Source organism: Ostrinia nubilalis, chromosome 23 (genome assembly GCF_963855985.1).
Source record: "Ostrinia nubilalis chromosome 23, ilOstNubi1.1, whole genome shotgun sequence".
NCBI lineage: Eukaryota > Metazoa > Arthropoda > Insecta > Lepidoptera > Crambidae > Ostrinia > Ostrinia nubilalis.
Genome location: NC_087110.1, coordinates 6,037,575 through 6,168,034, shown reverse-complemented (window position 1 = coordinate 6,168,034; position 130,460 = coordinate 6,037,575). Strand labels below are relative to the sequence as shown.

General features: G+C 37.2%; 3 protein-coding genes and 2 long non-coding RNA genes across 6 annotated transcripts; 3 read left to right on the top strand and 2 right to left on the bottom strand.

Annotated features, from left to right (window-relative positions):
- Positions 1-36,307: 36,307 nt before the first annotated feature.
- On the top strand, positions 36,308-99,766 carry LOC135083212 (paired box pox-neuro protein-like). Its single transcript, XM_063977947.1, has 7 exons — positions 36,308-36,600; positions 59,403-59,435; positions 77,454-77,634; positions 77,707-77,863; positions 93,613-93,863; positions 93,894-94,009; positions 97,924-99,766. The coding sequence occupies exons 2-7, from the start codon at positions 59,423-59,425 to the stop codon at positions 98,577-98,579; spliced, it is 1,374 nt and encodes a 457-aa protein (XP_063834017.1). The 5' UTR covers positions 36,308-36,600; positions 59,403-59,422; the 3' UTR covers positions 98,580-99,766.
- A 5,254-nt stretch (positions 99,767-105,020) lies between these two features.
- LOC135083364 (protein IMPACT-B-like) lies at positions 105,021-121,552 on the top strand. 2 transcript variants are annotated; one of them, XM_063978105.1, is made up of 6 exons: positions 105,021-105,143; positions 105,427-105,582; positions 106,372-106,501; positions 107,037-107,140; positions 107,782-107,988; positions 120,122-121,552. In XM_063978105.1, the coding sequence occupies exons 2-6, from the start codon at positions 105,473-105,475 to the stop codon at positions 120,216-120,218; spliced, it is 648 nt and encodes a 215-aa protein (XP_063834175.1). In that variant the 5' UTR covers positions 105,021-105,143; positions 105,427-105,472; the 3' UTR covers positions 120,219-121,552. The 2 variants fall into 2 exon arrangements, with proteins under 2 accessions (XP_063834175.1, XP_063834174.1); XM_063978104.1 differs by having other exon boundaries at positions 105,356-105,582.
- LOC135083373 (uncharacterized) lies at positions 111,652-114,355 on the bottom strand. The gene is made up of 2 exons (XR_010259586.1): positions 113,720-114,355; positions 111,652-113,176 (listed from the first exon to the last, which is right to left on the bottom strand). It is a non-coding gene; the product is annotated as an uncharacterized LOC135083373 (long non-coding RNA).
- On the bottom strand, positions 114,382-117,035 carry LOC135083167 (uncharacterized). Its single transcript, XM_063977901.1, has 5 exons — positions 116,975-117,035; positions 115,999-116,205; positions 115,632-115,745; positions 115,290-115,448; positions 114,382-114,956 (listed from the first exon to the last, which is right to left on the bottom strand). The coding sequence occupies exons 1-5, from the start codon at positions 117,024-117,026 to the stop codon at positions 114,382-114,384; spliced, it is 1,107 nt and encodes a 368-aa protein (XP_063833971.1). The 5' UTR covers positions 117,027-117,035.
- Positions 121,553-127,532: 5,980 nt separating the features above from the next.
- On the top strand, positions 127,533-129,992 carry LOC135083247 (uncharacterized). The gene is made up of 3 exons (XR_010259551.1): positions 127,533-128,655; positions 129,224-129,418; positions 129,821-129,992. It is a non-coding gene; the product is annotated as an uncharacterized LOC135083247 (long non-coding RNA).
- Positions 129,993-130,460: the final 468 nt, after the last annotated feature.

Sequence of the window (130,460 nt, the reverse complement as noted above, 5' to 3'; positions counted from 1 at the left end):
ATTGGGACAGACGACATCCCCAACGAGCTAAACGACCAGTCGGGTTCTCTAAGTTCATGAACCATTTAAGGGAAGCATGATCCGTAATAACCTTAAATGGTCTGGTGCCTAGGTACGGTTCAAATTTCTCTACCGCAAAAACTACCGCTAGTGCTTCCCTTTCGGTTGCACTGTAGTTACGTTCATTCTTATTAAGTGATCTACTAATATATGCAATAGGATGGTCATTCCCGTCTACTGTCTGGGTTAGCATACCACCTATGCCGTAACTTGACGCATCGCAATGAACAGAAAAGGGCTTCTCAAAATCTGGGCATGCTAAAACTGGAGCAGAGACCAAACAATTTTTTAAAGATTCAAAAGCCTCTTGTGCAGCTGGGTTCCACAAAAATTTTGTCTTAGTACTGGTGAGGGCATTCAAAGGCGCAGCAATGGATGCAAAATTCCGGATGAACCGACGGTACCAAGAACAAGTGCCAATAAACATTTTAACCTCTTTCGTAGTTTTTGGTACCGGGAAATCAAGAATTGCACGCACTTTGTCTGGGTCTGTCCTCAAACCATACTCATCAACGATGTACCCTAAATATTTCAGCGACTGTCTAAAAAATTTACTTTTTTCGAAGTTAATCGTCAAATTTGCACTTTGGATACGTTGGTGCAGTCGCTGTAGTAATAATAAGTGCGTATTGAAGTCCTCTGCAACTATTATGACGTCATCAACGTAACAAAAGATCATTCCTTTAGTTATGTCACTACAAAAAGGCGTTCCGAACAACATGTCCATCAATCTTTGCTGACGAGCAGGTGCTCCGCAAAGACCAAATGGCATTACCTTAAATTTGAACAAGCCTCTCCCTGGAACAGTGAAACTAGTTTTCTCCTGTGACTGTTCGTCTAATTTAATTTGCCAGAAACTAGATTTAAAATCCACAGAACTGATGTACTTAGCATTTCTAAGGCTGTCTAAAATTTGAGGTATGTACGGGATAGCGTAAGCATCACCTTTAGTGACTGCATTAAGTTTACGGCAGTCTAAACAAAATCGCCATGAACCGTCAGATTTAGGAACCATAAGTACGGGATTATTCCACGGACTTTCACTAGGTGTAATAACATCTAGCTCCAGCATCTTATCTACCTCCTTATGTAACTCCTTAGACTTCTCAGGTGACATGGGATATGGCCTACACTTAATCGGTGAAGCTTCGCCTGTGTTTATTGTGTGCTCAATAAGATCCGTCCTACCTAAGCCCTTGCTTTCAAAAGAAACACTATGAAACTGTTTGATCATCCTGTCTGCCAATTCACGTTGTTCCAAGTTTAAGTTTTCAAAAGACTGAATAAAATTGATAGGCTTGTCAATGTTCGATGAAGTTTTAAGAAAATTTTTAGGTGCCTCTACGTAACAAATATTTTGAAAAATCTCTGGCATTAATTTAAAATTTTTCCAAAAGTCTACTCCTAAAATGACATCAGAGACAATTGAAGGAATGACATAAAATGTAATTACCTTTGTGACGTCCTTAAATGTAATAGGTAATGTGATGGTTCCTATAGTGCTACAGAAAGACCCATCAGCAACAGTAACCGTTGATGCACACGACTCATCCAAAGAGTAACCCAGATCAATGAAACGTTGGTGTGCTCCGTTACCAATAATTGAAATTGCAGCTCCAGAATCCAATAGTCCGCAAACAGTCATGTCTAAAATGTTCACGTTCAAATATGGCCGAACATCATTTATATTAGGTTTAAACAAAACCGAAGTAACGTTGTTGTTTTTGAAATAAGAATCAACAATGTCCAACCATTGTTTATTTTCAGAAGGTTCGACATCTTCTGAAATAACATTACTTCGGTTACCTGCTAGTTTTTTGAATTGGTAGCACTCTTACACTTAGCACAATTTTTAGTAGTGTACCCTACTTCACCACACTTAAAACATAACAACCGTTTATCCGTACAGTATTTTGTACTATGTGTATTTGCCTTACACTTCAAACATAAGAGTTTTTTGTTAGAAGTTGGTTTACTGTCAGAAAAGGGTGGTTGTGTGACAGCAGTAACAGGCTTTGGTGATTTACCCTTGTAAGTGTACTCTGGATTCATACACGGCTGTTTAGATGGTTCATTGAAGGTACTAGTTTGCTGACGTCTTACTTCAATTTTACGACATTTATCCTTGAGGTCAGCAACAGTGTCGAAGTCGTGTAAAGCTAACAATTCAGCATAGATAGGCCTAATATTATGTAACAAGATCTCAATCTTATCTTGTTCAGAAAATGGCCGTTTCAAACGCGAAAACATTCCATTCATGATAGCAAAATAAATGTGGGTAGGTTCATCCTGACCTTGTGTACGAGAACGAATTTCTCCTATTAACCTATAGTCATAATCTGCAGGTGCAAACTCCTCAACCAATAATTCACTTAGTTCCTTCCACGACGAGACCTGATCTTTGACACCTCTATACCATAAAAGTGTTTGATCATGGAAAAAACAAAACGCCGACTTAAATAAAACACTATCAGAAACACCAAAAGCCGTCGCGCGTTCATTAACTAATTCCAAAAAGGAATGCACACTGGAATCAACTGAAAACTTTATGTTCCAATTTAAAATATTAACCTTCGATGACTGGTCCACAACAACAGTTTCCCTACAATCGTCTGACTGTAAATTGGAACTAGATTCCCCATCTGACTTGTTTGTGACGAAGCCTTCTAAAACTGAAAGGCACATGTTCAACTTCTGTTTTAAACTAGCATGAATAGCTGCGTCAACAGATTCCTTACACGCTGCTAGCCTATCCAGTCGGTGAAGCAAGTGGCAATACAAAGCCTTCGAACGAGTCAGCTGATACCGCTCCTTAGTCTTCTTGAAATTATCTAAATGTGATTGTAATTCCTTTAACTTGCCAGAAATATTGGGCAATTCCACACTAGGTTTAAGTTCTTCATCAATAATTTCCTCAGGACTAAACTCAGAACACAATGACTTAAGTTGTTTTTTCATTTTGGGAACTGTATCTTCCGGAGACTCAGATCGAACAGTTATCTCATAAATAAGTTCGTCGCGTAATAATGAATGGTAGTAAACCGTTTTGGTATCCATTGTAAAAAGCTATGTGTAAAATAAACTAAGTGGCAAAAATATTATTTAAAAATTTTTGAATGAAAATGAATTTAAATTGTCAAATTTGTTGAGAATGGCACCTTACAAGATTGGATAAAACCTCTCACTTATGTTCTAAAACACACAATAACAACAATAATGTTATTGTTTAAAAAAAATACAAGTAATAAACAAGTATGTAAATAATTACCAAAAAAAACAATGTACTAGGTAACTTCAAATTAATGTTATATGTCCGCAGTGACACAAAGGAAATTGTTACCTTAGTACAAAATAACAGGTAAATAGGTACTTTGTTATCCTATTACATAAACTAATTTTAAATTTCAACAAAAGTGTTTGTCCTTGAAAAATTAATTAAAATTAAAGTAAGTAACGGGTTATATGTTTACATAAAGAAACACAAAAGCAGTGTAGGTATACTAAATTGATAACCTAACAATAAAATGTTACTTACTTGTCCCAACTATAAAACAAGTTTCAACTCAACAAAATAACCAAACATTATGTAGTTCCTCATAAATAAGAGTAAGTACGCTCTGTTATAAATAGGTTATAAGTTTATGTTGTTAACAAAATGTGGGCCACAAAAATAAAATACAGGACAAACACAACACACAACATGAGAAATTCCCTAATTACAATAATAAAATAACTAAATAAAAGTGTATGAGAGGATAGTCAGCAAACAATGTCGCTTCTTTTATTAACCATCCACCCATAAACCTTTTACAAAAAGGGTGGCAATAATAAACACCAAAGAGGGGCGCCACTGCAAGAAAGGATTTTTTCCTGGCGGCTTGGTGACTGGAATTGAACCGCCACCGGTGCAGACTGAGAAGATGGTGAATTGTCTGCACGTGAAAAAGAGGTTGTCCGGCTTGCAGAAATTTATATAAGTTACCGTTCCTTGTGTGAAATTAGAAAATGTAAATAAAACAGCTCCCTCTCAATTGACACAATTTATTTTTATCTCGTATGCTCGTATATAGTTAACAATTACGATATTATAATAACTACTGTAATAGTGCCAATCTCAAGGGATTCAGGGTCGTTAATTAGGTTCGGTTTGGTGAATATTATTGCCACTACAAATTTCTTAAAACTCAGCCTAAATATTAAAAGACTCTACTAGTTAAGATAACTGCGCGATGTCAGGTCGGAAAGACTCCTACTTGAAGGATGGAAAAGTGGGTACCTTGGAAGCCATGCGGTTATAAGCCGTTACCCTGAACGTTCCTCTCTTCTTCCGGGGTCCAACAGGTCTCGCACACTTTTAGGTTACAAGCAGCGTCCTCCACGGCCTCAAGCGCGCAGTGCCAGATGAAGCTCTTGCATCTCTTTGACAGGTAAGCGTTCAAACTCTTGCAGAGACAGAGGTTTGATGACAAGGAGGAAATGCGAAGAGATCAGCAGTTCAGAAAGGAGTAATAATTATAGAAATCAATATGAAATATTGAAATATCTAAAATATGAAATGTAAAATCGTAAAATATGAAATCCCGCATCTGAAACGAGAAATACCAGTGTCAGCATCACATGCGGAACGTGGCATTAGGTTATGAAAAAACCCGCAATGGGAAAGAAATACTTACGAAGACTGTTCGCTAATTTAAGCTTCACTCGCAGTCTTCAGCAACCCAATACCCTCATCCGAATAGGATTTAGGGAATCTCTGAAAGAAACGATCACATGAAATAACCACGTACTGGAATACGAAAAATATCAATCACGAAAAATAAATAAATTCTCCGACGGGAACTTACCTCATGTGTGTTATTTTTATTTATTCATCAAGAAATTATCGTGGATGCATTTTGCACCACCCGATTTGAAATAAAAGGAATTACATTCCCGAAAATAATCAAATTGCGGTTGCGCACGATCGACAAATTCCTAAGTGATTTGACAGCTCCACTGACAGCCGCTCTGTCATAGACATCACGATACGTTTCGTTTCGCCGTTTGAAAAAGTAAATACTGTACTAATAAAACCATGATGAAAACAATTTCCAGAACACTGAAAATATTCTATTTGAAAAATAGAATAATCAATATAAAAACACTAGGAAATGTTTCATCAAAGTATATTTCAATTAACTGAGCAAAAAGCGCCATCTATTGCAAATTAATTCTAAATCACGCCAATAGATGTCGCTAGTGGTATCCAAAATCAGAATATTGAGAAGAAATATTAATTTGTGAAAAAACAGCAAACTGCAACGCTACACTTAACCAAGCATCGTTTGAGAATACGGGCGTAAGACTTGTATTAACTATCTATGGGATAAGTAATGACCAACGACTAATGTTTAGGATTTGAGGTGAAAAAGGCAACATTGCTAGACAAAGGCAATTTGTACCTCTACCTAAAGTGGGCAACGAATGCGATTAAATCTCTAGTTGTTGTCAAATGTCAAAAGCAAACTAGTAGAAGAAGATAAAGAAGAAGGTTTTTAAGCTATCGATTATGTTCATAATTTTCATGAAAACATTGTATGAAAACATATTAAGCTTACCAAAGCTAGCTCCGCTCGCGGTGCAACCACCACTTTACCATCCTCCGACACCTGAAGCTATGTTTATTAATAATTGATAAAAAAGTACTCCAAAATTCTGCAACATTCCAATTTATGGCTCTATTTCAAACTCTATTACCACACAATAAGAGCGAGGTTTAGGTATTCAGAAGGTACCTGCCTATCAATCAATGCATTGTTATGCGGCCGGCAAAATGATGATGAAAGGGAACCACCGAATAAACACAGTGGTTTAAAAGAAATTCGACCACATAATTCGTTTAATAACATAGTGGTCATGTAAAAGTACAGATTGAGGACATAAATCAATTATTTTCTTTCGGGTAAGTAAGGTAGGCCGTAGGGACCTACTCATTTTAAATTTATTGATGAGCATCCATTTATATCCATCGTAATAGTTACAAATTAGATTATTTTAGGTAGGGCCCCCTCGCCTTTACACTTAAGGACGAAATTGATAGTTAGCTACTAGGTATAGTATAGTACATAACTAATTCAGTTCCTAAGGTATGAAGCGGATAGCTTATAAGAGCGGCAAGAGACGGTGTTTTTGTGAAGTCAAATATCAGCGAGACTTTTAATGTGCTTCAGACTTGTATGCTCTGTCACTCTCATACCTTCTTAGGCATTAGGGGAGACCGAGGAGAGTTGTAACAGAGGAGAGTTGAGAGTGAGACATTGACGACTTTTTTGAACTTATTAACTACTAGCGAGCTCGTAACAGTGCGCCCTTTTTAGTTCAAGTCTCGAGCTAACAAATACGTGCTGTTGCGAGCTCGCTGATAGTTCATAAGTTCCAAAAAATCGTCAATGTCTCAACTCTCCTCGGTCTCCCCTATGTGCTAGGCCTAGGTTGCAGGCACTTGTAGGTATATAGTAACATACATTTACAAAGGCAGATGCCTTCTGCCAGGGACCTCATAGCGTACGCCTATGAGGTTTACATTATGATTCTTTGGTTCTATATTATTCGGAACAATGTCAAATTGAACTGTATCAATACTGTCGTTTTAACGTTGGTTACCATTTTTTTCCAGGCACGCCATGATGGATTGTCTCCACGTTCCGACACGTAGAACAAATCTGTAATAGCGCAAGCGTGGCGGCTCATGCGCATGTTTACTTCTGGATAGGAATAAGTGTTTAGAGTTGGTTTCAAGAAGTCATAGATATCCCATCAAAAACAATACTTGTCAAAAAAACCAAGTCTCGCAACTCAGTTGTTCTACGGTAAAAAGTTGTGACTACGGTAAAAACTAAATAATTTAATTTACACGTGTTTTCATGCGATGGCCAAGTCAATATATTTATGTAAAACGTTAAAGATTTCCTGGCCTGGACTTGGTATTACATGGATCTCACAACTTTTTACCGTAGAACAACTGAGTTGCGAGACTTGGTTTTTTTGACAAGTATTGTTTTTGATGGGATCTCATTTCTTTTTGTATTTTGTAGACAGCAGTTATGTATCTAGAAAACTGGACCGAAATTGAAAAATTTTACTCGACTTGGCGGTTGCACTACCGTGCCCCCAAATATTTTAGTTTTTCCTTGATTCATACACCAAACACTACTTATATTCTAAATTTGAAGCTTCTAGGTCTGCTAGAAGTGCCTTAGAGTTTTGATGATCGGTGAGTCAGTGAGTCAGTCAGTGAGTGACAAAATTAAGTAACTTTGACCCGTTATAATTCTTAAACTACTGGTTCAAATTGAATGAAATTTTAAATATACCGTGTCTTTACAATGCCTGCATAGCTAATGAAAATTCAGCCTTCTAGTTTTATCCACAACGAAGTTACAGGCGGTCGAAAATGGCCTGAATTGCTTCGAGAAAAGGATGGTACGGCCGTGCCGCTTTTTTGCTCGACTTGGTGGGGGCACTGCCGTGCCCCCAGATAAGAAGGATTTTTTTTATCCACAACGAGAAGCCCTTGGCTTGCACGTCACCTGATGAAAAGGCCGAAGGTGGAAGCGAGCTTCACACGGAATCTTCAAGCACAAAGGAACTGGCTATCTTATCTCTAACAGCCGGAACACAACATTGATTGTCCTGAGTTCGATACCCAGATGTGACGCAATGATGTGTATGTTTTCCCGATAAAGAAAATAAAATATAATAAAATAAAAATGTAAAGATCATGACTTTGCAAGTCAGATCGAGTTCAAATATGCCGTCAGTGACTGTATCTGATATCATCATAGAAACATTTCGTCTGTATGTAAAGCCATTAAATGTGGCTGCATTCTAAATAAACGTAAGTGCATAATTTCGCATTTAGGGACATAAGAAAGATTGCTTTTAGCTTCAAAAAATTACTTAATAACCAACCAGCGCAACGTGTTTATTAGTGTCGTTAATCAATGCCTTATTTTCTTTATTAGGTGGCGTCTAATAAACAAATAAATAAACACCTGATTGCCAACAGGCGACATTACGATATGATGCCCTTTCATCGCGACACCAATCAGGGGCTCGCCAGTGCTACAGTTTTTGCTTCTGAGATGAGTCCTCATACATTTTACATGGAGCCAATGCGGCAAAACTCGTTGACGCAACCGTGAAATAAAGCCAGAACGTGCCATTATGAACTTTATAGTAACAGCTTTAGGTCTTTAAAGGGTGTCTGTATAAGCTTGTTTGTTTGTTTGATTGCAATTAAAGCGCAGAAGCTCAGGTCATTAGCGCATCTGGCAATATTCCACGGTGTTTCTTGCTGTGGAACCGGTACTGTGGTAATTTTCGCGATACCGTGTCGTTGAAATGTGATCTCATTATTGGTATTTTGATGGGATGTGCGGTTTTATCATGGCTTCATATTCGGGAAGCGTTTTTGGCGACCGGTCGGCTGACTTAACGAGTGAGAGCTGTTACGAACTTTTGCCGCTCATGAATAGATTTGGAAGGGCACGATTATTTTATTGAGTAATAACACACAGGTGACAGAGGTCTGTTTTGAAACTCTGTATTAGGTACTTGCTTTTATTCGTATTTATCTAGGTCTCAAGAAAATGCAAAGTTCATCTTAAATTCGACTTCGTGGTCGCGATACTCGTACAATAAAGTAGATGTTTGAGACTGTATCGAATTGGTTTCGAAACAGTATGTGCCAGTTTTTACTGTCTCTTTACAGTTGACGAAGATATGTAGTAGTATTTTTTATAGTTCCCACCTAAATAAAAATATCTATGACAAACCTAAATTATTCCTATAAGAAGTCCTCATTAATTTCCCGCCTTAAAAATTTCGACCATTTTCCCAAAACGTGGGCAAATAATGGTACATTTCGGAGCTGGACGTGTGATATGACATTTTTTGATGGAAGTGCGCAGGAGTCGAAACAAAAGGCAGTTTTTGAGCTCCGCTACGCAGCGGTCATTCCACCGGACAATCATATCTGTTGCTGCTAATATGGGAGATTTGGTTTATAGCCTAATGGATAGGAGATGTGTAAGCGCAGCGTGGGACGTCCACCCACAAGGTGAACTGACGACATCATAAAGGTAGCAGGAAGGCGCTGGATGCAGGCCGCTACAACCGGTCAATATGACCTATGTTCAGCAGTGGACGTCCTATGGCTAAAATGATGATGATGGATAGTAGAAGTGTATATTCTTCTATTTCCTTGGATGGCAAAAAAATCTGCTTAGCTACCCGAAACTGTGAATTACTCGAAATGAAATGCATAGAAATGTAAGTAGGTAGTTAGATCAAAAACTTCGAATAATTAAAATCACTTAATTTGTTAATGGGATACCTAGAACATAGCTAATTCCCTATAATGTTTAGAGAGAATCTTGATTATTAGATATTTTGTTGTATAATCGCTGTTATTACAGCTACGTAGGTAAATTATCACATTTAGCTTGACATGCTGCTGACATCTGTACTACGAGTACAATAATTTGAAATGGATGACTAACGAATTAACCCGGGCAGTCTCAAAAGTGTCTAGTTTCCCGCATCCCCCGCCGCATTCGATAAGGAGCAGATATTTATGAGGGGCTCAATAAGAGCCGCAAAAATTCCACAGACAATCCGGGATCTTTTTATGTCTTCTTCCCGTCCCGCATTTTTCGGGCAAAAGTGATTGTTTACCGGAAAAAATTACCGCTGTTAGTCGAATCGGGCGCATACATAAAGATGGCTGCTGGGAGAATTTTGATTTGGACTGGAATAAGCTGCGCTGTGTATTTTGACGTTACTAATGCCTAGAACTAGAAGTCCACTCCTGCCGGGCTAGGATGCGCGCGTGATGATAAATTCTTATCGACGATGTTAGACGATAAATAAGTGCTTCGTACAAAATTGATAAAAGTTTATCGTAGGTGCATCTTAGGCTTACTAGAACAGTCCCTCTACGAGGAAGACATAGGCATCAGCCTATGTCTTCCTCGTAGAGGCGTGGAGAGCGACTTTGATAAACAATTTTCATACGACTAGAGTTGTTTACCGATCACTAATACAGTCCACTAAGTAGGCGGAAAACCTAACCAACCTAACTACATAGTTCGCTGTAACTTACAGTTAACCTTTGTGTAAGTGTATCTAGTGCATTTAAAGGGTAATTGTATGAAAATGGTAAGACTTTCAGACTGCAAGTGGTAAAGTACGAAGTTAGAATAGTAGGTGAATGGAAATGAAAATGCATCGTGCACTATGAGGAAAGAACTCCTTCCCTCTTGTTCTTCCCAAGATTAAATCTTGTCTAAACCGCACAAAATAGACTACGCGTTTAAACTCCCCAGTTTTGACGGTGCGTTTTTGCCGGTGCGCGGTGGCGGCGGCAAAAAGCCGCGTTCGCCCGCGCTGAGATTTATGCGCGCGCATGCGATTCGTTATGGCTGGTTCCTGCGCTCGATCGGGAAGTAGAGTTAGTCCAAAATATTTTGACACTAACCAAAGAGTTAAATGACTTGCATCTCATATTTTTGGCACTAGAAATAAGAAACCAAAGGGTTAAATCACACAATAAAACATTGTGTATGATGCGAATTAACTGTGCCTAGAAAGAATGCAACAATCATTTTGATAATAATCGATTTAACAAGAGTCGCCAAGATCTACAATATGTTTCTAGAGGCACTTGATTTATGTAACTATCGCCTTTAATTAACCAAAAGTGGTCACCACTTGATCTTACAATACATCAATAGGTAGTGTACCCAAACAAAACAATAAAGTGTAGAGGTTCGTCAGCTTATCAGCCTTCATTATAAGTGATTATAAGTCATCCTTACTAGGTAGTTTATATCTGAAATTGTAACTCCTTAGGATTAGCTTGAGGCTGCTAATACCAAGGAAGGGTGAGCATTCTCATGAAACTTGTGCATAATTTTATTAAATGATGATTATTAAATGTTTATTTCAAAGAAGGGATAAACTTTGGTATAGTTTTTGCAACTCACGAAGGCGAGTGAGCTTTACTTGTGTGTGTGCGTGTACAATGTACATGCACATAACGATAACGATAGTGTAATGTCTACCAAAACTTTTGAAAAACGAACAGTAGCAAGCCACCACACATGTAAAGCTCACTCGCCTTCGTTGTGCCTTCGTGAATTGCAACAATTATAGGTAATTAATCATTTGTAAAAATGCATTCGTGTTGTTCCCAGATCTCTTAAACTTTTTACATAAAAAGGAGGAGTCTTGAATACATCTACGAGTCCCCAAATATGGCTCCATCCGTGATAAATAATAATCTCAAAGTGTTACTTATACCGTCTCCAAATATGGCGGCCCTGATGATGCCACCGTACAATTGCAGAGACGTGATATGAAGCGAAGAAACTGCATACTGACGTTTGTCACTTTTATCGACGCAACAAAATGTTGGAGGAAAATGAAGATAAACGATCGGTTTCATTCTTACTTTTTACTATAACAACGGGATTCAATTAAAGGATTTAAATATATTATGATGAGACAATTTGTTGAAAGTATCATTGCATTCAGTTTGATATTAGGTAATTTCACATAAATTAAGCAGCTGATCTCTCCTATCGAATTCCAGGAATATAAGTATAGTTTTTCTCTAACTCATAACCTTGCTCCGTCCGTCGAATACCTACTATGATTTCTGAATACATATTTTGATGATGAAAAAACACGGTTACAGTTAGAACATAGTTCGTAGTCGTCTGTATCTTATGGTATAGTATCTGCAACATCAATTAGGTCGTCGTATTATCGGACAGGTAGTCATGCTGCACTTTTTCCTTTTGCCTTCATAAGTTCATACAAGAAGCTTTAATGAAATAAATAATACAACAAAAAGCACAGGTGTCATAACATTTTTGCGCTCTCAATTTTTTCCCCAAAAAAGCATCAAATCTGAGCAAAAAATGCTGGCCAGTCCAGGTTCGTTTCCGGACTCAAATTGGAGTCGCGTGAGCGCGGACACTGCGCACATGCTCTTTCCGGTGAAGTGATTATACTTATGCGATCCTTAGTGACCATGGTGGGAATGTATGGGATGGATATTGAGTCAAAAGTCCTGATTTAATCTGAATTCGGTAATTTAATTGACACACTTCCGCAAGGCTTGTACCTAATAGTTGGGGTCACTTCACCACAGTCACTTCCATGGACGACATAGTTTTGTGCTCCTGTGCTCGATTCTTAGGTAAGCTGTTTTTTTTTTCATTTTCCATTCCATTTTGGACAGAATAGGATACCTACCTAATTGGATTGAAGTGATTTTCTGAAAAATATATGTAGTATTCTAAGTTTGGGAAGGCACTTTTCGTCGCATTCTGCAAATTGATCTTAGCTGCATTTTTAGAGGGTTACCTACGCTATATCGAATGACAAATGATCGAAAATCAAAATATCGAATACGTTTCATCGAACGATCAAAATATCGAACGATCAAAATATCGAATGCTCAAAATATCGAATGTTCAGAATATCGAACGATCAAAATATCGAACGATCAAAATATCGAACGATCAAAATATCGAAAGTCGATATAGACGTTTTTATTTAATTCATCTACCTTGCTCGGCTCCGGTGCATGGTTGTGTTTGGTCGTACAGTTTTGTTTTGCCAGTTAATGTGTGCCTTAAGTATTTTTGTGCCTGAAAAGTTTATAAATTTGGAGAATAATGTCCGTGGGGACCTATTATAAGCCTAGCCTGTCCCAAAAAGGAAAAACAGTCCTCATTTTGGAGGGCTTTGTAATGGCAATAAACAAAAATGTTGATGAAACATTCTATTGGTATTGTACACAAAAATATAAATTTAATTGTAGCAGTACGGCAATAACAACGCTTCAGCAAGGAGCCGAGGAACATTTGTTGAAAAGTTGTACGACCAAACACAACCATGCACCGGAGCCGAGCAAGGTAGATGAAATTTAATAAAAACGTCTATATCGACTTTCGATATTTTGATCGTTCGATATTTTGATCGTTCGATATTTTGATCGTTCGATATTCTGAACGTTCGATATTTTGAGCATTCGATATTTTGATCGTTCGATATTTTGATCGTTCGATGAAACGTATTCGATATTTTGATTTTCGATCATTTGTCATTCGATATGGCGTAGGTAACCCTTTTTAGATCAGCAATAGTGCGCTGAAGATGCCTAATTTTGAGTTTTGGCCGGTTTCTAATTTGTCTGCTTAAAATAAGTACCTACTCATAGATCCAAATAACAGATCACCCAGAACTGGTAGGTATAGCAGTAGACATCGCAAAATCCTGATTATAAAAACAAATTTGGCTACCAACAGTTCCGCAGAGTCCAAGACCGGCATTAGGCGGCAGAAAATTAGAGCAAATTTGGTTCCCGTGACGACACGCGCTGCGTCTGAGCATTCGCGAGGTCGATGCCCGGAGGGATCTCATAAGAGTGAATCTGCAAACGATTATCGTATTTAGGTATTGCATGAGAAATATTAAAATAGCACCTAACTAAGGCTTCGGTCTCCTATAAACACCGTAGGTCGCGTACAGCGTGACGCAGTAGGCCGCGTAAATAAATAAATATAGAAAGCGCCTACGACGTTTAAAATACGACAGCCCAAGTAAATATTAAATGTGTATTGAAGCACCTAAAAATGTACCATCATCAGGCGACAATAGCCAACGGTGTCGGCTCGAATTGCCGTCAAGATTCGAAGAGGAACGCTAGATCGATCAGACATCTGAGTCTGGACTCCACCATTTTTGAATAACCTTAGAATAAATGTATTTCAAAGGTTTTTCTTACCCTTTACCTACCACATATCGACTGTATTACAATATGTAAGCAGTATTGTACGCTCTGGGAATTAAAAAATGCCCGTATTTCTTGCCGACTGCCAGAATTGCTTTTGGGGATTCGCTCCAAACTTTTGGTGACATCGTTTGACTTTCATGTGTTAGTAAAAAGCACAAAATGAATAAACAACATTTTGATACAAAACAACGAAAACGTATTTTACGAATCTGGCGAAAATTATCGTATAATTTTGGGTGTTTATGCTATCAAACACAAATTGGCATCCCATGTTCATATTTTAACACCTTTCAAAATTGATCTATTTCTGGACGATTATCTTATAGATGTGGCACGAGTCTTTCGTGGCGGGCGATATAGGTGTTTATTGGTATAGGAATAGAGTGCAAGGGTTTGGCGTGTGGAGCTGACATGTGTAGGCGCAGAGCAAACTTGCATGCTTGTAATTGTGCGCGTCGCGTGCGCGGGAGCACGCCGCGGGCGCGTCGGCTGCGCTCGGCCATTATCGGCTAACCATACAGGGTGGCCGCCCTAACTGCCATCTTCAATATTTAATTGCTTCTTTAGAATACTTTAACTCTAAATGCTTGTACATGCTTCTGTTTCTGCCAATTACAAATTTTTAAGTAACAACATAATGCCGTTTATTAAAATTTCTCAAAATTTCCCCCGATCGAGATAAAGTGCTGCATAAATTAGGAATTCAAATTAATGGTAAGCAAACAATATATCGCTTTATCGGCAGCGTCAAAATGATCGCCTCTCGTTAGGCGACGGACCGTCATAATGAGGGCTTGATGCAAAAGCGATCAAGTCAAATTTTGCTCCATTTTGTTTTATTGAAACATAAATTGCGAGCCTTGGGCCGCGCGTGTAATCACGGTGCAGCGGTTAGGCAGCACCAACTTATTTCCATTTAACGTTTGACAACAGGGCTGGCCTAAGCTGATGCTACTTAATTAATAAACAGTTAATTAGGAAACTAGTCTCTTTAACGTTCAACGATGTTTCAAATCGGTACACGTTTGACGATGGGCAGAGGTAAGAAACTTAAGATGTGAGAAGTTAAATCCAGTCCTAAATTAAATTTACTGAATTAGATTACTTAAGTTCATATTCTGCAACATCAGCAAGCATAGATTCAAGCCTGTAACTGGTAAAAATATTGAAACAGAACAGATTGACAACTTTAATCTATACCATGAGTTTTGTATTCGTATCAGTAACACGCCTTATGCATATACCTGAATGTGAAAATTATCGCTGACTTATTTAAGGATTCCTAAGATTAAATCTAAGAGCAATAGTATTCAAAAGCTATTAGTTCTGCTCAAGTTCCTACATTATTGTTATAATAATAAGAGTCGATTTTGCATTATCTCCCAAATCGACGCGCGCGCACAATCCGCAACATTCTCATAAATATCCTTCGTGACGTAACCGGTTCGCTTTTTGCTTAGACGAGACAAAAATTATTTTTGTAATTTTATGAGATCCACGGCGCGATTTATCGAACCATCATTTCTCTGATCAATGGCCACTCCTGGGCAAAAAGCATTGACGGATTTGGTTTCGCATTTTTGCTTTTTATTGAATATTGATAATATCAGTTTGTGGGACCGATCTTTGAGCCTTTAAAGGCAGACATTTTCGACTGTCTCAAATGACGCTCATAGTCGTATAGGTACATGCCTTTATTGACAATAGAAAGTATCAAATCTTGCTCGTAAGCTTTGCCACCACCTCTGTGGTCTAAGTAACCGCTTCTATGGTCTAGTGGCAAGACCACCAGCTTTAGACTCGTAGGTCCCGGGTTGGATTCGCAGTAGGGGTAACATTTTCTACTTTGTTTGGTTAGTGCTAGGGTTTTTATAAGTCCGCTAGCTACCACCATCTTACCTAATTCTGAAGCCACATTGTTTTAATAGCTTTCTTGTGTTTCAGCAGTTGGAGGTAAGACAGCCAGTTCCTATGAGGACTCAAGATGAAGCTTTGATCTTTGGCCTGATCATCGATTTCCATCAAGTAAGATGCAGGCCAAGAGCTTTTTCAGAAAATCAGAAAATACTTCTTTGCTTTACCAGTGCTTCCTAATAAGCATCGAAATAAATTAATCATTTAATTTTATGTAGGACCTAGTGTTTATTTTCAGAAGTAATATTTTCCCATGAGTAAAAAAACAATTTAGTTTTCTATTCAATAAACGTTTTGTCACCCCTCGTGTTGTCACGTCAAGTAGATCCAGATTACATTGAACAATTAGTCCGCACAAGCGTATTACAGCTATCACTTCAGTGACATCGAGTGACGCGTCCCGCCCTCCGCGTGACACGACAGACAGGCGCGTGCGAAATCACTGGGTCAGTTTAGTGACTTGTGTGACATAGTTCACGCCCTTTGCGAGTCAAATAATGCGAAAGGTCGTGAATTTAAAGTAGTAACAGTCAGCGTCAAATAGTTCGTGACACCCAAAGTAGCAATACGCCTTTGTTACAATTGGAATAAGGTTGTGTTGTCAACTATTTTGGTCACTATTAATGACCAACGTGATTGAAAGTCTACATTGGGGTAACATTTTGAAACGATCTGCTTTAATTAGCTAAAAAAAGTTAATTTTCTTATTATGAACAAGTGGCAACACATACGAGGGATCTGTACAGGAATTTCTAGCAATACAATTTAATTCTTACATTCATGTTGACGTGTTTACTTTTGAAAACGGTGGATACAAATTTTCTCAATTTAATGATTTATGTAAATAGCAGAGTATTTGTAAATGGCAAATCATAATTAATCATTAAACAATTTTTAGGATTAATAGGATCTTTTTAATCACTGATTTATCTCTTACCCAATTTTTAACACAAAAAAACTTTCACAAACTCGATTACCCGCCACGCGCCGCTTCCGCTCGACTCGCTCCGTCACCGCTCGCTCGCTCAGCTTACACGATGTAACGACACTATCTTCGGCGAGCAGACGCGCGGGATTAGTGGACTAATGCCTTTGTAGTGGCGGATTAGTTGGTACTAATCCCGGCGAGGGCGATGGGTGACCCGTGATATTTAGTTTGTAAAGAAATTAATTTAATATCAAATAATATTGAAATGTAATCTCAAAATTACATGTAACCCAATGAGGGCTATCGTTTTTATACTTAACAGTTGGCACCCCTGGCGATCGACAGGACCTTACTCTACAGTGGCGCCATCTTGACGAGTGCAAATGCGATAGTCCTCCTACCACTTTCGCGCTCACCAGTTGGTGCTACTGTCTTCGCTACTAGCAAGTGACAGGACCTTACTCTACAGTGGCGCTAACTGGTGAGCGCTAAAACGATAGCCCTCATTGCTTTGGTATGAACTGTAATCTAAAAATATTACGAGACGGGATTCGTTCCAGAGCGTAGTACATTGGCGCCGACTTTAACTTCAAAGGCATGGAAAATCCATTCAGTCCACACACATTACGAGTATCATATTCACTGAGTGTCTGAGACAGGACAGGTTTTTGGTTATTTTTCTAGTACAATGTTGCTGCCTCAAATGTAATTTGAATAATAAGCATTTCTTTCCTAATGATTATAATTCTCGTGTCCAACTTTGTACTAATGTCAGCTACCCAAATTTCCACAATTTGTTGCAATCTGCTTTGCTCGTAATTTCGGCAGTCACTCAAACAATTAGTTTAATTGTCGATCAATTAATGATGACTGATGTTCTATTAGTGGCAAAAAAGAAGCGATCCTTAAATTATATAGTGACGCTATTAAGCACCTCTACTTGTTTCATGAGCACTGGGTCGCCATCCTCCATGCTCCATTTTCATTCCAGCTGATGTGCAATTCGGTATAATGGTAAAGTTTACGCATTAACCAAGACAAAACAACAGATTTATATGCACTTTCCGTTAAAAAGTCCAAACACCTTTTTTTTTAAACTGAAATTACTAAAACACAGCAAATGTTTGTGAAGCGTTTTTCTTGCGTTTGAGAAAAAGTACCTTTGATTTTTCAAAACAGCTGATTTTCGTTCGTCGTCCGTCTAGTCACGTTGCAGTTGAAAATATTTAGCGCAATCGGGGCCATGTGTTGTGGTAAGGTATTTCTTTATCAAAAAGCTTCTCTTAGCGCTGACTGGCCACACTAAAACTTTTCTTCCACCGTAATTTGGTCAATAACTCAAACAATTAGTTTAATTGTCGATCAACGTCGGGATTTCAATAATGCAGTCACACGCAGCGGGATTGTGGACGTATGCGCGGGACAGGTGCGCGCGCGCACCCAACGCCCGTGCGCAGGTCGCTTCGGGCGGTAGGGATGTTCAAGTTGAATGTGTGATATCGATATGATGTTCTATTTCTGGCAGGGAAGAAGAAGCATTTTGATTGGATATCGCTGACGCAATTGCTATAAATTAGATTTCGAATATTAATTTTGAATTGGAATTATTCTGAATGGCTTCTTTACTGGTTGACTTCTTAAATTATGACCGTCAATATACAAATGAAAAACGTGCATGATCTTATAAACAATAATATGAAAATGTAAATACATCGAAACCGCAGATATTTTGACCAAAAACATAATTGAAATTTGACAGTTGACGGACGGATTTGGATTAGAATTGATTATAGAACACCAGCATAAGTAAACTTGATTAATTTGATCATTTGAGCTATTCAATAAAACCTATGAAATATTTATGTGGAGATTTCTTCGCTACTTTTTAAGCTGCTCTTAAAAAGCTCTATCTAATTGCCTACATGCATTACATGTTAAAAAGTATTAAGAATAAATAAATCGATACCGGTTTTTATTCTATCGACATATTCCCTTCTCTATCTTGTTTGATGTATGATAAAGTGACCTATAATGTGTGGTTTTGGGTGCTCATAGGGGTTTTTAGTAACTTTCGGCCTGAGTTAGCGATCAGCTGACGATCGCTGATAAGTACTTAGTGATATGAATGCCCGGTGGACGTATCAATTTATTGACAGACTTTATCGATGAACACTTTAATTGGTTTATACCTACTAATTTGTTAATTTTGTTTTCATTTACTTTTTAGGAATTGACAGCCGCCTGACAGGGTGGGTCATCTGTGCTACAATGTCAGCATGGGTCATGACAGGACAATGTAAGTTGTGGCTGTGGGTTCGAATTCCGTGGGGATCAAATGTTAGGGCGTTGTAGATGGAGCAAACCGCGAATCTCCCATACTCTACATAAGTGAAACTACTACGTAAGTGAAAAAAGTGAATTTTACAGGAGAGCCATTTTAGTGGCCAGAACCATATTTTTGGGTCATATCTTCTGACCTATTAAAACGAATTTAATGAAATTTCACATTTAGCATTAACATGTAATGCTTTTGCTACTGCTGTTATCAATTTTTATATTTTTCTTATGTATTTTGAGATTTTACGCATTGCCCTTTTACGTCGTCACATTTCTATAATTTCATGTATATTGTTCAACGTAAAGAGACTTAAATGACAACGTAAATATAATATTTTAAGCGATTACTCTCTTTATTTATGCATGTAATTATTTTAATTGTTATCATGTGCTATATCAATAATAAATCAGTTAGAAAAAGTTGTTTAATGTATCGTTATTACGTTTTAACGCAAATACGCCCATATACTGTGCTCGAGATTTAGTTAGGTCTTTTAACATAATGTGTCATATTTTTAAAAATTATAAATAACTTGAAAAAATCGAACTGCCTAAGGCGGGAATTGAACCCACGATGCCTTAGGCAGTTCGATTTTTTCAAGTTATTTATAATTTTCAAATTAGTTTGAGATGCGACTCTTAACGCTAAAAATTAAATAACTATACAGGGTGGCCAAAACAGTGAAGTCTAAAAGAAAAATTTAGATTCCTCACATCAAGGTGTACCTAAATCACCCCCATGTATATTATACGATTGTGCTTAGTTTAGGAGATAGAGTTAATTTTGTGATATTTTAAAATTTTATGACCTAGTAGGCTTTAAACATTTTTATCTTTTTTTTGGGTTGACTTTTTTCAGATTTCTTTTTTTTGACAGATTTGTTATGAATTGCAGATGTTTGAAAAAAATAATCACTTTCCTATCTTTGATTCAAGATACAAAAGTTTTGCTAGAAACATTAAAATTATGCTTTTATCAGAACACTATCAAATTTTCAACTTAAAAGTTTAAGTAAAAAAAGGAACTTCCATAGGTCAAAAACCATTTTAAAAACTGCGCCGTTTCCTGAACATTCATAATAATACAAAAAAACATGTACTTAATAGGCCACTATTTCCTGTAATCGGTCCACTAAAGTGGTAAGTCGGAGATTCCGTTACATGTTTTTGACTTTCTTAGAGTGAATTAATATTGGGAATCCTCTAAGTTTACATTACGTAGAACAGATTTAAAGCAGTAACTGGACAGAACATGTTTTTATTCTCAACGAGGAAGCTCTTGCCCTTCATCACACCTGGTGGAAACTGATGATTAGGCTGAAGGTGGAAGGGAATTTCAACTACAGAGGAACTATGGCTTCCTAACTCCAAATGCCGGAATACAGTAATGCTATTAACATTATTGTTATAGTGACAGACTTAGGAAAATAGAGTTTCTAGCCAGGCAGACTTAGATCAAACCCTACCACCAACCAAACCGAGCAGAAAATTTCACCTCCACTGGGAATCAAACCCGGGACCTCGGAAGATTACCAATTTACTATTACCCTTGAAATACCTACTACAGTGAGAAGAAGAAGGAGGGATATTTGGTTTATGTTCATCAAAACTTACTTAAAATAACAATGTATTCCGGCATTTGGAGGTAGGAAGCCATAGTTCCTCTGTAGTTGAAGTTCCCTTCCACCTTCAGCCTAATCATCAGTTTCCACCAGGTGTGATGAAGGGCAAGAGCTTCCTCGTTGAGAATAAAAACATGTTCTGTCCAGTTACTGCTTTAAATCTGTTCTACGTAATGTAAACTTAGAGGATTCCCAATATTAATTCACTCTAAGAAAGTCAAAAACATGTAACGGAATCTCCGACTTACCACTTTAGTGGACCGATTACAGGAAATAGTGGCCTATTAAGTACATGTTTTTTTTGTATTATTATGAATGTTCAGGAAACGGCGCAGTTTTTAAAATGGTTTTGGACCTATGGAAGTTCTTTTTTTTACTTAAACTTTTAAATTGAAAATTTGATAGTGTTCTGATAAAAGCATAATTTTAATGTTTCTAGCACAACTTTTGTATCTTGAATCAAAGATAGGAAGGTGATTATTTTTTTCAAACATCTGCAATTCATAACAAATCTGTCGAAAAAAAGAAATCTGAAAAAAGTCAACCCAAAAAAAAGATAAAAATGTTTAAAGCCTACTAGGTCATAAAATTTTAAAATATCACAAAATTAACTCTATCTCCTAAACTAAGCACAATCGTATAATATACATGAGGGTGATTTAGGTACACTTTGATGTAAGGAATCTAAATTTTTCTTTTAGACCTCACTGTTTTGGCCACAAGTTTGTACTATGGCAAAATCTATTTACATACGTGACAAAATTAAAAACTCTGGCAACAAAATTAAAGCTACTTGGAATTGTATTAATAAAGAAACTTGTAGAATTATATCTCGGGATGACACATTCGCGTTAAAAATTGATAATAAGTATATTAAATGCAATGATAAGGTAGCAAACGCATTCGAAGGTTACTTCTCAAATGTACCAATCATAACAACAAGCAATCTTAATTCATGTTCATATCAGGCAATGTCTCTTCTCGAGGGTTGTGTTGATGTTTGCAATAGCCCATTAAAATTTAGACAAATAGACCCCATAGTTATTATAAAAACTTTCAAAGAACTAAATATAAAAAAGACAGAGGATATATGGGGCATATCAACAGACATAATAAAACCCATCATTCCTCTTATAGCTCCCCATTTAGCTCATATCTTTAATGAATGTATTAACGAAGGTCAGTTCCCTACCCTGATGAAACATAGTAAAATCATACCATTATTTAAAGCAGGAGACAAAAGTGACCCATCCAACTTTAGACCTATATCGATACTACCTGCGCTCAGTAAAATATTTGAAAAAATTATTTTCAATCAACTACTGTCTCATTTTAACTTAAATAAACTGTTTCATGAAAAACAATATGGGTTCACAAAAGGGAAAAGTACGACCGATGCAGGGGTTGCTCTTATCAAACACATTTTCGATGCTTGGCAGGAGAAAAAAGATGCTATTGGTGTATTTTGTGACTTATCGAAGGCGTTTGACTGTGTTGATCATCAAACTCTGTTATTTAAGCTAGAACATTATGGCGTATCAGGCAAGGCCTTAAGCCTATTACACTCTTACCTCTCAGACAGATTACAAAAAGTAAATATTCACGGAACTAACTCTTCGGGCGCCCCCCTAAAAATGGGAGTGCCCCAAGGCTCAATACTGGGACCATTGCTCTTTCTGATTTATATAAATGATCTACCTTTTTATTCAAAGGACCTTTGTGAGATAGTATTATTTGCTGATGACACTTCTTTAATTTTTAAAACTGACAGGCGTCAGGAAATATTTGACGACGTGAATAATGCTCTTTCCAAAGTATTAGACTGGTTTACAACTAATAATTTGCTATTAAACGCAAAAAAAACCAAATGTTTAAAATTCACTATGCCTAATGTCAAACAAGTTAATACTAATATTACAGTAAATAATGAACGCATTGAACTGATAAACTCTACTGTCTTTCTAGGTATTACCCTAGACTGTAAATTACAATGGGGCCCCCATATTGCTGCCTTGGCGGGAAGACTTAGTTCAGCTGCCTTTGCGGTGAGAAAGATCAGAAACTTGACTGATGTTGAAACAGCAAGGCTTGTATATTTTAGTTATTTTCATAGTATTATGTCTTATGGTCTTTTACTGTGGGGCTCAGCAGCAGACATAGAATCAATTTTCATTTTACAGAAAAGAGCTGTTCGGGCAATATACGGTCTTAAACCACGTGACTCGCTTATAGAGAAGTTTTTAAAGAAATCAATATATTGACTGTGGCTTCGCAATACATATTTGATAACATTATGTATGTCCGTAAACATATACATTTATTTACTAAGAAAAGTGACGTCCACTCATTTAACACGAGACATAAGAATAAACTTGCTGTTCCATCATTTAGGTTGCATAAGATAGGTAATTCATTCTTGGGGAAATGTATTACCATATTTAACAAAATACCACACAACCTTGTCGAATTGCCAATAAACAAATTTAAGATACATATAAAAAATACCCTTATGTCCAAAGGGTACTACAAGGTTCGAGACTATATTGATGACAAGGATGCGTGGTCAGTTCAGTCTGCACATATTTGATGTACTTAAATTTGACTATTCTTACCGTTAGATAATTCCTGGCAATAAGTGGTGACTGAGTTTGTTCCGGCGTTTCTTCTCAGCACTTGCCATATGTTTGTCTCGAAGTGCTGGTAGGGCCCAAAAGATAAGGAGACATGTAAAGTGCCCCATAAGGGCTACCTTTTTCTTTTTTTATTATTTTCTATTGACGTTCATAAGTGCCACTTGTGGTCTAAACTGAATAAATATTTTTGATTTTGATTTTGATTTTGACTCTGTATAATGTGACATAATTTATAAATAAAACAATTTGCTAAATATTTTCATGGCTTTATTTAAGATTTGGATTATAAAAAATATATATTTATGTAAGCAACTACTCGTATAGATTGACGAATCGTATGATTGGGCTTTATACGTTGCACATACGCCTATTTGCCTAAAATTTTATTTTGTATCTAACGGAAAAAAATTTTTTTTTTCTTACTGACGTTATAGATTAGAGCAAAATGAAATCATTGCTTAAATAATTGGAAAAAGGCGTAAGCGGCAGTTTCGCCTTTATACGTAGGAGCCATCGACATAGGCCACCCCCAATGACTTCCACATCGCACGGTTTGTAGCGGCCTGCATCCAGCGCCTTCCTGCTACCTTTATCAGGTCGTCGGTCCATCTTGTGGGTGGACGTCTCACGCTGCGTTTTCCGGTACTTGGCCTTCACTCCAGAACCTTGCTGCCCAATCGGCCGTCAGTTCTGCGTACTAGTAATTCAGTAATTAAAAATACTTAATTCAGTTTACGAGGCTGACATTAAGTGTTTTCTAGTAGTTAAGTACAGTCACGGAATGAAAAGGTTCGTCAGTTTTCAAATTGATTCCTTCAACGAATCGCGAGCACATATTACCTTTTGAAACTATGTTACAGAATAATCTCGAGTTAGAGAAAATAATCTTTAAATGTACGTCAGTAAAGTTCAAAATTATTCAGATCAAAGTTGTTTGACGATTTATCTTGTCAAGAAGATTATTATGATTGTTAAACTAAAACCTTCTTGTTGGTTCCACCTGCCATTATTATTTCTATTAATTAAAAAAAAAAACTATTGTCAATTGGTCAATGTCATCATTGCATTGCACTGATGGGATAGAAAAATAAACAAGCAAAACCTTATTCGTTAGGTAGCAAACGTCATATTTATTTAAATGTTAGCAGCACTGTTTCTTGCACTGTTATGTTGGCAGGTTTGACTCTTACAGTACTTAGTGCAAGCGAAAATCGACACTAAGGTGACGAACCTTTTCATTCCGCGACTGTACAAGTATTATTTACTGATACGAAGTTCATTCATGCAATTAGTGTTCGTATTATGTATTTACTCAAATACAGCATTTTACAGGTCTATTTAGATAATGAGAGTCCAGACATTTCAAAAGTTAAGCTCAATTTTAAGTTGATGTATGTACCCAAATTGTTTTGACGCCAAATTGGCGGTCATTTTCCGTTAAAATCGTATCACTGTCAACTTACTGTTAAAGTTTGGCAGGTCGGTTGTTAACTTGTCCTATGGACAGACAGTCATGCAAGCTCGCTACTGAAGGGAATGTTACGGGTATTATTTTAGCCTACGGGTAGGTATGTATTGGTATTTTAGTGAAAATTACATTACTTACTTAAATAATTGTGGCATCTTAAGGAGGCTTTCCAAAAAGTACGTCCTGAAATGTAAAAAGACTGAAAAAACCTTGATCTTACTTAAAAAGAGCTTCAGATCTGTGATTATATGAATTGCAATATCAACTTAATTGAGTCACGGTAATAATATCATATAGTATTACCGTGATTGAGTGTAGATGCTACTTGTATAGACGAAAGTACATCTGGGTAAACACTATACGATAATATTAACAGAATGAATGTTATTACATGTGCAAAAAAAGTTTATTCATTCATAAAATGTGAAATGAAACCATAGACCACCTAAAAACAACACGAGAAAAGAAAAAATAATCAAGTGCATAGGATCGTGAGAGTAATTTAAGTCAAAGAGGTCTGTGACAAACTGAATTTCACGTGGATGCAGCCGCAGGCAAAAACAGGTGAGCAGGCCAAGAGCTACCTCGTTGTGGATAAAAAAACTATGTAGAAGAAATGAACATCACTAAAAAATCGGGCACGATTGTAGGTAACCAACATTATGACAAGCGCCAGGGGACGCTACAGGCCGATATTACAGCTGCATAAACGGGCGCATTACAGCCGTAATAACTCTGTAATACAGATTACGTAATAAGTGCGCGCACGCGCCGGACACGAGTCGTAAAGCTGTGTGCCTTGGGTGATTGCAGCGACTGGCTGAAAAATGGTAATTTATGTGCTTTTGAATGTATAATAAAGAATTTTGTTTGATATTTTGAGACCTAATTTGTACTTGTTATAATGAAAAATAATCGATAAAAATGATAATACAGGCTCCTTTATCTTTAGACTCTACCAGCGCTTCGAGACATTGTAGGGACGTATGCAGACTTCGGCGTTTTCGTTGGGGAAGTCTGATTAAAATTCCTAGGAACATACAAATTGGAAAATGGCACTGTGAAATTGTTCCCAGATCGGTGGTCTATTGCAGGGTTCAGTGGTCTTCTGAGTTTGTGTACATACTAAGCCATCGTTTCGGTCCGATTGAGCTAGCTATGTTACATGTCTTTGGCTTTGATCAGGGTTAGGAGCTGTAGCTGAGTTATTACAACCTATACGACTGAATAAGCTACCATTGCTAATAAGAAAAAACTTGACAAATCAGTCCTGGACTCCTGAACTGTTCATGCAATCATTGATAATGTTCTGAACCTTGTACTACCCCTAGAGCTAAAAAATTGAACACCGGCGTACGCGCACCACGCGTCGCGGCCGCGGGCGCGTCGTGACGCCCCAATTTGTCGACGCTTTTCCAATTAGGGCTATGCTTTTGAACAGATTTGTCCAGACATGGCTGACGTTTGCTACCGTATTTTTCAAATGTTCCGACTTAGCTTAATTAAATAAAAAGAACGACGTGTAAAACGTCCACCCACAAGGTAGACCTACGACCTCATAAAGGTAGCAAGAAGGCGTTGGATGGTCGCTACTAACAATCATTATGGAGGACGGTATGTTCCTATGGCTGAAATGATGATGATGATGAAAAGTAAAGAGCTGGTGCATTAAGCGGGTACAAGTTCTCTAATGACGATACTATGTACTTTGCTTCAACTGATACTAACTTGTGCTTAAAAATCACTTAATCCTATCAAAGTTCACATTTACTTTTAAAGCATGGAAATCCATAACAAGACCACGGTAATACTATCATACAGTATTGTAACTTCATGTAAACGGATGAAACGCGAGCTTTCCTTCGAAATTCAAATCTCGGTATGCGCTCGACATGCAAAAGTCGGGGGTGTCGCGAATGTGCCACAGTAATAAACGGATGATGTGTTGTTTTTGAAACAGTAAGCGGTTTTTTTTTATAAAAATAATTACAAGTACCTATTTATACAGGGTGTTAGGTAAATGGGTATATGAGCCGATACTAGCCCATGTTAACATATGCATATAAATGGTATGGTGAAGTCAGAAATTTGATAGCTATCATCATTAAATTTTTTTAAATGTTGTAATAAAATAAAATTTATAAAATCAGATTTGTATGAAAATTAAAATAATTAAAATGATGATATCGATTTTCTGACTTCAACATACCATTTATATGCATACGTTAATATGTGCTAGTGTCGACTCATATACCCATTTACCTAACACCCTGTATAGGGTGTTTGGTAAATAGGTTTATAAGCTGACACCAGCCCATGTTAACATATTATGCATATAGATGGTATGGTGAATTCAGTGATATCATTTGAATTTTTTAAAATTTTCATACAAAATAATTTATAAAATTAGATTTGTATGAAAATTAAAATTATTAAAATGATTATATCAATTTTCTGACTTCACTATACCATGTATATGCACATGTTAACATGGGCTAGTGTCGGCTTATAAACCCATTTACCTAACACCCTGTATAATAATCAAGCATTTTGTACGCCTCAGTCGAGGCGCATACATTTACGGTCGCAAATTTATAAGATTTATTACTAAATCTTAACACAAATATATTTTTTAATTAAATCTACTAATCACAAAACAACATTCATTTTATCCTATTTCATTCACAAAGTTATTTTGTTTGTCAAAATAAAATAAAAATTATAATCACAAAATACATTCACAAAACTAACTAGATAGAAATTCTAAGTAGGCAGATGTATGAACATAGGGTCTGCAGGTGGGCAGCCCTATCGCATGTTGTCATACCGTGACGTACCGCGCGGCTGTTGACATTTATTTGAAAAATATGGCCGAGTTGGAATACTGTATAGATAGTATTACCGTGACAAGACTCTTGTCAAACCCCATCGAAAATATCATATTTGACCAGTAACTTTTATCGACGTCAAAATGTATGGGCAAAATCGATAAAATGGCGTGATAACCGCTTGTCGCGGTGCGCATCTTAGGCCTACAGATTTATAAATATCTACGTGGCAACCCTACATACGACCAGAAGGCCTACTCCGCAAAACGAATTCGTTAAATTAGCTTTATCTACATGTCTCTGTCCCAAACGTCAGTAACACACGGTGAGTGAGAAGGACAAATAGAGTGAGTATTAATCATTGAACTTTTTTCGCTTATGGCCTCAGGGTTCGGTGGAAATGAGCGTCATTTGTTTGTGGTTAATTAAATTAATAGGCCCCTCTTGGTACAACTTGGCGCACCGAAGTGGTGAATCGTTTTGAGTGAGAAGAGTCCCTTGTTCAAATCCTGATTAGGTCAATGTACCTACCTATTGGTATTTTTTTAACGTAATATTTCAAACTGTTGTCAAACTTTAGTAACCTCGCAATCCTTAAAAAGTTTAGACCGTATCGTTCGGTATTTACATTTTCTGTAAAATAATGGTCCCTTCTAGAAGAAACTGAACCAAGGACCGCCGGAAAAAAGTCATAGTCGTAAAAATAACTTATTTTCTGCAAATAGGCTTTTAAAAAGCGCCATTACAGTCCCAGTATTACTTTAACCCTACCACTCTGTAGGCTCACATAGTTCCTAGACTGCTCTACATGAAGTTAGTCCGTTAGTAGAAACTTGTAAAAAAATTGAGACAAAAAATTATACTATACGATGTTGCTAATCACTGAATATCAGCGTAAACAGTAACATAATATTTCTTGGATTTGATTGCAACAAAAAATCTTAATCTCTTTTACTTCCTTCAGGTATTAATTGATTGCATAAGCCATGGAGTGGTAAAAATATAATTAATTGACCAAATTAAGATAATTAAACTTTTCGATAATAAAATCAAATGGCTAATAATATTCTTATGGCAATCAGGGGTCCATTCCAGGCTTCGCGATAGGGATGGGACATGACATTAGTATTGGGTGATAGGGTTTGACCCGTTTCAACGGTTTTGGCCTCCTTGACAGGTTGCTAGTTCGACTTCAGTTGACCGATAGTGTGCCGATAGTTTAGGATTGGTCCAATGGAAATATGAGTATAATAAAAATTCGAAGTATCAAAAGCTATAATATTATATGTAGTTACTTACTGGCATGTTTACCCTTAGACTTGATATTGATATTAATCAATTTCTTAATGCCAATAATCTGTTGTCATAGGTAACTGTAAAACGCAGTTCTTTTAACTCTACTAATAAATAAAACTTATTGTGTGAAATGGTGAAAACTATGATGACGTCACTACAAACTTATATTGTTTCAGGCAAATATTACAATCATTTTCTTATATTTTGTAATCCATACAGACTGTTGACCCATCCCTATGCAGGTATTCCACAACTTCAAAGTCGCGCGCTTGATCCGCCAAAAATGTCAACTTAAAATCCCCGCCGCGCCACTTTGACAGGTGCTGTCAGTTGACAGATGACGAGCGATTAGTTTTTGGCGGGATTTTTCGCATTGCGGGAGGGAAGCGCCGAAATTTTTCGCTAATGGACCATAGATAATTCGCTTGTAAAATCTGTGGTTAACATTGAGATGGTTTTGTTTAATGTACCTCAGGTTAATTTTGAGGTCTTTGGGAGTTAAAGGAGTTGATTATATTTAGAAGTGAAATCACATAAAATGTTTTAAAAAAAATTAAACAACTCATTTTTTATAAATTGTTACGAGTAAATAAACTAATAAGTAACACATACAACATCGCATTATAAACTTTTCATCGCAACGACTCTACATTCGTTAACAACTATAAAATAAATAGCTGCACACAAAAACACAATCTATTCAACCAGAACTACCACATGACAAAAAACGTCTCGCGAGCGACTTAATCCATTTCTATTTTAAAATATCAAGCGTTATCACTGGTTTGTAATTTATAATCAATTAGCATCAACATGAAAGGTGTTCGTACTTAATGCGGCTTTTTTCCTTTGCCACAGACACGTGCCTGAAAAAAAAGAAGTAGGAAAAAATGTTGGGACAAATGAGTGATGGTCTATGGTCTCGTTTATGGTTAATTTAAATGACGTTTGGGCGCACTTAATGAGGTGGGGACAAAAAAATGTCGCTAGCGGTTTATGGCCAGTGATTTTGGTCTGTGCTGGAAAATTAATAGGGCATAGAGTAATAGTATGGCGTTATGTTGAATATTTGCTGAAATTAGGTTGGTAGATATAATGGGTCTTTAGTATGGATGGGCATTTTACCTTTTGTTGCTTAAGGTTGATAAAGCTCCTTTCAGTTGAAATTGCCTGTCGATGGTCTATAGGTAATACCTACATAAACCTTTACTATTTACTCTTTATTCTTATTGTTTTTGATTAGGTATTAAAAGTTCAAGTAAATTTTAAACCTACTATAGGTCAATGTATGTATGTAACAACAGTAGTAGTTTTCCGTTTCAACTTTTTGCCTACACATAGGTAACGTCATAAAGCTTTCGCATTCATAGAATGAAGCCATAAAAACAAATATAATGAGATTACTCGCGTACTATTAAAATGAGTCGAATGAAAATATTAAATTACGCATTATTAAGCAAATCTAATTCACACCGTCATCCCACCACCCCAATGAAGAATGTTCACTGATTTTGTTTTTTAGCTTTCTGTATTCTCTGTTAAAAATAAAAAATACACGTGAAAGAATTATTTCGATACGTCAATTAGTTTCCAAGATATTGAATTTTAAAAGTGCGGGCGGCGGCCGGCCCGCCATTTTATGCGCGTGACGTCATATTACAACGACTGGCTCATATTTGTATGGGTGGAATCTTGCAAACTGAATTAAGACCCACTTCCAGGCAACCGATTAAGCTGAAATTTTGCAAACACATGTGATTTGGATGACTATGCAATATTATGATGACATGGAGCTGATCTGATGATGGAGCTGGAAGGTGGCCATAGGAACTCTATAATAAAACGACTTAAATGCATCGAGTTTGGGCTCGTTCGTTTCGTATTGATGAGTATTTTAATTCTATATAGTAATCGGGGTCTAATGATGGAGCTGGAAGGTAATTCGCAATAAAACGACACAATCGCGTCAAGTTTGGGTTTGGTTCAATTTTAATTTCTGTGATGGGTCTGGGTTTTAATATGTATAATAAGTTTGTATTTACAAAAAAAAATTATTTAAGTATGTTTATATCCGTTTTCTAGTGAGCGGACGCTGTGAATGTACGTCACACGGGGTCACGTGACCGTCGGCGGGACTCAATATTTAAGCGAACTTTGAATGCCTATAAAATCATAACTACTGGGTATTTTTGAATGAAATAAAAACTAATGTATTTGTAAATGTAAAAGCTTAACTGTAACATAGGTTTCAAGTGATTTTGCATACCTAGTAACATTCTCAATTACATGGTAAGGGCCATTAAGCCGAGCGCTCTAAAGGACAGAGAAATAAAAACATAAACCCATACCCGGCTGGACCAGTTTTCTGCATTTTATTGCTGTATTACAATTTTACTCCATAAAAATTATTTTTATGTCCCCGGAAAGTATTACCCTTAATAACCATAGAAAATTGTAATTCAATTAAAGGATTCTTGCCAATTACGAGCGTTTTCTATCAAAATGTTAATAAAAACATAATGGGATGCGAATTCAAACCGCTAGGAAGTTGTCTATGGGCTCCGCCTTCGCATCGAAGTGGAAGCGACGAGGCACGCCCATCTCGCTTACTCTGAAGCGACTAGCAACGCTATCTCTTTCCTGCGGCTTATCATGGCGCGCGATACAAGAAGGTTCAAAGTAAATAGGTTTTATTTGTTTGGATGAGTTTTAATACCGTTCCATTTCTTACCACCCTGGTGGTTTATAAACAGCATAATTTCTTATTCGTTCATTTCAACACCTTTGCTGAAGTATGTAAAATTGCTTTAACGAAAATAAATTCGTCAAAAATTTACAGCATTTTTTGAAACGAGCGTATTAGCGTTTTATTATCTGCGGTGTGTACTTAAAAAAATAAAGTTGTAAAGCAAGAAGTAAGTACTGAAACAATGACTCATTTTGGGCAATTTTTTGGACGTTAATTCGTACGAGTGGAGGATAAGGAAAGTTGTTAAAATGGCAATTTTTTTTGTTATTTTCGTTGTAATTGCTACTTGAGACGGAAGGCAGATGCGTATGCGTGTGACTTCTTTTCAAATTTTACGTGCACAATTAGTGTGACCACGAAATGTGAGGAGATTCATAATCGCGGAAATATGAACGTTATATTTTCAGTGATGAGCTTTTGAAAGTTTTCTGTAAAGCGACCTTAAAAGTGACGTTATTCATATTTGAGATCATTTTCTTTAAGTATTGTCTATTGTTTTCTTGGCTGAAACCTTAGATTAATAAAGCCTACATATAGTAGATGGGAGAGGCCTTTGTCCAGCAGTGGACGTCATTTGGCTGAAAAGAAAGAAAGAAAGAAGTAGATGGATAGTCTTCATACAAACTCTTCGTCAAAGGTGAGGCAAAAATCTTATGTCATTACTGTCAAATCTAATGTCATTACTGTCCAGCTCCTTTTGCTAAATTTGTGAGATCATCGGTCCACCTTGGACGTCCTACGAATTTCTATATTTTATCATATTCTGACGTCTTTCCCAAACGTTCTTTTGCCCAAGTCTGTAGTTTTCGTGTTAACCAAGCAGTGTCCAGTAATTCCCCTATAATTAGAGGGTGCGCAGTCGGGTGCGCCGATCGCAGATAGACGCATGTCTCCGAGGTGCGCACCTTGTCCTAACACGACGAAATGTCCTTTAACCGTTTTTGATGACTTCAAATTAAGGACAAGGAAATTGGGGAACCTAGGAAAATTAATTTCCTTTGCCCTAATACATGAAGAAATATCCTTTAACCGTTTTTGAAGACTTTTTCAGGACAAGTAAGTTGATATCTAGGAAAATTAATTTATTTTGCCCTAATACATGAAGAAATTATCCTTTAACCGTTTTTGAGTTGAACGATTAAGGACAAGATATTGGGAAATCTAGGAAAATCCTATAACCGTTTATAAGGACTTCAAATTAAAGACAAGAAAGTTGGGAAATCTAGAAAAAATAATTTTCCTTTTCATAATACTCTTTCATAATAATACCAGGTCAAAACCGCACTCAATAATCCACTCCACGAGTGCACAAGAATGGCGACGGATTGTAATGCTTGCCACCGGACCGGGTGTGACGTCCACGACCACTCTGGCAAGAGTGTAGCGACGAAGAAGGAATACAAAGGCTAATCTAGTCCCAATACAAGAAAGAAGCAAAACCTTTAACGTTGTATTGAGGACAAGAAAATCAATATTTCTTCGACGTTCTAGGCGTTACTTAAATTAACTAATCTCGCTCATTCATGAGCCGAGAGGAATAGATCTGAAAAACGTAAATTATTTTGTAGAATCGAGCTTTCCAATTACATTTAAATACTTAGCTGTCCATTTATTTACACAAAAAAAAAATCTCGAAAATCCTCATTTAGTCAGCCTAAAGACCGACTAAAAGATTTTACAGTGGGTGAGAGACATGCTGTATAACGTATTTAAGCTTAAATTAAGCTTTTTAACCACCAACTGGGAGACTTGTTGTTTGACACGCGATCTATCACGATCAACTGAAAAATCTATGATTCCTTATTCACCACCTTAGCCACCAGACTCAAAGTCTATCTATTGAGCCTTATAAGCTTCAACCACACCAACGTGTGCAGATCGCACCGGCGCGGCGATGGCGATCTGCACGTGTTGGTGTGGCTTCACAGCTTCACTTTAAACACGAAAATGTTTTAACCCTTCAAGCACCAGCGAATCGAGACACAATATAAATCAATTATTAACGCAGTCTCATGCGACCACTTAGGGTTCCACGAGTTAAGAATCTTTCACATAAATAAAAGGGATAGGTGTTTTACCAACCATACTGTCCCGCCATAAAAAAGCTCATCAACCGAACTAAACATTACCTGGAATAGCGAATTACCCGAACATTTAGAAGCCACCCTAGTCGCAGCACAATTAAATGGTATTATCTGACAATCAAACACATAGACGGCAATAACGCGCGGTGAATACGTGCGTAATAAGTGAGCGCACTGTTTAAACACCAGAACTGCCGTCACACTGCCCAGGGGTGTGGGTTAGACTGGAAGATGTTAGAGAGTAAGAAAATTCAAGGCTCAAGGTCACCCAAAGGGCGATGAGGCGTGCTATGCTCGAAGTTTCCCTGCGTGATCGAATCAGAAATGAGGATATCCGTAGGTGAACCAGAGAGACTGACATTGCCCGCAGAATCGCTAAAGCAAGTGGCAGTGGGCGGGGCACATAGCTCGTACAGCTGATGGCCGCTGGGGCAGGAAAGTTCTTGAGTGGCAACCACGAGCCGGAAGACGTAGCGTGGGCAGGCCTCCCACTAGTTGGACCGACGATCTGGTGAAGGTCGCGGGAGATGCCTGGATGCGAGCGGCGCAGGACCGGTCTTTGTGGAAATCCTTGGGCTTGTGCGTCTTTCGGCTGAAACGAACGAACGAAGAAAATACATTATATTGATGACGTATATTTGAAGCAACGCTCTAGTGAAGGTCACGAAAAGTATCTGGACGCAGGACTATTCTTAGTGGAGGCCTTTGTCCAGCTGTGGCCGTATTACTGGGACAATTAAAGTGCTCTTTGAAACGATTGGCTACAGAGCCCTTTTACACGTCCCTAAGTAATTTTGGTCTTACCACTTCATCGAGACCATAATATAATAATCAAGGACGGTTTTGAAAAAAGCTTAACTCAGTTACTACAGTCAGCTATCTAATTGGATACCTAAATAATAACACCACCAATCAACTAACATACTTTCTATAAACTGCCAAAACGTGATCCCTGATAGAATTTGAATAGCACTGAAAACCCATAGCGTTAGTATTTCATTATTTATCATCATCATCATCATCATCATCATCATCATCATCATCATCATCATCATCATCATCATCATGATCATCATCATCATCATCATCATCTCAGCCATAGGACGTCCACTGCTGAACATAGGCCTCCCCCAATGCTTTCCATGTTGCCCGGTTGGTAGCGGCCTGCGTCCATTTCATTATTAGGAGTAATTAAATATTAAGGTAAACTACAAATCCAGTCTTGGTTTTCAGGGCTAAGACAAAGTATGTTTTACAGAAGGTATCTCAAAGTTATATCATTGGTTTATAGTGTCTATAAAAATCAAAATCGCGATTTCCTTTGTTTTAGGGCAATAAAACAAACAGACAGACGGGTGTGTCTCCCATGACGGGCACACTTCGCTCGGGTGTTAGCGGTCGCAAACTGTATACATATTACATACACATACATAATATACGAATATATACAGGACGCGATGCTATCGGCGTAAGATGGGTGACATTTTGTGCTAATGATGTCCTGAAAACATTACCATTCCGACTGCAGGCGAGCAAAAAGCGAAAACATGTGAAACTTTACTTGAATTAAAGTTTTTATTATTATACTTATTTAAGTTGCACGGGATAAGTAATTCTAGTGGGTGGGATAACTAAATAGCGGGGTAACTGAATAGTAAGATAAGCTTCAGCTGATGAGAGCAAAAGCTTGTATCATAGAGTTGTTTCAGAGAGCACAGTTTGAACACGAAAACTTTTGCCTGTAGAAGAATTGCAGAAGAAAAAAGAGTAGATACGATTTGAAATAAATTACAGAATTTCTGTCTATTTATTTATGTTGTTATTTTGAATATAATGATGATGCGAAATTGTTTTTGAAATTAAATTATTTTATTCTACTTAATAGAACTAAAATACTTTTGATACTGTTTGGACGCTCTGACTAAAGTATCTTGAAAGCTTCGTTTCGTTTTTATCATAGTTCAAGTAAAAAGCTTTTTCAATTATAATATTTATCTAAATATCTTATAAAAGATAAGGATAAGAGGATAACGATAGTGTTCTTTAGGATATCATTCCTTCGACTCTATATCAACTGTAATGCAAAACTGCAAAAATAAATTCCACTCTACATTTTGCTAGCGCCATTTCTTGTCCTCAGCTCTATCTATACATCCGCATTCGTATCTTATCTATTTAACAGTCCTTAGCATCCCGCCCCGCGAAATACCAGATACATTGTACCCATCAAAAATTACCGACTCTACTCTCTTCCGTAGTTAAAAATAAAGTTTATAATTGAATAAACGGAACGCATGCACGGTTCTGAAAATTGACAATTGAATTAAGACCTTCGGATGAGCAGCGAATTCCCCTTTAAAGAACGATATTTGGTTTGAGCGGGAGGGGGCAAGGGGACCAGGTTATGCTGGTGGAACTAGTAGGTATGAGGGAAGTGTGAAGAGCTAAGAGGTGTATCGTCCCCACCGTTCCGTTCCGATGTAGGCGGGGCCCGGGCCGACACGCTAACTCACGGTTACAACCGCGCCACGCACCGCGAAGGGCTTACGCGGACTCGGAACGGAACGCACGGTTTTGAATTTCGAAAACGTTTCGCCGCGCCTTTTTGTTTTTTTTTTCTGTGCATGCCAGTGATACGCTACTGATTTATAAATAAGTTTGAATTTATAATTTCGAGTGTTTTTAAGAACTTTTTGACTTACGTGGACTCTAAAAAGTTTTGATTAACTTTGTTAGTGGCGATAATGACTTTATCGAGTTGAATAATGGTAATTTATGCAAACTTTGAGGTTGCGTAATTTTCAATAAGTTGCAGATATTTTAATCTCCTAGGTGAGTTTCAAAATTTCTTTTCTTCTATCATTTTAATTAGTATACATCATCAATATGCTAAAATAATGTTATAAGAATGGAGTTGAAAACCTATAAGTAGTTTTTTATGTTTTAAATAATTATTTTTATCACGCAACGAAAGACATCAACGCACGAGTTTCATCTTTCAAGTTAACTTTTCATATTCTTCTTCTTGTTGACTGACAACTAACTGAGATCGTAGCCCTGGTCAGACAAGACCTTACCAAGACCCTGGAGTCAGTTAACTTACAAGATGTGGTTCAATCTTGCCCGGTTCAAAAGCTCCGAAGTACAGTATAATTTTAACCGTCCTAAGTATAAAACTAGACAAATGAAGTTCTAGGTATTACAATTATTCTAAATGTATCCCATTTAGAAATCTTCCTTTGGATCCGCCGGCGCGATAATAAAAGAATTGATTTCTAATTAGAAACGAATAAGAAAGTTACAATGATACTTAAATTAAAAATAATATAAACTGCCCGGAATTAAATCGGACTTCTAAAAATAATTTAAAAAGTTACTTTGTTCCACCTCAGTAGAGTTAATTTCTATCTTAATAACTGTATCTTTAGATGTGCCGATTTTTTTAAACATAGCAAGTTGGAAGATGCTAGCAAGAACGACAGTAAAAACTCATAAAGTAATCGAAAGACCTGAACAAGCGTTAAGGAGTAATGCCGCAGTAAAGCAATTTTACTGAATTAAACATCTTATTGACTTACTTTGTCTTATGGTCCTATGTCCCCTAGATGGGGCAGTGGGCGTCCACAACAGTCCTCCATCGCGTTCGGTCTTGAGCTATGCGTTTGATCTCGCTCCAAGTCTTGCCGATCTTCTTCGCCTCGTCTGCCACAGTGCGCCGCCAAGTTTGCTTGCAACCGTCCGAAAAAAACATCTTATTAGGTATTTATTATTTATGAAGGTGGATTTATTCGTCCATATGAATCTCTGTTTGATATTTTAAGCAAAACGGTATTTTTATCGAGATCTACTAGGATGAAGTCGCGGGCCAAAGTAGGCAGTGGGTATACAATTTTCTTTCTAAGTTCCTGTCCCATCAATTACCTAGTCCAGAACTAAGTAGAGCTTAGTATTAATTAGGTACAATTGCGTGTAGATTACAGGTAAGGATAACATTAAAGAAAAAGTATTTAATTTTAAGTCCTCGACTCTAGATATTATAGAAAAGCTCGAAATTTTCAGGTTGCCGTCAAAAAGCTCTTGTATACTATTTACTAGCTGTGCCCGCGACTTTGTACGCGTGAAAATAGTTTTTGATTAATATTTCCCGTTTTTGCAACATTTTTCTTTACTGCTTCACCCCTATTGGCTGTAGGGTGATATTATAATTATAGCCTAAAGCCTTCCTCAATAAATGGGCTATCCAACACAAAATATTTATTCAAATAGCACCAGTAGATCCTGAGATCAGCGCGTTAAAAAAAACTCTTCAGCTTATAATATTGGTATAGATAAACCTTCCCTCTTCTATCTTATACAGAGTGTTATCTGTAAGGTGTCAAGCCGAAGCCAAGTCATAGGTGTGGAACATACCTATCGATTCCACCCCCATATGGGTGGTGTATGGTCCTCACCTATCACCTGGTTTCGGCATGTAGGTATAAATTAATAGTCCAAAGCTGCGTGTGTTTCCAAAATAAATAAAAAATAGAAACTCGCCTTTATTCAACCTTAGATATTACTTTATAACGTGTAACTTTTTACAATCTGAGTCTCAAGTAGCGAAACCGTCACGCTGGCTCCCACCGTGGGATCTATTGTATGTAATAACAAAACTACGCTTCCTATACGGTAGGGTTGCCATCTACAAAAAATATTTTGAATAAAGCTTTCAATCCCGCTAAAACTATAGGATAGTCAGTGCATGAGGTATGGGAGCGGCACGGGAGGGTGTTATTGAGACGTCACACGTTAATGAGAATTCAGTTTTCTTCCAGATAATTTGTATGCTCTGTCATGTCATAATATGTCAATGTCATCCCTCTCGTCCGATATCTCAGGCACTGAGTAAGTTAAGTTAAGAACTTTATTGCAAACTTTCATGCTGAAAACATAACCCCCTTACTGAAAATATACCCATTGTTACGAGTAATAAAAGTTGCACGCGCGTTGAAACCTAATTAAAAGTGACGATTAGTATGAAAATGTCGTTTAGAAACATACGTAACTGCTTTTTTATTAGTAGGGGTGCAAATATTTCCAACATTTCCTTTTTGTAAAGAATATTAGTGTATTGCACAGCTCTATTATTACCTGTATCAGTCCGGACGCTCTCGGACGCATTTCTAATTAGATGTCCGGGAATCCCGGACCAGTGGCAGCCCTACAAAGCAACAGCCGTTTGATAGACCACGCGATTGTTTCAGGGTCTGGTTATGATTACTAGTATTTTTATAAACTTATTTTATAAGTTAGAAGCGGTAGCGAGTATATTAGGATCGAAGTTAGGTGACTAATTGACTTTTGTGAAAGCTGTAAAATACGTTCATACGTCCAGAGAGCTTTTTTGTAATACTTTGGCAGTATTTTGAGCTTTTGATACGTTTACTTGTAAGTTCCTAGGAGCACTTAGGTAAATATTGGACAAATTATACCTACTATTGCATTCTATTTAAATAGTCATGATATTCATCGCACGATACAATCTAATGTACCAGAAGCATAGAAGATTTGGATATTGATAAAACTTGAGTATCTATAAGATTTTTATTTATCTGTGGTTGTATTATTTTCAGACGTAACCAACATTACCTTCGATTGGTACAAACTTGCAATGTAGAGCAAATACTATTAGAAAATACATAAATATGTCCGTCACACGACTGCCGCAACGAACACTACCGAATCTTCTAATCATTTAACATTGTAGTTTCTATAGTGTTAATTTTATAAATTAAACTTAAAACCCCATTCACACCAAACGTTATTTGCATATCTCTAAATTTTTAACAATCGCTTGTAACGTAAACTGACCGAAAGTCTTTAATCTTACCGTGTTTAATTTGAGCTGGAACCACGCATTATACTGTTTGCATGCTTACAGCCGTTCTCATGGAGGCTGTACTACAGTATACAGTAACAATAGTCGCTGAGAACTAACTTAAGGCAGTTGCCGACGATGCGATACGATTTACCGACATTTTTGCACTTTTTTATTTAATTTGAGCTGGAACCACGCATTATACTGTTTGCATGCATGATTTATCTAGTTTTTTTGCATATTTTTCTTACTTAAATTTCTTAAATATGCATTTACAACTTAAAACCTACTTTTGTATTACTTTTGAGTTTAAAATAATTAACATAGTTTTGTAAATTTTCGTGAACTGAAAACTTAACAATTTAAGTTCAAGAAAAAGGGAATTTTTCATTTATTACCGTAGAGTATGAGTAGGGTAAAAAAAATATAATCAATCCTACCTGCAAATAAGTACATAGATATTCTTGTTTAATTCATATGTAACTGATTTCTCACGAATATCACTAGCAGTTTTAATACGTTGTTTATAGTAAGTATTTTTTATTGTCGAAAGATATTTATTTTTTCTTTATTTGCAAAACAGACGTGTTGTGTCAGAGAGTCTTTATAACATTTATAAAAACTTCAACAGTATTTACTTTAGAAACTGCAAAAGGTCAGTATTTTCGAGAAATAAGGCTATTTATATTATTAATTAAATGAACGATGACAACAAATTGCTGATGAGGTGATAACAAGAAATAGTATAAAATACAAAGATGTTAAAAGATAAAATACAGAAGGATTATAGCGGACTTATAACATACTTTAACCGTCAAAAATATCGACTTATATTCGGTAGGTAAACAAAAAAAAAATCAAAGCGAAAAGCAACATTAATGTGCTAATTCATTTTAATGCATAATTCAATACAAACTTTTTGTTCGTTCATGCCATTTTAAATATCATCCAACAGGCAGCTGGTTTTAACTCCTATAATTTCGCTGGCTGCTAAACGACATTTATGCGAAGGCTCCGGTTATAAATGAGTTGGTGTTTCTGCCACTTAAAATACAACTCTAATATTAAGAAGTGTGAAAACGAAAACTTAGAAAATTACCTTTAATTAAGCACTCGGTTGTTTTTTGCGCGAAACGCGGCATTCGGGAGCGGACCGTTTAAACGCCGACACGCCAAAATTAACACGTACTTTTGCATAGGAAATGACTCATATCATTTCCATGTAGATAAAGTGCACTGGATAATTCTGAATAATGATAAATTAAGTAGATAAGCAATATTTAGCTGGGTGGTCTTGTTTGTTGTACTTTACCACTACGTTGAACTTCTTCAGATAAGTTAAATGTTAAATTGTACTGCAATTATTACATTTGGTTACCGTGTGTTTATCCGTGCCCATGTACTGAAAGCTGCTCTTTATCTATAGGTATCTCTCTAATTAATGTTGTATTAAACTTACAATAGCAGCGTTACAATATCGCGTCATTATAATATTAGACAATATTGACCACCAACCGCCAATTCGCAATGTTAGCACCAAAACTATCGCCTATTACTCCTATTATTCCACGCGCAAATCAACTTCGCGCTTCACCGCTCAATATGCCGTCGGCGACGACACTCGGTCGCGTGTTCCCAAAAGCCTTTAGCTGTTTTAACACCTAATTTTCGCACCTTCGCTCACCGACCTGTAATTCGGCATAATATTCCACGTAATTAACACCGAATGGCGGGATGTGCGAATTTGGCCGAAAATTTGCGAACGCGTAAGTACTGTCATTAACGATGGCCTATGCATGAGATGAATCAGTCGATTTTAAACTTTATGCTCGAGAATTTAAAGACTTTAGCGTTTCAAAGATGGCGTCGAATCAGGATTCAATTCATAATGAGTTTAAAAATGGAAATTGTGAAAGTGATGGATAATTTCCCTAAAGAGAGCATTGTTATACATGTCTCGCTCAATAATCGTATCATACGGTTAAAATTTCAATACTTGTTAATTTTGCTCTTAAAAACATATTCTGTTGATTTTATTTAAAGGTAGATTGCTTACTACCACAACTAAACTATTATAGAGTTTGTGCCGATTTCTTCCATTTAAAACAATACAGTACTGAAGTAAGACCAAAATGAATTCAGTCTGTCAGTGTTTATATGATTTTGATGAATTAATTATGAAAATATAAAAAAAAAATTCAAAACTCTTCGCAATATTGCATACCTACTTAGGTAAACGGCAGAGAATAAAGCACTCATAAAATTATGCCGACAAAGCTCAAAATAATACAAATTAATTTCTCGTAATAAAAGAAACGGCGGCTTACCCATGTGCATCACAAACAAAAAATAAAGCACATCACAATTAGCTTGAAAATGTTAATTAACAAAAACTTCAACCAATTGAAAAAGTTAAAATTCCGGTTGTATTATAATAATTGCTCAAATATTAGTCGATTGGGAGCTTTTGGTTGCTCGGAGCCATGAAGCATACAAAACATGACACTGTGCCCAGCGGGTGTACTCTGAAATACGCAATCAATCTACTTGTCTTTTTCACTCGTGTCAGGATCTTGAAGTGTGTGAAAGAGTCGAAGATAAGTGAATTGAGAACGTAACGAAGAAGAGTAGAGCCCGCAAGCGACGCGTGGTAGCTACCGAAGCACCGTTTCAGAAACCACTGCGCATGAGTGACCGAAAAATTGCCCTACCAGTTACATGATTTTGGAAATCCGTCTGAATGTTAATTGGCATTGGCAGTAACCAAAAAATAACATTAATATTGATGTAATGTACTTGTAACTGTCATGTACGAGGCTGCGTTTCTTTAAATTTTTTAAGAGTTGCAATACCTAATTATTTCAAATACGCTTCATTCCCAATTCCATCAATTTATTTATTAATACACGTCAATAAGTTCATTAACTCTGCCTCCCATCATTTATTCCTCCTGCCCAATTTATTTTAAAATACGATTAGCATAGACAACATAAGTGGTGTGAAAGTGGACTCCAGGACCTTGATTGCAAATGCCAAACACCTGACCCATAAAAGCCATAAAAAGCGAATCCACTCAATTATCAGGAAGCATCAATTTTGATTTCAAGCCCTACTCAATCTGTCCCTACATATCCATTACCGATACGACATACCCATGTCGTTATTACAGCCTCCTTTCTCGAAACTCCTTCCATTGTTTCAAACGTCACGACCTATTTGGTGATTTAAAAAAAAGTTGAAATGTCAAAGGTTTATCTTCTTAAAAATAAGGTCGAATATCGCGTGGTGGCCAATATCGCCACTGGCACGAAAGAATTGGTGGCCGATTCTCTTGTTTAAATAATTAGGGATGGTCGCCCGAGGAGTGATCTTGGGAATTACAGCGTAAATAAGGATGTTCGCTAATGTATTGGCGGGCGCATTATACTGTTTTTATGCCGTACTTATTACGTAATTGTGTTCCTGAGGGAGTTTTTGCTGGGCTTTTTTGGGAGCTTGCACTTTGGTTTTGGGCTCAGTACCAAGCAGGCTTAGTGGAATTTTGTGATGTCTCAATATGTTCAGAAAGTAGTTTATTTTATAGTTTTATCTTAGTCGAACCTTAATTTCGAACTCCTCCTATGTTCTTCTGATTAATTTCGTTGCGGGTCCAATGACAGTCTAACTTTCCCCCGGGACAAACTTGACCTTCATTGGTTGGGTTTTTGTGGCGGTCAAGCTGTAGATCCTGGCTACACAGGAGTTGCAGTGGTGGGAACGAGAGATGGGAATAGTCCCGTTTATAGTTTTATCTTCGTTGATAGTTTTATGTCATAGCATATTTTATGTTGCCGCTGTAGTCCAGTACACGAGCGGTGGTTTTTTAAAACATTAGTTTAATTTAGCCTTAAATGTTCTACAGCAACTCATGAATTTTAAAATGAACGACTTTGTGCCTTTTTAGGCAACTGTCTATCTAGGTCTGTGTGTGTAACTGTATAACTAGGTCTAATACAATCAACAGCACACAGTTCATAATATTTACGTTGTGAAATAGCTTTTATTAACAACTGCAATAGATGCCACAGTGTCTAGCTTTATATGCTGTAGGGGAGACCGAGGAGAGTTGTAACAGAGATGGGTTGTGACAATGTCAATATCTCTGAACCTAAGACTGTTTAACGAGCTAGAAACGTCGCGAATTCATTGCTCTATTAACACTACAGATTGCGTGAAATTTTCAGCTCGCTAACTGTCATAGGCGCAAAGAAATCACCTTTGTGACAACTCACCTCTGTTACAACTCTCCTCGGTCTCCCCTACGTACTAGGTCATGCAGCTTACCTAGTTTTGTTAGTTTTATTTTATTCCAGTTTTTTACAAAATACCATTGTTCTGTCATATTCTATGCACCATTAAACCAGCTCTTGTAACCTTATTCATTTGGCAATTAAAAAGTTTTCAGCAAAAAGCGGATTCACGCAAGCTTCCTACAATAACCTTAAAATGTTTTGATATATGCAGTGACGCGAGCCTTTCAGTTTTCCATTTTAATCGTGTGCCCACAATATACTTGGGTACAGTGGGTTTAGACCCGTGAACTATTGAATGGAATACGCTCTACATCGAGAGTAGTGATTTCAAGGCGTTTTTCCGGGTAATTTACGCGATTCAATACAAATCTCAGAGATTATTACCCCATATAAGCTACATAGTGAGTGAAAACACACACAAGTCCTGAAAACATTTGGCTGTCATGGTTTTGCGGTGGAGATGTGCTACTGGCGATAGAAGATACCTTCCTCTGCAAGATCAATTTCTTTTTATTGCACACATAAGATATTACCCAAATTATTAAAGTAATGTGAAAATGCGTCCAAGAAATATAAATTCATCCGTTGATAAAGTACATAAATATCCATTGATAAAGTCGGTAAATTCATCCATTGATAAAATTGAGGAATCAAATCAAAATCAAATCAAATCAAATCATTTATTGCATTACATGTGTGGTTTGACACTTGGTAAATGGTAGGGTAGAGGAGATCCGTAGGAGAACCAGAGTGACTGACATAGCCCGCAAAATCGCTAAAATCAAGTGGCAGTGGGCGGGGCACATAGCTCGAAGAGCTGATGGCCGCTGGGGCAGGAAAGTTCTTGAGTGGCGACCACGAGCTGGAAGACGTAGCGTGGGCAGGCCTCCCACTAGGTGGACCGACGATCTGTTGAAGGTCGCGGGAGGTACCTGGATGCAAGCGGCGCAGGACCGGTCTTTGTGGAAATCCTTGGGGGAGGCCTTTGTCCAGCAGTGGACGTCTTTCGGCTGAAACGAACGAACGAACGAACGAAATGGTAGGGTAGTACATCACATGCATCCTGTGAGGGCATATAAAGTATTAAGTTTAATAAACATAAAGGTATATTTTGCTGAATTAATTCAATATTAGATCAATTTTCTCACATACAAAATGGCTCTACCATATACTTTCTCAATTGTGACGTCGCCGCGGGAAACCCGAGCTTAACTATTTAATTTATACGTAAAATAACTCTTTGAGGGAAATTGTACCGTGACTCCGGGTACATATTAATACCATAATAACAAAAGTGGGACAACCAGATTGCTTTACAAAATTTTTACTCGCAAATTAATACGGTCAAGTTTGCACCTTGTTGTTTCTACTTGGTTCCGTCAGACTTTTTTGCTATGTATTACTGAATGTCAAATAAAATCATTTATTCGGTACTTAGTTTACCCACACATTATTTTACCGAAGTCAACCCTATGGCTTCGGCGCTGTACCGATCACTGACGTTTGTCAACAAAATGGTGCTCGACTCTTGAGACAAGCTAAATTACGCCATATTGTTAACGACATCGAGCATACATTTTTTTAAATACATTCGCGAAGAAAACCTGTACGTGGTACTTATTATTATTCTGTGCTACAACCACTTCGGGACAAGATTATGGGCTAGTGCTGAGAAGAAATGGCGCCCTCTTTTTCAATTAATACGAGTAGATACAACAAATACTGTCATTAAAATAACGTTACGGGTACACCTACCTAAATATCTAATTAGACCCCAAATTAATCTGTGATTATAAGTCGTTGCCAGTTCAAAGTTCACGAAAATGACAGCGCAGTAAACGCATGACATAAAAATGTATGCAGAAAATGTGATTGGTCAACAGTGTTGCGCACGGGCTTCAATTTTGCAAACCAGTATAATCCACAGACCACACAGATAACACAGGTTTAAAACGAGCTTTCATCAGAGTCATATTTCAGGGTTCTCATTAACTATTAGAATGTTAACGAAGCTCTTTACGATACGGTTCTCCTATCAGCCGACGGATCTCCGCAGGCACATGCAAATTTTTGTGCGAACTCGTTAAAAATTTAAGAGTGCAACTGTGGCACTATAAAAATATTTCATGTCGCACGAAATGGTAATGTGTCGCCTTAGCGATATTTCCCTGTGACAATCTAAATAATGAGCGGTTTAGCAATACACTTGATTAGCAATGTATAAAGCAATTTCAGTTCCAAGGGTATGTGGTTTACACGAAATTGTTTTGGAGGCTTGAAGCAATTATGTGCATGATATAACTAATTACTTTTTGCTGCTGAATTCATAATCTGAACAGCTAATCCTAAGAACTAAGACGTTCAATATATTCCTTAAGACTTTCAAGTCCAGCTTCTGGGGTTTTTGATTAACGCTGAATCCACAGGAAAAATTAAGCTCGCGCGATTGTAATTGCCGTGAAGCAAGCTTTCCTTTTATGTCATTCTCTATCCTGATACACGGTTTCAGAAAATAAGATATGTTTTGCATAATCAATCAGATTTTGAAACGAAGTTGAGCGGAGAGTCGATGTGAAATAACGAAGTCCTCTCCTCTCAGCTTTGGTGGAAACCTGGCTTGCCAGGCTAGGATAAGCGCCGTGATAAAATCTCATCGATAATATCAGAGGCCAAATGTATGGGCGTTTGCATAAAATCGATAAAATGCCTCGATAAAAGTTTATCCATGTTTATTGGACTTACGAAATTTCAAAGCCCACTGGTGTTTTTCTTTAACCAGTTCAACGCCGAAACCGCGGTGAAAAATTAGGCTCTCGCGGCAATAAACTCCGCAGCGGTCGGGTGGTCGCGCGCTGTGTGGCGCTATGCAAATGCCGGGTGTCGCTGTCTTTATCGCGGGCGTGGACGAGCGCGCCTCATGGCACCCGCTCACACCGTCACGGTGCGAGCCGAGCCGAGCCGAATTCGTTTATAATTCGTGGAGATAAAACTCCACTTTTATCGAAAGTTTAATATTTTAAAAATCACACCACTCATGATGCGGGAACGCATGCCAAACCGAATTTAGGAACAGAATTCTAAGTAGAGTATTTTCTAAATATTACGCTACGGTGTAACCGCCGCCGGTGTTTAATCCCAATAATGCGTACATACGCCCCTTTGCGTACACTCCGTAATGAAGATAATATATCCCCGCGCTAACTGTGTTAAATAATAGAGGGTTTCCTATGCCTCGTTAATTTTCAAATCTACCACTATTTTCTTTTAATAGCGTAGTTACTTAGTTATTTTTCTAAATATTACGCTACGGTGTAAACGCCGCCGGTGTTTAATCCCAATAACGCGTACATACGCCCCTTTGCGTACACTCCGTAATGAAGATATATCCCCGCGCTAACTGTGTTAAATAATAGGATAGAGGTTTCCTATGCCTAGTAGGTATAATTTCAAAACACCATTTTCTATTACGGTATGGTGTAAACGCCGCCGGTGTTTAATCCCAATAACGCGTATATACGCCCCTTTGCATACACTCCGTAATGAAGATATATCCCCGCGCTAACTGTGTTCAATAATAGAGGTTTTCCTATGCCTCGTTTATTTCAAATCTACACCATTTTCTATTACGGTACGGTGTAAACGCCGCCGGTGTTTAATCCCAATAACGCGTACCTACATACGCCCCTTTGCGTACACTCGGTAATGAAGATATATCCCCGCGCTAACTGTGTTAAATGCCTGCGCTGCGCGGGCGCTGGTTATTAATACGCGGCAGTTCACGTAATTACTCCAACTCGAATTGCTTTTTAGGCAGTCTACATAAGCAAGGCATTTCCGTAAAATTGAGCTTTGAGCCTATTTCGGTTTTAAACTATTAGCATAATTGGCTGCCTATGACTTAATTAAGGTTCCTTTGGTGGTCTAAAATGTAATACAGTGTTGCAATCGATTTATAGATAGATAAGTAGTAAGAAAACGATCATTTTGTTTGGCACAAACACTAAAGAAATATTAAGAAAAGACAAAAAGCTCAGTAATTTTGTAAAGATATAACGAACTAGATTATTATAGTCGAAATAGTAGCATCTATGCTGCAGGCAAAACACTTATTGTCAGTGAGTTCTTTTAATTTTTGGAGTGATGGTTCATTTACAAGTAGGTATGAAATGCCCGAAATCGAACTTTATTTTTGACAGAAATACTTTATTTTACACGGCAAAAGAAGTCAAGTTTAGGATTTAAAATATTCAAATGCGTGACTCTACATGGCGCCACACTAATAAATGTTAATTTTATTCACAGAAACTTATTAATACAATATTAGTCGCTTAAACCCAATCTAAATACTGTGTACTCGTAGGCTTAAACGACTTTATGTATAAGGTACACAAAAATGACATATTTCTGAAAGAATAAAGCCACAAAAACAAGATTATGATATTACTTTTTGGTGTTTGATTAATTACAAAAAAGCTGGGCACAATCAATCACAAAAGATAAAAGAGTGGGGCGGTCACTCCTCCCATTGGTACCTCCTACTTGTTTTAAACGTGTTTATAGTCCAATACAAAAACGTGTGGATTCACACTCATAAATATTGATGTCCATTGAAATCAAGATGTCTTTATTTCTATACTTGTAATGTTTATGATTCCTTTAGTTAGAAATTGATCAGTGTTTCAAGCGAAGGGTGCAAATGTGAACAGTAATAGGGAAAGCTCTTTAAGTATGCTATTTCCTTAAACTTTTATGAAATCGGGAACATTATACAAGTTATAATAAGTTATTATCTTCTAAAATAAACTGGTACTTACCATTAGGAACGTTTCATATGGCTGTGTTTGATATGGCTTAATCGGATCGTACTCGTATCTTCTGGGACTTACATGTTGTGGTCGTTGCAATGAAAAAATTTTTACACTAAGTTTTCGACGTAAAAATAAATTATTTTCCGTCAATGTTTTCAAAGACTATTTATGTGGCATTAAATGTTCAAGTAGAAAATAATACCACTTTCATTCATTACAAAACATTGAAAAAAGGCTTGTGAAAAACCGGCCAAATAGAGCATGAAATAATACACAAAACTAGCATAAAACAAAATCAGCGATAAGGGCGACTACACACGGCACGTAAGCCTAGTTATGTCAAAACTACAAGCGTGTAGACTAAAACGAGACCAAGACAATAAAAAAAGAAAGAAAAAGACTTCAAGGATCAAAACAATAATAAAAAAGGAACGTGGAGCCAACAAGTCCTTTAAAATAATAAAATTGCGGATTCTTTAGTTGGGTGATTAATTTGTTAAAATGATTTGATAAGTTGTTGAAAGTTATATTATGCCTTCCACTGTAATTAATGTCAAAAAAATCCAAGCTACATTAGTATTAACTACACAACAGTATGAGTAAGTATTAAAAAGTATACAATTCCTTAACACAAACCAAGTATCTATCCATTAAGAACTTAATTAAACAGAAATACAGAAACAAATCCACCCAGCAGCATAAAATCACCCGCGAATAATGTCTGCCGGATCGAGATAAGGGCGCTCGCACACGGCGCGCGAACAGACAAGTCACATAATTGAGTGTGTGTGGGGTCCCCGAGGTTTATGCTAATCCACCATTTTGTTTTTTAACGGCCACTGCCACCGGAATCGGGCGTTTTTTGTTTTTAGAATTCACACTTGCGTTTAGAGGTGATTGGGTATCTAATTATTTGTACTTTGTGGAAGTGAGGATGTGTTAAGTGATTAAAATGTAATTATTATTGTTTAGGATACATTACAATAATATGAATATAAAAGTAGCTATTATTATGGACATAGAAATGTTCTGATTTGATGAAAATTTTTTTTATTGTTTTTACACGTTTTTGCGTATTTTCAAATTTTCATGTTAGAATTTTTGTTAATACCAACTGTACCAACTAATAAACATTTTACTTAAGATAATAAAGGACATAAGAAAACATAAAAACTTTATTCAGCAATGATTTTTTAAGTATTTGCCATCCAGAGTTAGGAACTTAAAAATTTAGATTTTTTTCCAAATTCTTTATTGCAACAAAGAACTTCGGGGTTACTTGCAAACTATTAGTTACTTAGAAGTCCCATTGCAAAAGTAGTTTCATACATTTCACTAAAACAGTACCTATTAAGAATCAAAAAGTCAAACTCTAACTTTATAATCAATCCAGTTCGTCCATAATATGTAACCGAAACGCATAAATCGGGCGAACAAAAACTCCGTAACACGTAACAATACGTTCTTGAGGGACTTTAAAATACCTGTTGACAATAATCATGGCTCGACACACAATAAACAATCAGACCAAGAATTTTAACAGGCCGCAGACTACTTAGCCTGTAGAGTCCTTAATATTGGGCGACTAATGCCCGTTTTCACCATCAATTCCTAATTTTTAAGTGACCTCTATGGTAACACATAGGCAGGAATTTTGTTTTCAAATGTGTCACTTAAAAATTAGGGATTGATGGTGAAAACAGACTCAGCTGTGTGCCAACTAATTTTTGGTGGATGACATGACGTAAAAGCGTCAGGCATTTTCTACTTGCCTGCCCAGCGTGGGGAATGTATGCTAAATTCTTTATTTTGGTTCTGGAATATTATAGAGTCATATTATGCGAAATAAATGCCTATGGAGTATGAACTAGTCCATACCATATTCAATAAAATAATTAAAATAAAGAATTATTAAGAAACAAAAGAAAATAGTTCGACTGCCTTCTATAGAAGACTTTAGTTTGACAAGGCTCAATAATGGCACTATCGAAGAAGAGCCTATTTGCCTGACTTAGTTTCTCCTTCTGGCACAGTCGGGTAATAAACTTATTTTATCCTATCTGAATACAATATAGAACTGAAATTACTGTACAAAAAGTAGTTGGCAAATGATCAAAACGGTGAAAAACTCCTTTTTCTTTCTGCGGCATCTACAACCAACATTGTTCTGTGACCGAACGGAACCCACGCGGAGCATCGACGGTTCCCTTTTATTTTTTATCGGACCGTATAATTTAGTCCTTCGAACGGGTTAAGATATCCTGCGCTGGTGACATATCAGTGTTACAAACGTGGACAGGTTCTAAGAAGGCAGCGTTTGCCACTAAATGCATTAATTAGAATCTTTTTGCTTTTTAGAAGATGCAATCGGGGTTTGCGGAGGTCATCCTGAGTCGCAAAGGTCTTGGGATAGTGACGTTACGCACTACAGTTGATTTTCTAAAATATGTATTTTTAGATGTTAAGTAAAAATTATGCCTGTATTCACAAACGATGCTTGCTTAGTGAAGCAGCAAATCGAACGCACAGCGTTGAATAGAGCTCTGTGATTGGTTCGTGCATCACCCTGTGCGTCCACGCGCACTGTGAGACCTCATAATAATGTTTGTAAATACGGGCGTTGTTAGTCTCAGCGTTGGGAGTGTAATTTAGAGAAGGCCTTCCTTCTATAGATGAGATTAAATAACTTGGTGATGCTGAAGTATAAGTAGTTGGTTCATAATTGACTGACATTATTGGGGCCTCAGAATACATGAATTATTTAACACGGCATAACTATTAATTATTACTTAAAGCAACTTAAATTTTACTCAAGAAGGAGATCTTGGGTACGATACTCTGATGGGACATTAAAATGTAATAATAACCATTTTTAAGGGTACTTCAATCTTTTAACAGCCCTCCGAAGTAAAATATGGTTCCGTAGGTACTTTAGAAGAAACACAACTACACAACTGTTAAAACAATAATTATGTTGCCAAAAGTGCCACCAAAATTGTAAAATTTCCATGTAGAAGTCTCTTCTACTCTCCAATATCAAAAATCTCTGTTTACGTAATAATAGAGAAGGTTTGTTTATGGAAATATTATAAACTAATAGCGACCCGCCCCTGCTTCGCACAGGTACAAATATCTATACTTACTTAAAAACCTTCCTCTTGAATCACTCTATCTACACTCGGCATCAAATAAATCGCACCTCCCGCGACAAGCACTTAACAAACGTATGCATCCCCACTTCCCACCAACATTAGTACCATTTGAAAGCCTAGTTCTAAACTCCATTTCATTAAAGGAAAGGTTTTTACACCAAAAGTACACCAAAAATTTATTTGATGTTGAGTGTATTTAAAAAACCGCATCAAAATCCGTTGCGTAGTTTTAAAGATGTAAGCATACATAGGGACAGACAGCGGAAAGCGACTTTGTTTAATACTATGTAATGACTAGCGGCAGCCCGCGACTTCGTACGCGTGGATCCCGTTTTACTCCCTTAGGGGTGGAGTTTCGTTAAATCCTTTCTTAGCGGATGCCTACGTCATAACATCTACCTTCATGCCAAATTTCAGCCCGATCCGTCTAGTGATTTGGGCTGTGCGTTGATAGATCACTATATCAGTCAGTCACCTTTGAGTTTATATTTAGAGATAATGATACTAAACAAACTTTCAATAAACATAGCCTACAAAGTCAATTGAAAGCTGAAATAAACAAAGTTATTCACGTTATTCAGCCGCATACCAACAACCAGTAATCGTAAACCCAAACGGCCTGCCTTAAACAAGTTTTGCTTACAAAGCGTCCGTAAAAAGATTATTTAATTGTAAAATATTCACAAATTATTAATGACACGCACACCGCTCCACGCAAAACACAGGGTTAAGCGAATACCTGCTTCTGAAACTACCCTCTTAGATTACAATGATAGACGCAGCCTTGATTTTAGGAGCTTTCAGGGCTGTAAAAGAATGTTGGTTTTTCATATTCGCGAATGATACATCGTCTCTATCGATAAGAACACTGATCTTCAATTAGAGAGCAAGGAAATGGTTTTGTCGATTTGACGTTTCTTGTCGTTATTGGTTAATCTATCATCATTAAGGCAGTCGTGTTAAATAAATAAAGAATACATAAGTATTATTTTATTGGACGTACTTACTTAAGTCCATACATAAATCCCTTTGTCATAAAAAAAATGACTCCTCTTGTGTGTTCACTGTTGAAAACTTTGGCTTAAATGGGTTTTCAGATAAATCGTTTAAGCAAATTTATCTTTAGAGAAATAGAGAGTTACCTCCCTCTATCTAAAATACATTCGCCAAACATTCGCTTCATCAGTCCCCAATGAGAATAATCTTTACATCCCTATTCCGTACGATATTGCTGCGGGTTACTTTAGCGTGACCGCCGGGCACGCGCTCTATAATTTAAGCATTTTGTCGTATGACATTATGGTAATAGTTTCTGTAATATTTTTGATACGCTTGACCTGACTTTCAAGCTCTTGCACGGAATCCTAGAGATTGTCCGGTCGGTTTACTTTTCGTGGATTTGTTGTGCGTGAGGAAATAAAGGTCAAAGATTATGTCTATGTCAAAAAGTGTCATGGCGTAAAATATTAGCCTGGCCACGAAACGGTATTAAATGTCACGTATATCAACCCTTACGCTGGCAGTTGGTTTTATATCAAAATCAAGAATTTACTTATTTGTACTTGATAAGAATGTATTGGTCTTTAGGAGCTTTTAGATGTCTCATTATTTTTGCCCTTCCAGCGCTTCGAGACAAACATTTGGCAAGTGCTGAGAGACGCTTAACAACATTTTAAAATCATAGTCAACATTAATATAATAGCTACCAAAATTGACAGTTTTCAATAAACAATATCTTTCACATCTCATTACCATTCGACCCCGATCTTAATGTTGTAATTGTGTCGATATCGATGTATCGACACCGCCCGCGTCCCTAAACGATGTTGTTATGCAAAACAGGAGCGCTATCTGATGGTTGACCGCATTAAGCGCGGTCACACTTATTTACAGCCAAATTATCGGCCTCCCACTCACTCGGGCTTTTTCGTTTTTTGCCTTAATCAAAATGTGTGCCGACCGTAAATCATGGTAATATTAGTGATACGATGAAGTTCAATCCCTTTTTTGGGCATGGGCGGTTGAAGTTTTTGGAAGTAGCATAGACTCGAAGAAGCTTTTTTTCTACTTTGCAATTCTCATTTGAGTGCTGAAAATTATTTATCAACGTGTAAAAACTTAAAAAAGATTCACGTTACAATGAATTAAAATAAATTAAAACGGAATTTCAGATAAATATTTTAATTTTAATTTAATCAATAACAAAGATATTGTGCTTTTCATAGGTGTTTTTCTTAAGAAGAATATCACATTCCTTTCTTTAGAAATGTTATGAGGTTTTTAAACTATTCATACCTACTGTTTTCCTGCGAAAAACTTGTACATTTTCTTGCTGTTCATCCTTTAGCGATAACTAACAGAATTGTTTTTCTTTTTAATTTTTCTTGCCGCCTGAAAATCAGCCACAAGATTTTTGCAAATAAAATTAATACCTACATGAAAGGTTGACAAGGTTTTTATGAAAGGTCAGTGTCACAAGACATTTTTATCGATATCGGTTGTCACGCGGCCCGAGGGGCGCGACAAGAAGCCACGCATTTTAAACTGATATTCGCGTGTAAGCACTGACTTTTTTATTCATATTTTTCGGATTTTCACGCTGATCGGACGGACGATAACATCGATTTTCATAACCGACACGCACCGACTCACTTACCACTGATTTAGTACCGCATCATATTTTGATAAGTATTTTTAATTTGAATAAATTATTATTTAAGAGCCATTTCACAAAAATATTCCGCGCGAATTTAGGTAAAAGCTGTCAACGCAACGTCAAAAGAGTAAAAAGAACGCTGAAATGGACAAAAAAATCTTGAGCCGTGACCGTATTAAGACTTGATTTAAGTTATTAATTTTAAGGTAGAATGAGGTATTCAAACTTGATTAATTAATTTAAATTTTTAATAGAGTTTATTAAGTCTTTTATATTTCGATTCATAATGAAACACGAATAGGTATAATATGTAAAATATATATTAAGTACAAAATAAAGACAGTCAGATAGTGAAAAATAAATCTGCCCCCTTACAGCTCCATCATCGGACCCTGGATACGAATAATGAAACACGAATAGGTATAATATGTAAAATATATTAAGTACAAAATAAAGACAGTCACAAAGTGAAAAAAAAAATCTGCCCCCTTACAGCTCCATCATCGGACCCTGGATACGAAATATTCGTCAAGGCGAATCACACAAGCCCAAACTCCATATGGTTCTATTGTTTTGTTACGGAGGTGGCCATTGCATCTCCTCCAGATCCATTATCAGACAGAGCTAAGAAATAAATAAATAAATATTATTTTAAGTAAACAAATAACTAAAATAATTCATCTTACTATCTTACTTTTTACTAGTCTTACTAATATTATAAATACGAAAGTTTGTGTGGATGTCTGGATGTTTGTTACACTTTCACGCAAAAACTACTGAACAGATTTTGATGAAACTTTACAGTACAGTACAGCAGTACTAGGCAGTCTGTGTTCAACTATCACTCGGGTCGGACGTTCCTATCGCAAGACCTTTGGTTCACTCAGTTCCGATACGACTCTAGTGCTGTGTGTAATTATTTTCGTTAATACACTGAGTTTATTAATTTCTACGAGTGGATTTCATTTTGCCTGAGACCTACGCCATGAACCCTGAACCAGAAGACCCTGTCGCCAGCGACAGCGACGCTCATCCATCCCTGGCGTCGACCAGAATAACAATGTATAATGTATAGGCTATAATTTATGACGATCTGTGACAAACTAAATTTCAAGCGGGTGAAGCCGCGGGCAATACTACATATTTCATATTAGCTAGCGACTTCTTCTGCGATGAAGTGGAAAATGGTTCTAATAGAATTAAAATATTCTAAGAAAATTAATTTTGTTAAAATTAAATGATTATATATTTTGATATAAAATCTACACATCATTATGTTTAAATATTTGAATACTTACAAAATTATGAGATCTTTCTAAAACAAAATTAAAACACTACACCTGCCGCAGATTTCTTTGTAAACAATGTTTTTTTGTTTTTCCTTCAGGTGCTAAAATCACCAGGCTATTGTGTGTGTGCGCATACTCTGGAGTATTCCACATACAACTGGTCGTCGGAGAAGCATAGATTTCCATTAAGTCTACTCCCGCTACCATATGGAACTCCGCTAAAACTCGTGAGGGCGCCAACACTTGCTTTTGTATCGAAAATTAGTATGAGCAGCTGCGCACGCGGTTGCCCGTTGCAGGCTCTATGCAATGCAACCACACTATTTTAAACCGTGGTCCCTAAGCATAAGATGGGAAACTGCACTCTCTTGAATTCTCTTGAATTTGATGGTGTTAGGGGAATCCTAGGAATGAATACAGACTTTCCAATGGAATCTCCTCATCAATATTGCGAAATTGCGAGTTGCAATGCAATGTTACGTTTTCACTTGTTATTTTATTGTAATCCTGACCTTGATTTTTCAAACACGTGTCAAAATAAAAAAAATTATTTAAATCAAAATTACTAAGGAATATTTCATTGATATCAACTTAGAAACAAGCACAGATCACAGAAACTAAAGGGAAATGTGACAAGGGACAAATTGAAACATATTGCTTGTGAAAGCAATAATGACAGTAGCGACGTCATTATGTAAACAGTTTATATTGCTTGCATAGTACTAAAGATTATTCGAACGTTGAATACTGATACCGCAATGGATAATGAGCACATAATTTGATTTCTTTGTGTGTGTGAATTTCTAATACGACACTGAGTTTCGAACTCAGCGCATTACTTAGCATCTCTCTATATTTCTATGGAACCAAGTTATCTCCAAAATAACATTCCACACCTTTTTAACCTAGTCAGGTAATAATTTTAATAAAATACGAAGCACGTCATCTATCAATAGGATATATTATGTATATTTTAGAAGTTAATAAATTATGCATAAAATATAAACACTTTAGAAGTTTAGTTAAATCGTAGAATTTCTGAAAAACAAGTACTAAAATCGTACTGAAAAAAAAAGTATTAACATGTTATCTAATTTATTTATTAAACGTCGAATTTTATCAAAGATTTTGGACTAAAGTTTTTGAAAATATTTTATAGCCTACATAGAAAAAAATTAGGATTCTAAATCGTGAAAGAAATTTTTTTCGGAGCCTATTGCCTCCAAACAAACAAACAAACAATTAAATCTTTCCTCTTTTATTAGTATAGATTTAACAACAAAACAAAACGCTTCTTTTTCTTCTTCACGAAACAAAACTCAAAGCGGATAAATAAATAAACAAATCTTTGGACAATTTCACAGCGCCATCTAGTCCAAAAGTAGGCAACCAATATGCTTGTGTTAAAGGTGCTATCATAATGGATATACTTTTTTATAATTTATTTATTAAATTAAATACATGGTACCTACATATTATACATAGTTACACCCAGATCCGTCAAAGAAATTAAAATTCATCATTTCAATTTCTGCTCGGCCGGCCGACTCGAAACAGCCTCTCGGCATAGTATCAAATGTATTTGGTCGCCGTACAAATCACCGCTTTACGACACGAACGCACATAAACGTCACGGCGGGAAAAATGACACAGGTCCTGCCTTGACGGGCGCTCGCGCCATACTAATCGATGTCGGCTTGCGCATTGTAATTTATACTGATATTCACATCAATATTTTGACAAAGTGGTTACTAATATTTAAACAATAACTGTAGAAATTAATTCTACAATGAATATTCTTTATTTTGGGATACTTTTATTGCAGTTTATGCTGTGTTTTTAAACCAAAAACCACGATCAAAATGTGACGTTAATCTTCAAATTTGCCAAATTATTTTTAGATTTTACTCAATAATGGTAATGAAATTCAAGAATCTATTTCATTAATGGACTACAAGAATATATGTCCGATGATTACTATATATTTTTAAGCTTATTATATGAGCATAAATAATAGATACAGGACTTTGAAAATGAGTCTGCGGCAATTTTTTCGTAAAATGGTTGTGGGAGATGGGGCACTGTGAATTAAGCAAAAGAGTTTTAGTAAATCCGTTTCATTAATGGTCAACAACAAGGATTGACCTATCTTTCGCAGTTATTAAATAATCTCTGGGTGTTGCTTAAGATAGTAATTCATGCTTCCAAAATCTTAGAAATTCGCACGAAAATGTAAAATGGCTCTTAAGGGTAGCTAGCGGCAATCAAGGCGCAGGCGACGGGCGCGTCACGCCCCCGCTAACAAAATTATAATAATAGAGACGGAAACAACGAAGTCGTTTTAGTGTTGCATGTAAGGGAATACAATATTTGCATACTACGCTTACCGAATTAAAATAACTCCATTTTACGATAAATCTGAATGATTAAACATTGCAATATGTAATTCTAAATGTGAAAAGGCTGGAAAATTCCTAGGTATTTAAAAAGAAACTAGAAACTGGCAGAGCAGGATAGGTTCTCTCCTCCATTTGTCTCTGCTACATTAATGTGCACCTAGTAGACATTAAATACCCATACCCGATGATGATGATGATGATGAGGGAATAGATGAGCATTCTCCTGCAGTAAAGACTAACGCCCGTATTCACAAAAGATGCTTGCTTATGTGAAGCAGCAAATCGAACGCACAGCGTGGAATGAATAGAGCTCTGTGATTTGTTCGGTATCACCCTGTGCGTCCACGCGTACTGTGTAATAATAATGACATAGTAATTTTTGTGAATACGGGCGTAAATGACCTCATAATAAGCTTTATTTTCCACTAAACAGATCAAGTTTTCATATCGCACAAGTCTCAAATTAAAAAAATAATTGCAATGATGATACTATCAAATAGTTTTGTCACTTAAACCATGCTTTTCTATTTCCCCAAAGACCAACTACCCTCAACCCCCTACGTTTCAGCCGACATTATAAATGGAGCCCCGATATAGATGTCACGCGGTATAATAACGCGATGGTAGGAAAGATAAACATGTTTACTAAGATATGGAAATCGTGGCGTTCCTGTAAACAAACTTGGTTTTCTTTAGTTAAGTTTATTTTGTGCTTAGGATCAAGTTGCTTGGTAAATAAAGGGTTTGTTCCCACGGCAATCCATTTTTTGAAATTTAAATTGCAAATTCGAGCGGACCGGTTTTTTGCGGGACACTGCAAACAGTATTCGTCATGTGAATGTTAATATTAAAACATGTACTACTAAACGGGATCCTGCAAAAAACGGGATGGCTTCATGGGAACAAGCCTTAGGGCTAAGGGCGTGTAGTCCGTTCAGTTACAACATACCTATGTATTGAGTGCAGAGGCGCTGGATGCAGGCCGCTACCAACCGTGCGATGTGGAAGTCATTAGGGGAGGCCTATGTTCAGCAGTGGACGTCCTATGGCTGAAACGATGATGATGATGTATTGAGTGTTGTTTAATAAATAAAAATAGAGACTTTTCTGCACCGTGTAATTTTCATAGGAACGCCTAATAATTTTTGTATTTGCATTATATTTTTACTTTTTTTTTTCAGATATTGACACCGCCACCCAGATGCCGCATACAGGTACAATATTATTTCTTTCATAATCATAGCTTTGATAGAAAACACAATATCATAACGGTTCAAGATTTGGACTGCCAACTTGAGAGCCACGATCTGAGCTGGACTAATATGGTGCATAAAACTGTAAGTAATAGGTAAGCTGTATATATGCTTAAATATTTAGTTTATTACTAGCAGAGGTAAATGGGAATATTAGTAAACGCGACTTTTCACTTCAACCATAAACGTTTCAGCCCGCCTTATCTGAAAGCTCCCATTTGTAATCAATATCCAGTTAATCAGTTATCATTGGAATCGATCCAGCCATGTAACCCGAGTAGCCGCGCCGAGGCAGATCTTAATTAACACAACGTTAACAGTTAGTTAGCCGCCGGTTATCGGGGATCCGCCTCACGCATTGAAATCATAAGCGTTTCAAAGAACGGCCACAGTGTAGGAATAAGCAGTGCGTTTATAACTCACCTGGTGCAGTCGGGTAAAAAGGAGCTAAAACCTGAAGTTTAGTTTTGTGAATTTACTATCATTAAGTCACTGGAAACAATATTCATTATTATACTATGCTGGAAACAGTTGATGTTTGTATAAATGCTCAAGTTGTGTGGTTAGTTAGGGACTCTATCGGTCTTTAGTTATCCGGGTACAATAAACCTAGCTGTGACGTATTTAAATTGAAAAATTACATTGAGGTCTCAGTTTAAGAGCTTTAAATAAATATAAGTGAATTTAATATGTACAAAGATTTAAATCTTCATCTAATCGCTAATTTTCCAGAAAGCATGTTTAAGAACGAACGTGAACACATTATTATGCTAATGTTTCATTTCTTAAGACTAGATTTTAAAATGGCCATGATAAAAATAATACCTACGTGTCAGGAATTTTTTGGTGCTTTAAAATACAGTGTTAAAAATCGCTAAAAATTTCCACAAAATCTGCATTAAAACCAGTAGCAATCCGCTGACCCTCGCTGCTCTGTGCCAACCACATTAACGGTAATTAAGAGAATCAAGAGACGAATCTCGCCCGAGATAGTATCGCGGCATCGACGGCCACCCGTACGCGGTCTAATACATTATACATGCTTTAACTTACATTAGTTGTTTATTAACATCTCCTGGCAGCGAATCACCTTATTAAAAAACTCAACCTGGCCTTTTTCGGACATTCTCAACTTTGTCACTCAGAAAATAAGATCTTTATAAAAGAGTTTTGATTAGTAGCAATAAAACGTCATTTTCATAATAATTTTGTAAACGTGATGATATCAGAGCATATAAAAGAAATATTATAGAAGCTAGGCGATCGCACACGAAGTTTCCGGGCTTATAAAAACGATAAACATCTAATTACGGCTCCGGTTGACAATTTAGGGCTTCATGGTCGCTGCTCTCCCAGAGTTATGATAATATTCATAATAAAATAATGGAAGCTAATGAACATGGGCGCGCTTACGCGGCCCGATCGGATCGTTCGGAAAAACTTAAGCAGAGCTCATCACTACGCAAGATATCAATTTATTAAACAGCTTCCATCTCTCTCTAACTCATTGGGATGCTGGTTGCAGGAATGAGACGGGTGAATTATGTCTTGAAACCGATATATCTTGCAAAGTAATATTTAATTTTTCTCACGCGATGGGATCAAAATGTTTTTCGTAGCGACTTGATACGAATCCATTATTTATTTGGTGCGTTAATAAGACTGACTATAAAGAGGTCCAAACCACAATAAAAAAGATTTTCTTTGAGGGATCTTTCAAGGGATTGACTGAAAAATCTTATAGTTACAAAAACATAATAAAGAGAGTATTTTTATTATCAGACGTGGGCAGTTTGAAATAAAAACAAAAGTCTTAATTAAAACCAAATTATGTGTTGCCTCTAAGGAGCCTTAACACTTACTCGTATCACATTCTGTGTGCGCTACTGTGAGTTGCTAGCATTTCGAGAAAATCATTTGAAAAACATCGCTGCAACTAACTTAAGTCACCAATGTCTACTTTATTATTATCTACATTTAGATCATCATCATCATCATCATTTCAGTCATAGGACGTCCACTGCTGAACATAGGCCTCACCCAGGGCCGCCGCAAGCGGGCGTGCAATGCGTGCACCGCACGCGGGCGGCACGCCCAGGGGGGCGGCAAATCGGGCGCTCAGAGCTTCCGAGAAGAGAAGCTCAGGGCGGTTAGAACAGCTGGGATCACGCAGCTGTTCCCGTCTGACGGAGGAGATGGTGTGTGCAATGCAGGCGGGGGCACCCCCACACTATCAGCCGCTGACCATCATCGTGGAGGGGAATCAGGAAGCGATCATATTGTCCCCTCCTCTGACCCCTCCGCCGCCGACGGAGTGAGGGCGCGTTTGGTTCGTCCTCGTGCTCTCGCTCCGAGGACTCATTTTGCAACATGACGTTTTCGCAGAAGGAGGCTATGGCCGCCCAGGCCTCATTACTGTCCAGCATTGCTTTGACTATGCTAGCCAGCACGAGGTCCCGGCCCAGCGCCTCGAGCCCACGCCGCACACACTGCGAGGGTATCGTGCGCCTCGTCCTCCGAGCCACGCGGCGGACCACCTCTCTTCATGTGCATGTGGATTGAGTGATCCTTGCTTCAATCTTAACAAAAATCTAGGAAGTTTTACTTAAAATATGTTAAAACATTGCGATGAAGTTTAAAAATTTGTTAAACCTAAGATAAAAATGTTATGGCCAATAAATAGGAGCACTCATACCGCACGCTTTAAGAAAACGTCAACATGTTAATTTCAGAAAATAAAGCCTTTCCACTTCTTTTTATAGTATTAAAAAATTGTTAAGAATATGTTAAAACTATTAACAAATTCAGAAATTCCTTGCACGTCCCGTTCCAAAGTTATGACGATTATTTAGGATCACTCACACCGCACACGGGCCGTACGAGTGCTCTTCAAAATAATGACTTTTTATTAATAAATACGTTTTATTTCTGTTGGGAAATGTGTGCAAACTGACGAGCGAATTTGTTAAAGAATAAGTGTGACAAAACTTAAAAGCTGAAGGAAGAAATTAACCTTTATTCTTTCCTCCAATATGCCGTGTGAGTGATCCTTACTTTTACCTCTATCTGCTCATATGTAGTTCGTAGGCAGACTGAGATAGTATCTAAAATTGTTAATTGTTTTTAACAATTATTTGGCATATATTTTGCTTTTATTAAGGTCATAATTTAAGAAATATCAGGCTTAGATGATTCCTAAAGGAAAATGTTGATTAGGGTACATATGATTTTTTATTTTGTGAGACTGTTCCGATTCGTCAGACGTGACAATGCAAAACCAATGCAATCTAATATGTATTAGGTGTCCTGTTTATATTTTATTCCTATTGGCTAACAACTACTCTTCTAGACATTCTGTTTTACTTGACATACCTAGGTACATACTTTAGGTGTTTTGTGTCCTGTTTATATTATACTAGCTTTTGCCCACGGCTTCACCCCCGTGAAATTTATTTTGTCATATATCGTCATAAATTATAGCCTATATGTTATTTTGGGTTATAAACAATAATACTGTAAAGTTTCATCAAAATCCGTTCTGCAGTTTTATGCGTGAAAAAGTAACAAACATCCAGACATCCACACAAACTTTCGCATTTATAATATTAGTAGGATAGGATTCTATAGATGACCCACGCTGAACTGTCCCACCAAACTCAATGACAGGGGGGCGCTACCATCGTTCAACTATATGGTTTCCAACATGGCAAAAATCGGAATCAGCGATCCGGTATTGACGGTGGCGCCCCACTGTCAATGTCATGCATAGGACAGTTCAGTATTTTGGAACTATATGTTAACATTCTGTTTTACTTGACATACCTACATACTTTAGGCGTTTTAAATAAACACTGAACTGGAATTTTCTTTATGTCATGCTATATGGCATGATAAACAATGTAGAAAGGCTGCATATAAAATTAAGGATGTAGGTTTATAAGTACAGGTTACACACGGCAGGCATCTAGAAATGTATAGATTTCGATGTGCTCTTTACGAATTTCAACTTTGCGACCTCCTATTGTCTCCGCGGGCGCCACCAAATTGAAAAAATGCTGCTAGTAGCAGATTTTTTCAAATAATTCCTTTAGGATTATTTTTGAAAACGTCCTTAGGAAAACTTCTGATGAATCGAAACAGTCTCTCAAAATAAAAAATCATACGTACCCTAATCAACATTTTCCTTTAGGAATCATCTAAGCCTGATATTTCTTAAATTATGACCTTAATAAAAGCAAAATATATGCCAAATAATTGTTAAAAACAATTAACAATTTTAGATACTATCTCAGTCTGCCTACGAACTACATATGAGCAGATAGAGGTAAAAGTAAGGATCACTCACACGGCATATTGGAGGAAAGAATAAAGGTTAATTTCTTCCTTCAGCTTTTAAGTTTTGTCACACTTATTCTTTAACAAATTCGCTCGTCAGTTTGCACACATTTCCCAACAGAAATAAAACGTATTTATTAATAAAAAGTCATTATTTTGAAGAGCACTCGTACGGCCCGTGTGCGGTGTGAGTGATCCTAAATAATCGTCATAACTTTGGAACGGGACGTGCAAGGAATTTCTGAATTTGTTAATAGTTTTAACATATTCTTAACAATTTTTCAATACTATAAAAAGAAGTGGAAAGGCTTTATTTTCTGAAATTAACATGTTGACGTTTTCTTAAAGCGTGCGGTATGAGTGCTCCTATTTATTGGCCATAACATTTTTATCTTAGGTTTAACAAATTTTTAAACTTCATCGCAATGTTTTAACATATTTTAAGTAAAACTTCCTCGATTTTTGTTAAGATTGAAGCAAGGATCACTCAATCCACATGCACATCCTCTCTTCTCGAGCGGGCCTCTCGACTTCTGTCGAGGATGTCAACCCATATGAGAGCCCCGTAAAGCGCAATGCTTTTCAAAATGCTGGCGTAAAGGAGCCGCCATTTGGCTCTCGAACCCCCCCACGATAAAGCATCCGCGGCCTTAAGCAGGCGCTATGACAGTATGGCAAAATGAGGGTCAAACTGACACCGGCTATCCGACTATCAGGCCCAGACAATTGCTCTGAACCTTAACTTCTATCCTGACTAGGGTTTCTGATTTCTCGACCTATTTTTTTTCTCGAGTTTCGGGAATTCTCGAGACCAAAGTCTCGAGTTTTCTCGGGTCTCGAGTCTTTTAATGAAAACTGTTGAAATCGGTCGAAATTTAATAAAAACACAGGTTTTTTAATCTATTATACCTACTTATTGCACAACAATCAATATTAGAATTTAGTACCACTTATTTTGGTAAGGAAAGTAACAAAAAATAAAATCTTCTTTCATAATTAATATTAACTAATAATCATAAAAAAAGTCATAAAGTCGCGTGTACTTTAAGGATAAATAACAAAAAAAAATGTTATAATATGGAGTTACAATTTAATCACTTGTTTTCCAAAGAACACAAGTCCAAATAGCAAAATTACGATAAATAGTTTTTTTTTATAAACCAAACAAACTTTTTAATAAATGTTTCAATTTCTTAAAGATAACGACTTGAATAAACTTTACGAGGAGGCACGAGTACCTAACCTAACAGACAGTTAACAGATTTTTCAGTCTTTAAATCAGTCAAGTAACTCTGTATGTCTTGCTTTCACGCCTAAACCACTGAACCGATTTTGATGAAATTTGGCATAGAGATAGTTTGAGTCCCGGGAAAGGACATAGGATAGTTTTATTCTGGTTTTTGAAACAGGGACATGCGCAATAAAGTTTTTCTGTGACAGACAAATTTCCACGCGGGCGAAGCCGCGGGCGGAAAGCTAGTAATAAATACAGATTGAGATCATTACTTGCAAATCAAATCAGTTAAAAAAGGAAAGACTGGGCCAGTCTAAAAGCAATGTTAAAAACTATCTTTTGTCTAAGAAAATAGGCTTTCAAGAATATTAAAGCTTCAAAATCCAAACTCGAGAATTCTCGAGCTCCGGTGATTTTTTTCTCGTCTCGAATGAAGCCAAATTTCTCGAGTTTTCTCGAGTTCGAGAAAGCTCGAGCAGAAACCCTAATCCTGACTCCATCCACGGTAAAATAATATGGGCGTTAGGAGAAACACTCCAGTCTCCAGACGCGCGCAGGCAATTTAAGTACTGGCAGTGGTCGCCAAATTGGCCGCGTCCATACAATCCCTCAGGCTGTGACGAGTGTCACCTGCATAACTGATAACATCTACGCCCGGGAGGAGGGCGCCGCTTTGTACCCAGTCATATCCGATGTTGAGTTACCTGGACGGCCTTCCTTGCGCAGCAGGCATAGTTATCCGGCCTAGGCAGGCAAAGAGGGGCTCCCTCCACAGCTGAGTTGACACTGCGGGAATCTATCATGGATGGTAGAGCGAAAAAGGCAAACTGGTTCGGGAAGAGCGCTCGCAAAACCTTGTCTAGCAGTGCCTGCTCTTTAGTCAGTGGAGGACCAATAGGCTGTAGTTGGTTTCTAGCATAAAATCTCCCACAGTTAGTATCGTCGTCCAAACTTGCGAGCATTTCTGCCCTCGCTCGGTCTTTGGCGGCTCCGATTTCATAAAGGCAAGCCATATGACGGGTCTCGTGAACGTTTACGCCAGCTACGAGTGAACGCAGCTCAGCTAGTTCAGCCGACCACCAGTAGACAGCACGACAAGGTGTGCGGTAGCGTGATCGAGGCATGTTAACATCACACACCTCAATTAACGATTTTCTTAATTGGATGGCCGCCATATCACCGTCCGTGACTATCGCATACGAATGCAGCCTCCTTGGCCATCTCCCGATCAAAGCGGGTAAGCGCCCATCTGGGTAAGGGAGAGGAAATTGAGCGGGTCGCTCCCGCACCCTTCATTGCTCCAGTGCGGTTAGAGCGGGAGTAGCACACGAAACGTCCACCGCTAACCCTCCCTGCTATCGCACACTCGTGTGCACTGTCCCTCTACCCAAGAGGGATGGGGAGGCTACTACAATGATTTTTGTGCAAATGAAAATTTTCTACCTTGTATAACTTTTTATCAACGCGACGTACAGAATAAATAAAAATACTTAAACAATTGAAATTTTATCGTCTTTATACTTCTCAAAGACATTTTTCTCATATAGTCAACTATTGAAGCGTTAAATGTAAAAAATAATTAATGTTCGGCCCTTTAACTCAAGATGGTGACTAACGCTCTGACCTCTCGAGTTCGAAAACATACTTTTTTCATAACTAGCCCATACATAAAAATATACTTAATACAAATTAAAACATTTTACTTTCCACCTTTTGCAGGAAAAAAATACCAATTGATTGGACTATTAAGTTTAAGAAAATATGTCATAGCATGAAAAATGAGAAAACATCAATTAAATTAGCCTTTTTTTTGACAAAACTCATTAAGTAGGTAGTCGTAGGGCGGCATAATCGGTTTTGCACGCGGGCGACGAAACAGCTAGCGGCGGGCCTGGCCTCACCCAATGATTTTCATGCTGACCGGTTGCAATTGGTAGCCGCTTGCGTCCAGCGCCTTCTTACTACCCTTATGAAGTTGTCGGTCCACCTTGTGGGTACATCCTACGCTACGTTTTCTAGCACGCGGCATCCACTCCAGAACCTTGTTGCCCCATCGGCCGTCAGTTCTGCGTACTATGTGCCCTGCCCACTTCAGCTTGCATTTAGATAGATACGAGTACAAAAATTATTATTTACTCAAAATGAGTTCAACTGTCTGCCAACAATATTGTAGCAGTCTATATCAAAAGGCTATCTCATTAACTAACCAAGTCCTTCTGTTTGTAAACAGCCAGATAGGGCTTATCAGGGCCAGTCCGATTCAACGTTAATTTATGAGTGGTTGTTCGGCGACACCTACGCTTATCGCGATGGATCTATCGGGTTTAGGGTTGTCAAACGTTTTATATTAACCTCGAAAGAATAGCGGTATTTTATAAAAAAAAAACTAGTAGCAAACAAAAGCTACGTTAATGAGGTGGTCCAATTATATTTATAACTAGCGGCCGCCCGCGACTTCGTACGCGTGGATCCCGTTTTACCCCCTTAGGGGTGGAGTTTCGTAAAATCCTTTCTTAGTGGATGCCTACGTCGTAACATCAACCTGCATGCCAAATTTCAGCCCGATCCGTCCAGTGGTTTGGACTGTGCGTTAATAGATCACTATGTCAGTCAGTCAGTCAGTCACCTCTGAGTAATTTAAGACGTTTAGAGAGTGCTAATGAAAATAACTTTCAAAACATTTTACAAAAGTTAATTTTAGTAATGTTTTATGCAGACAGAATACGCTAGAACTACAATCACACCTGATATTAAGTGAGATGCAAGTCTAGGATGGTCCACAAGGTGGACTGACGACTTCATAGAGGTAGCAGGAATACGCTGGATGCAGGCCGCTACCAACCGACAATAATTATGGAAATCATTGGGGAAGGCCTATGTACAGCAGTGGACGTCCTATGGCTGAAATGATGATGATGATGATGATAAAGTCTAGGATGGTTCATATTCACTCTTACCCTGAGGAGGTCCGGATTATAGTGTTCTGGAAAGACAGAAGGCAATGAAAAAATTATGTTATTTTCTTTAATTCTTTCATTTTTCAACTCTCTATAGAAATGTGACAGCCCTACAGTCAAAGCTCTGACAAGTCGCGGCGACGAGCTTTTGACGCCAAATTAACCTATTGACGGCCGCGGGCGGGCACGGCGAGCGTTGGATTTTGTGGATATCACTTATTATATTTTTATACCCTGTAAAAGGAGCATTTTTTTCATATACTTCAGTCATAAGAAGAAGCCGCTGTTTACAATATCTTACTGAAAAGCTTATTAGGTAACATATTAGATAGGATTAAGTATCTTGCTGAACCTGATCATCTTGAAATTCAAATTCAAAGTAGACATTATTATTTAAGGGCCATCAGTTTCAGTCATCATCCACTGCTGAACAAAGGCCTCCTCTAATGCTTTCCATGTTGCCCGGTTGGTAGCGGCCTGCGTCCAGCGCCTTCCTGATACCTTTATGATGTCGTCAGTCCACCTCGTGGGTGGACGTCCTACGCTGCGTTTTCCGGTACGCGGCCACCACTCCAGAATCTTGCTGCCCCATCGACCGTCAGTTCCGCGTACTACGGTTTCGGTTACAAGCAATTTATTTCACAATTTTATATGCTGTGACCTGTAACTAGGATTTGCACGCATAGCCTCCAGTGTAGAGTCCATGCTTTTTAACCTTAAATGACTTATTGCATGAAAATTATTTTCAATAGTAGATAATTTTTGGGAAGATAATATTCAGATTTCTAATAAAACTTTTGATAAACGCTGACGCCCGTATTCACAAAAATTACTATGAGGCTTCACAGTGCGCGTGGACCAGTCACAGAGCGCTATCATCATCTATCTTTATTGCTTCATGTGGTACAAACTATTCAACGCTGTGTGTTCGATTTGCTGCTTTACTTAAGCAAGCATCGTTTATGAATACGGGTGTAACTCTACATGTCTTATCCACGTAATGCCTACCGTCAAAACCGCCCGGTCTATATCAAATGAATCTAAAACATCACATTCGATTTTCTACTCCGGTGTTTACAACTGTGTTACAATCTTATATCGTAAACTTTTATTTAGTTTTATTGTTGATTAATTCCAATATAAAAAGAGCTCGCCACGGAGACCGTTGATGGTACCGACGTGATCAATACAAAAAACGTGGAATCTGTACCATTTGGATTTTTATTTTAATGGCAGCCGTATAAAGAATGGTGCGAAATATGAATCTAGTTTTGAATTGTTATGACTTTTATTTTGTCTGTTGCTATTTTTTAATGTAAGCCCACGCAGTTTTATTGTTGCGCTTTTTGTATCTTTTATGCCAAAGAAATGTTAATGAATGATGGGACTTGTGCATAATGTTGAGTTTAATTTAACTTGAACTTGTGACGACTCCCATGTTTCTTCCAATATTATGTATACTGTAAAAGCACGTACAACAGATAAAGCTCTTGCATTGCATGTAGTAAATGTTGCATTGCGTTGGATGACCAATATGCACAATAATATTACATAACATAAAGGTTGAATAATAACTTGTTCGTATTCTTTATTTCAATCAACAATAGGTATTTTTGGTAGGATTACATTTAGGTACTAAATAACGTATAAAAGCGCTTTAAAAAAGTCTTCAAATTGCAAATACCTAAAAAGATTTTGAATAACCTCTGGCCTAATTCTTCATAACATAAGGAGTCATGAACGGACACCACATCTGCTCGATCTTCCGGACTTCCTTCGGGAGCCTGTTCTCTGGCAGCTCGTGGTCTTCCATCAGCTTCAGGGCACGAGGCTTGGACACCTTCAGGTCGGTCAGGTTGATGGCGTTCTTGATCCAGACTGCTGTGTAACCGGTCCCTGGAAAAATGGGAGTAGAGTATGAACATTAATACGTTAATATTAAGTTGTTATAAGTCAAAAGATTTCAACCACCACACCGCGACTTTAGTGCATTTTCTATTGCATTTATAATCTCTGCGAAGTCCGACGGTAAACTGGATTTTAATTGGAGACATGTTAATACTATGTTTTGACTGGGAACACAATAAATAATAAATAAATATCCTCAGACATATCACACTGCGCTTCTAGTCCCAAACTAAGCGAAGCTTGTACTATGGGTACTAGACAACGGATATAAACATACTTAAATACTTTTTTTTTGTAAATACATACTTATTATACATAAATTGAGAGAACTCAGTAGAGTTCAGTATTCTCTATTCTCCTTGTGGGAGGGAGTAACAAGGAGAACAGATGCTCCTGGATGCGAGGCACTTACAACCGGACAATCTGAAAATCATTAGGAGGGTCTATGCCATGTTCAACAGAGGACGTCCTATGGCTGAAATGATGATGATGATGATGAGGATGTTCAAACTACTTACTATCAAAATTATCAATGATATCTGGCCTCAACGTGCCCACCGTGTAAAATCTTAACCCCTTTACAGCTTCCGCGTACTCGGGGCATCGACAGCGATCCATTTTAAACAATATTCATTCAAAAACACTTGTAAAAATTATATAAACTCTCTTTTGGGTGTTATGACAGCCATTGTCAGAATTACTGTACACTTGACATTTGTTTATATTGTCTACGCTATGTCATAACAAAAAAGGCTAGGCTATATTTGAGATCCAAATCAACCAACTAAAGTGGGCTGAGTGTGAGTTTACATCATTACATTTTTTTTTACATCATTTCATGAATGAAAATTTTAGTTTTTGAACGTTTTCCGCTAGGGGCGCTGTACAATGCGTCATACATTTAATGTCATTTTTTGACGCGCTCATTAGTGAGCGCTTTTGATGTATAGATGACCCACGCTGAACTGTCCCACCAAACTCAATGACAGGGTGGCGCTACCATCGTTCAACTATAAGGTTTCCAACATGGCAAAAATCGGAACCAGCGATCCGGTATTGACGGTGGCGCCCCACTGTCAATGTCATGGACAGGACAGTTCAGTATTTTGAAACTATAAACTCACACTAGGCCCTCTGCCCCCCTAGACAAAACTCACTTTTTGATCGAATCGAAAATCGAATCCGTCAAAACTCCATACAAAAAAGGGGCTTTTCGACCACTTTTCGACTGCTTTGCGATTATAATTTGTACTTTGTCTAGACCCACTGATCTACCCCGGTCAGTGAATGAGGTATGGGAGCGGCCACGGGAGGGTGTTTTTGAGAAGTCAAACGTTAACGAGACTTCAGTGTGTGGGATATGATGCTCAACCACAATAAGGAAGCTAGATGTTAGTGCTTCCTTCCGAGCGGGTGTTGTGCTCGGGGACCAAGGTCCGATTTACACCATCTTGGTTTGTCTATATATACTTGGCAGGATCTAAAACTCCGTCACCGCGATGCAGGTTTGTAAGAGCGGCGGAGTGTGCCATAGTGAAGTAGTGACAGCGCCATCTGTTGGTCACTAGTTTGTAGTGGCGTCGCCACACCACTCCCCCCGGAAGAACCGGAGGTGGATGACGTCAGGATGAGCTCAGCAGTCTGTGCGTGATGAGCTTACAAGTGCCAGTGTGCTCAAGTCTGCGGTGAGTCGAGACGAGCAGGTTGCGGTGCTCTATCCACGGTGAGTCGGGATAGTGAGCGGAGGCGTCTTCGATGGTCGGGCGTGGAGCTGGGCCAGAGCTGTACCCGTGACCAGTGAAGTGACGGTTGCTTGCTGCCGAGGAACCAGGAAGGTCGGTTGCGATCTGCGATGGTCCCTGAAGGCTGGATGCTGGCTTGTTGAAGACTGGAGCTGATGACGGAGTGGCGGAGATGGTGAGGATGGCGGAGGCTGATGCCGAAGATGGTGGTGGATGGAAGGTCACGTTCCAATCACGTCGGGGTCACCAATGTGGGATATGAGGTTCATCCACAATAAGGAGGCTAGATGTTAGTGCTTCCTTCCGAGCGGGTGTTGTGCTCGGGGACCAAGGTCCGATTTACACCATCTAGGTTTGTCTATATATACTTGGCAGGATCTAAAACTCCGTCACCGCGATGCAGGTTTGTAAGAGCGGCGGAGTGTGCCATAGTGAAGTAGTGACAGCGCCATCTGTTGGTCACTAGTTTGTAGTGGCGTCGCCACAAGTGTATGCTCTATCACGTCATAATATTATGTCAATGTCACCCCTCCCGTGCCGCTCCCATACCCAAGTACTGACTGAGTTAAACGATAGATCTATCAATCTAGAATTCGTTTTCGTTCGTTTCAGCCAAATGACGTCCACTGCTGGACAAAGGCCTCCCCCAAGGTTTTCCACAATGAACGGTCCTGCGCTGCCCGCATCCAGGCTCTTCCCGCGACCTTTACCAGATCGTCGGTCCACCTAGTAGGAGGCCTGCCCACGCTACGTCTTCCAGCCCGTGGTCGCCACTCGAGAACTTTCCTGCCCCAACGGCCATCGTCTCTACGAGCTATGTGCCCCGCCCACTGCCACTTGATTTTAGCAATTCTGCGTAAATTACGTTTACTGTTAATCTATACTTCTATACTGATATTATAAATGCGAAAACAACTCTGTCTGTCTGTCTTGCTTTCACACCTAAACCAATGAACCGATTTTGATGAAAGACATAGAGATAGTTTGAGTCCCGGGAAAGGACATAGGATAGTTTTTATCCCGGTTTTTTAAACAAGGACGCGCGCGATATTTTTTTCTGTCACAGACAAAATTCCACGCGGGTGAAGCAGCCGCGGACGGAAAGCTAGTAAGAACATAATAATGTTTAATATTTTCAAAAGGGCGGCACAAAGTTCGCCGGGTCAGCTAGTAACAAACAATTACTCAACTCTCCGTGTGTACTGACCGGAGGGCGCGCCGTAAACTGGGATAAACCTAAAATTAATAGATAGCCGGTAGCCGCTGCCCCTGCGCACGATTGGCGGCGTTGTAAAATCAGTCACATGCTGTAAACCGCGCAATAACCTGCGCGATATACGACCGATATTCGGCAAAAAGAAGACCACGACGTTTACTGCCTCACGATTGTAAACCTCAGAGTATTAGTGGTGTGGCATCGCAATTCGAGTTTTTAAAGTCTTTCCATGAAATTCGAACCATAAACTGCGAAGTTAAACGTGAACCAATCTGCGGCAACATTGTTAGATGTGTTAACACCACCGTTATGTTTATAGATCAAATGTACATAAACCATGACACGAGACTATGAATTTGGTTGGAAAATAGCATTTATCACCACTGCATAAGAAACCATAGCTTGATTTGCTGTCTGTACATCAGTCGGTAATGTCTGAGCATAAATTCCTATATAGGCTTGAAGTAGGCCATGAAACTTCTCACAAGCGCTCGCTGTTAATTATAGTTCTTGAGCTTGATGAAGACATCGGTAGATTCCATAGTTTATGCCCTGAGATAACTTATAATTTAATCGTTCGACAAACGTGCGATCGACATGGAAACGTAATTTTCGTAGTCATTTCAGGCCCCTTGGTTTACAAACCAATATTAACCAAATATGATTAGGAATGGATTCAGGCTCTATGGTCGCTACATTGGAATTATATCAGGGGATCAAACACAACTCCGTCGAAGTCGAAAACCTAGGATAGTGTAATGAATGAGGAACAAATGAAGCCATTAATACAATAAAACCTTTTGTAAGAATTATTTCCGATTTGATTGATTTTCATGTCTTATTCTCCTGGCCTACACCCCTAAGGGGGTAAAACGGGATCCACGCGTACGAAGTCGCGGGCGGCCGCTAGTATTGTATAAAAAATAAGGTATCAAAACTTCCATTCTTCCTTTAATATATTGAACACACATTACAAAGGCTTTATAGTCAAGAAATCTAATGATAAAGTTAATTTCTAATTACCTAACACACTTATTTTAGAAGACACAACATTAATTACATACGATTTAATGATTTAATAAAACCACAACTTAATGATTTAATTTCGATGTTTTAAAAAACAAAATGAGAATCTGGGAGTACCGGAAAAGAGAACTTAGGTTGAGTTGCACCATTTTAGTTTAACTCTAACAAACGTTAAAAATCTGTCAAACTCCATACGATTTACGCCGGTTATCGTTATAGCTACCGATAAAGTTAGGTGGTGCAACTCAGCCTTAATATTCTACGCAAACCATCAACAAAAAGTTTTCAAATTGGGTTCAAAATATCAACTCCCGCGCAGTTTATAGCTACTGCGATGTGGTGAACCCTAGTGCGTAAAATCAAATGCAGAACGGCACATCAAGCTTTACACTGTGGTCTCTTATGTAGTTGTTATAAGATTGAATTTGCAACAGAAATGTACAGTTTGATGTGCTGTCGAGTGTACTTTCGTCTCAGTGTCAGGCTCCAAAGTTTACGAGCCGGCTTGTAATGAGATCTTTCGCAGTAGCTAAAGGGTTTTTGAAAAATGGTCGATTCTTGCATCGCTCTTTAAAGACTGAGAACGTATCAAAGTGGCCAAAGTGTGTGGTATAAATATAGTAACTAACAAGATGAAGGTCTTTTAGATTTTGATATTTTCACATAGGTATTTTTAAATACATAAGATGACTGTTTAGAAAAAGTTTTTCATTTTTTCTGTAAGAAACTCGAACATACACAAATTAGCAAAAGACCGAAACGCCGAATAACATCCCTTTAAATGAGTAAAGGTTTCAGGGAAAAACTGACTAATAAAGTCAAATTATATCACAGTCATAAAATCAATCTAGAAACCTATGATCCGTAATGACCGTGCGTCACGTTTCTAGAGTCCTTCCTTTCGGAAAATACTGCTATCCATCCAGCAAATGCAGCTGTTAAAAATGTTACATTAAATTATAGTGCAGCACTAGCTGATACTAATCACATCAATCGAATGATCGTCACAATCGAATACCCTTTCCATTCGCCGAATTCCGCTACCTCAATCAAGTGCGCCGCTAAGAATCGATTAAGCTCATGCTCTCATCTTAACTGGTTCTAGGAAGATGCACTATCCAGCCCATCTGTCTGGAGACAGATTAACTTCATCTAGAGTCAGCTCTTTAATGACATGCCTGTGCTTTCGCAAGTTCAATCCAAAGGTGAGATAAATAAAGTTGGAATTAGTGCACCCGTGATTACAACATCGGCTGAAAGAAGAATCGTAAAGCGAAGGCAATTTGCACCGAGCTTCGGCAGCGTTTGTGGACTAAAGGCGTGAAATCGCGTACCGGCGGGTGCGGCACTAAAGAATACGTCATAAACGCAAATTGCTACGAACAAATTAGAACGCTAATTTTATTGCATTAAGGCAATAAATCGCACGGCGTTTGCCGATTGTTTTATGGGCCCGTAATGGACGGTAACGGTAGCCATGGGTTACAGACGGATTAATGGAAATTGATTTTGCTATCTAGAACGACAGTTTATGTGGGGAAATTAACGGAATTACTAAAACACTACATTTAATTGTAGACTTCATAGAATATTATGCTATTTGCCGTTTTATTTGTTTTCAAAGTACTTTGACCACTCTCGAGTTTTGTTTGACAGCATAGTAGAAATGTATGTAGTATAAAATTCGTTGGATTAGAAAGCTTTTGAAGTAAAAATTAAATATTAAACCTACATAATTTCATAGCAATTATTTACTTTTAGCCTAAATTAGAACTAAATTAATAGTAACTAGCTTTTAGCTTCACCCGCGTGAAATTTAGTTTGTCACAGATCGTCATTCGTCATAAATTTAAGCCTATATGTTATTCTGGGTTATATAAACAATAATACTGTAAAGTTCCATCAAAATCCGTTCAGTATTTTTTGCGTGAAAGAGTAACAAACATCCACAAAAACATTCTCATTTATAATATTACTAGGATTTTCACATAAGTTTCGATAACATTTTGATTAACTTGTAATTCTACAAAAATAACAGGACTAAACAATAACTTAAATCAATTTAACGAGGTTTCTAACTTATTTTCGCCTCGTGGACTCGTGTTTTTTCTATTACACGACCTTTAATTAAGGGAGAGACAATAAATTGTTGTGCAGACCGCGCACAGCAAAAGAAATTATATTTAGGGGTCCGCGGATAAAAGTGACACACCTTAAGAACCTACTTTGTTTCCCTTGTAATTACTTAAATCAAATGTCATTTTTAATCAAACAAAAATATTTGATGGTAAGGTTGAATTCAATAGACAAGTTATTAAAAAGGGGCACATTATATTTTAATTTTAGAAGAGCTTAGTTGCTCCACGAATTTCGTAGACTTTGCTACATAAAATGCTACGAATGTAGCTAAAGTGGGCTACGAAGCTGTTGTAGTTTCTATGTCAGCAAACTAAAATATTTACAATTTACAGTCAATAAAAAAATACTCTTTATATGATATTTCAAGATATTTTAAATAGCTACGCGATTTAAAATAACATAAAAAATGGAATTGCCTAAGGTAGGAATCGATTCACGAATTTCTTTAAAATTTAGTTTGAGATGCGACTTTTAATGCTAGAAAATTTTAATAGCTACGAGATCTTCAATGCTTTTTCTTTCAATACGGAACCAAAACTCACTAACTTTTTTATTCAACACTGCCAGGTAGGGTACGTGAATTTGGCAATCAAATAAATATTAGCCTAAATGGGGCAGGTGGGACCGCGGTCCGTTGCAAATAACCAAATAACTCATTTGTAACCCAATGTGAGGTTCCGATTGAGACATAAGACAGGGGTGGTTATCTTGCATCTTGGATTGGATTATAATTGTGTGCATAATGTATTTGTTTGTTTGATATAATCGCAATAATAAGGTTTCTAAATAATATCTTTTTATATTTATTACTTCATATTGCTACATGCCAGTATCTACTTTCACTTATTATATCAATGAAAAATGTTTATTACTTTTATAATGTAGTTATGTTTTTTTATGGACCACTTCTATCACTTAGCTAGGCCGCAGGGCTGAGAAAATTCATCACTATTCTGTGGTCATTTAGTTACCACTGTGAGTTTTATCTTTTTAGTATCTAATTTAATTTCCAATCGAAGATTTGGCCCACACTCCCCACTCTGCCTACCAACTCCTAAGTTGAAATTCGCATATTTGACCCTTAGTTGCTTTTTATCCACGGGAAAAGTGGTATTGGTCCCATTCTACTCTGCTTGAACGATACGAAAAAAAAGCTTTGTCCTCAGAGCGCAACTGGAACCAAATTCGCGGTATTTTTTCTCAATACACTAGAGGCACGCGCGCACGGGTGACTTTTTTGTCGCTGTGGCAGTATTATCCGTGATAGTATAAGAATAAATCTGTTTCTTTTACATCTTTATAAAGATAAAATAAGAGACATACTGTCACGGTGACAAAACCTGTGCGCGCGCCGTTATAAAACAGGCTTAAAAGGACCCTCTGCTAAATAAGTGATGCCTAAAGTCAATTCATTGTCCACAGGGCAAGCAGGCGTGAACCAATTAGGGGGCGTCTTCGTGAACGGGCGCCCCCTGCCCGACGTGGTCCGTAAAAGGATAGTAGAACTGGCCATCATGGGGGTGCGGCCGTGTGACATCAGCAGACAGCTGCTCGTCTCCCATGGCTGCGTCTCCAAGATCTTGACGAGGTTCTACGAGACTGGGTCGATTAGACCTGGGTCCATTGGCGGGAGCAAGACTAAGGTAAGAGCGTGACAAAATAATATAAACTTAAGTTACCTTTATTTCGCCTTGCTGGCCATCATGGGGGTGCGGCCGTGTGACATCAGCAGACAGCTGCTGGTCTCACACGGCTGTGTCTCCAAGATCCTGACGAGGTTCTACGAGACCGGGTCGTATAGACCTGGGTCTATTGGCGGGAGTAAGACTAAGGTGAGTGAAAATAAAACGGCAATTCCCTCATCAAAACCCTTTCTCAATTTTATTTTTGAGCAATGTTTTTCACACCTTGCTTAAAAATAAATTCACACTGGCCACATACGAGTACAACAGTGTGTCTATCTATCCTTCGCGGGCTTTTTAATTGACAACTCTTTAATGTTGATGCTGGCCACAGAAGCGCATTGTCTAAGATTCACACTGGTCAGATACAAAGAGATAAAACGCTACCATTATCAAAAATTAAGAAAAAACCTAAAACAAAACAGAATCAACAGAGCGGCTTTAACATTCGCGGGCTTTTTAATTGACAACTTTTAATTGTTGACGCTGGCCCCAGATGGTATTTTCTTTAAATTCGCACTGGCTACAAGTACCTAAACAGACCACAAACATACTGTCTATTGACAAACGCTACCATTTTCAAAAAATTAAGAAAAAACCCAAAACAAAACAGAATCAACAGTGCGGTCGTCGGTTCACACACGAGCGAATCGGGCGGGTCACGCCGCCAATCAGCCGTAATTATAAACTATAAAGATTTAACCGGCACCGAGGCTTTCGGCTTCTTGGGTTGGCCTTTCGACACGCCTGGGGGGAGCGCCGTGCTTGTATTTTTGACGGGTTCCGCATAGATAACTTTAAGCTTACGTTTTAGTTTGTGTTTTTGACACACTACGAGCTTAGCACAATACTAATTAACTTTTATTGATTTGGCACAATTAATTGTTATTAGACTGAACTTCACATAACTTGTAGCAAATCAATTAAAATTGCATTCTATTATGAACTACATGCAGAGCTAAAATATTTACATTAATTACGATTAATAACCTTGTATTATTTTATTTCCTTCTTTTTTTAAATCTAGACTAGATCCTTTATTTTCGTGATTAAAGTATCAACTAACTTATACCTTTTATGACGCTGAAAATAAAACCACCAATTTATTTTCGTCAAACGAGTCAATTTTAACCATTTGATACATTTTTGATGGTGCTGCGCGGAATGCGCTTGCAGGTGCAAATCCAATTTTAATGGAAGTTCATACTCGACACGTGTTACAATCGTAGAAATAGTTTTCCCATTCGCCTGCGGACCCCCAGCGCCACCATCCAGTAAGCATCGACCTCACTAAATTCGGTACGCCAATAAAACCTCCATTTGTCGAACTCAAACGGATGCCGACGTCAAAAATTGATTACAACAAAATACAACGAAATCACCGAATACTTTTATTGGTGCTGTTATGGGAATGCCTAATTGACTACTAATCAACGGCCATCGATATCGATTGTCGAATCGAGTATCGATAAAACATTCGATTTGACAGTGACCTCATCCTTTTCACGGAACTAACTTATGTAAAGCAAGAGTTTTGCAACGAATTTTTATTAACGATTAATTGGTATTTCTTTCTCACGGTACGTGGATTTGGTTTTGGAAAATTGTGAGCACGAAAGTGCGTGTTTTAGTGATATCAAAACCAATTTTAAGTACCGAAGCATGTAAACCAATTTCAATTTGGGAAAAGCTTCCCAAACAGATTTTAAGGCTTCACACTTAATGTAAATTAATGCCTTTATTTTGTGATTCAGTTACGTCATCATCAGGTCATTTAGTCTCCACTGCAGGAGCACGAACATATCTAATTTAGTAGAGGCAAATTGAGGATTTAGCCTACGCTCCCCATCTGGCCAAACGAGTTGGGAAGGCCTGATGTTCGCAGAGTGGGAGCGGGCCTGTTCTACTCTGCTGGAACCACACGGCAGAGTAGAACTTCTATTTCATCATCATTTCAGCCATAGGCCATAAGATAGCCATCCACTGCTGAACATAGGCCTCCCCAATGATTTCCACAAAGGCAGGTTGGTAGCGGCCTGCATCCAGCGCCTTCCTGTTACCTATTAAATAAAAGTCGTCGGTCCACCTAGTGGGACGTCCTACGCTACGCTTTCCGTATGTGGACTCCACTCCAGAACCTTGCTAATTAGTAAGTTCTAATTAGAAGGAAAGATAAATTAAGAAGTAAATAAACTGTGACAAACAAATCTGATTTCAATGCCAGAAAATGCAAATGAAGAACATAATAATATCTACATGTACAAACGCCCTTCGCAGTGCACTATTGCCCATCATATTTATTTAAATGACTCCCATAATTACCAGGCTATTACACTGTTAATAAACACTGAATAATAAATAGTTTTTTATGTCAGTTTATTGTGGCGAACTCCAAATTGCTATCTTTATTATGATTTCCAAATAATCAAAGGTAAGTCGTGGGCATAAACAGAAATGATCCAGTCGTGGAAAATCGCTTGATTGGGTAATTGGAACCTTCGATTTGGAAAGGTTAAAGTACGTACGAAAGGCACCTTGAATTATCACGCGATTTTTGGTCGCAAACGATTTGGTTTGTGTTTTAATTGTGTTTATTAAGCGTTTTCCTTGTGTAGATGATTTGTGAGATACCCGTGATCATCGATAAAGGTTAATAGCATTATTGACTGTAACATCCATATGAGAAACAGTATTCTGCACATTAGAGGTTAAACTTCCAGAATTTCAAAAACTGAAGCTCGTTTTACCAAAAGCTCGTTTAAGCAAAACTTTATAATATAATATTTTTTGAAATTATCACATTTAATTAAAAAATTATACATGTGTAAGGTGGCATGTAAGTTAATATACAGGGTGACAGGGATACTCGACCTATTCCTTGAAAGGGGTTATACTAAAGATCATTAACAACAAATGAGTCCGAATATCCCTGTCACCCTGTATATAAAGCTACGTTTGTATTACGATTCGTTGTGATAAACCTACGAGTACTACAGCAATTATAACAAACTAATTTTGAAGCATGCTCAAATCCAACATATCATAACGCGACCAACGCAAATCGTTAGTGTGGGAAGGCACGCCAATGCCCGCGTTTTTTCCGACAAATATTTACCGTTATTAACAACGTAACGATAAAAGTTACAGCGAAAAACGCATTACACATCCACCCATAAAAACAATAAGACACGCTTTTTCTAAAATCATCGACGATCACTTCAGAAGCATTTAGTCGGCTTCCATTTGATTGAAATTGAAGCCGTTGTTAATTCGTTACCGGTATTCGTTAAAATTACCGTTAATCGCTGTTAAACACGAAACGTTTCTGAAGAAAACTGCCGTAGAAATTATAATCGGTGACAGAATGGTGCGCGTCGAAAATTTTTAAACTGTTTTAGTTGTGTAGAGTAACAAAGTCAATTTTTATTTAGAGGCAATTAAACTTGAAATATTTAAGACATTCCTATAGATTGAGTAGGTAGCATCTGCTTTTTATTTCCCATTAAAGATTTTATTAAAGTTTAAAAAAACACTGAACAAGTCTATGTCTACCACTGACTCTATTTTTAAAGTATTGCAAAGAAGGAGTATTCGTGAAATTTTTGAAACTTCAATATCTCTAAAACAAAGCCTAGCCAAACCTAATCGTTTGTCAGTTCCACCATCGACCTCCAATATTTGCTTGCATCGCCCTGCATCTCTTAAGCCTGCAATACACGTTGGCCGAGCGTCGCCAAGTGAACGCCAATACCAAGACAGGTGTAGGTGTAGACAGTAGATTTGTATTGTCTTGCCGTCGCTCGGTCTCGCTCGCTTAGTTGGCCGAGGTAAGTCAACCGCCAACGTGTATAGAACTCATTTGGCGTATCTTGTTACAACTTGCGATCACTCGCGACCACTTGCCGCACTTCGGAACGTTGTCGGTTTTTCAGCACAAATCAAAGGCGCTCGCGCGCACTCGGCCAATAGTGTTCACATGTTTGTCCGCGTATTTTGCATTGGCCTAAGCTCGGCCAACGTGTATTGCAGGCTTTAGACCCATCCAGGATTTATGACCAACACTTTACTACCCACTATTAAGCCTTGCGCCGGCACTATTGTGCACTTTCACACTGCGTCTTAATGTTCTTAGCTTTTATCTTTATTTTTGTGGCAAATATTCTTCAGTTTTGGATTCGGTGTAATGACTTGACTGTGACGTCCGATGATTCATGAAAAAGTGCGATTTACGGTGATTCTTAGTGTTACCGATGGGGCAGCAAGGTTCTGGAGTGGAGGCCACGTGCCGGAAAATGCAGCGTGGGACGTCCACCCACAAGGTGGACCGACCTACCTGATAAAAGTAGCAGGAAGGTGCTGGATGCAGGCCGCTACCAACCGTGCGATGTGGAAGTCATTGGGGGAGGCCTATGTTCCGCAGTGGACGTCGTATGGCTGAAATGATGATGGTGATGATTGGTGTTACCAAAAAACAAAAGAATATGATATGCTCAGATAAAAATAAACATCATAGAGAGGACTTGTAAATACCAAAAAGGATAGAATATTTGCTAAGTTGCACCAATTTAACTTTAACCGTAACTATAACTTTAACCTTTTGTATGGACTTTGACCGATAAAGATGAAATGCAAAGAAAGATGGTGAAACCTGTGTCATGGTAAGTCCAGAAGGATATGCCAGCATCACATAAATAAAATGACAAAAAATTAAAAACTACATACCAAAAAATGTCCGAATCTATTGTTACATGTATTTTTAAATAGAAGCTAGAATAAACTATGCATTTTACGATATACCTAAGTACTTTGTTAGTTTTGCAGGGCAATCGAATACCCCACTTAGCCTCATGATTGGGCCACGTCTGACTACGATGTAAGTAAATAAAGATTAAAAATACATAAACGAACGACTTTTTTCTGGATTACCCCCCTAATTAATCTATACTTCTATACTAATATTATAGATGCGAAAGTAACTATGTCTGTCTGTCTGTCCGTCTCTCTTTCACGCCTAAACCACTGAACCGATTTTGATGAAATTTGGTATAGAGATAGTTTCCCGGTTAGAGTTAGAGTCCCGGGAAAGGACATAGGATAGTTTTTATCCCGGTTTTTGAAACAGGGACGCGCGCGATAAAGCTTTTCTGTGACAGACAAAATTCCACGCGGGCGAAGCCGCGGGCGGTAAGCTAGTATTTTATAGGACAGCTCAATTTGTAAAAGGCAGGCCGAGGTCTAAAGTTACACCGTTTTTCTTTGACGGTAATGAGTGGGCGCTTTTATGGGGGGCGGAGCGCTACAGGCACTTTCACACCGCGGTTTATTGTGCTTAGCGATTTATTATTGCTGTGGGCTTCGGATTGCGGGGATTTTTATTTCATATCTATAGATACCCACGTATTGAGAGGCAAGATAAATAGAATTCGCAAGTACCTAGTCACAATCTCTGTATCTCTAATCAATCTAACCTCAATCTCTAGTCTAATGCTTTCAGTTAGTACGTGACTCTACGATTGTGTTGTATAATTTATTATGCATAAAACAGCAAACTAAGTACTTCATCATCATCATCATCATTTCAGCCACAGGACGTCCACTGCTGAACATAGGCCTCCCCAATGACTTCCACATCGCACGGTTGGTAGCGTACTTAAATAACTTATTTATATAAATAACCTTTTATAAGGAACTGGCAAAAAGGCTCACCGAGGTGACCGGTGATCAAAAGGCTGGCAGCTATTTTGGTCAGAGAATTAGCCTGGCCATTCAACGTGGCAATGCTGCCAGCCTTTTGGGCACCATTCCTGACTGCGGCGCTGGGGGTGAAGTATTTTTTATTTTGTAAATAGTTTTTATCATTAGTAATTTTTAAATTTTAGTTTTTAAGTCATTTTAAGTTCATGTATTATTATTATAAAATTTATTCTCTAATAAATATTTTACTTATTACTCAATCATTTTTCTTAATTTAAACATTATTGTCGATCAACGCCTTACTTACATATTATTATCTTTTAGCACGCTTTTAGAAGGCCACAGCAAAATTGTGATCACTAGGTAAATAATCATAATCCGAAATATGTATTACAATTTTACAAACTTACACATTTACAGTCAGACTTGTATCATTTTTAAGTAGCGTAAAATAATGCTCTAGAGACGTTTTCATTCGTCATTTTTAGATAACTTGCAATGTTCTTAAGTAAGCAATTATGAAAAGATAACGCTGACATGGCACGCTGCGCAAGAGTTGCCACGCACTGTGTAGCCGCAGTGTATAACGTCAGTATAACTAATACATTTTTTGCTGAAAAATCACCGTATTCACAACTACATAAGATGCCACAGTGTTAAGATTGATGTGCTGTCGAGTACCTAAGTTTGATTCGCCGCGTTACAGCCAATTAACACGTTGGCGCCTGCGTGATAACTCCATCGTATTCCGAAGATTTGATTCGCCTTTTGGATTTGTAAAAATTATTACCAATTTCCAAAGAAAAAAGGAAGAAAAACAAAAGCTTGACCGATGACTCGATGAAGAAATATAGAGATCGTGCTCTTTGGAGAGCCTTGCGTCTAGCAGTGGAACTGAAATAAGCAATTTAATGATCACAAGCATATTTCTTATTGCATAATAAGAACCTGCTCTTGATGATCATCGCCCTTTCAAGTTATTTGCAACGAATGGTAACTTGGTCTCTACCAAAATTCATTTTTGTCCAAATTAAACGTCTCGTTTCGTGTGGATTTTTTAAATGCTCCCTTGTTTTTATACTTAATTACTTCTATCTACCTTTTCTTATCAGGTTGGTTCCACGACATTGTCACTGATTGTCACAGATTTATCTTGCCTATATCCGTCTTTGGTTAGTTATTTATAGAAACAACATTAAAAGTATACTGATAAAATAGAATTAGATAAAAAACAATCAGATAAATTAGTTATAAATAGTTTGTTAAATATCACAAACATGCCAATTAAAGAGAACGTTTAGTAAGTTAAAAGGTGTAAAAAAATGTCTTTCTTAAATAAATAAACTTTCAAAATACTAATTGATGCTAATCAGATACAGATTAATCATTTAAAACCCACCAAAAGTGAATGAGACCTGCGTTCCGAGGGTTTCGTACAAACATAATCAAGAATCGGTAGATTCTTGAAAAACGTAAAGTTTATCCGTCTGATAAGTTCGTAATAAGCTATCAGAGACTTAATCATCAAGGTGGTTAAGCCCTAAACAGATTAATATTCCTATTGTCACACTAATTCTACTATTCCCAAAATAAGAAAAGCTAAAAAAAAGTATGAACTATGAACATGAAATAATTTGATGTAAATAAAGCGTGTTACATAGCTTTTCAGTCAGTAATAAATAGATAGATTAAACCCATAACTAATCTACATTAAAAATTCCAAAAGCATGTTGATTTAAAAACAAACAGTTGCTACATTCAGTGTTGCCCGCGTAATAACATCACCAGTGTCGCCCGCGTGAATAATTAATTTTACACGTTATATTGTTTAGAGAGTGTTAATGCCTACTTGGCATGTCATACTGCACTGCGATCTATATCTGTTTTCAATGATAAACTTATATTTAAATTTAAATTCATGAAAATTGATTTTTCTATTGTTCGCTTTAACTAAGTTTGCTTCTATTCACAAACTTAACTTTAACACATTGGTATTTCTGGACAAATATCACTCGTAAAACTTGATCACATCTGGTAGGAAAAAAGGTTATTAAAGACTCCTCCTTCAAACACTAATTTTAATTTAAAAAAAATAAGTATAGTATAATAAAAAATCTGCAGTAGTGAAATCTACTAAATCATCATAAAAATACATATCAAAACGATTCACCGAATCGTCCCCATCGTTTGAAATCACGCGATTATCACAAAAGTCCCGACCCCCGTGTCGTGGTTCAAGCGAATGTCAATTGCGTGAACTACCCTCAGGTTATTAGGAATCATTGGACATTTAAAACACCCTCATATCCGGCGACACGTTTATTTATATCACTTGGACTCTTGAGGTAAATTGAGCTAGTGCTCTTTAGTCTCCGTGACTTTTTGATAACTCCCAATTTAGCTATCCAATCACGTAATATTATAGTACATACCTACATACCTACCAAAATACGCAATAAGACTCAAGCCTTAGATTCAAGCCAAGCAATAGCTCAATCTTGCTTAAGGCTAAGAATGTAGCCTTATCCACCATGTTTTTAGATAAAACTGCTTATTTTCTTGTGACCTTAATAGGTCCCTAACTTTACTTACTTACGCTTCTTGACCCTCATTTAGCTTTGATCTAGCTTAACCGTCGCACAATTACCAGCTCGCTCGAAAAATTAGGCCCCATTCTACAAAATGTAATGTCCCTTACATACGAATTGTCCAAAGCTCGGTTATTAAGCGCTCTCATCGCGATAGCCCGACAGGTGCCGCCCGCCCGACTATCCCATGACCCATGGCTTACAAATTACCACAGATCGCCCGTCCGATTGTGTTCCTGTCCCTAATTGTCACAATTTCGAAATTTAAACGTATCCGATTCGTTTTTTCGTGCAGAATCAGATGTTTCGATAGTCGAGTTGCGTTTTGTTGTTTTATTTGAAAATGACCTTTCCTTATTGTCTTGAGGATCTAAGATTGATCCAGAATAATAATTAATATCCCCAGATGCTCTCCTTTGATTAATATGTTCATTATCACTTTGGATGGAGTCTCTTACATCAGATTTTTTTTAGACATTAAAGTTTGAAAACTTAATATTAACAAATCATCAATGTAGAGCTACACTAGAACTTCCTTATCTTGTTTTGCAATGTTTTCTTCTGATAAAAAATGCTGTTTTTACACTGTACTCGAATACTACAGTCATCAACCTAGCAGTGCTTGCTCGCATCGACCTCGCGCATGCGGCGACACTTTTCCGTACATTCGCGAGTTACAGTTGACTCCACATTAGGAATATATCACGATTTTACGTCGCATAAATATCCAAAACGGCCCGAACTCTTGGGCTAAGCTGGCATCATACGATAACACCGTTTATGGTCACCGTCGGATTATATTGTCAATATTATTACGCGCCTCTTAATACCGTAAAGCTGATTCATAAAACATATTGGAATTATTGTCGATATGTCGAGTTTATCTCGGTTTGCCGCTTTTGTGCCTATCGCTATTTATTGGATGTCTCACTCGGGATTCGAAGTGTTATTATGTCCGACGTAATCCTGGCTGGTTGTATCAAAACAATTTGCATTCGGACAAGTGTTATTTTAGATTTTATGTTAGCTTTGAATGGACCCAAGTCATTTTCAGAATCATTTTAAAATGTGAAACCACTCAATACTTAATTGTAACTAGAATACAAAGAAGATTTATTCCTACCACACTCATAAGACAGTTAATAAAATCGGTGTTATAATTGACCCTTGGGGGACTCCTCTAGTACAGTACTATTTTCCAGGTCCAAATTTACTTTAATATAAACTCAATTTACAATTTATTGCTAAAAATAAAAGTTTCTTGAATACTAAGCTATACGATAGGTTTAATAAAACTGCATGAAGAAAATAATTGAAGTAAGCAATCGCAAAGGCCTTTGATAGACCCGCATAAGTCATGGTCATTCGGAATTCCAATCCGACTTCCGATTGTCTCGTTAACCGCAATGCACGGTTTTATTTCTCGCTTAATGAAGTCTTTCCGATCAAACTCGTTCAGTGGGCAAGCAGTGAGCACCTATGTTATTGCAAAAATCCGTAATTACTAGGGAACATTCACATCCTCTGAGATTAAATGTTAAATCTCGCTCCCGTGGCCTTCGTCGCGCCTTCCGATAGCCTTGGACCTGTGATTCTTTGCTTGAAGTGGAACAAAAAGTGGTGCTGTAGAAAGAATCTTGATGACTGAGCTCGCAATGCTATGCAGACCTTTTGTAAGTGAACAGTGTTTTGTTGTTCTGGTCAATATTTCTGGTATTTAAAGAACAATAAAGTCCAAAAGTCCCAAGTTTCAATATCTCTCATTTTTGGGAAAGATATACGGAACCTTGAAAACGTTACCAATTTAACTTTATAAGATATTAGCGGCCCGCCCGCGATTTCGTACGCGTGGATCCCGTTTTACCCTCTTAGGGGTGGAGTTTCGTAAAATCCGTTCTTAGTGAGCACCTACGTTCTAAAAGGAACCAACATGCAAAATTTGAAATTCCTAGCACTTGTAGTTTCTGAGATTTCGTGACGACTGAGTGAGTCAGTCAATCAGTGACCTTTCGCTTTGATAAATATAGATCCTCAATAAGGAGCAGCCAAGTAACTTATTAGTACTAAAACATAATTCGCGAACTATTAATATTACAACAAAACACATGCTCAGCTAGAGAGTTCTCCAGTACACTGACCTATTTATTACATGGCAAAAAACATGTCAACTCTTAGACGATGCACCTGCAGTAGCCCATTAACTCCGTATTAATGGAGAAACGTCATCTCTTCCTCACTCGAATTAATATCGAATCAATCCGTCATTAAACCAACGGGTCTCACGCCCCGGCAAATTATCTTTCACCCCATCAGGAAGGTGGAAAGTCTAATAGAAATCGGTAATAAGAAACGCTAATCGTCCACGCGTTTGTGGACAGTTACGAGCATATTGCGGCATCTCGACTCGGCCGTGCAAAAACCGATATTGGATGTGTCAAGCTATGATTGATGCGCGGGAGTGCAAAAAGCGTCGCGCGCGGAGAACGGAACACTTCGACTCCGTGACGCGCGGGAATGCGTTCACGCAGCCTCTGCCACCGCGCTACGCATTAGGCTGTACCTATATTATCTGTGGCTGTACGGTTTTACTCTCTTTGCTTCTTTTTAAGGGCATGAGCCTTGGTTATTTATCCATTACTGGTCGCGCTTTATATCTAGTTTTATTTGCGTCATTAGAGTTGTGAATGATAAATGTCGGAATTCTGTTAACTAGCAATCATTTGTTTTATTATCTTCCGCAGTTTATAATCGAATACACTCAACTGAACGAGACATCGTTGCAGTTATTTCTGAGGCTTTGACTTCAATACAATATGGATAATGGTATGAAAATCAAGGTGTTTAGATTTTTGTGCTACAGAGTACATTTATTGTCGCTCTGCCAAAGAGTTGCGATATCTTTGCGCATCGTTTACTTCATGAAAAATAAGTTACTGTTAAATATTTTTTTTTTGTCTAAAGTTCTACTGTAGTTTAGTATGTGATCCCATGCACGCTCACAATATCAAGCCCATTCGTCGCAAGGACTAGATGGTGTTTAATTTATCAAGGTTTTCCATTCTAATCGTGACGGCTGCAGTGTATGGTAGCCCTCGTTATTTTGGCTTTTTATTGTCCATAAACACCTTAAGACTAGAACATAACGAGGTAATCGAAAACATTAAAATTCCGATCTAACTGCATTTTTGTTATTACTTGCAACAACAACAACATCAACAACCTTTGAAACTTTTATTATAGGCAATGCTACTGGTAACACACTATCTAAAAAAAATCTTAATTAAAATAACTAACTATATGCAAAATCATGGAGGACTTTGGATCCAAGCTTTGGATGGAATGGATTTTACTTAACTTATAAAATACTGTGAACTAAATTCATCAAAGAAAAGACACATTACTCATTATTTTAAGTATTTCATGATTAATTTTATTTTGCACATTCTGGAAGATGTTAGAAAACTATAAAAAATCTTGACACGCTACCTTTTTACCCCAAAAATAATAGCTAAGAAGATTTTACACCCACCAATTACACGAGCAACATCTGTTTGATAGAATCAATAAGCTACTAAACAATTATCGAAACTAGTCCAAAAATCCATTACAGAGATCCATTTTTTGCTTCGCACGTTACGGGCTCGCACGCAGGTCTTAAAAAAATAATTATACCACTTTTAAATAGGCTGTCAGACTTAATGTGTAAATAGTAGCCTTCAGACGAGGTGTGTTAAAGCACCCACTCCCATCGCAAGGCGTCAATTTTATCTGGAAACCAATAATTACGCCATTAGATGCTCAATCGATATTCTATTCAACATCGACCGCCATGTTTTTTCAGCTTTTACTTTTTATTTTTTTGTTGGCAAAGGAAACAGTGAACTTGCAGCCTTCTATTATTTCCTAATTCGTGGCTACGTTCGTTGCGGGCTAAACTATAATTAAATTGATGCGTTCTACTATAATTAAATTCACTTGTCATAATATTTAAAGCATTCTTGGACTGGATGAATTAACTTTTAGCGAAATGCTGTTTCGATGTTTTATTAAATTCATTTCAGTTAGCCCATTCTTTTTAATGCAGTTTAACAACTTATAAGTGATTTGTGAAGTTTCACACCAAATATTACATTTAAAATGAAAAGAAATCCGTCATCAAGTAGTCTCTACTATCTACTAGATTAATATATTATTATCATCAATCACAACTCAAGTATGAGATCCTTGTGGGCTGGTCGTTAATACCCATTTGTCTCTTCCGGAATTTGAATCTGCGATCACAAACTTTGTTATGAGACTCTAAATACGAATTCTTTGCAATATCATTTCACTTTTTTCCATTCAAAATTAAAATTTATTTATTTTTTACGCTACAAAATGTCTCTTGCTATAAGATGTTCCGATTACCACATAAAAGCTTCAACAACTGAAAGTGTCCTTTTTTGTTGTAGTTAGTAAAAGTAATGTAAAGTTGTCCTTACGCGACTTGTGCCTTCAACCACTATAGCATGAGTATCGTTTCAACGGTCAATATTCCAAAATCAAATTCCCTTTACTCCTTTATTGCTACTACGAAAAACAAACAAGTTCAATATTGCTGTTTTTTATTAAGGGCATTTATCTCTGGCGTGCACTCAGGGCAGCAATATTGGCTTTCAAATGAAGCCCGTGAGAGCGGCCAGGTGCCCCTTAATGGCCTAGCTTATGCCCCGGCTTTGCTCATTATCCTCGTACTCCGATAAGCACCGACGGTTTATCTTTTAATCTTCGATGTTCATTTCTGGTTCTATTTTGTTTTTATGAGTTTATTGATGCGGTAGCGCTGCGGTGTAAAATTTGTTGTAGATAATTTAGGCCGGTGTCCTGGAACGGAGCTCAAGTGTTAATCTACGCTTAAGAACTGATTCGAGCTTATTAAAAATCCAGTGGGGGTTATCGTAATTGCATTCACCATTTGGCGCCACTCTGGCGAGTGACAGGACCTTACTCTAGTAGAGTGACGCCACTCTATTGAATGTAATTACAATAATCCTTTTACCGCTTCATTTCAGCGCTGTCCAGTTGGCGTAACTGTCTTAGCCACTAGCGAGTACCAGGATTTAGGTATTCCAATTTTCATAAGTGCCACTAGTGGTCTAAATTGAATAAAATATTTTTGATTTTGATTTTTGACACCACATTGGCGCCAACTGGTGAGGGCAAAATACGATAGTTCCATAGACATCTAAGTAATACAATAGTATTCTCCGTCTACGGATAGCTCCTTGATAGAACAAGAGTTTTCGTTTGAATCAAGCGATCACGGATTTAGTTCGGATCGGACGTAGTAAACCGCTCTTTGTCTCAGTATTAATTCAATAGAGTTTCATGTAACTATGTTCTCTAGTAAAGACTAAGCGCATGTTATTTGCAAGCAGAACCCGACCATTATATCAAGTCAGTTAGCTTTACACTGATCGGTACAAACATGTCACACGGTTTCCACGTGATTATACCATCATTAATGATAGATTGCCCGGTGCTTTGTCCTGCTGGAAGCTCTTCTGGAAGGACTGGTTTTTTGTTCTAAACGTCCTGCCAGAAGATCGTCGCAAGTCCTGCCCGCAGTACGCAATTTGTACGTGTTTGCTTGCTGGTCCTTCCAGCAGTACGGTGACCTTCAAATTTGAACTCATCCTCACCAGAAGTAGTAAACACTTGGTTAGTGTTTATTAAATTAAAAGTCATGTCGTAGAATCATTTCGTTAAATCAGTCTTTTACTTTTTTTAATAATATATTATAAACTTGTTTATCTACTTTTAACTTAACTAATAGGAACTATAATAAGGAACTTTAAATTAATTACTTTGGTACGTCACTTTGTATTAGAAATTACACCTATCACTTACAAATACACTACAAATTAAAAACAAAAACAAGAAATAAATTATAAATGTTTGATTAGGCTGGAATACTTCACATTCATTATAATATTATCGCCAAAATGTTGCCGACTCCAGGCCCGGCGCGTCAAAATGTGTCGCGCGAGCGCGAACGCGCTGCCCCCGTGTATACTCGTGCGCCATCGGGCTTCGACTAATGGTTAGTCACGTTTTTCGATCTTGGGCACTATTAGGTGAAAGAGAAAGAAACACTCTATTTTTTCGTGTAAATTTGAACTTTGTACAATGTATACTTACGAAACTGTGATCTTTTAATTTTGCGTCCTACCGGAAGTACTTTAAGTCCTGCTTGCAGGACTCCGGGCAATCTATCATTAAAGTACGGTATAACGTAAATAGTGTGGCAGCTTACGGGATTTGTAATAGGTGCCATTTTCCAACAAAAACTTACTTGGAAAACTTCAAGGACATTGCAAGTGCAGTCGATCGATGGTTTTCGATTTATGATTACTTATATTATTATTAAATTTAAATATGTAGTTGTAGATCCCACTCATTATGGTCTAAAGTCATTATTTTTTTAGTTGTTTAACGTGAATTTTCTATAACTTAAATAGCCGTGTTCTCAAACGACATGCAAAATAAGTATGTATTGTAGGTAGGTAGCTACGTATAGTAAACTCAATAATGGATCATGAAGGTGGAAATTAATCACAGACAAAATCAGAGCGCCCATGTTCTTAATTTGTGAGCTTCTTGTTTGTGTGTCTTCTTACTAAATAAATAAGCTTTGAATTTGCATAAAAGTTTTTGCTTCCATTCGGAATAAAGTTAAGTAAGTTTAAAAGCCAAAAATTTTCCGCAAATTATCTACATTTTAAGAATTTAACTCGTCCACTTAATAGTATATCGAGTGCGTTGAACGACACAAAAAGAGTTGCAACGTTGAGCATGAGCCTCATAATAAATTCATATCTCGTGCTGGTGTATGCTCACAAAATGTTCACTAATTAACTATGGCCATAACAGGTGACGAATGACTCAAATGCCGGCCGATATTAGGATGTGATCACACTACGCCTAGACAAAGTAACATTCGTGGCAGTGTTCATTTCAAAATCGCTTCACGAAGCGAAGTAACTTCATACTTATACAACAGAACCCTGAACCCATAGGTAGCTAGAAATCGCCCCCTGACTGGGTCCTAAAGGAAAGTCAAACGGAATCCATTATTTCGTTTAACAATATTCTGGCTTGGTTTCATAAAAGTTCAATATTGAATTGTTTAACCAGAATATTTATGTAGAGACTCCTTTCACTCATGGAGATAATGCGGTGTCTTTTAGTAGGATTCGAATTATCTTTGTTGGAGCGTGAGTGTGAACTCACCTTTAGAACTAAAGCCGCTGGTTTCGATAACGAATTACTTACAGCGATGTAATTTTAAATATTCCTTTATTTTCTGCAGCTTGGTCATCAATAGCTCTAATAAGAATTCCATAAAAGCTGCTCAGCTGTTGTTTCAGATTGGAAAATCTTCATCATTTTGAAAAAACCTTGAATCTCTTCTTTCCAAATAAAACAAAAAATTATGAACTTCGTTGTTTATCAAAACATTTTTAACAATATCTACAGGCATGTTGAACCTATTAAAGTCTTTATTCCAGACTTTAAAAGTTGTGTAATCAATTACATTTGTACGAAACCTTTTCTAATTCTCACCTTCTTTCACAGCAAGTGGCGACCCCTACCGTCGTGAAGAAGATCCTGCGCCTCAAACAAGAGAACCCTGGAATGTTCGCTTGGGAGATCCGAGAGAGGCTGCTCAGTGCGAGAGTGTGTGAACCCCACTCCATACCCTCGGTGTCTTCGGTCAACAGGATTTTGAGGAACAGTGGCCTGGCGTGGAGCGACGATGACACTAGAGCTGGCCATGGTAGGTGTTCTTTTGTTTTGGTCTTTATGGTGTCTGCTACAGAGTCCACGCTTTTATAACGCTGTTGTATTCGTGAGAGGATCCTCAGTGCGAGAGTGTGTGAACCCCACTCCATACCCTCGGTGTCTGCGGTCAACAGGATTTTGAGGAACAGCGGCCTTGCGTGGAGCGACGATGACACCAGAGCTGGACATGGTAGGTTTTCTTTTGTTTTGGTCTTTATGGTGTCTGCTACAGAGTCAACGCTTCTATAACACTGTTGTATTCGTGAGAGGATCCTCATTGCAAGTGTGCGAGCCCCACTCCATACCCACGGTGTCTTCAGTCAACAGGATTTTGAGGAACAGCGGACTGGCGTGGAGCGACGATGACACCAGAGCTGGACATGGTAGGTGTTCTTTTGTTTTGGTCTTTATGGTGTCTGCTACAGAGTCTACGCTTCTATAACACTGTCGTATTCGTGAGAGGATCCTCATTGCAAGTGTGCGAGCCCCACTCTATACCCTCGGTGTCTTCGGTCAACAGGATTTTGAGAAACAGCAGCCTGGCGTGGAGCGACGATGAAACAAGAGCTGGACATGGTAGGTTTTCTTTTGTTTTGGTCTTTATGGTGTCTGCTACAGAGTCCACGCTTCTATAACACTGTTGTATTCGTGAGAGGATCCTCATTGCAAGTGTGCGAACCCCACTCCATACCATCGGTGTCAACAGGATTTTGAGGAACAGCAGCGGCCTGGCGTGGAGCGACGATGACACCAGAGCTGGACATGGTAGGTGTTCTTTTGTTTTGGTCTTTATGGTGTCTGCTACAGAGTCCACGCTTTTATAACACTGTTTTATTCGTGAGAGGATCCTCATTGCAAGTGTGCGAGCCCCACTCCATACCCACGGTGTCTTCGGTCAACAGGATTTTGAGAAACAGCAGCCTGGCGTGGAGCGACGATGAAACAAGAGCTGGACATGGTAGGTGTTCTTTTGTTTTGGTCTTTATGGTGTCTGCTACAGAGTCCACGCTTCTATAACACTGTTGTATTCGTGAGAGGATCCTCATTGCAAGTGTGCGAGCCCCACTCCATACCCTCGGTGTCTTCGGTCAACAGGATTTTGAGAAACAGCAGCCTGGCGTGGAGCGATGATGACACCAGAGCTGGACATGGTAGGTTTTGTTTTAAAGATGCCACGTTTCCTGACAGAGATAGAGAGACCTCTCAGTATGAGTGTCCGAGTCATCTGCAAGAGATCCTTATGAATAATTAACTTACTTGGTGAGGAAAGAAAACACACCAGTAAATATGATCCAGTATTGAATTACTTAGTAAGACTTCTAATCTTTAAAGATTCTGCGCCTGAAATAAAAAATCGTGAGCGGCTCGCCATAAATCGAATCATATTGTGAAAATTATCAAAATATCTCCAAAAGTAAAAGCCAAACTACAGAGGCAAGGAATTAATGACAATGTTCGACGAGTTGTAGATCGCAGTGGCTAAATAAATAAAAAGCTTAATAGATTTGTTAACGATAAATTATTTAAGACAACACTCATTAACCTTTGTATCAACAAACATTATTTTTACGAATTATTACATATCGACAGAAGTAAATTACCACTTACTAGGGTCGCCTAGGTGTGCCCATAGGGTTGGCAGTTTGGTATAAGTTGATATGGAAAATTATTCGTAATATGCAGCAAAATATTTATAAGTTGGCTATTTATAAATAAGTCACAGCTGCACTAGCCGTTACAGTATCAAGTATTAAAAATTTTTAAGAAACAGTAATCCAAAATACATTTCCTATTTTAGCTTTTCCTCTCTTTTTACTCTCGTTGTATGGAAAATGGCAAATTATCACATCCTCTTGTTTCATCTACACATGTCAATCATTTCTTATACTGAAACAGACTAATTATAAATATAATTTCTTAGAAAATTACGAAAACACACGTAAGTAAGTATTTGAACGTAAAGTTAAACGTTCGATGCGTACTGTCACAGAATAAGTAATAGTACAGGTACAGAAGGATTACTCCGCAAGACGATTTAAATAAATGCGAGTCTTGCTACGACGCGATACAGTGGAATTCAGCTCGCACAGCACTACGTACCTACAATTTTATTCACCTACAAGTTTTGTCTCTTTCTATCGCGTGCCTCTGAACTCTTCTTACGCTGTTAGGGTTGCTGTCTAGTGAAAAAATATTAATCTACTTATTTGTAATGAGGTACGTATGTAGGTAAGTATGCATTCATTATGGAAAACCTTGGGAGAGGCCTTTGTCCAGCAGTGACGCATTCTGAGCAGTAGTCATAGTAGGTTAGGTTCCTATACTATCCTAAGAATTATTGATTACCCACTTGGCCAACATGCCTTTCAGCATCTTTGGGAAGCGAAAAAATAAGATGAATCCGGTAGATTACTTTTCGAATTTAAACACCCGAACGCCGCACAATATTTCTTTCTCTTTATGTCCATTTTTAAATAATACTTCGATCATAGAATTATAATCATACTACAACGCACGCCAGCGTCCTGACGGGCGCGCGCGTGACACTCGACTGATATAATACCCGCCGGCGGGGCGCTTCGCTGTAGGTAATTATCGGATGTACCGCGCGGAGTGAGCCAGGCCTGGTACTGTACTTATCTATTTATTTTCGTTGACAGCCCTAGCCTCGAGGGCGGACGTAAATTCTTTTTAGGGCAGGTGTAAGGAAACTACTAGATGTAAAGCGCTGTTCTCATATTTAATTATAGTAATCGTTTTTACATTTTGTCGCCGGCTTAATAGCAATCTGATGGCTTGTTTTTGTTACATTAAATCGGCAATGAAATGTGTTATTGTTAATTAATGACTTTCTAGAACAAGGGCGACGTTAATGTAAGCAGATGAAGGAGCAGACATGAAATGTAGATTAAACTAAGTGCCATTGTACGAGTAACATATTATTATGTAGTTGTGCATAAGCCAGATTAAAAACGAATGGTTACTTCATAAATAAATATCCTTAGAGACTCTTACACTAATATATCTAATTACAAACTTAGAGAATCTAGTTAGACATGGGAACCAGACAATATTTATTGTTAAGTAAATAACTGAGTGAGATGGAAATCATTGGAGGAGGAGGAGGCCTATATTCAGTAGTGGACGTCTTGTGGCTGAAATGACGATGATGTAAATAAATACGTAACCAAAATATTAATATTATCATGTAGAGACACTCCAAAATAATTGTTAAGTACTAGATACATACTTATAGTAGTTTTCTTTTTGCAAAGCCTAAAAGTTCTTCGACTAAAACAATTCAAAACTGTCTCATACTTGTGCTCATAACAAAATGGAAAAGTAGAAAGACAAACCGATGCAAAACGCTTTCTTTTTTCAACAACTCCAAATAAATCACATGTAACTGGACATTGAAACCCATTGGATCTTTGACCAATTTTTATGCGCGTGCGTTTCTCTTCTTAATATTTGTTTACGGGTTGTAAATTCACAGTTTTATTCCCACTTGGGGGAATTTATTACCCACATTGTCACCTGGGCCTAGAGAACCGAGTGTCGTGTAAATTTATTAATTTTACAGGACGGTATTGTTTTGGGGTAATTAAAACAGTTTATGAGTCTGCTCGTACTCGTAAGATTGTTGGAGTGTAAGCGTGCCAGTAATGGAGGTTCGATACTCTGTGAGGTTTATGCCATCCGTTTTATTGTTGTATTGTTTGTATCCGGATGTTTTGCTGTAAATATTTTTAAGTTAAACTGTATGTAAGAACAGTTTTTATACTTCAATGTTTTGGTACTTATTAGGGTGCTGTAGAAAATTTTACCTGGGCACAAATGTTTATGATATTACTTTAGATGTAAGTAATAGGTAAAGGGGAGTTTAATTAAAAGAACTAATATCTAGGTAACTTACCTGTACTGTTTAAAATAAGTGTATCATCGTAGTGTGTTTTCGTAATTAAATAATTGGTAGGTAACTAATGATAACGAAGAATTTGACCCATTTACCTAGTTATTATTAATAACTTATTAAAATTTTGTCGTATGACTATTCTAGAATTATCATTAATTTTATTTTAATGTATTTTTCCTTCTTTGCAGAATCGTACCCGCAGCCAGAGCTGCCTCCTAACGTGATGGACTACATGTCTCTGAAGACGAGCTTGCCTCCCACATCCGTTCCACAAAGCCCCTCCTACTTCGCACATTCCGCTATAAGAGTCCCTCCTCCCCAAGCAGACCCTCTCTACGAAAGGCGGCTCACAACCTCCTGGCTCCTCGCCAACCAAGTCCAAGCCCAGGGCCTCCTCAAACCGTACCCCATCTCGCCGTGGCAGCGAATCATGATGCCATACCCTGACGCCAAGAACTTTCCTCCTTACATCAGCCTACACAACGATCTCCTCAGAATGAACTCCGACGAAGTGAAGTCAGAGAATTCCGAACACATATCTGTAGAAGCCAGCGATGATAGCACCGATCGACCTGATGATGAACGAAAGACTCCAACTGAAAAAGAGAAGAAGAAAAACCCATACTCCATTGAAGAACTCTTGAAGAAGCCCGAGAAAATGGTCAATTCCAGTCCGATGCCGTTTCTAAGGCAGCCTAGTGGAAGCATGATCGACTACCAGAGTCAGGAGAAAGAGCATAACTTGAGTAACAGGAGTTCTCCCGCCAGTTACTGCTCGGTACAAAGCGGGACTTCCAATGACTTTGCTGAATCGGTCACGTCTGAGATAAAAGCAGGGCATTGAAGATGTAATTAGAGGCAAAGGCTTCTAATTTTCTAATCCGGGCTTTTTCAAGGCGAAAGTGAATAGGCACTTACAGGGCAGATATGTACCATCCTAGACTGCATCTCACTTAACACCAGGTGCGATTGCGGTCCAATACCTGCCTTGTTATGCATAAAAAAATCTAGGTACAGGATACTGTGTACCGCTCCTAAAAAGATTAAGGTTGGATCAGTCTCTTTACCTTAGGACGAAAGCAAGGAAGAGAAAATTTCCCAAGGCGTGCGCAAGTAGGCAATCTATCTGGTGTATTTTTATTAAAATCTCAGTGATTTGATATCTGTAAGTAGGTAGTTACAACTGCCTTTCCGGATAAAGGTCATAAGCAGAATTATCAACTCGGAAAGGGATCAACGCCGTATCGCCTTTTGCGAGGCGAAGTGTTTACGTGACGGACCGGATAAAGTGTGCGTTGCAGTACGGAGTTTCATACAAAGAATACTGACCGCCTCGAGTTGATACGGTTACGATCTGTTTCCGAGTTAATGATTGTGCTTCGTCCTTAACTGCCTTGATTGTCTATGTTGTACGGGCTAGTTTGGGTGAAAAGTGTCCCAACTTAGCGAGGGCAATATTTTTTTAACTTTTATATTTTTTTGCCTAAACTACACTTTCTGCTATTTGTTACAAAAAGTATGTAATCAACTTTAACTGAAGCGTGTGTTGGATCTACGTAGGTAAAATTTAATAGTGTCAATGGATATGGATAGGATTATTTGTATATTACGTAGGTACTATGTCGCCATATTATAGTTAATAAATAAATACGTAATCATGTATGTAGACAGGTATGTTTGGTGTCCATAATAATTTAAAGTTAGTGTAAGTACCTACAAATAATTCACTTTAGTGATAATAAATTATTTTTACTTAAATTATTATTATTATTATAAGGTCTAGGTTATCTGTAAATATGTTAATATTAGATCAGTTAGCTAAAACTAGTTCTGTGGGAGGGTTTGAGTAGTTATGATACTGTGATATTCTTGTGTAATATAAAAATCTATTAATAGTAGCCATACTTAATTTAAGTCCTTAAAAAATCTTGTAAATGATTGTAAAATTAAATTAAATGTAAGTAGAATATGTACTTATTTTGTGCTGTCTCTCTTTCATTGGATCAGATGTTAATAAAACATTATGTATGTAGTGTAGGTACCTATGTGATGATAAAATAAAATTGTAATTAATATTTAATAAGTTGTTTTAAAACAGCACAATAAACCAAATATCTATAAACTGTTTGAATTTATTTTCCCAAATAACAACATTACCTAAACTCACCCACACTTCCCGTAAACGAACTAAAGTCGCTGACATAGCCCGACGGATTAGCAAGCTGAAGTGGCAGTGGGCAGGGCACATAGTACGCAGAACTGTCGCCCGATGGGGCAGCAAGGTTCTGGAGTGGAGGCCATGTACGGGAAAACGCAGAGTGAGACGTCCACCCACAAGGTGGACCGACGATCTGATAAGGTAGCAGGAAGGCGTTGGATGTAGGCCGCTACGAAACGTGCGATGTGGAAGTCATTGGGGGAGTCCTATGTGGCTGAAATGATGATGATGATGATGACCCACACTTCTCGTTGAGTCACTGCAAAGAAATGCTATAGAGCTAAAATAAATTAAAATTATTTTCTTATGTTGAGATAGTTGGAGACTTTCAGAGGGACGCGCGCTCGACAGTTATTCTGTCTGTGACAGACCAAAATTCGCGCGTGCAAGCAAAGACGCGGGCAAAATCTATCTTCTATGTTTTTTCCTGGCACGAGGTGGCATACAGAGAAAAGTTTCTAAGATTTTAAAAATAGAAAACTATTTTCGCTGTCGATAAGATTAACTTACGATCACTGTAATCAATACCGGAACTGCGCTATGAAGTAATGGACACGCAACCTACGACTATTATGCCAAAGGCTTAATTCCCAAATAGAATAACAGTCAGAAGGTTTATCATGTGCCTTTCAAAAATACTGTCTCAGCTAAGGTAAAGTAATCAAACCAACCATCAAAAATTAATTTTAACGCGAAAGCGTTGCTTGATTGAATTTTCAATGATAATGATAACTATCCCGCGTATCGCGTACCTATGCGTTAAAACATGCTTAAATTAATTCAACCATCAAAAGTATATTCTCCTAACTACCTCTTCTACTCGTAACTTCCTAATACCTACTAACGCGGAAAATTCGCAAAATTAACCAAAAATTACTTATATTATATTAATAAAAATAATGCGATAGAAATGATAAATATCACACTCTTCATGGGCATTAAAAAGCTTCAAAAATCTGCTTGAATAAACTAGGTAGGTACACAGCTATTAAAATAGAAGCACAGTAGGTAAGTAAGACCCTGTAAGACTCCGCCACGAAAGTGCTCTTCTGGACTTCATTACTTTATCTATTTTACACTCTATTTATCATTTTTTATCGTATAATTAAAACGTTAAAATTAATAAGCCCTTGACCTTATTCAGTTTTAATTTGACAGGATCACAGGAAAATGAGCACTGAAACAGTGTCTAACGTTTTATAAAAAAAATCATGCTATGCCGTTGATATCCCTTTTTACCCGACTACGCCAGAAGGAGGGTTATGTTTTTAGTGTTGAATGAAGTACCTATCTACCTGAGAAAGTATAGAAAATTTAAAGACTAGTCGGTATTGCACGAGCTTACTGCACCCGATTATGTTATGTAAAACAGAATTGCACCCATAACCGGATTGACTCTGAAGTCTACGTGATTACACACATCGAAACGACATTAGTGGATTACTCGCGTGTAATACACCCCCTGTATGCAAATGTGCCCACGTGTATTAAGGAAATGGTCGAGCGCAACGGAAACCGCGTAATTTCATAGCTTACAAGATTATTTAGGAGATAAATTTAGATTAGGTAAAGAGTAAGATCGAGCTAGGTATTAAATTGTAATTTAATCCTATACCTACTGATTTTGATGTGTGGAATAATGGACGAAGTTAGTTGAAAATCTACATGCCTGGTTGGGTTGGCTGTGCGTTTGAGTGTGATGATAATACAGCCATTTATTGTTTAAAACATTACGAGTAGTGTAGGGAAGGTGTAGGGTTGTAATTTTAGAATTTGCAAACTTATTAATTGGTTCAGTATAATTTGGGGATCTAAAAGTGTACATGATGTAGGTATGTCTTAAAAGTACAGTACAACAACGTCTATTTTTATGTTGATTTTCTTTTATCATATTAGGGTATTTCGCCAAAAATGGTCAATTTTGCCTAATTTCCTTGGTACGAAATATATTTTTGTTTTTAACTATTTTTAGTTTCCCATTGTATTAAGTAACAAAAACTAAGCTAATATATCTAAAAGGGGTGTCATAATTCGTTTTAGAAACAAAGTTATAAGGTCATGAATTTTTGGTAGCCAAGGAAATTATTATAAATATTTTTTTCTTTAAGTTTTCTTCTGTGGTTTGCTTTTTTTTTGTTCGACCCATTTTTGTGTACCTTCGCAAGCAAACATACCAATGAATATTGTATCATTACGACCTTTTTACACAACTAAGGAAGATAAATTCAGTAGATTGAGTAAAGAGTTAAAAACAAGTTGTTCTATATCTATTCTGATACCCATTTCTTAAAATGTAAATTTTAAACTTATTCCAATAAAGAAATACTCAAAATTTGACTTTACGCCGAATTAAAAATGGGCTTTTATAATTTCCTAGGCCTTTTTATGCCACGGAAAACAAGGAAATTAGGGCCAAAGAAATTAGATTTATGCCTAAAAGACACCACAGACAAAAACCTATTTACCCTATGCATTTACTATTTAAATCATGGGTTTACCCCTACAGACACTACATCTGTGCACAGTAGATAAATCAAACAGTACGGAAGCTTCATACAAACGCTCGAAATCAGACTCACGCACACAGACGCACGCTTTACACGAGCTCTAAGCGAACCTCGCAGTCCATCCGTCGCGAGTGTCGCGCGCGTTGTGTTTTTAAATAACAATTTTATTGCATGCACTGTCCGCTGTATTGTTAAAAACATGCCACAAGTGTATTGCGTAGTATACGGCTGCTTGAACTCGGCATCTTCATACCAGAACTTTTATTTTTTAAACTTCGTAATAATTCTGAATTGTAAAAATGATTAAATATTACTTTTTAAATAAAGTGATTACATCTGATTTTGTAATAGTTCTTTTTAAATTACGTAATTACGCTTTTTAACAATTTTTGTGTTCTATTTGATAATGTAATTTGCTCCGCACCAGGCTTTTGTACTAAGTGATGAACTGTATTTAAAATGAGGCAATAGGTATGTGAAAGTAAGTATCCGGTATTTTATTTATGAGAATAGATCTTCTAACGGCCTCTAATAGTACTTAATCAATTTATTCGATCATGTATTCGATCATTATAGAACCTAATTAACGTTTTATTTTTTTGTTAACTACTTAGTCAATTAATTTATTCCATTAGGTATTTGATAATTAAAAAACCTAAATAAACGTTTTAATAAATAAGTAAGTAAGAACCCTATTAATTTTATAAAGATTAAGAGTGCCAACCCTAACACTCAGTCGAAGTGTAGGTATTTAACTCGCCGAAAGGGCTAAGTTTCCGTACTGCTTTAGCTCATATATATACTGTGATCTGTGTAAATAAACAATAAAATTAATCCATTGTTTAGCTGCAAAAAACCGTCCAAAGAAATTGACTTTTTAGTAAACAAAAACCCAAGGAGGGACCTACTTATGCGATTTGTCGCGAAACTGTTCAACGAAGTACTGTCCTGCCTCGATGGCCTCTTGGGACGAAATGGCCAAGTGTAACGGTGCAGTGCATTACATTCTAAGTTCTTTCGTTTCGTTACTACAATGGTCGAAAAGAAGACCCAGGGAAATTATACTTTTGACTCGGACAAGAACTTAACTTCACTTTATTTCCTTCCTTTAAGTATTTGACATTTAAAGTTTTTATTTTCCGATAGCCAAACGTTTCTTAAATATAAAGAGAGTGCTATTAGAATGAAATTACGCTTCAATTTGTTATAATGTGCCTTCATTTTGGCAAACAACAGTAATGGACATAGCAAGGAAATTAGAAAAACGACTTTTGATTAAGTTTTTCTACGGTATTATTTGTAGTTTCTGCTATTGTAATAGCAAAAACAAATAAAACTTTTGATTAACTTTCCCATAAAAATAGTTTTATACATATAAATATAAAAAAACATGTGTTCGCCTGCCTGGACACAGAAAATTTACTGTTTCGGCGAAATACCCATTATTCTGATTTACCTACTTTTTTTTTGTCATCATAGGCTGCAAGCTTAAAATTCCTTGCGCATAATATGTTTAGTAATCTGTGGCAGACTTTAAAAAAAACATACTGACACTGACATAGAACGTCAAAACATATTTGACATTTCTGAGGTGTTTTAGTGATGTCGGAATCAATTTTCAATTGAACAATCGACTCAATTAATTGAAAGACATTCAATTGCCATTAAAGGACATCATCCATTTTGGTCCAAAATCAAAAGTGCCGGCCAAAAAATAAAAGTGCTTTATTCTCATAGAATACGTCCGCCTTAGCATTTATTACTATGGCACCAAAGCTGTAGCACCACTGTGCATCGTAGTATTTGAGTTGTAAAAATATATGAAACGACTGACTTTGATCTCAAATACTCGACGCATAGTGGTGCTACAGCTTTGGTGCCATAGTAACAAATGCTAAGGCGGACGTATTCTGTCAGAATACAGTTTTTTTTTATTGGCCGACACTTTTGATTTTGAACAAAAAATGTATGAATAGTCGATGACTTTTAGATCTCAAATACTCGACGCACAGTGGAGCTACGGCTTTGGTGCCATAGTAACAAATGCTAAGGCAGACGTATTCTGTCAGAATACAGCACTTTTTTTTGTTGGCCGGAACTTTTGATTTTGGACCAAAAATATATGAAACGTGGATGATGTCCTTTTATAAAGTAGAGGATGCTTTTTTTCGTATTTTTACGAAGCAATAAATTCTTCAAATTTCTGCAATTTAAAAATCCAAACTATCATAATAATATAAAATTGTATTACATAAAAATAAATAGTTTACTAAATTAGTTTCCTATTCAAACAGTGATAATAACTATGTAAAGTTTTAGTCTCAAATGTTTTAACCTTTACATTTTAAATATTTTTTTACCTTTTTGTTGCATTTTATTTTTAACACACTGTATAAATCAGTTATAATTCGATTGACATATACAGTTGACTTGAAACATTCAATTGAATAAAACCTTAGATTAGGTTTTATTAATCTAAGAATAAAACTTACATTTTATCCCATGCCTAGATAGTAACTTGAACGAATATTTGCAAAACTGCTAAAAATATCATTTAAACAGAAAATAATATTCATCTTGTGCTTTGTGGGCTTAATTATTCTTGATTCTTTTAGTTTTTGTATAAATATTTAACCTAAACCAAACTTTCGAGGTTATGGATTCCAACAACAAAACACGACAAGTGAGTAACTCACAACATATTGTTTTTTGTAAATACTAAAGCAATAGCTTCGTTCTATAGCTATTTAATTGATGACACAATATATTTATTTGTGTGAGACACAAACTTTCTTCTCAAAAACATGAGATTTCGTCCTCAACAAAAATACTTCTAAAACTTTTATTTTGTCATGTAACAACTAAAAGAAACAAACAAAACTAACTTTTCCACAGCTAGAGGAAGTTGAAGCTCTCAGTTCAATATACGGCGAAGACTGGGTGACTGAAAGTGAGGCATGTTACAGTATAAAAGTGAAAGACATCAAGCGAGAGATCTTGTTGAGTGTTACCATGACCCCGGACTACCCGAGTCAGTCGCCGCCCCAGTACGAGCTGTCGGCGCCCTGGATGGACAGGAAGGCTAAGCAAATACTGCATCAGACTCTAGATGCAGTGTATTTGTAAGTATATTACCTACATTATAGACAAAATGGCCAGTTATGGATGGATATGGTCAGTAATATTATTTTATAAGTACATAATCACATTTACAAGAGGGACACTGTCTTTATTGAACAATTCATTACTTACTAGCTGACCCGTCAAACTTAGTACCGCTTGTGTACATCAGAAATAATGTGAAATTCTAATGGTGTAAGAATTTTTCAAGTCGGTGCATTAGTTTAGGATCCTATTCAAAACAAACAATTAATTTTTTCCTCTTTATAGTGTAGATGTCGACCACATTTCCTCCCTTAGATGAAATAAAGGCCACAGCTGGAGGTGGATGGGCAACAGTTGCAGGAGATAGAGGAGAGTGGAAACAGTTGGAGGAGGCCTTTGCCAAAAAAGGCACACAGACAAGTGTCAATTAGAATAATATTAAACTCAATCAATTTTAAACTCTGTATGTCTGAATAAAGGCTTATATTATTATTATTATTATTAGTGTAGATGTATAGTTGCAATTCATGAACGCAAGTGAGCTTTACATGTGTTGTGGCTCTACTACTGTTTGTTTTTCTAAAGTTTTGACAGACATTACACTATCATTATGTGCACATACACGAACACACACAAGTAAAGCTCACTCCCCTTCGTGAGTTGCAAGAACTATTATAGATAAGGGTAAGATAATAAAAAAATTGTATTCTTACCAAACTTCATTATGTGATCTCTTTTCAATAATAAGCCTAAACAGCTCAATAATACTCCTAATGTAACCTGTATCCTTATCATCATTCTTACAGAGACAATATCGGTGAAACAGTGATATACCAATGGGTGGAGGCGATCCGGGAGTGTCTGGTGAACATGAAGACGCCCTCCCCGGAGCCTGAGACCGAGCTTGAGCTGCCTGAATCTATTGATAGGTTAAAGGTACGTTAATTCAGTGGCGGATTTACCAGCAGGCTGAGTAGGCTGAAGCCTATGGCGGCAAATTTTAAGGGGCAGCAGATTTAGTTCATAAAAAAACTAATAAAACTCATTTATTTGTGCAAATAGGCTTTTAAAAAACACTTTTACACATCCCAGTATTAACCCATAATTATTTTTACAAGTAGGTACGGATGTTAAAAGAAAATAATAATAGTAAATTCATAACAGGACTAAAAGAGCTAGTAACTACGAAATGCTATTACACCATAAAAGAATATCTAGACAATAAAATTCATTAGCGATGTACCTAACTAAACTATAACTTTCTATCTATAAAAAGAAGCCTCCTCTACCTATACATTTTAAGTTTGCAGTGCCCAACAGGGTCCTTAATGATCTCCAAATTTAGGTAACACCTAAATGTACTTAAGGAAGCAATAAACCTATTGAGTATATCGATGTTCGCCAGGCCAGTCAAAATAAGATCCAACTACAAAATCAAATCGAACTTTCACATCTTTTTTTTTGGTTCCAGTTAAGCATCGAATGCCCGGCCATCACTCATGGGGCCGTGCTGACTGATAGGAAAAGCAACTTCCAGGGTCACGCCGCTGAGGTCCACAGCATAGAAGAAGTCAAGTGAGTGACAGAATTTTCAGAAGTCAGAAGTGTGTTGTTTAGAGTGGTGTTCGTTTTCGCTACCACCAGATGGCGCTTCTTCGCAGTCGGTACACTCTTGTCAGAGTGGTCGTGGTCATCATTTTGAATCACGATTCAGAGTGATGTTCCTCGTAATACGGCGCCATTCCTCGCGGACTGCAGCTTTCCAGATGGCGCTAGTGATTGTTTAAGTAAAAAACTGTTTTGTTTAAAAAGTAAAAATTGTTATTTCCTCAAATTAAAGTGAAACTGCTTTGCTTTCAAACTTCAGTTGTTTGGTAGAAATAAGTGGACATAGTGAAGACAGGCCTCCCACTCGGTGGACCGACCATCGGCTGAGTGATGCTCAGGATCGATTATTTTTAGAATCCTTTGTAGCTGGACAAAAAGTCGTGGATGCAAAAAGAAGTCAATAAATAGATCCTTCTGATTACTAGTATTTTCTTCATATACGTTAAAATATTTCATCATTTCAGCCATAGGACGTCCAGTGCTGAACATAGGTCTTCCGTAATGATTTCCATTTTGACCAGTTGGTAGAGGCCTGCGTCCAGCGCCTTCCTGCTACCTCCATTAATGTCGTCGCTCAAATTCTAATATTATTATTGTAATTTCCCCAGCGCCGTCCTAGAAAAATTAAAGGAAAACAAAAAAATTATGAACGCAACGCACAACATGTACGCTTACCGTATAGAGAGGACGAAAAACGGTCACACCACATTCCTACAAGATTGCGACGACGACGGCGAGGCCCACGCGGGTGGTCGCATGTTGCATCTACTGCAGATACTGGATCAAAAGAACACGCTCGTAGTTGTGTCACGATGGTAAGTCACCAAGGCGGAGCGAAGCGGAGAAGTGTCGCGTTGTATCGCGCTTGGTAAGTGTTATTAGGCCTGAGGTGGAATGAGGGCTACCGTTTTTATACTTAACAGTTGGCACCCCTGGCGATTGACAGGACCTTACTCTACAGTGGCGCCATCTTGATGAGTGCAAATGCGATAGTCCTCCTACCACTTTAGCGCTCACCAGTTGGCGCCACTGTCTTCGCTACTAGCAAGTGACAGGACCTTACTCTAGAGTGGCGCCAACTGGTGAGCGCTAAAACGATAGCCCTCATTGTGTAAAGCAATCGTAATCATTTGACAGTTCATAACGTACGATAAAGTCAGTCAGACAAAGCGTTTGACAGAATAATCGTACGTTATGAATTGTCAAATGATTACGATTGCTTTACACAATTCCACCTCTGGTTTCCACACTTTCCACCAAGGCGGAGCGAAGCGGAGAAGTGTCGGGCGGTCAATTTTTTATTAGAAACTTCTTTTTTCTTTTAAAAAGATTATTAGTAATTTGTTATTGCACAAATTACTAATACTCCCGTTAGCCCCTCGTACTAAGGTAAATATACTTATGTCAAGTAAGCTTACCACAATAGTCAAGCGGCGGGGCCCGAACCCGCGTTCCCCGGATCACGGATCAGCCAGTCCGACTTCACCGTTCGGCTATGGCTTCAAGAAATGGAATTAATGAAATCTGATTGGTTATTCAAAACACTTCTCCGCTCCGCTCCATTCCGCTCCGCCTAGGTGGAAACCGGGCCTTACACCACCTTCCTACAAGATTGCGACGACGACGGCGAGACGCACGCGGGTGGTCGCATGTTGCATCTACTGCAGATATTGGATCAGAAGAACACGCTCGTAGTTGTGTCGCGCTGGTAAGTGTTTAAGATTATTAGTGATTTTTTATTGCACTTTAACGGGACTATTCCCACCTCTCGTTCCCACCACTGCAACTCCTGTGTAGCCAGGATCTACAGCTTGACCGCCACAAAAACCCAACCAATGAAGGTCAAGTTTGTCCCGGGGGAAAGTTAAACTGTCATTGGACCCGCAATGAAATTAATCAGAAGAACATAGGAGGGGTTCGAAATTAAGGTTATTGCACTTTAGTAATTTGTGTTAAGAGCGTTTACGTCTAGCGTGGCATGTCAAGTTTAGGTAATTTCGATGCTATTTTTATTCACACTAAAATAATTGTGACTGTGTGCGTGTTCTCACGCTCTATAGTCAAACCAAAATACTTTGATCCACCATCGTAAAAGTGTGCCAGGCTGTCAAGTGACAGCTCAAGGAAACTATAAAATCTTCAAATCTTCCAACACCGACTCCATAATTATAAATCATGGTATACATTAGTCCTAATAAATAATAAATATGTAAATTATTTATCAAATAGTAAATTATCAAAGTTTTTTTTACTGTTTTGAGAATATTTTATGCAGCCTATGTTCAGCAGAAAAAAATTAAATTTTAATGGTGAGAGATTTTTTCAAATCGGTTCTATTCAAAACAAACTTTTCCTGTTAACTATTCTTTTTTTTTATTCGGAAAATGCATAACATTTCATACCCACCAGCTGGGCAGCTAGTGGGTTATGTGGGGTTCTTCCTACTAGAAGGTGGGTAGCCCCTACACCCACTAAAAACCTGACTGTTTCTGCCTTGATCCATATGAGTGATATGAGGGAACGCGGGACATCGCCATTGGCTGTTGCCTGTAGCATTCGTCCTTAGCCGCCACCAGACACCTCCATGTCTAGCGACCGAGGCCTGTTAGGAAGGGACAGTTGGAGACCATAAGCTGTCCTCTTGCGCCCAGGGTGTCGGCGGCGGATAACCGGAGTGTCGGCTGAGGCCTCTCGCTCCCCCTTTCCACTGCTTCTTTCTGTGAAAGAACACTTTCACGGAGAGTAAGCACACTATACCATAAGATTATTTGTCTCATAAGAATTGTATTTTATATTAATGTAGATATTGTTTCCGAAAGCGAGCGGGTTCATTCCGTACCTGTACGCTTCATGCGTTCTCTAGCAAAAGCTAAAAATCAGTGTTCTGCCCTTTTGAGGGTAGTGTTTATACTGAGCTCTTTGCTTTTTGCATCGTGCGGCACACATCACTCTGATGCAGGAAACAATTTGAAACGCTAGTCATCTTTATCTTCTGTTGTTTTGTGATTTTTGTTATGTTACAACTGTTGAAATTATTACTAACCTGTGTAACAAAATACGAGTAGTGTCACCTAGTGTGTTTCTTGACTAACTAACTTTATTTCAAATAAATATCAGTCTATGAGAAATCACAATTGAGTTTCAATAGTAACTATACATAATGTGTGTGTTAAAAGCATTAAAAAAGTGTGTGTTACAACAAATAAACAATTTATCTATTTATCTCACGCCTCTTCCCGATTGGTAGGGAGAGGTCATTTCCAACCGCCGCTCGTTCGCTTAGGCTGGGCACTGTTGGAGCATGTCAGTCTGCTGCGGTGACTCACGTGCCAAGACTGCAGTGTTGACTGACAACCATCTACAGGCTTTCGGCCTATACGGTGGAGGAATGGCCCGAAGCATCCATGGCTCGGTAGAACCTGGGTCGCCCTATGTGTGAGGCGATCATGCCGTCGCACCCACTCCTTTAATACAGGCAGAACTGCCTCTATGGTGCGACGTAAAATTTGGCTGACGGCCAGACGTACCCTTCAGCACTCTAGGGCCTAGATCCTCAAGCTTCTACCTTTTGGTTTCCACCTCTCGTGGTGCACGTACACGTACATTTCCCCTTGGGACCTATGGTCACCTCGCAACTGGCGTCTATTCTCGGTTGTCGACACTAGCTTTGTCGCCCCTGAGGATAAATGGCATAAATAATATCGATTGTCACCAGTGGCGACACATACTTTCCCAGTTGTAGCTACAGGCTTTCTCACAACTTATGACAAATTAGAAAAATACATCCCAATTATGCCTAGTGGGGACGTACACAAATATTGACGCAAATGTCATCGTGCATGACACATACATATAAAAAATACCCTTATGTCCAAAGGGTACTACAAGGTTCGAGACTATATTGATGACAAGGATGCGTGGTTAGTTCAGTCTGCACATATTTGATGTACTTAAATTTGACTATTCTTACCGTTAGATAATTCCTGGCAATAAGTGGTGACTGAGTTTGTTCCGGCGTTTCTTCTCAGCACTTGCCATATGTTTGTCTCGAAGCGCTGGTAGGGCCCAAAAGATAAGGAGACATGTAAAGTGCCCCATAAGGGCTACCTTTTCTTTTTTTTATTATTTTCTATTGACGTTCATAAGTGCCACTTGTGGTCTAAACCAAAGACTACTATTATATACTGGAGATAGACAGGCAACTTGACACTTTACGCAAACTCGTGATACAGCGCCATCTATCCTACAGATATAGAAACTTTCGTACTATAGCCATATAGGTAGCTATAGTACTGTATTACTTTTTAAGCATCCTTCTGTTTTTAAGAGTGTATTGAAATATTTCTTACAGTTGCCTGAGAATTTAATTCACACGATTTACCAAGATGAAAACCTAAATTAACAGGCATGTGTAACAAATATTTCATCATTTTATAGTCAAATAATGCTTTGGGTATTGATATGAAAAGTAAAACGACTTCTATATTATAATTTTATTTATAATTCAAAGATAATACAAACATAATGATACAACAAATGACGTATGTATAATGTTTTAGTAACTCCAACATATTACTATATGCTGATGACACAAAAATTACTTAATAAACATACACGCTCGTTGAACAGTGTGACGTTTTGTATGGAAATGACATTTTAAGAATAAGAATAAGATTAATTATGAATATTTTTATTGATGTAATACACTGTAACATTTTATATTGAAGCCCTGGCTCCTAAACTAGTGTAATTTTAAAACAGTGTTCAACAACTGTGTAACTTTTTATTAGTAAGGTATAGATAGTATTACCGTGGTAAGGGGGATTAATGTTTACAAAATATTCTAAACACTAACTATTACATTCGTTTTTGTATTACGTTTTCGGCCTTTGTTTTTGGTGTAGTGACGGAGAGCTTTTTTAATAATTAAATTATTTGTATCCATCAAATGTGTTTTTCCTGTGAGGACATTATTTATCTCCTTGCACCAATTATTTATGAAAAACATTGTACTTTTATTAATCAAAAATTTTTTTAGGTTTTCTTCGTGTTGTGAACAAGTTATAAATACAAGATTTATATTTACATTTACGATTAGTCTTAAATATGTGAGTATATTTTTTCGATTACAATCTGTGTTTAAAATTTCATGGCAAACCTGTTCCACTTGAGCGAAAAAATCAAAAAGTGCACGAGTTGGATAGCACAGCCATTGTTTGTTTTCAAATTCTTTAATTTTTATAAATTTATGAAAACTTTCTGGAACCTCTGTTTCTAAGGCTTTGAGGCAAATTTTACAATTTTTAAAAATATTTTTCTTTGCTTGTTGTGCTATCCAACCACTGCAATATCCTATTGCTGCGCTCTTTACCATGTGTATTGGCAGTGTGCTTTTTAATAAATCCTCTGTATTTAAGAGTGTCATACATATGTGGGCACTGTCAATTTCGTTTTCACAGTCAGTTGGGCCATTGTCTTTTTTTTCAATTGACAAATATTTTTTTAACGTGGTGAGACAAAAACTGTCATCTTTTTCACAATTTGCGCCAACTGAGTGTGGAGACGAAATATTATTGATTAACAAAGTTTTGAAGGCACTCTCAAATGCAGAGGCCGTTGGCATAATATTACTGCAACCATGTGCACGTACTGAGCCAAAGAAATTCTCTAATGGATCTTGGTTTATGTTTCGCAGCAATAGAGACGTTATTCCTTTTGTTTGCAGAAATTTTGCTAAGTTTTTAAAGTTCTCTATCGTTTTTATCCAGCTGGATAGAGAAGGCACTACACCTTTATTTTGAGCATTTTCGAATTTCATACTTTTTAAAACTTTTAAACTTTCGTTCCACAACTTGTGGTGTGGTGATGTGGGAGTTACAGCTGCTCTATAAATTTTGCCGCCTTTTATATTGCTGTAACTCCCATTCACGCTGTCAAAAATGTCGTCGAAAAGCATCAAAAGGTCAGCAGTATCCGTCGCTTCTTTTTCAATAGCTCCAAGTTCTGGAAATGAGAAAACAATTATGTATTAATATCACAGATAAATTTGGAAAAAATACTTTTAATCTATCTCCAATTGCATAAAATAATATTTATTTTGAGATACTGTGTCCTAGGCCTAGGGCCTAGGTACTCTTTATTGATTTTTAAGATTGATTATAATAATACAAACAATTAGCCAATGAATTTAAATACCTAATAATAAGTAAAATAATAATAAATATCCTTGGACATTTTACACTGCGCTTCTAGTCCCAAACTAAGCAAAGCTTGTACTATGGGTACTAGACAACGGATTGTATAAACATACTTAAATACTTTTTTTGTTTAAATACCAATTTTAAGTTAATTTTAAATACCTAAATACATAATATACATAGAAAACACCCAGTCCAATGCAAACAAATATGTTTATGCTCACAAATGTTTGTACAGTGAGGGAATCGAACCCGCAACCTCCGGAATGGTAGTCCGTTTCGAACCACTACACCAAACAGCCGACAAATGAAATGAAAATGTAGGCATACACATTATTTTGTTCATTACCTGCCATAAATCCAAGTGCTGCTCCAACAGATTTACTGAAGACCTGAGTGCAATTCTTCACCCGCATTTTAGGTATCAAGTCGGGCATAACATGTTGAGCCGTTAATTTTGGTACTAATTTTACGCCTTGATATGCAGGTGACTTATTATATAATGCCACAATATGGCTCCATTTCGCAGTGCGTTCTTTCCCATGCAAAGAGTATTTTAGGTTTTTTGTTATTAAATTGTTCCTAATACCCTTGATTAAGTGTGGTGGGTCATATATGGGAAAAATTTGAGCATTTCCAATTTCAAATGTCCCCTCTAAATTAATTTCATTTTTTCTCAAATAACTTTCTTTAGTTTGTTTAATTAGGGCATTGATGGCTGCCACATTTGAAGTGCCTTGGTCACACACTGTGGCCACGACTTTTAAGCCAGTCTCTTGGAGTTTAATTATTAATTTTTCAATTTGCTCTTTTAATACTAACGTTTTCGTGCTTCCACTGCAAAAATAGTAGGCCAAGTGCTGTTTATATTTTTTAAATATACCTCGCACCATAAAAACTAGCACATGGTCGCAAAAATCTTTTTCAGTGCTTGTGCCATTGTCAACAAATCCAGATAATTTGTCTTCTGTTTTGTTAAAGGAAACACCTGTGGGTCTAGACAAAGTGCCATTATAATCGCAAACCAGTCGAAAAGTGGTCGAAAAGCCCCTTTTTTGTATGGAATTTGACGGATTCGATTTTCGATTCGATCAAAAAGTGCGTTTTGTCTAGGGGGGCTGGTCCAATCGCCATTTCGTCAAACAACAGAGAGCAATATTTATGGTTTTCAGGCATCTTAGAAACCCTGTTTTTTAAATTTTCAAAAATAATTTCATTAATTCCAGGTCTCAAATTAATTTTGCGCAGTAAATTTTGCAGCGTTTTTCTGCTCGGCATAATACACTTCGTGCCTAATAGTCGATATGCCTTTGGCGAAGGTTTATAAAGAGATAATGCCAAAATTTTTTCGTCAATTGTAAAACGCCTTCCTTGCTTTTTTTTCCCGCTTTGGGTAACTTGCATTTGGCAAAATAGTTTTGCTGACGGTGACAAATTCTTGCACATTATTTGAAATGCTGTCGTTTTCATGAGTTTTTTGGCAGCTACGTATTTGCATTTCAACTTCTTTTTCTCATCTTCACATCTCTGTAACTGCTTCAAAGCACGCTTATATTGCTTCATTTGCAGGAATGTTAGGCGAGGCCCTGAAAAAATCCATTGTTACACTTTAGTACCTGCTAATGCATGTGTCATGTTTATTACATTTTTTTAACGGTGAAAAGAGTATCTCAAACAACCTTGTTACTAACTTTTGTCATAATTTATCAATCCAAAAATCGAATATTACTATTGTATACATTAAATTGAATATGGGACCAAATGGCAAGTATCTACTATCACAAAAATAAAGAATCAATCAAATCGGACGAGAAATCTGTAAGTAATCGGTGAACATCGATTACTTAAAAATACCTAGACGACGTAATTGTCACGAACAAAGTTTTCACGTGAGCATGCTAAAAACTAAAAATAGTAACCTTTGGATTTTTTGGTTTTATTTTTTGCCTTCTTGTTAGTTTTGTTAACATTTTGAGCTTCTCTGGACTGCTCTACATTGTCTTGTGTGTCACCAAGAGTCTGTTTGAGAGGAGCTTCTCCAGTGACATTAACTCCGACAAGAGATTGTGGTTGGTCCTCTAGAAAAATAAAAACCAATTAAGAATTAGTGTGTAACAAATAACATAATGTCCAAAAATAATCTATACCTTTGCTGTTATACATATGTTTATGTAGGTATAAATGATTATTATGATTGTATTTTACTTCTAATCTCTCTCAATAGCATATAATTTTATCAAAACATGTTATATAGTCATTACCTTCTATTACAGGGTTAACAGACAGCTCTGTATTCATTGGAGAATCACCAAAATTTGGCAAATCAAATTTTCCAGAAATATGATCAATTTCTTTAAGCCTTTGTGCTTGCACACCTGAAAAAATAAAGACATGAATGTTATTCAAATTATGTACCTATTAATGCTAATTTACCCACAATTTTCATAGGTTTTATTGTGTTTGCCGAACTGCATTTGTCATTTGTATTTTTTACACTGATACTGACTTTAAAAATAAATGAAAAAATCAAATATCAATAAAACTAGGTAGATACCTACCTATAATATTTTATGTACATATTTCAGATAATGAACAAAGTTATTTGTTGAATAAATAAAATAAAATTACCTGGTAAATGCAGTACTGGCATTGCCAATTGACTGAGTCGGTTCTTAGGATATTTATAAACGTCCTCGAAATGATTACGACATACACGTCTATTATTATAAATTGTTGTTGCATCCAATGTAGCTAGATCGCCACCAATATTTGCAATCCAGGTGTTAAACTTTTCTGCATTTTTTTCCGGGTCAGGAAAGCGATGCAGTGGAACACCTGAAAATTATGGATAAGAATCAAATAACCATTAAGGTATTCATCGAATAAATTAAAAGGACATGTACTGTTAAAGGATCAGTGGAAACAATTGTTATTATGTAATTAATTAAAGAAAGATTTCTTTAAGGAAACACTTTTGTGTTTGACTTAGTCAAATTACTTGGTCTTAACACTTTGATGAAAAAAAAATAATTTAAAACTTAACATAGTTAAACATTATAAATAATGGATTCTAACAAAAATGTATAAAAAATATGTTATGTGTATTACCGGTTATTATGAAAAATTACCTAATGATTTGGTAAGTGTGATTAAAATGAAATCATTTATAATATATATGTATATAAAATATAAACAGTATGTTATGGGCATCATAGAGATATACATGAGCCTTTGTAGGTTACATTATTAAATTCACTGATGAATGTAATTCATTTATTACTTTTACCTCGACTGTCGGTAACTACATATATATTCAGTAACCGGCGATTATTAATAATTTTCAATTTATCACTTTTACCATAACATTTAGCTTTCTTTTACAACAAGTACTACATACTGTCAACCAAGAATCATGAGATTTGACCTTATGTAAAGTTTTAGCGTTTTGAACTGTTAATGTGTTCTTGGTATGCAGTCCGGCAACAGAGTAATTTTTTGGGAGGACTCTAATATGGTTACTTTGTTATTTATTTATTATCATTTACGAAGGCTACATTACGGCTTATTGCAAGTGAATAACAAATAATAAAGATTAAAAACATACCATCACCCTTCGTTACTAAACAGCCAGGTACACAGCATGTCTTCTGAGACATGATTCCAGTTTATTTATTGCACATTCACAAAACTAAACACTGCAATTATGGGTCCAAACTCCTAAGAGGGCCTATGCTCGGTGAAATAAAGAACTAATCACTGCAATAATCGGTCCAAACTCTTATGAGCGCCTATGCTTAGTGATTCACTGCACTGTTTCACAAGGTCTTCGATTCCTAGATGCCGAGGAGGATACTCAACTCGACACAAAGATTATAGCGCAGCAAAGCAACACGGAGGAACAATAAGTTCAACTCAACGTGAATAGCACAGTACGAAACAACCAAATTAAGAAATCGAACTCAAAATCACAAAATCAGTGCGCAAGAGTAGTAAATTTAACAAACGATGAGACGCCGACCGCCATTGTCTTAAATTGCCATATGAAACTTCGAAAATATTACCTTTAAAACATAAATTTATGAAAAGTAAAGAATTACAGAAAAACCTCATTAAAATTAAAGAGATTAATGATTTAAAATAATTTTCAGACCATTTAACTAATATATCGTATCTTTTTACTGTTTAATTAATATTTTTACTTTTTACCATAATAATGCAGCTTCACTATAATTCTTATATAGCAACACTTTACATTTTACTTCGATATCCTTCGGATAGATGGCGCTTTTTTGATAAAAAAAGCAAAGTTCCTAGTTGCCATACCATGGTCTAAACTGAATAAATATTTTTGATTTTGATTGATTTTTTTTGATTTTGACATACGTAAAGTAAAAGTCAAGTAAGACCAGATTAATACAAATACTATTAATTTTATTTTGAACTAGCGGCCGCCCGCAAGTTCGTACGCGTGGACCTCGTTTTACCCCTTAGTTCGTAAAATCTGTTTTTTGATATCATGTTGATAGATGGCGTTTCACGGCTTCCCCCGCATGAATATTTACGAACGAACGTCAAAAACAGTAGTTTGTCCAGCGCTGTAGATTTTAACCAATGACGATAGATTGCGCTTTTTAGACACGTCTTATTTATTTATTGAAATTTATTTGTCACATACCGTCATAAATTATAGTCTATAATATGTTAATCTGGGTTATAAACAATAATTGTAAAGTTTCAACAAAATCCGTTCAGTAGTTTTTGAGTGAAAGAGTAACAAACATCCAGACATCCAGACATCCAAACTTTCGCATTAATAATATTAGTAGGATTGTTATACGTCGCCACTAATGACAATAATTTTTTTCCCATTTATCCTTAGTAGGGACATAGTCAGTGTCCACAACCGGGAATAGACGGACTGCGGATACTATGCGGTATCCACGAATTACCTCAGCCTGTGCCTCAGTGATATCATGCGTTGCGCTTTTTTCAACAGTAGGATGCTCCACGACTACACAGCACTGTGCCATACTCGAGCCCCATATAGGACCAACGCGCGACGCAAAAGTATAGTCAGCGACTCAGTGCGGCCGGGCCTCCGAGATTAGGCATCAACCGGCTTAGTGCGCCGGCGGTAGCCAAAAGCTTAGGGGTGAGACGATTCAAGTGGCCGTCAAATGACCACTGTCCAACTACCTACCGCAAAGATTTTCCGACTGTAATATGTTGTGTATGTTCCCCCTACAACTAGGTGGGACCCTGCTGGCAGAGCTTTCCTATTAACTATTCTGTAACCACCTATTTATGGTGAATAAATTATTAGTATTATTCCTCTTTATAATATTAGTATACATACATAACTTGCTGTTCCAAATTTTCGTCATTCGTTTTCGTTTCATCGCTAAAAATAACTTAATTTTATTTTTCATTACGTCTGAAATAGAATTTGTTGTAAAAATAGACTGTAATGAAAAATAACAATAAAATATTTTAGTTACCACGTGATCGCAAAATCTACCACCAAGATTTTGCGGATACACTATAAAAGTCCAGCTACCTGTCAAAGATCAACGTACGCGTGACACATGTCAGCAGAGCACCGAGCGACGTGACCTCACTCTGGAACGCCTCGAGGCGGACTGAATTTGAACGATTCGTGCGCGGCGTTTTATAGTACTTTTCAAATACTCATAGAAAAAAAATTACAATGAATTATTTTAAATTTCAAAGTAAATATTTTAGATAAGATATTCTTCTATTATATTAAGCTATTTTTGTGTTGAATAAAGGAAGAATATTGGTGAAAAAATCACTTTGATTTTTGGGTATTTCACGTTCTTTTAATTTGTGATTTCTTATTGTAAAATGCTTAAATCTAAAAATTTTCTCAGATAACTATTTGCCCAAGGATCTATGCTATAGGATATAAATGTTTGTTAAATCGTTTTCACAGTATTTTTATAAAAATTTCAGCTTGTAAACTGACACTAAAGTGGAAATTTACAAAACCTGTGTGGACTTATCTTGATAGAATTCTTAAATACTAAACTAATCGCAATATTTTCTCAATTAACTATTTAGACGACGAAATTGCCTAACTATTTATGCCTATAACATATTTGTAATATTACTGGTTAATGATTGTAACGAGTTGAAAAAGTACTGTTTTTGCGCCAAACGGCGTAAACGCTCTTAATACTAGATCAACGACGAGCGCGTTGTATCGCGCTGGTAACTGTTATTAGGCCGGTTTTCCACCAAGGCGGAGCGAAGCGGAGAGGTGTCGGGCGGTCTTTTTCCCTAGAATTTACAGCGGCGGCGATGCGGCGCGGAGCGGAGAGGAGAAATGGAATTAATTAAATCTGATTGGTTATTCAAAACACTTTTTCGCTCCGCTCCTTCCCCGCTTTTTTTTCTGGGACGTCTCTCATTTGTCTCAACTTTTTTTCCTTCTGAATGTTTTTTTATAACGGAGATACAACTATCGCGAATGCAGATGACTAAGACGCCATCTAGAGTTAAACTAGATTATCTAGTAGTGCAACCAGCGCCATCTAGTATCTTTCACAAAAAACACCTGCTATTTTTTACTTACTTAGATTTAACATGTCAAGTAAAAAGCGACATCTAGTGTAACAATGATGTACTAATACTAAATCGATTCTTACTTGTGATAATAATATATCACTTTTATCCATCTTAATAAGAAATACGATTGCTACTTATTAATTTATTAACACCACCTTTCCAGGTATGGCGGTATCCAACTAGGCCCAGATCGTTTTCGTCACATCAACAACGCAACAAGGCAAGTTATCGAGCAAGCTGGACTACTGAAGAAGAAGTGACAAACCGAGAAAGACTTATGACACTCTTGCACTCATCATAAGATGTGATTGTAGTACTGAGACGGCACATGAAGGTAAATGGCATCTTCAGTCGTTGTAGTAGGTGATGTTTTGCAATATTTACATTATTTGGTGTGAGAGAGATATTATTACGTAATCTTCACACTAAACCCAAAAGAAAAACAATTATATTCTCGGTCAAAACTAGTTTTAGAGGTCTATCATTAGATAGGTCAACCAACACCAAGAAAATAGTAAAGGGCAATACTATCGAAAATTGACTACAAAGATGGATACTATCTTCTTTTCACGAAATTTTGATAGTGTATCGATAGTAGGCTCTAGCGACAACACTAGTTGGGACTTTTCATTCTATAAAATGTCATTATTTAGACTGTCATTTGTCAAACTGACAATTATTTTTTAATTGATCCCAGAATAAGGTCTGATTGGTTACCAAGTGTATAATTTTGACGTTAGGTTTATTAATATATCTATTAGTAGATAGATTTGAGGGCCTAGTGTGAGTTTTTATCAATCGCGCTCACTGGTGAGCGCGTCAAAAAATGACATTAAATGTATGACTAGTGATGGTCAACTCGAGTACCTAACTCGAGTTAACTCGAGTTGGGCGTAACTCGAGCCCACTCGAGTTGAATTCTCTCTGACTCGAGTTCGTAAACTGTATAGAACCGACAGAAACTGCCGGTTATTGTTGTAGATTTTTGTGTTTTATGTTCTGTTTTTGAAAAATGCCGGGTCCTAAAAGAAAATCTTTAGTTTGGGACGTATTCGAATCGCCGGAGAGTGGACGCGTTGCGTGTAAACAGTGTTCAGATTCATTCAAATATAGTGGAAATACGACCACATTATTAAACCACATTAAAAAAAGCATCCTAATGTTGCCATCGAGGAAAGTCAGAGTTCATTATCAACAATGAAAGTACCTAATATGAGTACTTCGACTGATTCATCGCAGTTACTTGTATTGACAACCACATTGGATGTTGAGCCTCCTCAAAAAAGGTTAAGGCACACTCAAACCCGTCACTGTGCCAAAAAAAATAACGCCAAATTTCTGGTATTAACGCTTTAATTAATTTGATAGTAAAAGATTTGTAGCCATTCAGATAGTGGAAAATTCAGGTCTAATTTTTTTAACTAAGTATTAATGCGAAGCTAAGGGATTAAACTGGTAAAAATAAATAAAAAACATTCACTTGTCCACCCACTTAACTCGAGTTACGTAACTCGAGTTCAACCCGAGTTATGTGGATTTTAACTCGGGTTAAATCGAGTTTTATTTTTTACGAGTTGGCCCATCATTATGTATGACGGATTGTACAGCGCCCCTAGCGGGAAACGTTCAAAAACTAAAATTTTCACACATTTTTTAAACGCACTCACTAGTGAGCGCGTTTGCTGTAAAATCACACTCAGCCCACAGTATCTACATATTATTTACTAATGATGGGCCAACTCGTAAAAAATAAAACTCGATTTAACCCGAGTTAAAATCCACATAACTCGGGTTGAACTCGAGTTACGTAACTCGAGTTAAGTGGGTGGACAAGTGAATGTTTTTTATTTATTTTTACCAGTTTAATCCCTTAGCTTCGCATTAATACTTAGTTAAAAAAATTAGACCTGAATTTTCCACTATCTGAATGGCTACAAATCTTTTACTATCAAATTAATTAAAGCGTTAATACCAGAAATTTGGCGTTATTTTTTTTGGCACAGTGACGGGTTTGAGTGTGCCTTAACCTTTTTTGAGGAGGCTCAACATCCAATGTGGTTGTCAATACAAGTAACTGCGATGAATCAGTCGAAGTACTCATATTAGGTACTTTCATTGTTGATAATGAACTCTGACTTTCCTCGATGGCAACATTAGGATGCTTTTTTTAATGTGGTTTAATAATGTGGTCGTATTTCCACTATATTTGAATGAATCTGAACACTGTTTACACGCAACGCGTCCACTCTCCGGCGATTCGAATACGTCCCAAACTAAAGATTTTCTTTTAGGACCCGGCATTTTTCAAAAACAGAACATAAAACACAAAAATCTACAACAATAACCGGCAGTTTCTGTCGGTTCTATACAGTTTACGAACTCGAGTCAGAGAGAATTCAACTCGAGTGGGCTCGAGTTACGCCCAACTCGAGTTAACTCGAGTTAGGTACTCGAGTTGACCATCACTATTATTTACTGCCAAAATTCAGTTGTCATGTTTATTTTATGTATACAATATTGGCGGCGCCACTGTCTTATAGCCACAAGCAAGTGACCTTACTTGCCAGTGGCGCCAACTGGTGAGCGTCGAGCGCAATTAGGAAACCCTCATTCAAGTGTAATATTATCCTACAAATATTATAAATGCGAAAGTTTGTATGGATGTTTGTTACTCTTTCACGCAAAAACTACTGAACGGATTTTGTTGAAACTTTACAGTTTTATTGTTTATAACCCAGATTAACATATAGGCTATAATTTATACAAAATAAATTTCACGCGGGAATTTTTATAAATTGCAAGCAAAAGCTTAATTTCCCACACTACAAGTTGCTTGACTTATGCTCATTTTCAAATACTAATGGACTGTAATCTAAATGTTACGTATTCATTAATAAATTGCATACTAACGAATAAAGATTTCATTTATCGATTAATCGAATATTAATGGCCTCTTTCTTAATAAATAAGATCTATAATTATAATGAGATGGATATTAACCCTTAATAGTCCAGTCAATAAAGCATTATAGATGGAAAACTGTAGAACACAATTTCTGACTTCAGGACTTTATTTAGACTAGTTAGGAGGTGAACATAGCAAAAGTCCCCGCCCTTAGCCCTTGAGCCGGCGGGGAGAGGGGGGTTTAAAGGTGCCACTTTTCGGTTTTTCGCTTAATCCTCGAAAACTATGCGTCCTAGTGACATGACTACTATGAACCAAAAAAAGCATATTCAATTTGCTACAGGTGAGATAGTCAAGTTTTTCTATAAATTGTATAGTTTTCGCGGCATCTGCTCTAGAAGGTCTGTAATATTGGAAATTTTGTTTTTGTCTTACATGCTCCCATCTGGAGAAAATCGACTAAATCAACATTTAACAATCATTCAAGACATGCGGGAGCATGTTAAGCCTAGTTCCAGGGAGGGGACTGCACCGTGACTATATTTAGACGAAACAGTTTGAGCCACTTTTGACTGCTCATCACTCAAAAACTACTGTGCATTAACACTTCAAATTTGGCTCATGTGTTGAGACTTGCAAGATATACATCAGTTTCAAATTTCATAAATATGCCTCAAACGGTTCTTTAGGTATTGACGTCCAAAAATCTACATGTCTGACCTATAGACCAAATTCTAACCACTTCCAGATGACCTCGAAGGTTCAAATTTGGCATCCAGAGAGGTAGTTGTGTAAATACAAAGGAACAAATAAAAAACCAGTAAATGACATTGGGAACTTTTTGCCCCACTTTTCGAAAAGTAGCGGACACAAACGAAACCTATCACAGATGATACATACTAATATCCAATGAATTTCCGTGCATTTTTTTTTCTCTCTTATATGGGAATATTGAGAAAATGAAGTTTTAATATTTTATTTTATTTTACATTTAGGTAACATTTTTGACGACCTCCGTGGCGGAGAGGCGCACACACCGGTTTTCAAGGTGTACCGGGCCAATCCTGAGGTCCCGGGTTCGATTCCCGGCCGGGACAATATAGAAAACGATCTTTTCACATTGTCTCTGGTTTGGGTGTGTTGTGGTTCGTCGTTCCCGATTTCCATAACACAAATGCCTTAGCTACTTATTTTGGGTTGGAGTAATATATGAGATGTTGTCTAATATTAATTTAAGTATTTATAATATTTTATTTATTTATATTATTTTATTTATATTTTTTATTTATTTATATTATTTTATTTACTTTTATTGGTTACTCTGCAATGCCAAACAACATAACATGTAAAAATATCAAATCATTTTAGACAAATATATTTTCAACTTAGACTCGTCATATCTCAGAATTCCCATATCTCACAACATAGCGCTTTAAGTGGATATACCTACAAGTATAAAGCTTTGAAATAAAATACGTTTCATTTTTGTCCGCCCTGGGGCATTTTCTCATATTAAAGTTCCCAATGTCCTTTTAACATTTCATAGGTGATAGATAGATTTTAGTGTTCTAAATGTCGATTTTTGAACGTCAATACCTAAATAACCGTTTGAGGTATATTTATGAAATTTGAAGCTTATGTATATCTTGCAAGTCTCATTACATGAGCCAAATTTGAAGTGTTAATGCACAGTAGTTTTTAAATGATGAGGAGTCAAAAGTGGCTCCAATTGGTTCGTCTAAATATACGCTCGGTTCAGTCCCCTCCCTGGAACTAGGCTTAACATGCTCCCACATGTCTATAGTGTTTTCTCAATGTTGATTTAGTCAATTTTCTCCTGATATATACATAACATATAACACCTAAATGTACTATTAAGGAAGCAATAAACTTATTGAGTATTGAGTATTGAGTATTGATAGGAACATGTAAGACAAAAATAAAATTTCCAATTTTACAGACCTTCTAGAGCAGATGCCGCAAAAACTATACAAGATATAGAAAAACTTGACGGTCTCGCCTGTAGAAAATTGAATAAGCTTTTTTTGGTTTATAGTAGTCATGTCACTATGACGCATAGTTTCCGAGGATTAAGCGAAAAACTGAAAAGTGGTACCTTTAAACCCCCCTCTCCCCGCCGGCTCAAGGGCTAAGGGCGGGGACTTTTGCTATTTTCACCACCTAACTAGGCTAAATAAAGTCCCGAGGTCAGAAATTGTGTTCCACGGATTTCTCTCTACACCGTCGTTAAGGCATTCATTGACTGGACTATAAATAATGTTTTGGTTAATTATGTAATTAATTAGTTACTATCTTAGTGTTTGATAATGTGATATTAATTACCTAAGATCGTACTTACCTAAAAAGACTAATTTTTATTTTGCGTGGCATTTAAGTGGCATTTAAATGTTTTACAGTAATTCTTGGTCTAACTTTATATTTTTATATTATGTTACTAATAAACCAGTAGGCTGAGTGTGAGTTTACATCAAAATTAAATGTCCTCACTAGTGAGCACGTTAAAAAAATGTATGAACATTTTAGTTCTTGAAAGTTTCCGCTAGGGGCGCTGTACAATCCGTAATATGTATGTACATTTAATGACATTTTTGATGTGAACTCACATTACGCCCTCACTATGTTACTGAAGATTTTTCGTCGATCGTCAGGTAGTTTACATAAATTATTATGACGAATAAGCTTGACTCTATCAAAATGACCACATATTCCATACAAGGTGAGAGTGAATAGGCACTTACAGGGCAGATATGTACCATCCTAGACTGCATCTCACTCAACACCAGGTGCGATTGCGGTCAAATACCTGCCTTGTCTTGCATAAAAAAAAATACCTTTTTGGCAATTAGATTGCCACCGAATTTATGAACATCCAACAAAAATACTTATGTATCTGCTATATTTTCACAATTGTATCTAAAATACAGGGTGTAAACCTTTATCTATCTTCAATACAGATACGGCGTTTACAATATTTTTTTGGTTTTAACGCTAAAAACTGCCATTTTTCCGTGGCATTTTTTATTTTTGTCAATGCTACTAACAACTAATAACGTAGGTAGGTATAATATGTTTTTGTTGTAGAGTTAAAGAAGATTTTTTGAGGACTTAATATAATTAAATGTTTAAATATCATTTTTTTCACTACTAAGTATAATATTTATTTTAGATGTTATTAAGTTATATTTGTGACAAATTTGAATATGAAAGTAATGTGGAGATATACATTTATTAACGACATTCATAAATACCTAGCTTGGTGTACCTACTTAGTTGAAAAATAAAAGAAATTCTTATGACATGCATTTAATTTACTTTTGATAACAATTTAGATAATTAATAGCATTCGCGAAATGTAACACAATAGATTTGTAAAAAAAATCACAATATTATCAAACTATTTATTGGAAATAAACTTATGGAATCTCTCAGAATAAGTAGTCAATGCATGAAAAAAACCACGAATTAAAATATTACTGACGTACATGTACAGTCCTCAGCACATAAGACATACATTTCGGGACTATGTTTAGGGTATTTTTCTCAAATCCAGCTTTAGAACGTACAATATAAGCCACCCTGTATATTTGTTTAGGTACTTGCAATAACAATGACTGTATCATTGAGCTATTCTAGGTAAGATTTAGGACTAAAAGACAATATAGACCGCGTGGTAGATTGAATTTTTGTAAATTGAATAGACAAGTACCTACATAATTTGTATGGCAGGCATAGTGCATTGTTTTTACTATCCTCTACCTCATGGTATTTTGAATTCATGTAAAATGTAATAATGCCTTGTTTTGTGTGATAATAAAATACAATGATATTCTTAGCTACTATCCACATTAGTATGCCTGTTATTAGTATATAAATATTGTATTTTAAGTGTAAGTTCCTTTAATCTATAAAAGAAACCTTAAAATAAATATGTATAATACTTTAAAAAAAATATTACCACGCCTGTGTAACTGACATGTGGTTTTTTTCGGTTTCTGTTATTGTGGTAAATTTTAGTTTGTTATCAAGCATAAAAATAATATATTTAATTAATTATGATGTTTAGTAGATTAAAAGTCATCCTTTTTAATAATAAATGGACTGAAATACAAAACGTTCTGTTTACTCTCAACTATTAGGAAAAATGATCTAAAAAGACGTTATTTTTTGCATTTATAAGATTGTTATTTCAATGAATTGCCAGACATATTATTTAACTTTAGTAATAAAATTGATTTTTGGCATAGTTAACTTATTGTTAGAAAAACTAACAATGTATTCGAACTTGTCCCGCATAAAAGTTTTCTGGCAATGAATTAATCGGATTTTAAAAAACTATTAATTTCATAATAATTTATATTAAACACGACATAATGTGTAAAATACATCTTTCAAAGTTTTTACAGAATAGAGGTTTTTTGTCGCATTTATATTTTTTAAGTAAAAAATAAAATATGTCAATCTCGGTACAAAAAGAGAAGTTTTCCCTTTACCTAGTCTTACTGACACTTATAAAATTTAAATTATTGTAAATATTGTAAAATTGTTATCTCAAAAATGTTAGTAAAAATCTATTTTGTGAAATAAAATTTTAAATTGACATTGAATTAAGTACATGGTTTTTATTTCATTAATGATAATTTATACTTTCATCAATCAACATCAATGTAAAGATCATAGCTAATTGTATACTACTTTTTGAAATGTTTAACTTTGAATAAATATCAAGTGCCTAAATAAATTAGAAATTATATCTCTTATAATCTAAATCCCTGTTAAATTCATAAATTACCATTGTAAGCTCAAGTACCTAAATAAATAACTTCAACTTGCATTTAAATTCAATTATTTCAATATGTAACAGGTTTGGTTTCATATTATTTAGTAAACTAATACCTATCCAACATATTATACAAAGAAATTAATTACATTTATTAAATTTTGAAAGAAAACCAAAAAGTCCCAGGTAATAACTAAACTAAATAGCTCCCGTGTTATTTTTCGGCTCCCACCCGGTATAAATACGGGCCGCCACTGAGCAAGCGCATCATTCGTAGCTCAACTCCCTGAGAGACGGACCTCTTCGCTTACTTTGCCATTTCTACCATTTCCTTCGCAGTTTAATAATTGACGTAGACCGCCTTTGTGTCTTTTGTGATTATTTGTTGCTTGAAAAGTTTAGTAAGATCTTAACTTCCATGATGATGAACCCCCAACGTGAGGTAAGTGAAAAATTCAACATTTTGTGTCTAGTGAAGTGAATTGGCCAAATCGAGGTTCCCAAAACCGGAGTCTGGCAATAAAAAAAGTGTTTTCTTGTTTAAATCAATATTAACCGATGTCGGTAGTTTGTATTTTTTTTTTCAATCGAGCGAGACGTCTCGTTTAATTTCTTTTTATTCTTATTGTTCCTTCGTATACCGTAAGTAACCTAAAGAAAAGTGTTTTCATATTTTTAATTCATTTTCATTTCAATATCAATGTAGATGTAGTCAGGCGAATTTTGTTCTAGAATAAGTAGTTAGTAGATATGTATTTTTACCCTATGTAATAATAACGTAGTATAGGTCGACTGCTGCGCGAGTCGCGACCTTTCTTAAGCCTGTATTTTTACTCGACTGCGCCAGAAGGAGGGTAATGTTTTTTCCAATAAATCCTCAAGTAAACAAACTCTTTGCAGACCAGCCCCACCATCCTCCACTCGGATGTCATCGCCGACCGTCGCAGCGTCTTCCAAGGTCATGTCGCTCCTGTCACCTGCCTCGACGACGTACGGTAAGTAGTTTGTGCCCGTTTTCACCATCAATCCCTAATTTTTAAGTGACCCCTATGAAAACAAAATTCCTGTTAGGTGTCACGCCACAGGGGTCACTTAAAAATTAGGGATTGATAGTGAAAACCGGCATTAGACTAGCAATAAAACTTGCAGAAGTTGACTTCCGCAAGCTGTTACCAATGTGTAAATAGGGGGGCAAGCCAACTTCTGCAAGATTTACACGGTGGTGACAGTTTGCGGAAGTCAACTTCTGCAAGTTTTTTTGCTGTCTAAACCTCGCTAGGTTCAATTTCCATGAGGCAATAGATTTTTCTTGTTCTTAATTAAGAAGTTATATTTTTTCAGTGGCACTAATTATGTTACTCTTAAAATCTGCTCAGTTTCACCCTTTTAAAAATATTCTTCGGCTGCCACAGTCAGTCTTAGGTACCTACTAAATCCATGTGCAACGAAAAATTAACTTAGCCAGATTGCCAGTCTTTTCAACAAAGTTAGTGTGGGGATTCATGAAACGTATTTTGTATTTTTGCGAGTGTGGGGATTAATCAAACGTGTTTTAATTTGCAGCCAGGTCCTGAAGGACCTTAAAAAAAATAAGAAAATTCTTAACGCGAAGCATAACACCTTCGCGTTCAGGATCGAAGGTCCGGGCGGCGTCGTCGAGGACTATGACGACGATGGCGAGGCGCACGCCGGCAGTAAAATTTTAGATTTAATGTTTAAAATGAACGCTCGAAACGTTGTGGTGGTGGTCACGAGATGGTAAGTTCCCCATTCATCATTTGAGCTCTTAAAAATCCGGTAGACTAGTTAACAGAGGCAGTTCTATTTTTTCAAGTTATTTTTAATTTAGTTTGAGATGCGACTGTAACAATAAGTATTTCTGTTGGATGTATAAGGGTAGTAGCACAGAATAATAATAAGTACTGTAGTAGGTACTACCCAACATTGATGAAACAACGCTGGCCGCAACAGCGTATTACAGTTGCAAACCGGTTCATCCAGTGTCTAAGTACCTAGCTCGGATGGAAGAGCAGTCGCCCGGCAAACGATAGGTCGTGGGTTCGATTCCCGTCTGAGGCAGTTCGATTTTTTCAAGTGTTTTATTAGTTTGCAGAGGTTCAGAACTTGATTTGGAAAAATGCTAAAAAGTGTTTTTTACAGGTTTGGAGGAATCCAGATAGGGGCGGACAGATTCCGCCACTATCTGGCGGCCACGCAGCAGGCGCTGGCGCTGTCCAATAAACTGACGACGTGCGCCGGCGCCGTAACTGACGGGAAAAAATCAAATAAAAATAAAAAATGCAGGAAAAAAAAATAAAAAACAAAAACTGAAGCAATGTATTTGATTTCTTTACATCATCACAACCCTTAAATATCTTAACATTATAACATTTATTATTCTGACTTAAATACCTATCAAGTAAATCTAAAAACTTGTACCAGAGGCAAACCGTGTAAACAAAATCTAATTTTGAAATTTTTTGATAGTGCTTTTTTTTACGCTTAATAGCAATGGAGAAGTTTCCTGATGTTGAAAACATTACCATCAAAAACAATACTTGTCAAAAAAACCAAGTCTCGCAACTCAGTTGTTCTACGGTAAAAAGTTGTGAGATCCATGTAATACCAAGTCGGTTATTAATTTATTCAATTCAATTCAATTTATTCATTTAAAGATAACAATGATCCACGTGGTTAGTAAATTATTAAACTGGACTTATAATTAACAGCATCTTATAGTGACGCATATCAATATTAAAAATCTTTAACGTTTTATACAGAGTGGAAACGATAAGTGATC

Excerpts from the sequence above, each read along its gene's own strand:
- LOC135083364 (XM_063978104.1), top strand. The coding sequence starts at position 105,117 with ATGGATTCCAACAACAAAACACGACAA. Across the intron at positions 107,141-107,781 it reads CACAGCATAGAAGAAGTCAA|CGCCGTCCTAGAAAAATTAA; the intron begins GTGAGTGACAGA and ends TAATTTCCCCAG. Across the intron at positions 107,989-120,121 it reads CTCGTAGTTGTGTCACGATG|GTATGGCGGTATCCAACTAG; the intron begins GTAAGTCACCAA and ends CCACCTTTCCAG.
- LOC135083212 (XM_063977947.1), top strand. Across the intron at positions 77,635-77,706 it reads ACGAGGTTCTACGAGACTGG|TTACCTTTATTTCGCCTTGC; the intron begins GTCGATTAGACC and ends TATAAACTTAAG. Across the intron at positions 77,864-93,612 it reads TTGGCGGGAGTAAGACTAAG|CAAGTGGCGACCCCTACCGT; the intron begins GTGAGTGAAAAT and ends CTTCTTTCACAG.
- LOC135083167 (XM_063977901.1), bottom strand. The coding sequence starts at position 117,026 with ATGTCTCAGAAGACATGCTGTGTACCTGGCTGTTTAGTAACGAAGGGT. Across the intron at positions 115,449-115,631 it reads TGTTAACCCTGTAATAGAAG|AGGACCAACCACAATCTCTT; the intron begins GTAATGACTATA and ends TTATTTTTCTAG. Across the intron at positions 114,957-115,289 it reads TAAAACCAAAAAATCCAAAG|GGCCTCGCCTAACATTCCTG; the intron begins GTTACTATTTTT and ends GGATTTTTTCAG.